Here is a 143,467-nt window from a genome sequence, read left to right on the forward strand (position 1 = left end):
TGGCTATTTTCTACTTTTAATCAGTAACTGAACTTGTCCAGGGTCAGGTTCAAAAAATTTGCTAGGATGCATCTAGTGGTGGTGATGGTGATGGTGGTGGTGGTGGTGATGGTGGTGGTGATGGTGATGGTGGTGGTGATGGTGATGGCCATATGCATTCTTGCCTAAGTTCAAAAAGTTTACCTAGTTTGTAGGTAAGTTTTTTGAACATGTTCAAAATTCTTACTTAGACATAGTAAACTTTTTGACATGTTCAAAAAGTTTACCTATTTCTAAGTAATGTATTTGAACATGGTGCTCTTTTTTAACATGTTCAAAAAGTTTACTGTTTTGTTTTTTCCTCATATCTTAGGAAATTATAGATGGTGAGCTTTGCCTTCACAAAATAGTATTTCCCCATTGAATTTCTTTCCTCTTATGTACTTTTTTTAGTCTAATTAACGTATTTATAACTTTTTTACACCACCATGCTAAAGTCCTGGGTTTTAACAGTAGATATACTCCTTTTGATAAAATTTGGTTTTGTCATTTCTTACTTTGTCATGGCTTGCGTTGGTTTCCAACTTGTCAGCTTTTCATTAACTCTTTTCCATTCTGTGCGGACTTTCTCTAAGCACCATTGTCGTCATGCCCTGTCATCCAAATTGGTTTTCAAAACCTTCTAGGATTCTAAATTTTCTTGGCTGTAATCTTCTAAATTTCATGTCCTCTCCAGATGCATTTGTTATAACTTCACTGTTTTCTGCACTCCATTTCATCTGTGAACGTCGTTCTGAAATTGATGACCTTGTTTCAATTGCTGATTTTGGAAACCAGTTCTGATATAAACCAGGCTCTGCAGATCAATACTGAGTACTCCGTGGTACAGTAATTCTGGCTAGCTTTTTTTATAATATATGATACTCTTCTCCTTCTTTCTTCGACATTAAGCATTCCCAAAATCTTTGACTTCTTGTTTCTGTTTTGTATTTTCTTGATACTTTGGTGTAATTTAAAAGAAACACGTCTCAAGCAAATTAAGGCTTTGCTTTCTTCGTCTGCTCTATCGCTGAATTTTGTAGGTCATCATTTGACTTGTTTTTCGCACTGATATAGGTGAGTCTAGGACAAATATTATAGGTATCTGTTCCACATAGGTATCTGTTCCACTTCTACAGCTAGTGATACAGTCTGCTCCTTAGGTTTTGATGGACGTTTCCTTGTTGTTGTGTGACTCAGTTGCTCCTTTAATTTCATATTGCGTTTTACATAGCAGTTTTGGGTGTTTACATGTCCAAGAGCAGATATGATTCCTAGCCTTAAATGGTTCTCTACACTTGCTTCTACCTTGCTATGCAGTTTAAAAATGAATAAATAGTCGAGAGAAATGCATGAGAAGTGACTAATGTTGGTTAATGTTGAAATAAATCGAACTTATTCTGAGATGGAAATTTAGGAAAAAATCAAATGCATATGTATTTCTTTGTGCAGTCAATGGCAAAAGAGTATCTCATTTAACGGATTGTGTTCCAATAGTTGTGCGTGCATTTCTTCTGTCTTGGGTTCTTCTCCTGCCACTACTGGTGAAGATGTTTTTCAAGTACATGTGAGGGTGAATCTTCTTTGGATTTCACTTTCTTTATAAACTCGACAGGTCTTCGCCCTACTGCAGAGGAATCAAACTTCTCTCCTTTACTGCTAAAAACCACAGGCCTGGCGTTGTTTTACTTCTTCAAGAGCATGTACATCTCAGAAGATAGTCTTGGCCGATAAGCTAGATGACCTTTCATCAAAAATCAGAGTAAGGCATGAAGATAGGTCCTAGCTATTAAAAAAGTCTTGAATCCTAAAAAATAATATCTGAGAATTGAGTCTCGATACAACCGGTATCTCAAGTATCTCTAACCCTAACCCTCCCCTCCCCCTTCAAAACGGGGGTTTCGTAAATTTATTTAAAATGTCCAGAATATCTATCAGGAACTTCAAAAAGTATAGGCATACTTTTTGGATGTTTACTCAATACATTATCCCAGCTATAATTCAATTGCATGGTATTTTATTTGATTTTTTCATGAATTTCCACCTGGGGATAAGTTCGATTTTTTTCAATATTATCCCAAAATTAGCCACTTATAATGCTTTGTCCCGACTATTTGTTCACTTTTAAGCTGTATTGCAAGGTATGGAACATTCGAAACAAATTTTGGAAGATTTATATGCTACCAATTTTTCCCCTAAAGTGTTGAATAAAAAATCAAAATGCGTTTGTTTTGCATAAAAAATCTCATAGGCTGTTAGAGGAAGCTTCTTTTTATCTGATCCATAATTATTGTCGTTTATTTGATATATTTTATAGTCGAAAAGAGACAAAGAACAATTTTGAACATGTTCAAAAAGTTTACCATCAGCTGTATTTTGCGTAAAATTACGAAATTCATGCAGATTCTTTTGCAAAGCTTCTTCTTAACCTTCAAAAACCATGTCTAGCAAGTTTCATAATTTTGCGTCATGTTTTAGGCAATTTTTTTTCAAGTTTCAAAAATTGACATAACTTTGAAACCTAGGGTTCCAAGTAGTCATAGAACTTACACTAGACTTGCAAGCCTCGTAAATTTAACGTGACACCAAAACAAGGTGGAGATCCTAGGTTGAACCAGCATAAGGAGCACTTCAGGGATCTCCAAGATTTTTGGAGAAAAATCGAAAAAAAGTATTTTTTTCGATTTTTGCGGCAAAAGTTTACCTATTTGAACATTGCAGTTGGATTACTAGCTCAAAAATAGATGGTGAGCCTTCAAAATCTTGCTGCCAAAACTTTCGGTCAAATACCAAATAATCATGAAAAAAGTTTTTGAAAACTAGCTGTTTTCTACTTTTAATGAGCAACTGAACATGTCCAGGGTGAGGTTCAAAAAATTTGCTAGGATGCATCTAGTGATGGTGATGGTGATGGTGATGGTGATGGGATATGAAATTACTTTGGTCTACTACGACAAACAGATTAACACAGATGCATGGATATTAAATATATGAATAATTGAAAATCAATCTTAGTAAAAAAATAAAATGTTATGAATACTCACACCACACATGTATAGTTGGATCACCCCCGTCCTCGCGTAATCCTATGATATGACCGTTGTCACCCAAGTTGGGCCATAGTTCGGGGATGCCAAGTAGCTCGTCTACAAACACACCAAGTGTTTTCGCTCCCTCGTCGTGGGTCGCTACTTATGAATGAAAACACACGATTTTCCTTCTCTAGAATATCTTTAATTCTTGTACTAATTCCTCAATATCTGGGACTGTCGAGCGTGTCGAGCGTGACCCTTACATGTGTATTGGCAATAGTCAACTGTGGGATATAAACGCTAATTCAACTAAAAATCACTTAAGATTAAATCATTATAAGTATAACTACTTACAAATTCGTTTGAGATAACTAGAGAAGTGTTTTGAATGTTTTGTCTTGCTATTACGCTTTTGAACAATATTATATTGAGTCCTTGTGATCCGGCGTGCGAATGATTCCACAACAACTGAAATACAATCGCTCCTATCTAAATATATATCAGCACGTGTGCTATAAATCGTCAGGTAAATCATTAATCAAGTTGAGAGAGCGTAACACCAAGTAATAAAAAAACAACAGCTTTTTTCAGTTGATTCATCACAGAAGATAGCAGAGTCTAAAACACCAATAAAAATAACCAATTTATTTTATTTTATCACCAGTATTTGAGCTCATTATAAAAGAGTTGGTCGTGAGTTGGTTAGACTTAATAGAAATGTTCTCCTTTGGGCAATACAATCTTTTGTCAAGCAAAGATATTTCATCGTTACCGTCCTTTACAAAATGTCTGCTGCGAACCATTCTATACTATGCTTTCCTGTTAGTCTCTCTTCTTTTTGCTTTCCCTTTCTCATCCCCACCAACTGATAATATATCGCTTTATTTTCTACTTTTTATTAGCTGGCTTTAAATCACTAATCAGCATACTTACTTACCTTAGCTTTAGCATACAATACCAGATGATCCCCTCGACTGAGTTAAAGAGCTAAATCTATTCCAAGTTGAAGAAGAGCCTAGATATGAGACAATCTCATTGGCCGAGTGTAACATATCCATCGATAATGGGCGAGAATTAATTTATCAATACTGATACCCGATGATCTTTTAGAAAGAGATTCTGCCTGACCTTGTACTTGAACCTTTTGGGAATTAACTGTAGAAAAACGAACAGTTTTGGAGATGGCAAATCAAAACTTTTATACATAATTTTGGAAAAGTTCCATTAAGAAAATAATATGCTTTGAAAAAAACAATGATGTTTTTATTCCAAAAATAGTTAAAATTTTCGTTCGATTTTGTTCGAATCGACGATCAGATTTCAGAGCAGAATTATATCAGGCAAGAAATATACTGTACATGTGGTCTGAGATCCCGTTGACTAAAAACATTATGATCAGTAATTTAACATGTGTTTCGGCCTTAACGCCCCCCCCCCCCCCTCCCATCCCTTTCCAGGCTTTTACCTAAAGAACCAAACAGGACAGAAACACAAGCAAGAAAATGAGCTGGACCATTACCTAGAGGGTAAGCCAAGTTTGGGCAGCTGCAATAGTTTTATCACGTTGATTGAGCTATTGAAAAACGCCAAATGGATGTTGTAGGTCGAGTTTGATACGAAACTGCACGAGGTGCCTTTGTATACTCGCTCGGTATTTAAAGGAACTTTTTATTTACTCTTTCTTTCTTTCTTTCTTTCTTTCTTTCTTTCTTTCTTTCTTTCTTTCTTTCTTTCTTTCTTTCTTTCTTTCTTGCTTTCTTTCTTGCTTTCTTTCTTTCTTTCTTGCTTTCTTTCTTTCTTTCTTTCTTGCTTTCTTTCTTTCTTTCTTTCTTTCTTTCTTGCTTTCTTGCTTGCTTTCTTTCTTTCTTTCTTTCTTTCTTTCTTTCTTGCTTTCTTTCTTTCTTGCTTTCTTTCTTGCTTTCTTTCTTTCTTTCTTTCTTTCTTGCTTTCTTTCTTGCTTTCTTTCTTTCTTTCTTTCTTTCTTGCTTTCTTGCTTTCTTTCTTTCTTTCTTTCTTGCTTTCTTGCTTTCTTTCTTGCTTTCTTTCTTTCTTTCTTTCTTTCTTTCTTTCTTTCTTTCTTTCTTCTTTCTTTCTTCTTTCTTGCTTTCTTTCTTTCTTCCTCATTCATTAAGAAGCCTCGTCCTCATGTGCCGCGGTGCATGCTGGGCCATACAGATCACCGATCATCGATATCTCAAAACAAACCAAAAAAGATGGTTGCAAAAAAAATATTTTTCGACTATAAAAATCCAAAAACATGATGAAAAACAACCTCAGATAGCCTCTTCAAAGCTTATCACAACTTGTAGTACTTCCATTTGTCCAGAAAAATGGCACATTCGAGGTGAAATGATTTTTTACTTCTGGTGGGTTTGCTTGACCTTGAAGGAAAATGGCTTCTTCTCCAAAGAAAACAAATTGTAAGTGAAAATATTCAAGATTATTTTGCTATTTTTCCTGTAAAAACAAGTTCACTTTAAGTATTCCTCTTTGATTAGCTTCACTGAACAAAGTAGTAATTCCTAGGGGAATGTTTAAGGTTGCATAAGCTTATACAATCATATCTTTTATTCATTCTATACGAGGCTTTCGAATTTTCTTCTTATTTTTATTAAAAAATCAGTGATCAATCCCTTAAAGAAAACAACTTATATTCTCCTTAATATTATTTGGGATTTTAAACTAGACTATTTATGATTGATGATCTACAATTAAGTTTAAGATCAGCTGTATTTTTAATTTTCTGCATCAAAACTCACGAGGTGTAAAAATAATCCTTACGATCTGTCCGGGAGTCAATCTCAATTGTCTTCTTCTTAATCTTATTGTATTTTGAGAATATTTTATTTTTTCTTGGCGGAATGACAGTTTGTCATGTTTAATGCATGATTTACGACTGTTCCTGCTAGACTTGGCTCGATCGAATGGCGTCTACAATATATTTTTTATCTTATCACTTATTGATGATCGACTCTCCTCAATAGCAAGAAAAACACGAAAAATACAGAATTCCCAAAACAAGGTTCAGTTTTATAGCTTTGTTGTATCTATATATGTTTTTTATTTAACAGTTATTTTATATATTTGAAATAGAAACCTTATATTCCAGTTAAAGATCTAAATGTTTTCCTTCAAAATCTTCGCTTTCATAAGAAGAATTCAATCTGTCTTCGTAGTAAGATAAAATAAGTTAAATTTATGTTCTAAAACAGCTGGTTCTCATATTCAATCATATGCTGTTTGATTTAAGATCTGATAGATGTATGAGATAATGTACAGATCTTTGAATACAGATCTCTGTATATATCTGGTAAAATTCGTTAATTAATGAAAATATTTATATCTCTTTAACTATAAACTATGAAAAATACTGTCTACAAATGGTTATTCCATGACAGAGAAAATGAGCTTAACATCTGACATATAAGCACAATTCAATGCATATTAGATATAGAACTAAAATGAAAATAGTGCTGTAAAAATGCTTATTATACAACAGCTACAACAGCTTTATAAATGGCTGCTTCTCATACATTCTTAAAAAATATATAAGATTTTTGAGTGCAATATATTTTACTGTATGTATATATATATATAAGTGCCTAATAGTCAAATGATAGGGCTTAAAATAACGGCTTGACATCAGACAATGTCTGGTCAGAACTGGGACTTGTCTGGTCAAATTGTTGACTCACGGTTATTTTGACCAGTAATGTTTAGGCTGAAATGAGGTTTGAGTAAGCGAAAATATACTCCAATCAAATGCCCAAAACATGGCAAAATCATGCCACAGACACTGTTACAACAAAGTCATGGCAATGTCAGACCAATCAAATGGTGCAAAAGAAAATCAGCCAATTGAAATTCTAGAAAACATCAGGGTCACGGCACGGCATGCATATGGCACCAAGCTTTTCATAGTCATAGGAAAACTGCATTAGAGAGGTTGAACCGGCATTGAAATGGCTTCTCTTATTTAAAATTTATTTTCTTATATGTTAGTTTGCATACTACTGAGTTATATAGGACATGCATATACTCTATGTACCAACATTGAAATGGCTTCCCATGTTTAAAGCTAGATTTGCTCAATAGAGTAGTTTGCAATTGGGGCTGAGGTATGTATAACAAACATATATGCACCAGCATTGAAATGGCTTCCCATGTTTAAAGCTGATTTGTTTAATAGAGTAGTTTGCAATTGGACCTGAGTTATGTATTATATACACCAGCATTGAAATGGCTTCCCATGTTTTAAGCTTACTTGCTTATAGTTTGCAAATGGCACTATTTTAGAGTTATGTATAATAAACATATATGCACCAGCATTGAAATGGCTTCCCATGTTTTAAGCTTAATTGCTTATAGTTTGCAATTAGCACTGAGAGTTAATAATGTATAACAAACATATATGCACTAGCATTGTAATGGCTTCCCATGTAGGGAAGTTTGCATGGCGCTGAAACATATATGCACTAGCACTGAAATGGCTTCCCATGTAGGGAAGTTTGCATGGCACTGAAACATACATGCACTAGCACTGAAATGGCTTCCAATGTAGGGAAGTTTTGCATGGCGCTGAAACATATATGCACTAGCACTGAAATGTCTTCCCATGTAGGGAAGTTTGCATGGCGCTGAAACATATATGCACTAGCACTGTAATGGCTTCCCATGTAGGGAAGTTTGCATGGCGCTGAAACATATATGCACTAGCATTGTAATGGCTTCCCATGTAGGGAAGTTTGCATGGCGCTGAAACATATATGCACTAGCACTGTAATGGCTTCCCATGTAGGGAAGTTTGCATGGCGCTGAAACATATATGCACTAGCATTGTAATGGCTTCCCATGTAGGGAAGTTTGCATGGCGCTGAAACATATATGCACTAGCACTGTAATGGCTTCCCATGTAGGGAAGTTTGCATGGCGCTGAAACATATGTGCACTAGCATTGTAATGGCTTCCCATGTAGGGAAGTTTGCATGGCGCTGAAACATATATGCACTAGCACTGTAATGGCTTCCCATGTAGGGAAGTTTGCATGGCGCTGAAACATATATGCACTAGCATTGTAATGGCTTCCCATGTAGGGAAGTTTGCATGGCGCTGAAACATATATGCACTAGCATTGTAATGGCTTCCCATGTAGGGAAGTTTGCATGGTGCTGAAACATATATGCACTAGCACTGAAATGGCTTCCCATGTTTTAAGCTTAATTGCTTATAGTTTGCAATTAGCACTGAGAGTTAATAATGTATAACAAACATATATATGCACTAGCACTGAAATGGCTTCCCATGTAGGGAAGTTTTGCATGGTGGTGAGATTGATACACAACATATCTATTTTAAAGAGTGCTATAAAACTTATGCAAAATTTTATTTCATTTTCACTCTAACAGTATGATATTGTATGCCACGGCAATGAAACGGCTAATTAATTCCCATAATCTAAGAAATAAATCAATCCAAAGTATTTAGGAATCTTTTTTGAATATTGAATGAATGATAGAACATTGTTACACTGTATAATGTGTAGTTCCAGAAATCATCCATACCTACCCCACAGAGGAATTTGGAATTTCCGAAGAGTAGGGGGGGTTGGAAAAAGAACAAAAATGACAGAGTTTGTATGGAAGAAAATTGGAATTTCCAGGGGGTAGGGGGGTGTCTTAAAAAAAATTCCTCCGTGAGGGGGGTATGGATAGTTTTTGGAACTATGCAATTTGTCTGGCAATTAAAACAGTTAATTGATGAATATTCTTTTAATTTTATTTAAGTGGATTAAAACCTCATTGATAGCAAATATGACTAACAGTTCGTTATAAATCATGATGTAACGTTAAAGCCATGACACATGACATTGAAATAGTTTTCCAGTATGACCTTTCATGAATTTGCCAATTTTATTTATTTTTCTAATGAGTGAAAAACTTGATGATTGATTTCAAATATTGCTGGTTTTCAATCACTCCCAAGGGAGTGAAATAACCAAATACAAGGCGGCCATGTTGGTTGATGTTCAAAACTCAAATATTTATCATTTATCATATTTATATTTATATCTATATCTATATCTATATCTATATCTATATCTATATCTATATCTATATCTATATCTATATCTGTATCTATATCTATATCTATGTCTATATCTATGTCTATGTCTATGTCTATGTCTATGTCTATGTCTATGTCTATGTCTATATCTATATCTATATCTTTATCTATATCTATATCTATATCTATATCTATGTCTGTATCTGTATCTATGTCTATATCTATATCTATATCTATATCTGTATCTATGTCTATATCTATATCTATATCTATATCTGTATCTGTATCTATGTCTATATCTTTATCTATATCTATATCTATATCTATATCTGTATCTGTATCTATGTCTATATCTATATCTATATCTATATCTGTATCTGTATCTATAACTATATCTGTATCTATGTCTATGTCTATGTCTATATCTATATCTGTATCTATATCTATATCTATATCTGTATCTGTATCTGTATCTATATCTATATCTGTATCTGTATCTATATCTATGTCTATGTCTATGTCTATATCTATATCTATGTCTATGTCTATGTCTATGTCTATGTCTATGTCTATATCTATGTCTATGTCTATGTCTATGTCTATATCTATATCTATATCTGTATCTATGTCTATGTCTATATCTATATCTATATCTATGTCTATATCTATATCTGTATCTATATCTATATCTGTATCTATATCTGTATCTATGTCTATATCTATATCTATATCTGTATCTATGTCTATGTCTATATCTATATCTATGTCTATGTCTATATCTATATCTATATCTATGTCTATGTCTATGTCTATATCTATATCTATATCTATGTCTATATCTATATCTATATCTGTATCTATGTCTATGTCTATATCTATATCTATATCTATATCTATATCTATGTCTATATCTATATCTATATTTATATTTATATTTATATCTATGTTATTAATAATGTTAAGCGCTATTGGTCATTCTTTTGGAAACGCCGCTATATTAAGCTTTAAAGTATTTTTATTATATTCCAGTTCAATTAAGAATCAACCCAAAATGCCCCACCCCCCCCCCCCCTCCGGGTGTTGAGAGACAGCGGCCTTGCAGCAAATGCCACCTACAATTAACATAGTTTTTGTTATTATTATACACAGCAAATAATTTGTCTGTGCCGACAAAAAATGGTTCAACTGGTAGCTCCAGCTCACTGACATCAGAGACGCTAAGGACAGCTTTACCAAAACACTCACCTTCTCCCAAGAGAAGCCCTAGTATGTATATAACACTTATAATATCATGAATAATGTTCATGATATGTTCACCTTTGTTCATTGTAATTACCATAATTTACATTAATTTTACTTTAGCTATACATAGGCCGCCCAAAATTATAAGCCTTCGGTTTCTATTTTGAGCTGCCTTCTACCATCCTTGAGAAAAATATTTTATACTAAATTCATATCTATTGTATTATAAGTGTAAATATTGTAATTATCTTTTATATTCCTGGAATAATATAGGATGGAATAATGATTAAATGATTGATTGATTGATTGAAAAAATAAATTCATTAGGGTAAGACCCAAAGAAACTGCACAAATATGGGGTCACTTGCCTCTGGCTCGTGATTATATAGTCAATACAATACAGCTGCTCATGTTGTAAACATTACGTGTTTGAGATATAACACATGCACTGATCATCATATCATGAATAATTCATTAGGGTATGACCCAAAAAAACTGCACAAATATGGGGTCACTTGCCTCTTGCTCATGATTGTATAGTCAATACAACACAGCTGCTCATGTTGTAAACATTACATGTTTGAGATATTATAACGCATGCACAGATTGGCTGGCTTCTAGCCCAGGTCACTCACTTTCTTCCAAGAGAAGCCCTGGTATTGTCCCCTGGCTCAACAGCCTATCTATCTTTGAAAGTCCAGCAATGCTAATGGAATATAATATATTCAACAGGTCGCTGGTTTAAAAGAAAAGATGGAACAAAAAGTGACAGCGAAGTAAGAAAATAAATAATTTCATTTACAGTGGTAATCGAAAAAACCATTGGCACCTAGAAATATTCAAGGAATGTTCTATTCTTCTTTGGCCAATCAGAATTGACTTTCTAATCACAAGATAACGGAAAGATAACATAACACTTCTGATTGGTTAAGAAAAATTCTTGAAATATTTCTATGTGCCTATGTTTGGATAAAACCCAAAATCAGTGACAACCCTTAAATTCTCAAAAATAAAGTACCTGATAACCAAATATTCCATTTGATTGTGTCTTGTTTGACGATAGATGCAAGAGAGTGAACTAAAACATCATTACATACCAAAAGAACGACCAAAACACTTCAGTAAAGTGTTGTCACAAATCAAAGAAGGCTCAAGAATGCAGTCCAGGTAAAGACCAGGCAATTGACATACCATGACGTATATGATATATACATGTACAGTATATTTATAGGGAATGGGGGATGGGATTCGTCATATTATATAGTGTACACCTATTTTTAAGAAGGTTGTCATCACAAAAGGTGATAGGCAATAAGCGATAGAGTGCTTTTAGTCTCACTGTTGAATAGTTAGATAAATGTATCTAACTTAGTAGAGAAATAAGAGAAAAATATCATATGCCCTTGGCAGGATTTGAACCCACGTCTTCGGTATTCTAGTCCGATGTGTTAACCACTACACTACAAGGACCAACCACGCTGGTAACGCAGCCAGAATATGAAATGTAGGGTATTCGTGAGGATCCCAGAGCGATATTTTTTCTCTATAGGTAAGTTGAACACCGTAAATGTACGCAGATAATAGACATAGTAAAGTAGAAATTATGCGTTCGGTGTGTATATAATGAAGTAGAGAAATAAGAGAAAAATATCATATGCCCTTGGCAGGATTTGAACCCACGTCTTCGGTATTCTAGTCCGATGTGTTAACCACTACACTACAAGGACCAACCACGCTGGTAACGCAGCCAGAATATGAAATGTAGGGTATTCGTGAGGATCCCAGAGCGATATTTTTTCTCTATAGGTAAGTTGAACACCGTAAATGTACGCAGATAATAGACATAGTAAAGTAGAAATTATGCGTTCGGTGTGTATATAATGAAGTAGAGAAATAAGAGAAAAATATCATATGCCCTTGGCAGGATTTGAACGCATAATTTCTACTTTACTATGTCTATTATCTGCGTACATTTACGGTGTTCAACTTACCTATAGAGAAAAAATATCGCTCTGGGATCCTCACGAATACCCTACATTTCATATTCTGGCTGCGTTACCAGCGTGGTTGGTCCTTGTAGTGTAGTGGTTAACACATCGGACTAGAATACCGAAGACGTGGGTTCAAATCCTGCCAAGGGCATATGATATTTTTCTCTTATTTCTCTACTTCATTATATACACACCGAACGCATAATTTCTACTTTACTGTATCTAACTTAGATAACTATTTAGTTGACGTCACCTAAAATAGTAAAAGCGTGCCAAATAACGGTCATGCTAATCCGGGGGCTGTTTTACCAGAGAATGAGTGAATAGACATTCATTTGTATCATCGTTTCTCCCCCTGATCTCAGTAGCTGTTTACTCGTAGTTTCAAATTTAGGTGACGTCACCTAAAATTTTAAATAACTTATCTAATTTAGTTGACGTCACCTATTCAACAGTGAGACTAAAAGCACTCTAAGCAATAGGAGATACGTCATTCCAAGATCCATGAATAGCTGGAATGATTTGTGTTTCTGCTTCTTATTCTCGTCATGAACATGGAACTTGGTGTTGAGACTGATCAATTTTTTTTGTTTTATTTAAACATATTTATCGTAACATTTACCCCAAAAGCAATGTGACTTACAGGGGCTTAAGTCTATTTTACAATATAAATAATAAATAGCAACAGCGGACAGTAGGAAATAAGTACAATAAATACACAATAAATACAAACTAAAATAGTACAACAGTCACATAATGAGATAACAATAGGAAAAAAACAACATCAAAGACAGATTGAAAACTATTAGTGGCTAAAATATATTTTTGAACTTCAGAAAATAGTGTATAATTACTTTTCAAGTCTAATTCTTTAAAGCCATAAAGTAAACAATGTAATTTTTGCTTTTTTGAGAACAAATGTTCTTTGTATTCAACCAAACCATTTCCATGTCGGAAGGACCTATCGTCTATCGCCTTTGATGATGACAACGTTTTTTGAAATAGATGTAGAACAGAATAAAGAGTCATGCGTCAGTATTCTTCTTGATAATTACTTCTTAATTTTCTCACAGTAGCAGACGACGAAGTAAGACCTCAGATGTGTCATTAAGCTCTTCTGGTACTGGAGGTGTGGATGTAGCTGGTGGAAATCAAGGCTTGACGAACAGAAGTGGATCTGCTGAATTGCATTCTGGAAGAAGCAACACTGCACTGTCTGCTACTGATGAGGAAAACATGGATCTGGATTCTGTAAGATACAGTATATGACATCCATCCATCCATCCATCCATCCATCCACCCACCCACCCACCCACCCATCCGTCTGTCCGTCCGTCCATCCATCCATCCATCCATCCGCTCACCCATCCATCCATCCACCCACCCATCCATCCACCCACCCACCCATCCATCCATCCATCCATCCACCCACCCATCCATTAGAAACTAGTATAAGAGAAAAACCCATAGAGTGTGTGACTTGATATATTTGTACCCGTCCAAACAGCTTGATGGGATCATGGGTTCTCAAGAGAAAGACACTGATGAAGTGGATGGGCAGGTTGACTCTGAGGTTAGTATTGATCATTACATCAGTACATCTGTCTGTATAACAATGTTTAGGTAGTATGCAATCATTCCTATGATAAATGACATGCCATAACTCTGTAATGGCTTGTATGAGTGGGAAACGTACAGTACTGACTTACAGCACATACACGGTATGACATGCTGTAACATTGAAATGGCTTCCCATAAGAATGGTTCTCGTATGAGTGGGAAACATACGGTACTGACGTACAGCACGTACATGGTACGACATGCTGTAACATTGAAATGGCTGCCCATAAGAATGGTTATCGTATGAGTGGGAAACGTACGGTACTGACTTACAGCACGTACACGGTACAGCATGCCATAACATTGAAATGGTTTCCCATAAAGCCCCGTTTACACTAGCAATTTTTGCGGCAACTTTTGCTGCGATTTTTTTGGGCTTTTGTCCATAATAAATAATGGTAAAGAATTTACTTGTAAAGTTTTTTTCAAGATACCAAGATTTTCCTAGACGAATGTCTCTTTTGAAGGATGAGACAAAAGATTTCATATTTCCGAAAATTGCCACAAAAATTGCAGCAAAAATCACCGCAAAAATCGCCAGTGTAAACGGGGCTTAAGAATGGTTAACGTATGAGTAGGAAACGTTTGGTACTGAGTAACAGCAGTTATGCAATTTGTTCTAATGCTGTTCTAGCATAATGTACTCTTTTGTGTCACAGAGGATAGCTCACGCTATTGAACGCCTGAAAAGAAAGATGGCCAAGACAAAGCAACAGATACGACAGCTACAAGAAGAGAGAGATGGTAAGAATGGCATATTTTGTTTTTATGTCTTATGCATCTTACTGTAAAGGGCCATATAACAATATACAGGGGCGGATCCAGGGGGAGGGGGTGCAGTGGGTGCGCACCCCCCTGGTTAGACTTTGTGCCCCTACTTCGAAGATAATCAATACTGTTTTTTCCTTTGATTCTAAGGTGTGCACCCCCCTGAGCTAACTTTGTGTGCATCAACCCCTCTCCCCCCCCAAGCAAATTCCTGGTACCACCCCTGATATATGAGACATACCTCCATTCAAGAATAATAATGAAAAATCATTAATGTTCTTCTAGAACTAAAAGATGATATTTCCTTCTATGATGATACATTGACATAAAAATACTACGAGTTTCAGATTTAAGTAAAAATTTAAAATGATAGCAAATTGCGAATAAACCAAGTACAAATCGTGTTTAAAATGACAAAGCATGGTAAAAAGTTCCCTTAACTGTGCAATCGATTAATTGCATGCGCGGTGCTGTGCAATTAATTAATTTCACTGATTAAGAAAAAATTCGCAGCCAATCAACCAATCAGAAATGAGTATTTATGTAGTGGTATTTATTTATTTATAATATATATATCCATAAATAAGTAGGCAACGGTATGATATATATTTGGGTACACGAAGTAAAAATAATGATTATTTATTCAGAGTATATTTTTGTCGTTCAGAATCGGTGAAAGAATATTTGGAATCAACAGAAGGAATGCAAAATCAAGCAAAGTAAGACATCTCTGTGTGTGTTTGTTGTGTTGTTATATCCCTAGAGAGTTTCTCTCTTACTCTTACTAGTTTTCCCAAAACCCAACATCATTGCAAGTTTAAGTGTTTGAGTTTTGATGAAGGATATAAACCCAAAATCTGATGATGATGATATAAAAGATCGTTTGCAAAAATACAGTGTATGAGCGCCCTGGTAGTAGTGAACAGACTGGTAGCTAAATTACATGGTAGCGAACTGGCTGTAATTCCAAAACAACTACATATTATCAACTCTTTTTCGGACCCCTCCCTCCCGCATAAGTCCATTAAAAAACCCTTACAATTCATACCCATTAATAATGGAAAAAAATGATACAATTGAATTCATTTCCAGAGTGAAGATAAACTTCGAGAAAAAGAATCAAAAAACAAATGCTACTATAGCTCAGCTGCAACGAAAACTCCAAAAATACCACAAGGCCATGGTGGTAAGTACTCTAATTTCTGTTCATGTTTGATCTGATCCCAATCAACGTCCACAGGATCTTTACGGGAGCACAAAGATGCATGGGTATGAATTTTGTACTTGGATCTAGTAAGATTGCCAATAGTCTCCTTCACAGTTCCCTGCGCCATCTTGAAAGGTAGCCGTGCCTTTGTATTGAAGCGAGACGAACAGTGAGCTTGCAATGATAGGGACATGTGAATAATTGTCCAAGGTGTTAAAAAAAGTTTCTATCATTGCAAGCTCACCGTTCGTCTCGCTTTGATGCAAAGGCACAGCTACCTTTCAAGATGGAGCAGGGAACTGTGAAGGGGAATATTAATGGATAAATGATGAATAGAGCAAAGCTTTGCTAATGCATAGTTATTAAATGTATTTCTCATGGGATTTTCTTTCATATTCTTTCACAGGACTTAGAAGAAAATGGCACATTGTCGTCAAAAGTAATGGCAAAAGAAGTCTTAAAGTATGTATGAATAACTTGTGATAGTTATACGTCTTATTTACAAGGATAATAAATTATCTTATCAAACTCATGAATAATTCATGAGGAAATCACAACAGAAATCACGACCGTGAAGAGTGTTGTAAATCTGATACAAAATTGTGTTCATTTGCATAAACTTCAAGTTAGATTTTCTTGGCCAAATTCACTTTAATTTTGAAAATTTTAGTGAAACACAAAGGAACTAACCTAGACGCTTGATAAGTCAGTCGGCTACGCCTCGTGGTTGTATATCTGATACAACACGGCCACTCATACTGTATATATTGTCTAAAAACACCACTAGTAACTTAAATAATGCTTTCTGCAATTTTTTTGAAAAACTTCTGGACATAAGGATTTCAACTTTTTCAATAGTAAACCCGAGATCACTATTTTAATAATCTAAAATTGAATTTACTGGTATGTTGCTGGCTTTCAATCAGCTGATAAAAGTCTTGGAATTCGTTCATTATCTGCTCCAAATACTGATCACCATCTGTTGTTAACCAGAGAGAATTCTATCGAAAATTTTCAGCTGATAAACAGTAGGAATGTAATGACTTGGTGTGAAACCCAGCAATATTGATTGGTTCATTTGAATTCTATGGGGGAGGGGGGGGGGGAATTTGGCTGCAGAAGGAAAAAGCTCCTGGGGGATGGGGATGGGGACATCGCAAGGGCGTAGCCAGGGGGCAAGGGGGCCATACTCCCCCCCCCCCCCACTTTCCCTCATGGCAACAAAATGGTGGCTTTTTGGAATCTATTGCTTTTCTAAGTTTTGCAAAATTAAAACGTAAAATCTTTTTTATGTGGTGGCAGATTTTTAAGTTTTAGCCCCCCCTTCAAAAAATCCTGGCTACACCCCTGCATTGTTGTTCAGAAATTTTACAAATCAATTCTCTAGGAGACTGAATGTCTATACTCGTCTTTTCTTCCAGGGGAGTAAAGGATAATATTCGTGGTATATCTGGGTAAGTGTACTAGTAATACAATGGTTTAGAGTGACATACCCTGGGATATCCCATGATCCACTTGTGGTATATCTGGGTAAGTGTACTAGTATTACAATGGTTTAGAGTAACATACCCTGGAATATCCCATGATCCACTTGTAGTATATCTGGGTAAGTGTACTAGTATTACAATGGTTTAGAGTAACATACCCTGGAATATCCCATGATCCACTTGTAGTATATCTGGGTAAGTGTACTAGTAATACAATGGTTCAAATAGAAATGAAATCATCTTCCCATTACATTACTCTACTTCAATTTCTTTCTCTCTTTTCTTCTTCCCTTTCATTCCCATTTCCCATTCCCTTTTGTTCCATCCCCTGTTGTCACAGCTTATTTATATCTGTTTGTTTTCCTCAGAGGAGTCAAGGATGGCGTGAAAGGGTAAGCCCACACATTGGTATCTAATCACCTTCTTTTTACATAGCCTGGCCACAGATGCACAGGCAGGTGTAGCTTTAACGAAAAACTGTTAAATCCTTGTTATAAGCCTTATCACCCACCCCCCCCCCCCCCCCCCACCACCAGTTTTAAGCCCACTCTGTGATACAGTGCATACCATATTACCGACGTATAAACTTTGTAAGAAATTGCACAAATTAGTAAGTTCAGTAGACCTCAATAGACCGTAGACCTACAAACGTCGTACAATTTTGTTACAGATATATGGTAAGCACTCTATTTCGTGTTTATTTAACAATTATTTTCCGAAGGTGAAGTGAATATCAGTGAATAATAACCGAAACGAAGTTGAGGTCATTATTCTCGATATTTACTGAGCCTGAGGTGAATAATTATTTTAATATAAATACACAGGTGATTCTTTCAAAAAAAAAGAAAAAAAGAAGATAAAAGACACATTTAAAATTAGGAACAGCAACAATGGCTGAACGCCATTTGGATTGTCGCTGGAGGTGATTATCGTGTGATAGTGTGAGTTACTTGACCAATCAGCGCGCAAGATTTTCAATAATCACCTGTGTATTTATACTAAATACCGTTGACAAGAAAAAGAAACTCGGCTCGACTGAGTAGGAGGAGAGAAAAAAAGGAATGTTAACAGCCTACGTGTTGATCGATACTGAGCTTTGATGGAAAAATTAAAAAAGTTGGGTGGGATAACCAAAGAAAGAAATGACCTTTTCCTCTTCATTCCAACCTTTTTCCTTTTTTTCCCCCAAGTCTCAAAAGCCTCCTCCACCCCCCCAACCCCCCACTCCCCACCCCCACCCCCACCCCCATCCTCTTTATAAGCCCATCAAAAAAGAAAACTTACTTATAGGTATAAGAAAGTGGAGATAACTAGCTAAAAACTAGTGTGAGCTGCGTCGGTGTTTCTAATGAAACAGTAAAAGAGACTGACCGCCGTCTTGTTGATCGCATTTGCAATCATCTTTATGATATTCGCAATAACGATCCCACCAAACCAGTTTCCCGCCATTTTAATCTAGCTAACCATTCTCTTTCTGACTTCATTGTTTTCGGTCTTTCTTTGATTAACGGCAACAATGATTGTCACAAGACGTATAAGAAAGTGTGAGCCTTACTGATGATTCACCTTGAAGATCTTATCGCGCTGAAGGGGGCTTTCGAAGTTAAATATCGAATCCAAATCCCATTCTTGCAACCAATAATCTCATTCCTTTCCTGAAACATTGTTTATTGAAACTTATTCAATTCATTATTTCTTCCAGGGCCGTTTCGAAGCCTTTAGAGATCATTAAAAATAAGTTTGGAAGCGCGGAGAACGTTTCTACTGTGTCGCCAGTACCTGGTTCAAGTGAGTACCACTAAGAACGAATGATATGAACTGTTTGAAAGGAGGGTCTCTTGAGGTCTTTTAATCCCTCAAGCTATGAAGAGGAATTTCGGACATCAAACTATCAGGCATAAATTTTATCGAACCCTGAAACAACCTCTGGGCTGATCTAAGTCAGGGCATGGCTAACTCACAGATTGAACCCTGAAACAACCTCTGGGCTGATCTAAGTCAGGGCATGGCTAACTCACAGATCCAACCCTGAAACAACCTCTGGGCTGATCTAAGTCAGGGCACAGCTAACTCACAGATTGAACCCTGAAACCACCTCTGGGCTGATCTAAGTCAGGGCATGGCTAACTCATTGATTGAACCCTGAAACAACCTCTGGGCTGATCTAAGTCAGGGCATGGCTAACTCACAGATCGAACCCTGAAACAACCTCTGGGCTGATCTAAGTCAGGGCATGGCTAACTCACAGATTGAACCCTAAAACAACCTCTGGGCTGATCTAAGTCAGGGCACGGCTAACTCACAGATTCCTGAAACAACCTCTGGGCTGATCTATGTCAGGGCATGGCTAACTCACAGATGAAACCCGGAAACAACCTCTGGGCTGATCTAGGTCAGGGCATGGCTAACTCACAGATTGAACCCTGAAACAACCTCTTGGCTGATCTAAATCTGGGCACGGCTAACTCACAGATTGAACCCTGAAACAACCTCTGGGCTGATCTAAGTCAGGGCACGGCTAACTCACAGATCGAAAAACTCCTGATCCTCCTGTAAAAAATATCCACAAAAGCTTTAGATTTTACGATTTGAGATATACGTTCGCCAGGCCAGGAAAGAGGATGCTTTCTCACACCACTGAGTGTCCACCTCCCCCCCCCCCCCCCCCCCCCCCCCAGTACACCCATCCTTGACCATCGCCCCTGCGGGCAGTAGTTTTGCAGTAGCATGGGAATACAGCAGTAGGATGTATAATTCAATTTATGCTGGTTTTTTATCATCCTTTCTTTAAGAAACAGACGGCATGGACGAGGAGCACAGCATTGCTTCTGTTACCGAGGAAAATGAATCTCGTTTAGTGGGAAGTGATTCTGACAGAAATTTCCCTCAAGCAGCATTCAGGTGATTGCTTTCTTCCACACCTTGCCTCGCTTCGCCTCTCCTCTCCTCTACTCTTCACCTTATTCTCCTCTCCCCTCTCTCCTCTCTCCTCTCTCCTCTCTCCTCTCTCCTCTCTCCTCTCTCCTCTCTCCTCTCTCCTCTCTCCTCTCTCCTCTCTCCTCTCTCCTCTCTCCTCTCTCCTACCCCCCGTCCCCTCTGCTCCCCCTCTCCTCTCTTCTTTTCTCCTCCATGCATTCTGGCTATTTCTTAAATAATATCTCTGTTTCAAAGCCCTCATTACATCAGCGATGATGACTCGTCCAGTGCTGCATCTGGTGCACCAGCAAGGTATGTCATGAAGCAATAACATCAACCGTGTTTTCTGTCAAAAAATAATGGTGACCACGACTTTTAAGTATAGCAATGTACCCTTCTTGAAATTGTCTTGTCTACAAGGCTAACACGGAAATACGAAAGAAATGACACAAATTCCATCAAGAAAAGTGTGATTTCTTTTTGTAATTTCATGTTAAGCTCTCATCCACGATACTTTTGAGAAGGGTCCATTAGTAAGGAAGTTTCTCCATAACAACCAGCATATACACCCTTCTCATAATGACTGACGAGGGCAAAAAACCGAGATCACCTAGTCATCTTGTAAGGCTGAGCAAGGCTGCTCATTCAGAATAAAGGTGGATAGCGCGAATACAGGTCAAAACAAGAGTTAAATTTCTATACTTTTCTCTCATAAACTCATTTAATGTACTTTTATATCTTGTATTGTGAACTAATGACTGGGTGACCTCGTTTTTGTGCACTTGTCAGCCATTATGAGAACGGTGTATATTTACTTTCATTGTAGTTTGCCTCATCATCACTCAAGTCCACGATATAGCCTCCCGCCCAGTCCACCCGTCACCTTCGAACAAGATATCAACGACGTGAAAGAAAACCAGTCACGACTAAACGAAACCATCGACTCTTTGAAGGTACGTGGCCTCTCAACCAACCTTGACTTCCTTAAAAATCACTTGTCTATCAAATGCCGTAACATTGAAATGGCTTCCCATAAGAATGGTTATCGTATGAGTGAGAAACATACGGTACTGACTTGCAGCACGTACACGGTACGACATGCCGTGACATTGAAATGGCTTCCATAAGAATGGTTATCGTATGAGTGGGAAACATACGGTACTGACTTACAGCACGTACACGGTACGACATGCCGTAACATTGAAATGGCTTCCATAAGAATGGTTATCGTATGAGTGGGAAACATACGGTACTGACTTACAGCACGTACACGGTACAACATGCAGTAACATTGAAAAGGCTCCCCATAAGAATGGTTATCGTATGAGTGGGAAACATACGGTACTGACTTACAGCACGTACACGGTACGACATGCCGTAACATTGAAAAGACTTCCCATAAGAATGGTTATCGTATGAGTGGGAAACATACGGTACTGACTTACAGCACGTACACGGTACGACATGCCGTAACATTGAAATGGCTTCCCAGTGAAAATAATTGCTACGTGTGGCATCCCAAAATTCAGTCACCGACAACGTTACATATAACAGTCGCACCAAGAATGTGCACAAGCTTTTTTCTGCGACAGTTTTTTTTTCCTTTTTCTTCCTGTGTTCTAATTTATCATTGTTGTCTTTCAGGAACAATTAGATCTTCTTGCTCGATCGCTACAGGAAGAGAGATATAAATCCGAGGTATCAGAAACTTCACACTCACTACCTCTATTATTCATTTCAAAATAAATGCTATAAATCTCGCGTTCTGATTGGCCTAGAGCGCGTGCGTTACGAGAACACACAGCACGCGCGCGCACTTCCTTTCTCGTCATACTTACAAAATAAAGGAAAACGATGAAAACGTGGTCACGTTTGCCGGGAAGAAAAAAAAGTCAATCTAGAACTCTCTATTTAAGTGTGTCGTCCACAGGAATCGAACCTAGAATCTGACCATTAGGACTCACGCTGATTTAAGGTGGACGCTTTAGCGCAGTTGGTGTCTTCTGTTGGTTGAATGTTGGTCGTATTAATGAAGATAGATTGTTATCATATTGTGTTTTTAGCATCTTCAATGTCAGTTAAATGATTTAACCTCACAGTGGAATGATATGACTGAACTGCACCAAAATGAGGTAGGTCTCCTCTCTTCTGTTCTGTTCTCTTCTGTTCTGTTCTCTTCTGTTCTGTTCTCTTCTCTTCTGTTCTCTTCTCTTCTGTTCTCTTCTCTTCTCTTCTCTTCTCTTCTCTTCTCTTCTCTTCTCTTCTCTTCTCTTCACGTTCTTCGCTACCCATATTTCTCTTCCTCATTCGACCTTTCGCTCTTTCCTTTCCTTTCTATCTCCCCTCCATCCCCATTCTTTTCCCATTCTTATCATTTCTCCCAACTATGACTACTCGTTCCCATAATATATTTTCTACTTCTGTTACATTATAGATGATGAGTCTGAAGATAGAACTCGAACGTGCAGAAGAACGCATGGAGTGCGTAGAGTACAGACTGTCAGAACGAGCAGGAGAAATTGAAGAGGCGTTGGATTCATACGTTACTAGAGTAAGATCTACAAGTCAAAATGCTAAAATATTCATTTATATTCAAGTATTATTTATTTTATTTTCGCTCGTAAATCTGTGTGGTAAATTTCGTATGACTGTTACAGTAGGGAATAGACGATATCCTATGAACCAATCACTGCGAGACGTCACTCATCCAATAAGATGGCAGCGTTACGGTCACGACATGAAATAGACGTTTATCTTTGGGGCGACGTTTTTCTCCATTTCAGACCACGTGTCATTGTCTTGAGAAAAACATTCTTTGAGTTGTATACGTATTCATTTGTCTTGCCATGCGCAATCGTTAAACAAAGAAATGATACTCTAGGGAATGACACATTCTCTTGAGTATAAGATTCTTTGTTTGAGTTGTATCCATATTCATGTGTCTTCTCATGTGCTATCGTTAAACAAAGAAATGATACTCTAGGGAATGACACATGGTCTTGAGAATAAGGTTCTTTGTTTGAGTTGTATCCACATTCATATGTCTTCTCACATGCACCTGTTAAACAAAGAAATGATACTCTAGGGAATGACATGTGGTCTGAAATGGAAAAACATGGTTACAAAGACCCTTACAGCATGTCGGAATGCAGCTCAATTTTGAGGACATAACAATAGGTTTCCAATCCTCGTGAGATTGAAATTCTTTTGTTTTGTCCTCCAAATTGAGCTGCTTTGACGTCACATGCGAGGGGTCTATTGTTATGTTGCTTCTATATATTTAAAAATATGATTTTGCGTGAGCATGTCTCTGCTCATGTCCAGAACTGGACCCACTTTACTCACTAACCGATTTATTTACGCCTCAAAATAAAAGGAAATACTGCGCGCGCGCACGAAATACAAAGACTGATCGTTAAGGCCCATTTACACGGAACAACTTGTCTCTACAACTGTCGCGCGCAACACGATGACGCCACTCTTACGACACGAATTGCTCCGTGTAAATTATCCGTACAACTTGCTTACGACTGTTTCATGCAACACGAAAAAAGTTGTAGCCAATTTCCGCTACTCGGTTTGTCTCTGGGTCCAGTTCTGAACTAGTCTCGCGCAGAGTTTTATCCCAAATGACGTAGAAATCGTTACGTTATTTTACAGATAACTAAAGTAGAGACTGTACAACAACAGAACCAGCAGATGGTTGGAGCTTTGGATGATTACTTGGAACAGTCAGTACAGGCAAAAGCATTGTTTTCGAAGTTTCTCAGCGTGGTTTTGGCAGTGCTGGCTATCATTCTTATTGTCTTTACATCCATTGGTAGAATGATAGTCCCTTTTACTAGAACAAGGTATTTATATATCTTTTTACAATAACAGAGCGTATTCTCGCAATCTGATTGGCTTACAGCTATGAACAATAAGAGGACAGACACATAGAATGTCAACCTTTTTCCTTGTTTTTATAAGTCTCTCTTGTCATTTCTTATTGCCATTTTTTAATATAAAATTAAGGAAAAGTATTCTGTATTTCTACAAACGAGATGTTGGTTTAACCTGGTTTTGTTTGCCAAAAAACTCGTTACAAATAACCGCAATGATTCGAACTGCATATACTATACAAGTATGTGCGCACTATATCATACACTGTACAGTATTCAATATTCACAAGACAACCTTCTGTGTATGTATATACTATACAAGTATGTGCGCGCACTATATCAAACACTGTACAGTATTCAATATTCACAAGACAACCTTCTGTGTATGTGTGTACTATACAAATATGTGCGCACACTATAGCATACACTGTACAGTATTCAATATTCACGAGACAACCTTCTGTGTATGTGTATACTATACAAGTATGTGTGCGTACTTTATCAAACACTGTGTAGTATTCAATATTCACAAAACAATCTTCTGTGTATGTGTATACTATACAAGTATGTGTGCTTACTTTAGCAAACGCTGTGTAGTATTCAATATTCACAAGACAACCTTCTGTGTATGTGTATACTATACAAGTATGTATGCGTACTATACCATACACTGTGCAGTATTCAATATTCACAAGAAAACCTTCTGTGTATATGTATACTATACAAGTATGTGTGCGTACTATATAATACACTGTGCAGTATTCAATATTCACAAGACAACCTTCTGTGTATGTGTATACTATACAAGTATGTGCGCGTACTATATCATACACTGTGCAGTATTCAATATTCACGAGACAACCTTCTGTGTATGTGTATACTATACAAGTATGTGTGCGCACTATATCATACACTGTGCAGTATTCAATATTCACGAGACAACCTTCTGTGTATGTGTATACTATACGAGTATGTGTGCGCACTATATCATACACTGTGCAGTATTCAATATTCACGAGACAACCTTCTGTGTATGTGTATACTATACAAGTATGTGCGCGTACTATATCATACACTGTACAGTATTCAATATTCACTAGACAACCTTCTGTGTATATGTATACTATGCAAGTATGTGTGCGCGCTATATCATACACTGTACAGTATTCAATATTCACGAGACAACCTTCTGTGTATGTGTATATTATACAAGTATGTGCGCGCACTATATCATACACTATACAAATATGTGCGCGTATTATATAATACACTGTGCAGTATTCAATATTCACAACACATCCTTCTCTGTCTTATTCCAGAGGTCGGCTGATTTTCACAAGCATATTGATCATTACCTTAATCCTAATATGGAAATATCAAGACAGTGACGTCATAACAGCAGTATTTGCGCATTTCGCGCGCAACTCAGCCACGGCCAGAGAGAAGATCAACTCTTTACTTTCACCGATATGGAAGCTATTTTACAAGGAACACAACTCGTAATACTAGGACAGATTTTTAATTGATTCTGAATGAGACTGAATTTTTAATTTATATGAATAATGAATGGAAAATTTCTCGTGCGCATGCGCAATCGTTTTATTGCTTTGCTGTGATTTCAATCTCGTACAAAGAGTCTGCGCTTCTTCTGGCCTGAGACCAGGATTTCTTGGACTTCCGGTATAAGAGCGCATATACGTTAAAAGACTTTCCAAAAAATTTTAAAAGATTATTCCAGATTTCTGATTTTTATTTTGATTGGAAATAAACACAGAACTCTGTTTGAAAGCATGATTTTCATTGTTTATATTTCACTTCCGGAAAACTGCGCATGCGCCAAAAATGGATTATGCCAGAGCCCTCGTTCTTCGCCTCAGGCCTAGCCTGCGTCACATCCGGAATTTTCTTCGTAAATACCGTCTGCGAAACATCGCCAGAAAGCTTGTGTGGACCCCCCGCAAATTGCGCGATTCTATATAATAGATTCTGATTGGCTGTTAGCCATGCTCATTCTCATGTGAACTCCCATTGGATAACACTAACCCCTTCTCTTTTTTTTTTTTTTTTTTTTTGTTGCTCGGTTTCAATTGTCGCTCGTTCCAAAGTCCCCCCAAAACCCCGGTTTTTTGCTTTGCAGGCTAATATTTCGCAGACGGTATTTACGAAGAAAATTTCGCATGTGACGGGCTACCTCAGGCCAGAAGAAACGCAGGCTCTGGGTACGTAACCAAATGACCTTCATGTTAATAAGCTTAGAGCGTAATGTTTGCTCATGATAAGTCACCTGTCATTGCCTTGAGTATTATTCCTTTGTTTTGACTCCATTATTCGAATACCGTCTGTATTTTTTTTTTTTCACCAAAAATAATTTTGACAAAAATGCAGATTATATGAACAGGGCAGAAAAACAAAAAGCTCGCTACTTTCACGATTTTTTAAATTTAACTGAGTTTAATACTCCAAATTTTTAAGCGTTTCATTTGTGTCACTAGCTGCTGCTCGAAACTTGTAACGAAATTTTATCGAATCAGAGTAAATCTATTTATTAGTATTCACGAAAATGTCAGTTTTTCTGCTGATCAAAATATCACCTCTCCCAAAGTACACGGCTTTATATCTCAAATACGCATTCAATAAATTTGATCGCATTTGATATTTTGCTATTTGGCTCCAAAAGAACGTGTTTACAAAATATTGAGCTTAAATACGTAAAGCTGTCCTTATGACGAAAGGCCAAAAACCGTTTTTCTGCCCTGTCGCAAAACTGAGGTTTCTTGCCTGAAGCTTGCGAAAATTGACTAGTGAAAAATAAAAACATGACGCCATTGCAATAAAAATATAAAACTGGTTTTTTTTTTCATTTTGTGGCCTGGAAATCCATAATTTTCAAATTTTTCAGCTGGATACAATAGCGCAGCGCAACCGTGACGTCATAAAAACGAAGACAAAGGCGAAATTCGGACAAACAAACTTACAAGTTTACCTTCAGCAGATAATTTTCACAGCCGATCGCAGTTGATCTTAGTTTACATGGGTTATTATTGTAACTTTAAGTAAAAATAATAAAATCGGTTCGTATAATCCTCGTAACGGTTAAACAGAATGCAATGTTTGTCCGAATCTTTAAGCTATTTTTAGAATCAGTGCACTGCGCTATTCTATCAACATTTGATGGTGACTCGAAGAATGATATTTTTAAAGCTGCATCGCATTTAAATATTTTCTGCATCAATTTGACAATATTGTGGCAGAATTAAATAATAGTCAGTGTAATAATAACTGTATTCGAACACACAGCAAAGAGAAATAGTGTTTTTACAAATGCATCATGTATAAAACGAAGAAGAATGGTAATTATAAAATTGGGTAATACACAGATGATGCATGGATAGGTAAATTATACATAACATACACGATAATTATATAATATTACTTACTATCAATCACGTGACTTTTTGGAGTTGACTGGGGGGCAAACAAGCGGTAGACTGGGGGCAACTAGCGGATGCTAAGTCAAAACATATCAAAATAAGTCTTCAAACTATTGTATTTGACTATTTTCACGACATCAAACGAGAAAACAAGAGATCAAAACAACCTCCAAGATTCTACAAGCCATTAAAAAAAGCTATTACCGGAAGCGACGTCTTTTGATAGCAACCTATTGATGGTTGCAAGCATTCCCAAAGAGAGTTCCCAAAGAAGCAACGGTGTCGTGCGCTGCTAATGCGCCGCCTCTCACCAATGCGACCTGGGTTCAAGCTCTGCCGGTCTCGATGTCGTATGTCAGTAGAGTTGTTTGTTGGTTCTCTCCTGTGTAGTATGTGAGTAGAGTTGTTTGTTGGTTCTCTCCTGTGTAGTATGTGAGTAGAGTTGTTTGTTGGTTCTCTCCTATGTAGTATGTGAGTAGAGTTGTTTGTTGGTTCTCTCCTGTACTTCGAGGGTTTTTCTCCGGGTTCTCCGGTTTTCCTCCCTCCTCAAAAACCAACTTCTAAATTCTAATTCGATCTTTGGGCTTTCACCTAGTTTGGAGCCTAGCTCTCTTGTGATTGCCCCGTCCCACGCTGTGATACGACAGCTAAAGCTAGTATTTATTTTTAGATTTTTTTAGACCATTGTGGTGCCGTTACTGCGTTTAACTGAGACCTAAATCACAAACGAAAAATTGAGTTTTGGTGGACATCAATCAAAAGGGTTTCTTAAACATGTCTAAGGATTCTGACTCTGAATTGCAAACGATTATCGGTATCAACTTATCTGATTTTGAAGAAACTCAATTCACAGTCACTATAGCGATAGTTTTGTAGTCAAGCGTTCGAAATTCGGAGCCGGAAATCTGTGACATTTTTGAGAAAATATATCCAGAGCGAGAAATATTCACAGCGACAAGAAGAGTCGTTAAAAGTTTATTGATGTCTTTAATGTTTTTGTTTATTCTATAGAATATTCGTTGACGTTGTCGTGAGGAATGGTTGACCCATTCACCTCGCTTTTATATCTCCTGAATCAAAAAAAATTGAGTGCAGGCTCAATTGAAATAATGCATATTTTAGTGGCTGTATCACTGATAAAAAATAATACTCAAGGGAATGACATAAGGGTTAAGATGATGTTTAAGGTAAAAACGATACACATGGTATAACGTGTCTGCGTCTTGGGACGCCGAGACCATGTTCCTTGGCGAAGACAAAAAAAAGCATAGAGAGAATGTTTTTAAGAATGATTGAATATAAAGGTTTTTATTTGCATGACCGTCTTTTTTGACTGTGTTGAAGTAATAGATCAAAAACGCGTGCGAGTGTTTGATCATCCGAGAAGCAGATGAAAGCACGAGGCTGTTAGACTTATTATAATGCATTTGTTCTTGAATCTCGTGAGACTAAAACCCGGGGGGGGGGTTACTACCACCCCAACTTGGGTAGGGGTGTGCCACCAGGACCTCAAAACCCTGACCCTATCCCAGACCTGAAATTTTGATTTTACATACCCTACCCTAGACTAAAGCTAAGAATTGTACACCCTATCCCAGGCTACACCTCGGTCATATTACATTTTGTTGACATGCAAAAGACGGTTATTCAATAGATTGCAATCAATATTTACTAACGTTTTTATTGTTTTTGTGCCGGCAGAAAGAGTAGTCTATTCGCCAGACAAAAACGACCAAATCGTTAACCGTGTCCCAGACTAAAATGATACCCTATCCCAGACAAAATGTAAAAAAATGATACCCTACCCCAGACCCAAAAGCCGAAAAACCAACTCGTGTAACGACACGCATTGAAAATCGACGAGTCGTATTTGCGACAAAACGTTTTAAATCAATAAATGCCAAATGTGAATGTTTCGAATCGTCCCGTATAACATCAATAAATGTCAAATGTGAATGTCTCGAATCGTCCCGTATAACATCAATAAATGTCAAATGTGAATGTCTCGAATCGTCCCGTATAACATCAATAAATGTCAAATGTGAATGTCTCGAATCGTCCCGTATAACCACTTTTTTGAGTCAAGATGGCAATTTTCATTTTTAGATATTTATTCTTGTTTTTACATTGAAAAAAACTCCTTATTGTTGGCTTCTTCTTCTTTCCTTGTGTCATTTTGCTCTGTTCGTTTTAAACAGATTCTATCCAACCGTCAAAACAAAAACAAAAAATGAAAGCTGGCTTTCGTCAAGGCTTTTTTTGGTAAAAAGAGTTCAAATTCGTGAACATTTTTGAAAATTTTTTTATACTAGACAGATTAAGATTCCCGTTTTTCCTTCCCGCAAACGGCAAACGTGACCACGTTTTCATCGTTTCCCTACATTTCACTTTACCTTTTGCAAACCTTCTCGACAAAGACAAGTATTCTTTTGTTTATCTACTACTTGGAGATTTTTGCGATTCCTTTTCGCTAATTTTAAAGAATTTTTTAATGGTCAACTGACGTTTCACGTTTGCCGTAAACGAGAATTTTAAGCTCTCTATAGTATATTATTAATATTGGTCGTGCGCGCGACGCGACGACGGAACAAATAGTAATTATCGAGTTAATTAAGGGCGCACTTCGAGTGATGACGTCAATTAATCTATCAACTAAAATATTACCTCGGGTAGATGAACCTCTGCTTTGTTCGAGTTAATTGTTTTTGAACTCATTAAAATGCGTAACCACATCAAATAGACAAGACGAGCAAATAGCAACCGGTTACCTTCTAGAGTCAACAAGATAACGAGACATTAAATTAGTTACAAGTCGTCAAGGTTGTAAAATGGATCTACGATGACATAGGCAGAGGAATGGGTTGTGGCGGTAGCAAAGAGGTCCCAAACTTAAATAATAACAACGCTACAGTGAAAGTTAAGCCTACGGTCGGTGATCAAGAAAATGCTGAGAAAAGAGACGATGGAAATACCAACTCGATGGAATTAAACTCCATAGACTCACCGAGTCCTATTGCATTGACGCCTGATATTCATGTTAAGAACAACGTTTCAAAACCACCATTTGCCGGCGACAAGAAAGTGAAACGAGTTGAAAACGCAAGAGAAAGCTTAGTTGATTCTGTGTCGGATGGCTGGTCGGATAGTCCCGCCAAACAGACTCACACACACAACGTCTCTGACCCTCATAACGAAAACCTAATGAATTTAGAATCAGAACTTGACAGCGAGTATGGAAAGGATGGTATAGACTTAACTTCAAGATCATTTGCTGTAACTGGGCCAAACAAATCTGAAGTACTCGATCATGGAATTCAATTTGAGGTTACACAGCGATTAACAAAGGTAAACAAATCAATCATAGCTGCTCGTAAAATGAACACAAAATAAAAAGCATGGATAAAAAATTTAACTCTGCGTTTTTCTAACAGATTTTGAACAATAAAACCATATTTGTTTTTTCGCTTAATTTCGATTGATTTTGTAGTTTTTTGGCAAAACTGATCATCGAAAATATATGTTATATATTTTTTAAATTCAAACAAATTTGATTTTATTTTTATTTTACGATTTTTAACTTGTAGAATATAGTTTTCCAATAAGAGATATTTTGATATAATTGAAATCGTTTGTGAATTTTTAAGAATTATAATAACAACAGAACGTTCTTAGAGCGCGTTTTGGAGTAAATTATTTTTCTATTACTGTAGTTGGAGGTTTGATTTATTTGTTAAATATTTTAACCATGTCATTAAACGCAAGTAGTACTTCTCATGAGAATATTAATTTTGAATTATACAATTTTGATTTTCTTCAAAGACTGAAAATTATTTTTTCCCTCGCTTATTTTATAGATTTAAATTTAAAGTCGTTTCAATTAGCGCAAGAATCTTTCCTTTTCGTTATAGTTTTGTTCACTTTTTGTCAAAAAATGGCGCTCCATACAAAATGGCAGTTTCCTTACAATTTCCTTTCGTACGAATAGTGTAAAATAAAATAAAACGCAGTATTTGATTCCTCTTTATTAATTATTTTTCCTAAGTATTTAGGTATTTTATTATCATTACTGAACAAGTACTATTTTTGTTTCCGTTCGGTTATAAGTTTAGCCGAACGAAACACCAAAATGGTTTCCCATCTTTCGTGGCGTCAAGCGTGGATATTAACGAACTAAGGCAACACAAATACTAAACAAAGCACTTCCGTACTATTGTTCCTTAAACCTTTGCTCCAATTAACCATTTCCCCCCCCCATTCAAACGTAGATTAAAGAAAATCCGGCTCTCCGATCTATGCTTTCTTGATGCGAAGCGCTGCCCTAGTTTTCAAAAATGTACCACGTTTTAGTACTTTCGTCAGAGTTGTGGATAATGACCGACAAAAAAGGTTGTCGCTGTTCCTTTTTCCTCAACGAAACTCTCATATCTTTATTTTAAAATATAGATCCTCGTATAGAGTGAAGGCATTTAACTCGTGAAATAAAAAATGTTAGCAACGTCGGTGTTAGTAATAGTCAAATAAACATAAAAGAAACGATGGAATTCTGGTCTACTAATGTGTTAGTCTAATGACCACTTTAAACATATAAACCGTTTTTTTCACTATTTTTTTTAGAAACATTCAGAAGAGCCGTTTGATCCATCATCCTTGGTCGATATTGATAAGTTTAAAGCTGTCAATGTTCCACAACAGGTAGGTTTTTTTGTATTGAATAAGATAAGACTCGATTCTTTTTATCTTTTATATCATTCTTTGGAAAATGCTTTGTTTGAAATTATCGATATGTGCACGCATGTACCTCAACACTTTGGTAAAAAAAATTCCTGAAAACGAGAACGATTATCAACAACATCAAAAACTGAAAACACTGACAGCTTTATAGGTCGTAATGCCGTGCTAAATACAGAAATACCTTAAGACAAATACATTGACGAATGAAAAACTAGAAAAATCGAAAAAAAAACAAAAACATTTGGGCGTCAAGTCACTTTTACAAGACGACCTTTGCGTTTCACAAGGAACTGAATGCTGTATACAGTGTAACAATTATACGTTTACAGCTATTAAAAAGAGCTGGTGAAGATTTTGTTGCGGTGTGTTACATAACAAGCTATAAAACCTCACAACGGCATGAAATTTTCCTGAACTTTGTCTGCGCATTTTCCGGCAGAATTTCTTCTGTTCTGATGCGATCTTACGCATGAATAATATATAATACAAATCAAGTTTGTTAAGCAAAATGGTCATCCTGCAACCGACATGCAACAAAAACTTCACCAATTTTTTTGTGTTGAAGTTGATGGTTTTATCTTATTAAGTGAAGTCGTGAAGAAAATGACCAAGTTTTTAATGTCATATGTGTTTTGTAGGCCAATAAATCACCTGACAAAGAGAAGACTGTTGCTATGGATACCAAACAGGAAAGAAAACGATCAATATCGAATGGGTGAGGCGATAATTATTTACGATAGATTAACACTTATTAATGCTTTTCGTATCATGTACGTGCTGTAAGTCATTACTGTACGCGTTTCCTACTCATGCGATAAACATTCTTATGGGAAGCCATTTCGATGTCACGGCATGTCGTACCGTGTACGTGCTGTAAGTCATTACCGTACATTTCCCACTCATACGATAACCTTTCTTATGGGAAGCCATTTCAATGTTACGTCATGTCGTACCGCGTACGTGCTGTAAGTCAGTACCGTATGTTTCCCACTCATACGATAACCATTCTTATGGGAAGCCATTTCAATGTTACGGCATGCAATACTGTGTACGTGCTTATAATACAAGCACGGTCACGACATGCTCATCCCAATCACCTTTCACGAGAATTTACTCTTCATCCAATAAAATGCTTTAAGCACGGCACAGACACGGTCACGGGTCTGCCAGACCAATCACATTGCGCAAAGAAATATTCTCCTACCTAAATTCTAAAAACATCACGGCCGCAGCAGGGCATGTATGCGGCACCGACTTTTTTCTACCATACGAAAACGGTTCTATGTGAGTCAGTACCGTGCGTTACCCACTCATTCTTTTGGAAAGCCAAGCACTGATTGCAGTCAGTGTTACATGTCGTAACATGTACGGGGAGTTATTACTGAAATTTTCGACTTCATCTCAAAACGCTCTAAAAAGCGGCCGAATGGTGAAAGAAAAACAAGGATTAACGGTTCGTCATAACAGACATAAATATCGCCGGTTTTTGTGTAGATGACGACGCAAGTGACTCTCCAACCGGAATGTGGGATTTTGTTTTCTGATTTTCGGGATAAACGTGATTTAGCGGGACGTGGGATCTCGGGAAAAAATAGCGCGTGATACGGACCCCTTCCCCGACCCTGAATAAAAACTGTGAATGGCCATTTCCACATATTGGATTTATGCACTGAATTCAATTCGGATATGAGAGAATCAACAAGCAACCGACATAGTGCAGTTTTCGTATGACTGTGAAAAGCTCAGTGCCGTAAGTGTGACGTGCCGTGACCGTGATCTATAGCACGTTCACCGCCGAGTGCAGTGAACGCCTTCCCCATCGCAGTCACCCACCCCTCCCTTGGGTGCTTATACAGCCTTTATATACTCACTTCAAATGCTTTGTCCTTCAGTCAAGTTCCACAAGTACCAACCGAATACAATGAATATTATGATGAAGACGAAAAGGCACTGATGGAGAGCATAGAACAGGACTTTCTGGGGACAGCATATTCAACCCTCCCAGGAGCTGTAATATAACGTTCACATTGGTAAGGACCATTGTATTTTGATACCAGATAGCATCTATATGGTTACAGATTGGACATCTTATCATCTCATTCCAAGGCAGATGCCACATCTTGGATTCCAGATTGTACATCTTGGATACCAGATTGCACATCTTGTATTCCAGATTGCACATCTTGTATTCCAGATTGTACATCTTGGATACCAGATTGCACATCTTGGATTCCAGATTGCACATCTTATATTCCAGACTGTACATCTTGTATTCCAGATTATACATCTTATATTCCAGATTGTACACTTTGTATTCCAGATTGTACACTTTGTATTCCAGATTGTACATCTTATATTCCAGACTGTACATCTTGTATTCCAGATTATACATCTTATATTCCAGATTGTACACTTTGTATTCCAGATTGTACACTTTGTATTCCAGATTGTACATCTTATATTCCAGATTGCACATTTTATATTCCAGATTGTACATCTTATATTCCAGATTGCACATCTTATATTCCAGATTGCACATCTTGTATTCCAGATTGCACATCTTGTATTCCAAATTATACATCTTGGATTCCAGATTGCACATCTTATATTCCAGGTTGTACACCTTATATTCCAGATTGTACATCTTATATTCCAGATTGCACATCTAGCATTCCAGATTGCACATCTTGCATTCCAGATTCCAAATCAGGAAGGCCAGATTACACATCTTGCATTCCAGATTCCATTTCCTGGATTCCAGATTACACTTCTTGGATGTAATCTTACAATATCTTATCATAACCAAATTTCTAATATTTTTCAGATTATACAAAAATCATGTCTGCCCAAGAAGTCCTTGTCGCCACACAACTGGTAGAAGAGAGTAAAAATTCTGCTGTGCTAACAAGCTTATACCCTTCGTACCAACATGACTTTCATGCTCAAAACCATCACACCAAGATCAAAATTCATGACAAAACTTTGATTCTTGAAAGAGATAAAAGAACCCTTAAGTACCAGGAACTCATTTGATGTGTTCATTGTATCAAAAGAATTACTGTAAAGAAATATTTATGGATCAATACACTACTAAGTATATATATTTTTACACAATGTTTTTAATATTCCCTCGTAGTGGTGTAGCCACCAGTATGGTTCATTCAGTTTTAAAAGCACAAAATGTTTTTCTGTCAGAACCATTTTCCCCTTGCAAAATTGGGGAGCTTGGAAAAATTGTTTTTTTTTTACCAGACCACTTTCATTAAAACCAGACCACTGTCCAAATGGTGGCTACAGCCCATTCTTGTACCAAGAGCTCCTGGGTTTCATTTGTTCCAGCACTGAGCCAATCTCATACCCTGAGTCCACAAGCACTTTCCTGCTTTGCCGTCAGCCTGCTGATCAAAAAGCCAGAAGACTCTGGGCTAGAGATTGGCTCTGAGCCATGATTTGTCAATAAATTTAAAACTGTGAAGTCTCTACCAAGAAAGATGACAGTGTACATTCCCCTCTCTCCATCAATGTTGTTTGAATGGCAGTGAAAGAAATATTTACCATACATGGATTAGAGATGAGTGAAAATGTGTGTTCAATATCACTGAGGATCAAACAATGGATCCCTTGCTTAGGAGGCAGCACACTAACCAACCAAGCCACACTTGTTCCTTAAAACAAGTGTGTGAGGTCACTGAGGATCAAACTATGGACCTCTTGCTTAGCAGGCAGCACGCTTACCAACCAAGCCATACTTGCTCCTTAAAACAAGTGTGTGAGGTCACTGAGGATCAAACTATGCACCTCTTGCTTTCTTATTTCTTATAACTGACATTACTGACAAATACCAGAATCTAATTGCTGCTAACCTTGGCTATAATCTACTGCCTAAATCTGCTGGGAACATTACTCTTTATAATGGAAACATTTTCAGCCACAAGTACCAGGAATATCTACTCTGCATAATACTGCTGATAAAATTAGTATTTCCTGTTGCCTGAGTTGCACTGCAAGCTGTGTGTTGGTACTCTGACCTGCCAGACTGTGCTGTTCAAAGTAATCAGTCTCTAATTCCCCAAGTGAGTGAGACAGTATCTGTGCTATCCATTTCTGTACAAGAATTTCACTACTGATAGAAACTGGTTTTCCATCAAGTACTTTATTCCACTGAGTCAGCATGTCTTCCTCAAGTGCTAACATCCTTAAGGCTGCTAAAAGACTCCATGAAACACCATCATCTTCTCTACAACTAAAATCTTGTTTGAAATTATTTCTTTCGATGAGATTCATCTTTTTAGTTAAGCTGGGTGAGGACTGAAGGTTTAAAATACGGAAGATTTGTTCAGGTTTAAACTTGAAAGTATTATGGATATTTTTTGGAAGAATAAAACCATATTCGATAAGGAGTGTTGTGTTGTCATGAGGACCATAGTTGATGAAGACTTGATTATATCTTTGATATTCAGTTACCGTGCGAATCGCGTAAGCTTGTGATTCTTGGTTGAATCCAGCAGATATCTAAAAAGAACGACAACAATTAGATGAAAGTGTAAAACTCGCATTGTTCGTTGGGCCTTTCGTTAGTGTGTGTGATGATGATGTGGGGTGTGACTTTGATTATATCCCAGGATAAACTAGCTTTTATTATTTTCTAGGGATATCATGGTGTTGTAGGCTGTGTATAACAAAGGATGACTAATATATGCAAGGCTTTTCTATGACTTTTTACCACTTTTTAACTGACTGGAAAATTTTGTGCTTCCACGAATCTCATGGAAGTGCCACATGACATGTTAGTACAAGTCATTCATTTACTCACCTCAGCAGTATCTTGATGGTTGAGTAGGTCCAATACTGGTGCTAATGCATATCCATCCCCATGACAACAGTCACCATAGCAACATGAGCATTTTTCCTCATCACTGGCTAGGTACACTGACCTTGTGTTTACAACAAACCAGGTCCACTTAAAGTCCTCAAATGTAAGAAACTTTAAGAAATCAAAATCATGGTTATTTGGAAATCTGTCATTATAAGTCTGTTTTATTGCATTGAAAGCTTGCTGTACTTCATTGATTTGAGCTAAGCATCGTTCATAGCTTGATTTTGGAAGTGTCTGCAGCTCGTTCTCGCTAAAATAACATGGGGTATTGAATTCTTTAGGTAATGTTGCAATATAAGGATACCAAAATGATTTTTCCCCAAGATGCTTTAAGTGAGCAACATATAAACACAGAATGCATTTACGAGAAAGCTTGATATTTGCCCACTTAGACATTTGTCCCAAAAGTCTTCCAACATTGCTTTTTAAAGCTGTAGATGTCATTATGAGCAGCTGTCGTGGAACACTGATAATCGATTCACCATTATTGATCTTTCTTGTGGCAATCATTCCTCTACCAGTGTCATGAAATACAGCTGGTCGAACACTTCGGAAGTTCACACCATTTTTTTTGGCCCATTTTAACAACTGAATGTATTCTTGATCCAGTAGAATATGAGGGCGGTTGAGCTGCTTTTGCTTGTTCCTGCGTCGCCAAGTCCTACCACAGGTTACCATGACAACAGGCCTTGGATATTTTGGTTCCCCAAGATGCTTTGTTTTGAATTATAAGCTGTGGCATTTAGTCTCAGTTGAAAAGATATTTTATATCCAATTCTATCAGATCTTCTAAAAAAAAATAAGACAGTAATTGATTAATGGAAATAAGCTATGATCTTTGAATGCAGTGTTGAGTGTATTGAATGAAAGATTAAAATGTGTTGAAATGTGAAATGTTGGATGGATGGGTGGATGGATGGAGAAATGGATGGATGGATGGATGGATGGATGGATTGATGGGTGGGTGGATGGGTGGGTGGATGGATGGATGGGTGGATGGATGGATGGATGAGTGGATGGATGGATGGATGGATGGATGGGTGGATGGATGGATGGATGGATGGATGCATGCATGGATGGATGCATGGATGGATGGATGGATGGATGGATGGATGGATGGGTGGATGGATGGATGGGTTGATGGACGGATGGATGAGTGGATGGATGAGTGGATGGATGAGTGGATGGATGGATGGATAGATAGATGGATGGATGGATGTATGGATTTGTGGTGTTCACCAGAGTATATCTTACTATATTTCTGTGTTTTATACTAAAGATGTCTGACACGTCTTAGTCTTTTGACGCTCTTGCACCTTTAAAAATTGACTTCTCAATGCTAATAAAAGTTCTTATTTTAAGTTCCCCAGGAAAGAAATCATGGTTACTGTAAGTACTTTAAAATATCATGCCATGCAAACATGTAAGACCTTTTAATTGTTTGTCTTTTTTGAGTTAAAAATAAAAAACATGTGAGCAAGGCCTTTCGTGTTTTTAAAAATGAAAATAAAATGGCGCTAGAGCAAACTGACAAACTGCGCGTATTTAAACAAAGGATAACATGTATTTAATAAATGTTAAAGAAATTAAAAAATACCTGAATCTAGGTCGTATTTCTAAGAACAATTTTGCCACATTTTCGGTCATTTTTCACGCTTTGTCCGCCATGTTGGAATAACATTCCCACGATGCATTGCCGCCTTGGTACAACACAGGGAACCCACTCGCAAAAATGCCAAATTAGAAGAAAATTGCTAAAAAAATGGTAAAATCATTTTAAGATTCAATTGAGAACAAAATGAAATATTGCTTGTACATAGAAAGAGTGAAGCGGAAAAAAATCGCAAAACATAGCAAGCAAAAGGTCTTTATTTTGGTTAATCTATTTTTTTTTGTTCATTGTAAATTTATAGTACTGTATCTTCCTTACTATTTTTGTCGTTCTCTAGTATCATATCTTTTGATATCTTTTCCTAATTATAAAAGGAAATAATATTAAAAGGTATTTTTATGGATTTTATTTTTGGCTGTTTTCTAAAGCGGGCTCCCTGTGGTAAAGCGCATTCCAATGAGGCAAGATGGCTGCAAGATGGTAAAACTGAGTTATATTAAACTCGGGAAAGTGTTCTTCATTGGATGTTTAAAACATCGCCGTATTTATTACCATGGAGGCATCAGCTATCCACCGACATCAAAACATCAGAAGACTAAAAGGTCTTCTCTACATCGAGAACAGAACACTCAGATTCAAGGCGTTCTACCTCGTCTTCTTCTTCGGTTGTGGAACCTTAAGGAACTACCTCCCGGTGTATTTCAGACATATTGGCCTCAATGCAGTCCTTACTGGAGTAATAACAGGAGTGAGACCGTTTACTGGGTTCATAAGCGCGCCGTTTTTCAGTTTCTTAGCTGACAAGACTGGCTGCTATAAATCAATTCTGTTGTTATCGTTGGTCATGAGTGTGCTGGCGTATTTCTCGTTGTCGTTTGTTGCTTTTGTGCAACAGGCCAAGGAGGTTCAGCCGATAGAACATGTTATTAAGTCGAATATTACGTTATTGCAAAGAAATTCTATAAAATTTTCAACTTCCTACACAACACGTGATAGGGTTTTTTCATTTGGAGGGAATCACCATGGCAACGACAGACTCAACTACCCATTACCCAACCACACAAATATGGGCATCACACAGCTGGACAGGTCAGGGAAAAACCCAAGGCATGGACCTCAATTTGCAGATAGTGGATTGTATTACGCGAATGAAAGCCTGGTTCCATTGAATGATACGTCAATATTAAGCGAGAGCATGATATTCTTTGCAAGTTTTGGGCTGATCGTTATAGGAGATTTTTTCAATGCACCAGTCGGCGCTATAATGTGTTCTACAATCTTTTATTGGGAAGGGAGTAGTCAGTTTGGTAAACAGAGGGTCTTCGGAGCAATAGGTTTTGGACTGGGTAGTTTTCTTACTGGTATGGCTATTGATAAAACTGTGGGATTTAACTACTTTCAGTTGAACTATCTCAAAAATGATGGCTCAAATGAATCCAATCCAAACTACCTTACAGCTTTCTTTCTTTACCTTGGTGTGAACAGCATTTTGTTAATGTTTGTGAGCTGTGGGTTAGACGTTAGCAGGGAAAGTAAGTCAAAGATTATCATGACCCATGTTAAGAAGATCCTAAGTAGAGGGATGGTTGTGTGCTTTTTAATCTACATTTTCATTATGGGGGTTGTTGGTGGAACAATTATGCTGTTTTTGTTCTGGTTTCTAGAAAATCTAGGTGCTTCGCAGTCTCTTTTAGGTCTGTCAAGTGCTATAATGAGCATTTCAGAAGTCCCAATTTTCCCTCTGTGCGCTAAAATGATCAATGCAATTGGCCATGTTGGAGTGTTATTCCTTTCCCTGACCTGTTCTATCATCCGCCTCACATGTTATACATTCCTGCAAGACCCTTGGTATGTCTTGTTGATAGAGCCTTTACATGGTATCAGCTTAGCTGCTATGTGGAGTACTTCAATCTCATTTGCCTGTGCTGTATCAACACCTGATGTTTACACCACAATGGAAGGTGTCACCACCGGTTTCCACTATGGCCTAGGGTGGGGCCTCGGTGCAGTCATAGGTGGAGCCTTCTACAATTTATATGGACCCAGAAACCTTTTCAGATGGTGTATACTCTTGTGCTGTGTTGGATATATCTTTTTGGGATTGGTTTATATCCTACAGAGAAAAGATCACTCCTCTGTTAATTATTACAGACTAGACAATAATAGACAAGGTTCAGTGAATGTTGATGCTGAATATGAAGTCATCTCTGGAGATATTTATTTAAATACCTCTAGATAATCATAGAAAAAGTTCTATTGATGCTCAGATATGCTGGATTGAAGTCATCTCTGGAGACATACATTTAAATACCTCTAGATAATCATAGAAAAAGTTCTATTGATGCTCAGATATGCTGGATTGAAGTCATCTCTGGAGACATACATTTAAATACCTCTAGATAATCATAGAAAAAGTTCTATTGATGCTCAGATATGCTGGATTGAAGTCATCTCTGGAGACATACATTTAAATACCTCTAGATAATCATAGAAAAAGTTCTATTGATGCTCAGATATGCTGGATTGAAGTCATCTTTGGAGACATACTAGATATATAATGTGATCATAAAAGTCCTATCAACAATGCTGAAAAGTTATTTCTGGGGAACCTGGCTAGTTTCCACAGCCATCTTTTTTGCAAATATATACCAGGCATTCATTATTATAGAAAAGATTTATTATTTGTTTATTCACCTGAGATTAAATAATAGGGACCTTAAGCTGCAGGACGGCAATGTGGGCAACAACGTCAGCAAAATTGAGGTGCTTCAACCTTTTATTGTATTATTATTTCATGCTTGCCTAGTATTTCACTCAATAAGCACCCCTGTTTTAGAGTGAAATGACGTCTTTTGGGATCCCTTCACTTAAAACGATAAGCTTTTGGCGTAGCCGTTCTCTTTGGTATGTAAAAATAGGACATTTCATGTCTTACTTTCAGCAGAAAACGGCAATGATGCTCAGTGCTTTGTACATACCAACGAGTGTCTATTAAATAGCACAATTAGTGCTATTGTATGCTTGCCATCGTCTTTGTCATGTCTGTCCTGCAGCTTAAGGATGCTTATGTTAGTTGGAAGTCAGTTATAATTCAGAATTTTAATTCACACCCCTCCAAACAATGATAAAACTCAAAACTTGTGAGATTTTTTGATTTGCGAAAGTGATGCAAAAATATGCCCAAAGTAAAAGGTTTATGTGTGACTAATGACGATCCAAATAAATATATGTGATAATGTTTATCGGTGAACTTTAAAATCATCAAAATGTAGTTTGTAAGATACCCTCCCCTCCCCCCTCAATGAAATTATGCCTATCCCAGTTGACATGGGATCCCTGTGGTCATACGGGAAGGAAGCCGTTTTCAAGATGGCGCATGGGAGGTTGAAATTCGACGTCTAAACTAACGAGGTTTTTGGTTCCTTAAGCTTCAGTATTGGTGTCAGATATATGCCAATATATACCATAGCTATCTCTGGTAATAAGTATGTCCATAGATATTCAGAAAGCAAAGGCTGAGGCCCATGAGAATGCAGCGAAACACGTCGCTACGATGCTACAAGTGAGTGAAAAAATCCATACTTAATCCTAGTATTTTCCATCAAAAAATATCGAATTATGAATAACATAATAATAATAAGCATTTTCTTATCTTAACTGTAACTATTTATTGAAAAATTATGTTAAATCAGAATCCTGACAGCTTGGACAAGGTGGAACAATGGAGAAGAAGAGTTATGCGAAATAAGGTGTGCATAACCTAGATTTAACAAGACCGTACTCTCTTGGTTCAAATATTTTCCCATTTCAGACCTCGTGTCATTCTCTTGAGATTTGAGATTCTTTGTTTGAGTTGTATCCATATTCATGTGTCTTTTTCTGTGCAATCGTTAAACAATGACATGTTTGAAATGGCAAATATTACACTCAAAATTGAGACCTGATTTTATTGATTTAGATGGTAGGTTCCTGGTAAATACCCCCTCAGAGTCCTACCCTTTCTGTTAAAATGCTCAATACTGGTTGTTTGGGTACCAGATAACCCCACCCCTCCCCTCTAAATCATTATTTTTGACAAAATCTCTTAGCTACAGTACAGTGTAGTGCTTGAGGGTAATGGTCAGGGGTAGTTCCAGGAATCGAAGGAAGGGTGGGCCGGAAAACTTCATCCTGAGAGAAAACCTTCAAGACTGTGTGCAAATACAATTTTTGCCAAGTGTCAAGAAATTAAATCTCTTAAAAGGGAGGTCATCAAGATGATGTTAGAGGTGTAGGTTCTCTTGTGGATCACCATTTCAATAGCCATGTCGGAAAACATATATATTTTTTCATTTTTAACCATAAGTGTATTGTTATTTAGGCTTCTGTAGAAGCTCGTCTCAAATCTGCTGTACAGTCTCAACTAGAAGGTGTCAGGACAGGCTTGGGTCAGCTGCAAAGGTTAGATACACTTTACATACTTAATATACCTACATATATAGCTTTGTATGCAAATTGCTCATTTCAGATCACATCAGATTTCCCCTTCTTTCATAACTAACATACCAGGGGGAGGGGGGTACTCTGCTAGGATTTGGTTAGGGGTGTTCTGCTGGAATTCTGAAAGGGGTACCCTGTTTATGACAAAAAAACTCAAATTTGTAGACCCTGTTTATGACAAAAGGCATAATTTATTGCACGGACTTCCTGTTTCAATTATCAAGTTATCTCGTGTAAAAAAATTTTTACGACCATAATATCCAGTTTTGGTCAATACGAAAGTAGAAACCCTGAATATGACAGGAAACTCAGGAAGAACTTGGAACTTGAGTGAAATTGCATACCCTGTTAGCCATGCCCTGACTTAGATCAGCCCAGAGACTGTTTCAGGGTTCAATCTGTGAGTTAGCCATGCCCTGACTTAGATCAGCCCAGAGGTTGTTTCATGGTTCTATCTGTGAGTTAGCCATGCCCTGACTTAGATCAGTCCAGAGGTTGTTTCAGGGTTCTCTCTGTGAGTTAGCCATGCCCTGACTTAGATCAGCCCAGAGGTTGTTTCATGGTTCTATCTGTGAGTTAGCCATGTCCAAAATTCTTATTCATTTTACATTTTGCAGTGCTGTAGAAGACATCAAGCAAATCAAACAAAGGTAATCTAAAAACTAATGTTGAAGCTTGTAGTATTCCTGATTATTAATCAGTCCAACTCAACTATTGATACATGTTCTTACTTCACTTAAGCCCATCGCTCCCATAGGAGCATAGGCCACAAATCACCCTCCTCGAACCAGCGGGGGTGTGGGCTTTTCTAGCAATTGTAGTGGCCAAGTCATGATGGGCAAGGTCACAGCTCTAACAAGATCTAGCTCAATTCGATGAAAGTAATAGAACGATGAACAATATTATAATAATAATAATAATAATAATTGATGATTTCTATTTGTATAGCGCTCTATTCCATATGCACATTGTTCAAAGGCGCTTCACAATGAGTTTTTGAACGAGAGGTGGCTAGCATGAGGTGTAAACAAAACAAGATTATAATGAAAACTGTTTGTTTTGGGCAATCTCGACAGCTCTTCTTAGCGGGCGTGACATCACAGTACTGCATATCACACCTGGCCATATTCTTCTCATAATCTCTTCCCCAAGAGTTCCTTGGGCTACGAGCTATTGATATACTGTACCTTTTATTAAGAAGATATAACTAGATAAAAACTAGTGTGAGCTGCGTCGGTGTTTCTAATGACAGTAATGATAAAAAGGTAAATCATACACCGTGAAAAGATGGAAAAATTACTGATGCTAGTCCTTTGTTGGAGTAAAAAAAAGCCCGACTCTGACGAGAGACTAGCATCCAAAACGTCAGTAAGTTTTTAAATCTTTTCAGGGTGTATAATTTACCTTTTTATCATTACTGTACCTTTTATTTATTATAATAACAAGCATTTTGTGTCCATGTCTTAATTCAGTATGGCTGAAGTGGATGACATGTTGAAGGGAGTTTCTGATCTGTCTGATAAACTAGAGGTCGTCAAGGCTACGCAGTATAAACATACTCAGGTAAAATAGTACCATCCCCCTCCCCCAGGGGAATGATATCTATACCCAAAACCTCATATTGATGTGTTTTTTGATCTGGATTCCAGTTGTCAAAGGCCTGTGAGCATCTGAACCATATATTCAATGTCCCAGAGAATGTTGAAAAGACCAAAACACTGATTGCTGGCGGGAAACTCTTGATGGCCCACAAAAGGTTTGCAAATAATATTGCAATGATTTTGATGATACCACTTGCTCATGTAAATTGTGTTTGTTTGTTTCATAATAATATTCTTCGTTTGTTTAGTAACAAGTTACTATTAGATACATGTACATACCATGAAATATAGTTCCTGTTCTAGCTGCTCTGCTCTGCTCTGCTCTGCTCTGCTCTGCTCTGCTCTGCTCTGCTCTGCTCTGCTCTGCTCTGCTCTGCTCTGCTCTGCTCTGCTCTGCTCTGCTCTGCTCTGCTCTGCTCTGCTCTGCTCTGCTCTGCTCTGCTCTGCTCTGCTCTGCTCTGCTCTGCTCTGCTCTCCTCTCCTCTCCTCTCCTCTCCTCTCCTCTCCTCTCTACTCCTCTCTTTTTTCTCCACAACAAGACAAGCATTCATACTGTATTTATTTGGGTGTTAGTCTGACAGATTTAGAGGGAACAAGAGATGAGCTGTTATATGAAGTACATAAGATGTCAACAACAGAAGGAGGAACAAAAACAGACAAGACGGTATAATATAGACCTCTGTTGAATTATTCCATAAAATACCTCTGCGTACCATGTACTGTACTTTAATTACACTCATTTACTCTGCATTGAAGCATCATTTTTTGGTATTTAGTCGTGATAATGTACAACATCCAAAATACATTGTAAAATACTTTGAAATTCTACAGACTTTCACTGAAAGACATGAATATTATATTTATTATGAAAATATTGACATGATCAATAATTGAGAACTAAAGAATAATTGATTTACAAACCTTTATTGTGTATGACTTAGTTTGTTAGGCTGGAAATAATGTCTTGTTTTTCCACAGCCATTGAACAAGTATTTCAGTGAACTAACCAAGCTATCAGTAAGTGTTAATCTGTCTGTCCATTCATCATTCCCTCACCCCATCCACCCATCCATCCATCCATCCATCCATCCATCCATCCATCCATTCCATCCATCCATACATCCACCCATCCACCCATCCATCCATCCATCCATCCATCCACCCATCCACCCATCCACCCATCCACCCATCCATCCATCCATCCATCCATCCATCCATCCATCCAGTACATCCTCTAGAGTACTTGAGCTTCTGCAAGGTATTAATACTGCTAAAGCAACTGGTCTTGATAAAATTCCAAATATTATTCTAAAAGCAGCGGCTCCTCATATCTGTAATTCATTAACTACCCTTTTTAACCTTTCGATTAAAACAAATATTTTTCCGTCGGAATGGAAAGTGGCTAAAGTCACCCCCATTTTAAAATCTGGTGAACAAGATGACCCAGGCAACTATAGACCTATTTCAGTTACTTCTGCTATCTCCCGCCTTTTTGAAAAACTAATCTGTGAGCAGCTGATTTCATATCTTGACGAACATAATTTACTAGATACCCATCAGTCGGGCTTTAGACCTTATCACTCAACTTTAACTGCGCTTTTAGATCTAACAAATGAATGGTACTTCAATAAAGACAGGAAAATGATCAATGGTGTGATATTTTTAGACCTCAAGAAGGCATTTGACACCGTTGATCATAGTATATTGTTAGCAAAACTAGAATATTATGGGTTTGACGCCACAGTCCGACAGTGGTTTCAGTCATATTTGACTGGCAGATCGCAACAGTGTTCAATCAATGGAGTACTTTCCGAAGCCCGTCCCATCTCTTTTGGTATACCTCAGGGGACAATTTTGGGCCCAGTTCTCTTTTTAATCTACATTAATGATCTACCGTGTTGCCTCGACTATAGTACAACTAGGCTTTATGCTGATGATACGACTTTATCATTTTCTGACTGTGGAATTAATAACCTGAATAATCAAATGGATATTGACTTAGAACATGTAGCTTCTTGGCTCTGTGCCAACAAACTCACTTTGAATGCTGTAAAGTCAGAATTTATGTTAATTGGTTCCCGTCAAAGAATTTCTACTTTAGATGACACAGACTTATGTCTGACTATAGACGGTACCGCGTTAAAACGATCTAAAGAAACAAAATGTCTTGGCGTCTATATTGATGAAAATCTGACTTGGCGTTCTCATGTTGAGCACATTAAAAAGAAGATTGCATGTAACCTAAGCACGTTAAAGAAAATTAAGCCAATTTTAAGTAGGCCCTATCTAATCAAAATCTATAAGAACATAATTGAGCCTTACTTTAACTATTGCTGTTTAGTTTGGGACAGTATCGACGAAACTTTAACTAGCAAGTTACAAAAACTACAAAACCGTGCAGCCCGTATAATTACTGGCGCACCGTATTTAAGCGTACGAACGAGTCAAATTTTTAATGAACTCAAATGGATACCTTTAAATGAACAAAGACTGCAACAAAAGGCCATTATGATGTTCAAAATCGTCAACGATATCGTCCCATCTTATTTAAAAGATATGTTTTCCAGCCAGATTGGTACTCAATCTTACAACTTAAGGCGTTCTTCTAAAAATTTACAAATTCCAAAAGCCAGAACTGACTATTTCAGAAATAGTTTTGCTTTTACTGGAGCCTGGCTTTGGAATTCTCTGCCTCAGTCATTAAAAGAAGAACGATCCTTAAAAGTATTTAAAAAGAAAATAAAAAGCTATAGGTTTTGCACTGATGACAACTAATATTTAATCGTTTTAGTTCTACGAAATATATCTAATTAACCTATTATCTTATTTCAATTGTATGTTTATTGTATCAGTGTAGCATTTGTATATTTTACATAATTATCATTTGTTAATATAGTTTTTACGGCCTCTAGGTAGAGCAACATTAAGTTTTTTATCTTGATATTGATAGAGTTACCGTGCTTAAATAAAGATTATTATTATTATTATCCATCCATCCATCCATCCATCCATCCATCCACTCATCCATCCATCCATCCATCCATCCATCCATCCATCCATCCATTCATCCCATCCATCCATCCCATCCATCCCATCCCATCCATTTATCCCATCCATTCATCCATTCAACCATCCATCCATCCATTTATCCCATCCATCCTCCCATCCCATCCCATCCCATCCCATCCCACAAAATAGACACCAACTTATAATTAAATAAAAAAATACTATGATTTCATATTTATTTATACAGGACCCATATTGATAGCACTTTTTATGATTGAAATGGTCATCCTGTCAAAATGTATTATTATTATTGTTATTATTGTTATTACAATATGTCCCTTTAAACAGCCCTAAAATGCACTCCAAGTCAAATCACCCCAGTCTTTACCTCAGCGTCATTATAATTTCTCCTGTCCGAGATGTTTCTTGCAACAACATTTCATGTAATTTTTTTCCTGACCAGGAAACGTTAGGAAAGCAGTTATGGATTGTGATGCAGATGTTTCTGAGTACAGTGAGAAGTGATCCTGATCAGCTTGTTACGGCACTCAGGATCATTGAAAGAGAGGAACGGTAGGTATTCTATACACCTGATCCATTCTTTTTCCACCTCAGACCTGTTATCCTCTAGCTAATATATAAAACCTAAAGAACACAGCCCTAATGTTGCAACTGCTGCAATTATATTCAAGACCAACTTTTGCATTGCTCTGAGAGTTACAATAAGGCATGGCTTTTGGCTTGTGTGTATAACCTACTGTAAAGATGACAGCCACTGATATTGCAAAAACTACTAATAATTTATAAGATCTCATTGAAGTTGAATTTATTAATAATATATAATAATATCTAACTTGTATAGCACCTATACATTTGTGTTCTAAGCATTTATTAATGACTATTGTCATCAGGGGAGGGAGTGAGGGGATCAAGCGTAGAACTATCTTTACTATCATAACTGTCCTTACATTATCTGTATCCTAGTTATTCTATTCAATGCTTTTGTTTTGCAGAGCCGATAAAAGAGCAGAGGAAAAGCTGGCTAGTACTGGGTTTTCTGTCCCTGGACGTCCTAAAGAATGGAAGAAAAAATGTTTTGATGTCCTTGAACGAGCTATTGCATACAGGTTGTGAAATATTTCTTCATCAACGTATATTTCTCTCAGAGTTTATCTGTCCATCCATTATCTGTTTGTTCATTACACTACTCTATGACACGTTAATCCATCCATTCACCTATCCATTCATCCATCCATTCACTGGCCACTTCATTTTCCCATCGATCCATCAATCCATTGATCCACCCATCCATCCATCCATCCATCCATTTAACCATTCCCATCTAACCACCTACCCATCCATCCATCTGTCTGTTCCTCCGTCCGTCCGTCAATACACACATAAATTAATCCATTCATCCGTCTATTCCACCCATCCACCCATTCATCCACCAATCTATTTACCCATCCATCCATCCACACTTTTACTGTGATCATCATCCATTCACCCATCCATTCTTTAATTTTTGTTTGACTATTAATAAATTATGCATATAATAATTAACAAATAAAACAGATTTTTCCGTGTTCCGTTCAGTAATAATACATGCAGGAAGTGGCGTAAGCACAAAAGAAGTGTAAGGGGAAGAACAAGCCGTAAGCGAGTGCTTCTCACACTTCTTGAGTGCTTACGGCGCTTCCTAAGTGCTTTATTACTGAACCGAGCAGGGAAAAAGCTGTTTTATTTGTTTTATTGTATAGTTACTAATTTTGTTTCGGTATTGAATTTATTTACGCAAAAAGAAAGACAGTCACAGGATCTAGAAGCACTTCGCACGCAGATGCCGTCAGCACTAAGCTCTGTTCATTAATAAAGCACAGTTTTCAACCAATAAGCGCGCACATTCTATCCTAACTATATAATAATACTTTATATCCCACACCATCATGACTATGTTAGTATATGTAATAGGACTCCATGCTGTCCAATTAAGAAATAATTGGTCAAGGAAAATTCCCAGGACTGACAAATGGATGAGGCTGTAGGCCGAGTTCAATTTGTCAGTCAGAGGAATTTTTTTGAGTCTAATTATTTCTTGATTGGGAATCATGAAATCCCATTACCTATTAATTATATAGCTGCCTAATTAATCCCATATCAACGAGACCTGTCCAATTAAGAAAATAATTGGACTGTTACCTATATGGGATTAATAAGAAGCTGTATAATTATGCATTATATTGGTTCATTAGGCTGGAAAGTCTTGAAATGCATTTAGAAGATCGTCTTAGTGCAAAGATGTGGCTTGTTAAACATCTGGAAAGATCAAGAAAACAAGTGCTGGAAGACCTGATAATAGTCAAGGTAAAGTTACTCTAAATGTGATCATGTGATCATGCCATACAACTCCCCCCCCCCCCCCCCCCCCCCCACTCAATTTTTCTATAACTCAAAAGATACAAATAAATAAAGATCTGGGCTTAAAATAACAGTCGGACATCGGACAATGTCCACCCAGAATTGAAACTTGTCCGGTCAAATCTTTGCCTTGTTGATCATTTTGACCTGTAACGTTGAGCCATTATGACAATGTCCACCCAAAATTGAAACTTGTCCGGTCAAATCTTTGCCTTGACGGTCATTTTGACCAGTAAAGTTGAGCCATTATGACAATGTCCACCCAGAATTGAAACTTGTCTGGTCAAATCTTTGCCTTGCTGATCATTTTGACCTGTAATGTTAAGCCATAAACAAAGTGTGACTCAGCTGGAACTAATTTGGCCGGCCACCATGACCAGCGTCTTACCAACCATTATTTTAAGCCCTGAAGATTTATCTCTGTCACCAGTGATGGCATTGATCATGGGATTGAAATAAAAACATTGGTGTTTTATGTACTGTTTAATAGACGAGCAGGAGTGTTTTATCGGGTATAAAACATGAGGTTCAGCCAAGCTGGTTAAGACCCGATAAAACACAATCTGCAAGTTTATTAAACGGCTTAAAAAACTCATGGTGTATGTTCTCATATTGTACAGAATTCTTTACGAAATGAGCCAAGTTTGATAGAGAGAATCTAAGTTAAAGTTTATGCAAATGAAGACAAATCTATATCAGATATAAAACCTCCTTCATGGTCGTGATTTCTATTTGTGTTTCCTTCATGAATTATTAATGAGCTTTTTATTTTGTTTAACAGAGCCTTTGTCAGCCATGTTTTCCTCCAAACTATGACATATTTGACAAATGTGTTAGAATGTATCACAAGGCATTGTCTGCCATGGTAAGTGCTCCAGGGTCTGAGGAGGGTATATTGTGTAGTACCAGAAAATATCCATACCTCCCCCATGGAGGGGGATTGGAATTTCCAATGGGTGGGGAGTGTCTGAGGAGGGTATATTGTGTAGTACCAGAAAATATCCATACCTCCCCCATGGAGAGGAATTGGAATTTCCAAGGGGTGGGTAGGGTCTGAGGAGGGTATATTGTGTAGTACCAGAAAATATCCATACCTCCCCCATGGAGGGGGATTGGGATTTCCAAGGTGTGGGGAGGGTCTGAGGAGGGGTATTATTGTGTAGTTCCTCATGGTGTAGGGGGTTCAAATATTCCTACTGTATTGAAAGGTCAAGCATGAAAAACACTGATCTATATACGATCATATATCAAGTGTTACTGTTGATGATTACAGTTAGAGAAAACAGTTACTGAACAGCGTCTTGACTCCAATGAATGCGTCAGCCTACTTACCTGGATCAGTGAATATGGGTAAGATTTTACATTAATACGAGGTCACCTGCGTGGTCATTAGTTCACAATAAAAAATATAAAAGCATGTACAATGTGTTTATAGGAAAAAGTATACAAATTGACCTCTCATTTATTTTGGATGAGCTGCACCTTGCTAAGCCTTGCAACATGACTAGGTGACCTCGTTTTGTGTGCTCATCAGCCATTATGACAATGGTGTGTTCAACAATATATTTGCCGAAGGTGAAGTAAATTTCCCCCGATATTCACTGAGCCTGAGGGAAATAATTGTCTTAGTATTTTTAGCACATTGGGAGAGTTTTTTTTTCAAATGTTATTTATCTCTGCAAGAGGCACAAATCGACAAACGAGCATGCACATGTGTGCGAGTCATATTCACCTGTACGTGAATATACTGTAGCTTGAGGTGTAAATTGTGACCAATGAGGGTGTGATTTTTTATATTCACTTGTGGAAAAGTACTAAAAATATAATATTATTGTGAACATCTATTCCAGGGGTATAGATCTTATGATGCATCCAGAGCTCCAAGTAGATGTAGCCTGTCTTGATCCTCTTCTTTCAAAATCTGTCTACAAGAATTTAGTGGAAACGTAAGTGTGTTGAACTGTCAACCTTATTGTCAATGATTTTTTCTGTTGTTGGAGTAATAGAAATGATTGTAGTATTGTTTTTTAGATACATAACGACAACTTCCAACAATATCAAAGATTGGATGGGAAAAATAATTGAGACTGATCGCAAGGTATTGTAGCTGATATTGCCGAATTCTAGTAAATTGTTTATTCTATTACCTTCAACATTTTTTTATTGTGCATAACAAATTAAGTGCAGTATATTCCATACGTACTATTTTTCCAATTTGGCCCATTGCCACTTATACAACACCACAAAATGATACTGACAATAACGTATTTTTCTTCGCACCATGTCAGGATTGGCACAACAGTTCTCTACCAGAAGCAGATGGTGAAGGGTTCTACAACACTTCTCTTCCAATATTTCTCTTTCAAATGGTGGATCAAAATGTGAGCACAGTTCAAATATTTCATATTCTATTCCTATGATTGATAGGATTTATTAAGGGACCGATCATTTTTTAGCTGGGAGGTGGGGGAGGGGGGGGGGGGGTGCTTGATGGTGGCGCCTCATAACTTTTTGATGGCACATGCTGATATTACGGACACCTAACTGTTGTGGACAGCAGCAAAATTCTTGGCAAAAAATATTATCAATGAAATAATTGTAATCATTTCTGGAGTTGCAGATGCTCGCTATTATAGACACCAAGTGATGGTCCCAAGTGTGTCCACTGTTAACGAGTGCTGACTGTAGATTGTAGTCATGGGATTCCTATGGAATTGGCATTTATTTACAATTTTTGTACCAACCAATAGCCCACTTCCGAGATATGATTTGCTAGTCACACACATAGGTTTCAGTACAAGGCTGTGTGCGAAATTAAATGTATTTCTATCGTGCTTGCTGTTCTGTAAGCCCTCACCCCCCCACCTCGACCCACCCATCCTTACAAATCTTACTAGGACTCCCAACAACTCATCTAGTTCCTAACATTTTTGCGCATTTGATGTGTTTCAGCTTCAAGTTGCAGCTCAAACAGGAGAGGAACTCAAACTGAAGGTAACAAAGGGAGAAGAAATGGGATTGAATAAAAGGGATGAATTGATGCATGAGTGAATATTAAGGGAATGAGATGGAAAAGAATATTGTATAATGTCAGAGTGAATGATCAAATGAATGTAACAATGATTGAATGGGGTTAATGGGAGGGAAGTAGTGATTGTCAAAACAAATGTATGAATAAATTAATTAAAATGTATGAATAAATTAATTAAAATGTATGAATAAATTAATTAAAATGTACGAATAAATTAATTAAAATGTACGAATAAATTAATTAAAATGTACGAATAAATAAATTAAAATGTATGAACAAATTAATTAAAATGTACGAATTAATTAATTAAAATGTATGAATAAATTAATTAAAATGTACGAATAAATTAATTAAAATGTATGAATCAATTAATTAAAATTGAAGGAGCTGAGCTATACAGGTTGAACTGCAATAGCACAGACAGTGATATATATTAATTATATATTATTATTTAATTATTATTATATTGCTAATATGGTATATTAACGGGCGAGGGTGTAGAGGCACGATAATAATGATAATAATAATAACAACTTTATTTAACGATTATATTTTATTTATCGTAGATAATTTTCAATTGGCCTTCTAATTATAAAAACTAATTACAAAGTATACAAGCTAAATTAGATAATTAATATAAATAATAAAATATTTTTCATGGGAAAAAAAAGATATATGTTTTAATGTAACTTAAAATAATAAAACAGGAAAATAGAATAAATAAGGGTAAATCTAATACTAGGTATCTAGTGCAAAACGATGAACATCCATAAAGCAGGATCTTAATATATTTTTTCAACAGATTTTTGATATTTGCATTGAAGAAATGCAAGACTTCCAAAGGGGTTACAGGAGTGAGTACCTCTTCTTTTGATTTCTTTTGAGGCTTCAAGCTTGGGGTCCCTGTGTGATAGAGAAGGGAGTAGGGGATTGAGGAGAGAGCACTAGCAATAACTCTTGGTCTTCCTCAAGGAGTAGTGGATACTCCAGTTTCAAGTTCTCTTACGACGACAACAACACATTTCATTGGCCCTGTATAAACATATTACATTTGATTGCTGCCGATAAAAATATAGAATAATTCAATTAATCTCCTAGCTCGGCCTTAGTCAGACTCCATTCACCATACCCCCAGACATACAAACGTCTGTAAATTTGTCAATTTTCAATGTGAGTTTTCTCAGCCGATTTAACCCCTGACATAATGAATCTTTGTAGTGTTACTACAAGTAAAGGTGCTCTTTCCAGGGCTGGTATTGGTTTTTCTCTTAGTTTAATTTTAACTCATTTGAATTTGCAGCTGCTATTTTGGCAAAGGGTCTATTGTGTCTCTGCCCCCACCCCCCTCCCCCCCACCCTCGGAAATTCAAAATTCCTCTGGGGGGGGGGTCAGGATAATTTCTGGAACTACACATTGTTCCATAGTGCATACATTCCTTATTATACAATGCACCATAATAGAAAAAAATTGTAAGCAATCGAGTAAGGACTGATTGAAGGTGAACTCGAAATGGGATCTGTATTGAGGAGAGAAGATCCTGTTAACACTTAGTCTTCTTCAGTCAACTACCAAGAACCAAGAAGAGGAGGCTAAAAAATTATTATACTAGCAGCATTATCTACTAATATTCCTTTTATTCAACAAAGATGATAAATAATAATTAATAAATGATTATTATTATTATCATTTTGATCAGCGGCTATTCGTGAGTTCAAGTCAAAGCATTTTGAAGACCGAAGTCTACCTCCAAGATTCATTGAATACATGGTTAGTACCCTGGCACCAAGAATATGAGAAAAATATCTTAACTTTTAATCTTATTGAATCTTGAAACCTCTGGGCTGACCTAAGTCAGGGCATGGCTAACTCACAGATCAAACCCTGAAACAACCTCTGGGCTGATCTAAGTCAGGGCATGGCTAACTCACAGATCAAACCCTGAAACAACCTCTGGGCTGAACTAAGTCAGGGCATGGCTAACTCACAAAGTGAACACTGAAATAACCTCTGGGCTGATCTAAGTCAGGGCATGGCTAACTCACAGATAGAACCCTGAAACAACCTCTGGGCTGAACTAAGTCAGGGCATGGCTAACTCACAAAGTGAACACTGAAATAACCTCTGGGCTGAACTAAGTCAGGGCATGGCTAACTCACAAAGTGAACACTGAAATAACCTCTGGGCTGAACTAAGTCAGGGCATGGCTAACTCACAAATTGAACTCTGAACCTGGAACCTTTGGATTGATATAATTGGCTATTTAATTCATTTGATGCATGAATTCAAGGAATCAATCCTGAAAACACAGAAGCTAGATCTAGTGGTGACCTCATTTACTGCTACAATACCCTTGATTACCAAATTCATCACTGATTAAATAAATAACATAAAATAAACAACTGTCACTGTTTTTGTCCATCCAGGCTTCTCTTTCAAGTTATTCAGTCTCTTAAAAAGCTTATGTTTCAATTGTAGATCGCTATCGTCAATAACTGCATGTCGTCAATAAAATTTACTGAGCAACTCAAGGTAATAATACTACTAGTACATTTCATTGCATTATGTCCTTTCCACCAGCCCCACCCCCACGGAGGGGGATTGGAATTTCCAAAGGTTGGGGAGGGACAGAGGAGGGTATATTGTGTAGCACCAGAAAATATCCATACCTCCCCCATGGAGGGGAATTGGAATATCCAAGGGGTGGGGGAGGGTCTGAGGAGGGTCTGAGGAGGGTATATTGTGTAGTACCAGAAAATATTCATACATCCCCACGGAGGGGGATTGGAATTTCCAAAGGTTGGGGAGGGACAGAGGAGGGTATATTGTGTAGTACCAGAAAATATCCATACCTCCCCCATGGAGGGGGATTGGGATTTCCAAGGGGTGGGGAGGGTCTGAGGAGGGTATATTGTGTAGTACAAGAAAATATCCATACCTCACCCATGGAGGGGGATTGGAATTTCCAAGGGGTGGGGAGGGTCTGAGGAGGGTATACTGTGTAGTACAAGAAAATATCCATACCTCACCTATGGAGGGGGATTGGATGGGTGGGGCTCATCTCAGTAGGGTATATTATTGTGTTAATGATGTGTGTTAATATTCTGGTATTTGTTTGACAGGACAGAACTCTAGCAGAAGTTGGTAAACCCACTTTTGGAGAGGACAGACTGCAAATATTCAAGAGTATTGTAGACTGTTACAACAGCATTGGCCAGGATGGGTAAGTTATGTCATGAATTTGCAAGATGTGATTCTATTGGAGGGCACACATGTGTAGAACAATAGAAAACAATGACCTTTCCCCAACCCCGCCCCTAAACCTAACCAATCACAGGGGACGTTGCATCGTGAAGCTTAACCCTTGACACCTGATGAACTTGTGGCTTGATCATCCAAGCTATTGCAATGGCTTACTGCAGCTTTTGATATTCTACAGTAATGATAAAAAGGTAAATTTTACACCGTGAAAAGATGAAAAAACGGACGCTAGTCCTTCGTCAGAGAAATTCGATATTCTGAGAACTCAGTAATTGCAAGCTGCTTGCTGAAATTTGGTTTTCCGTTGCTGTCAATCAAAACTAATCAGTTGGCATCTTTTACATTTTTGACTGGCGGCAGTAAAAAAAAATTCACAACAAGTGAAGTGTCTGCAGAATATCAAAAAACACAGTAACCAAAAATTTTAAGGCCTTGAGTGCTGGTCTGGCCAACAAGACGGAACTCATGGCCATCCCCAAAACATTGCACAACACTGGCACTAAGACAACTGGATGGTCTGTTAGTCACTTTGGACCTTAAACACAAGGGAAAACCAAAATTTAAGTCTTCAGGAATAAAGATTTCTGAATGTCATGCATATGATCTTTTAATACCTTATGTATTAGATGTTATGTACTATAGTATATTATACAGTATAATATACAGTAGCTACAATGAATATGCTTTTTTAATAGTTGCCGTTTTCTGTTGGAGGAAGTCTTTCTTGATCTGGAACCTTTCTTTGCTCAGATTATGACTCCTAATTGGTAAGTTGTTGTTGTCTTTGTTATTGTTGTCTTTGTTGTTGCTGTTGTTGTTGCTGTCGTTGCTGCTGTTCTTGTTGCTGTTGTTGTTGCTGTTGCTGCTGTTGTTGTTGCTGCTGTTGTTGTTGCTGTTGTTGTTGCTGTTGTTGCTGTTGCTGCTGCTGTTGTTGTTGCTGCTGTTGTTGCTGTTGCTGTTGCTGCTGTTGTTGTTATTGCTGCTGTTGTTGTTGCTGCTGCTGTTGTTGTTGTTGTTGCTGCTGTCCATGTTTCTGCTGTTGCTGCTGTTGTTGTTGCTGCTGTGGTTACTACTGCTGTTGTTAATGCTCGATTATTTTAATTCAGTTAAATTATATAATTGTTAGGAATCGTATCCTTTGTTGTCTAGGGTTTCTTCACCAACTCAAGTTGACACAATCATTGCAACAATTGAAGATTATTCATCTGACTTTGCACACCTTAAACCAACGTAAGCATTTAATACTCTTCTGATCTAGATGACAAAATGAATTAACAATCATGAAAAAAATCTGGCATCATTCAAATCAATAAATTGCGTAAAAAAGAAATAGGTGAATATAATTTGAATTGAAGGATAGTTGGATGGATGGATGGATGGATGGATGGAAGGGTGGGTGGGTGGGTGGGTGGATGGGTGGATGGGTGGATGGGTGGATGGGTGGGTGGATGGATGGATGGATGGATGGATGGATGGATCGGTGGGTGGGTGGGTGGGTGGATGGATGGATGGGGGGAGGGAGGGAGGGAGGGATGGATGGGTGGAGGGAGGGAGGGAGGGAGGGAGGGAGGGAGGGAGGGAGGGAGGGAGGGAGGGATGGATGGACGGATGGATGGGTGGGTGGATGGATGGATGGATGGATCAGTGGGTGGGTGGGTGGATGGATGGATGGGGGGAGGGAGGGAGGGATGGATGGGTGGAGGGAGGGAGGGAGGGAGGGATGGATGGACAGATGGGTGGGTGGGTGGGTGGGTGGGTGGATGGATGGATGGATGGGTGGAGGGATGGATGGGTGGATGGGTAGAGGGAGGGAGGGATTGAGGGATGCATGGATGGATGCATGGGTGGGGGGGTGAGTAGATGGATTGCTAGGGGTGTATTGCATTTGGGATGCCAGTATCAATGATCAGTGATTATCTGGTGGCTTATTGATAGATCTCTTGTTTTTATATTTCAGTTTCTTCAAGTATACGATGCACCATGCATTAGAAAAAGTTTTGCTGGAATATGTCAGAGCCATGATGAACAAGTAAGTCATCTAGTCACAGAGCTGTGGCTTTACCAACACTTGTTTTACCTCTGAGTAAATAGCTATTATCAACATCACCATGCATCATCATCATCAGTATCAACATTTGTAATTTTATTGGGAGACTGTCTTATCACCTGTCTAGTTCTCCTCAACATTTTGTTGGAAGCATAATAAATAAAAGACGCATCACCATCATTATCATGCATCATCTTTATCATAACCATGCATCATTGTCGTCATCATCATTGTCATGAATAATGATCATCATCATCAACGTTGTGCATCATCATCTCTATTCCTCATTGTCGCAAGCATCATCATCATCCTCATGCATCATCACCACCAACATTTTCATGCACCACCCTCATCATCACCACCATTGTCATCATTACCAACACCATCATCATCATCATCACCATCATTACCAAACATCATCATCACATCACCATCATTATCATCATCACCACCATCATTACCATCATCATCATTACCATCATCATCATCATCATCACCACCATCATCATCATCATCATCATCATCACCATCATCATCATCATCACCACCATCATCATCATCTTGATCATCATCATCATCATCATCATCATCATTACCATCATCATCATTATCATCATCACCATCATCACCACCATCAGCACCATCATCATCACCACCATCACCATCATCATCCTCATCAACATGACCATCATCATCATCATCAACATCACCATCATCATTCTTGATTCTAATCACTATTTTTTCTTTGATAGGAAATTAGCTTTCAAGAGTTATGAAGAAAGGAAAGAAGCAGCTAAGAAGATTGCTGACGAGGCTAAAAAATTTGAAAATCTTTTCAAAAAAAGGACAGAAAATGCTGAAGAGGTAAAATAAAAGTCTTTACACACACTCACACGAAAAAAACACTCAATTTGATAGAGGGTAACTAGATTTACACAAAGTAATTTTCATCCAGGTTCTTTCTAGATTGAATTAGAATTTAGTAGTTGATTTTTGCGGAGGGAGGAAAACTGAAGAAAAGCCTTGCAGCACAGGAGAGGGCCTTGGAATTCTCCAGGGGTGTTTTTGTGCTGGAATAGTCCCTTTTCTCATTCTGTAAATACCGCTGTTTTAAGACTGAAGACTCGTCTCCGCAGGCTTAGCCTCACTTAAGAGTAAATCATTTGCAAATGCCAACTGTAATGTAAAGAATGTGCAGCTTCAACAATACCAATGTTTTGAAATCCCACGGACTTTTAATGGTATCTGTGAATAGCTGACTTATAAACAAGGCTAAGCCTGTGCAAAATGAGTCCTGTAGTCTTCAAAAACAGTGGTATGCATTGAACGTGAAACTGGTCTATTCTTCAGGGGAGTTTTTTTTTGTGCTGTGCTGGGTTGAGGATTCCAATTTCACATGTATTCTTCAGGGGTAAGTTATGAACAGCACGGAATTCCACAGGGGTCTTCTTGTCTCCAGGAATTTCTTGGAGGGTTCTTAAAAACTTAGGTCCTCAATGAGGGGAGACGCGGCCGAAAAATAAAAGCAATAGCCCATTTTGAGCCAACACTAGTTAACAATTTCTTATTATTTGTTGATGATATGCAGGTAGAAAACCAGTGTTCAGTGCTGCCTGCTCTTGCTGAAGTCATTAAACTACAGGACACCTCCATGATGGCTTTAGAGATTTCTGTAAGTCAGATTGATTCAGTTTTACTATCATTAGAGACTATGCTTGATTGGATGTATATCTCATGGGGGCGACTACTCACTCGTTAAAATTGTACACACTGCAACTTACTACTCTGAGAATAGAAATTCCATCAAGTCTTCCAAAAGTCTTGTTCAGCTTCTGTTGCAAAGCTGGAGTCGTTGGCCATGTTTCTTTCCTTTCCTTTGCATTCTCACTTCATGTGTATGAGAATATATGTAAAATATATATTTGTACTGCAGTTGTAATGAGCTGATCAAATTGAGCTGATCCTCACAGTATATAAAGCAACTTATGCAGCTGCCAATTAAGACTCAGAGTCTCTCTTGAATCTTGAACGGGACTTTCCTAAAACTCTTGGATTTTGGCTATTTATGACAAAACTAGATAATCATAATAATAGTGATTTAAAGTTTTGATGCACTGAGTAAAGCGATGAAAGCATACTTTGAGTTTTCAACTCCACTGGAGTCTTGATCACAATGAATCTTGAGTGATTGTTACGCTCTAACTGCTATCATGAACATTTGGACCATGTGAATGCAGTAACTGGAGACTTTTAAATCCTAGACTGCAATCAGTCTCTATTTCTTTTTGTCACTGTTTGGTGCTTGCCTCGTGGTTTATAGTGAAGTGTAATGTCTATATTGTTCAGTCCAGATAGTCATGCTCAATGTCAATATAATTGTTATAAATGTCAATGCGATTTTTTGTATTGTCTGGTTTAGGGTCTTGCGGCAAAGTACCCAGACTTGAGGTCTGACCATGCAATGGCTTTGCTGCTTATGAGAGGAGATGTATGGAGGAATGATGCCAAAGAGGTAAAGATCAATCTATGTTGGCTCTCTGTGTGTAACAGGGGTAGAAGCTGGGGGCGGGACCGATAAACGACTGTTATTTTAAGCCCTGCGCTACAGTAGAGCAAGTGTATTTAACCTGGGAAATATAAAATACTTAGACGATAATTTGTAATAGTCAAAGAGATATGAAAGAAAACAGTGGAATTTGAGGGGGTCTACTAAATGTGTATTGTGTAGTTCCAGAAAATATTCATACACCCACCCATGGAGGGGAGCCTGGGAGACAGTCAGAAAAAGAAGAAAATTACATAGTTTGTGTGGAAAAAAATATCCATATGCCCCACCCACGGAGGGGAGGGAAGAGGGTCAGAAAAAGAAGAAAATTACATAGTTTGCGTGGAAAAAAATATCCATATGCCCCAGCCACGGAGGGGAGGGAAGAGGGTCAGAAAAAGAATAAAATTACATAGTTTGTGTGGAAGAAATTATCCGTGTGCCCCACCCACAGAGGGGAGGGGAGAGGGTTAGAGAAAGAAATTTTACAAATTCCCTCTGTTGTGGGGGACGTATGGATATTTTCTGGAACCACACATTAGTCTAATCACCTATTACTCTCAATATAATATTACCATCATATTATTCCAACTATAATATTGAAAGATTGAATATCCCATCCTCAGATCATCATGGAGACATCACTAGCAGACAGTAAAAGGGAAAATCAAGAAGGTGTTGATAAAGGATTCTTTGATCAGATTATAGTCCCACCATCTTTACTAGACAAACTGGAAACTGCTATGAAGTCTAAACTAAGTAAAAATAATTGATAAGCAGTAATTAAAGAAATAGTACGACTATATTATTCAGGGTTCGTACAGATTCCTCAGTGAAAATTTACAAAATTTTTCCAAAAGTTTCTCCAAAACATCAGCATTTTTAATTAATACAACGAAAAGAGTTCTTTGCAAGGTAGGACCTGGGCAACCAACAGAAAAAAATCATAACTTTTCCATAGCCCAATGGTCGAAAAAGAAGTTTTCAAAAGTTTTCCATGTCCTGGAAAAATGCATTATTGATTTCTAAAACTTTCCAAGACTTTTCCTAGACCTGTATGAACCCTGATTATTGGTGAATGAAATTTTTTCAAAGACTGTTTCTGAATACTCCATTAATTCTTAGTTTCATTCAGTGAAAATAAATGTGTAGTTCCAGAAATCATCCATACCCACCCCACAGAGGAATTTGGAATTTCCAAAGAGTAGGGGGGGTCAGAGAAAGAACAAAATTACTGAGTTTGTATGGAAGAAAATTGGAATTTCTGGGGGTAGGGGGGGTCAGAGAAAGAACAAAATTACAGAGTTTGTATGGAAGAAAATTGGAATTTCTGGGGGTAGGGGGGGTCAGAGAAAGAACAAAATTACAGAGTTTGTATGGAAGAAAATTGGAATTTCTGGGGGTAGGGGGGGTCAGAGAAAGAACAAAATTACAGAGTTTGTATGGAAGAAAATTGGAATTTCTGGGGGGTAGGGGGGGTCTGAAAAAATCCTCCGTGGGGGGTATGGATAATTTCTAGAATTACACAATAATTTGAATTAGTTTGAAGTCAAGGTACATACATTTACAGTCAAAACGGCTCAAGCTTACCCCCTAGGTTCCATTAATGGCTCCACCATTCGAATATTGAAATTTATAATTCTTTTTGAGAATACAAAGACACAGGATTCAAGATAACTAATTCAGGACTCGAATTCTGATTGGATTATGGTGTTCCTCATAAGGTTATTATTTTGAATCCTGCGTCTTAGAATTCTCGGAAAGAATATTGACTGTTAATGTACCTTGACTTCAAACTAGTATTCTGTGTAGACTATAACAAATTCATTTAATGCCAGGGAATCGAAAGTTCTTTTAATATTTCTAATCAATATGTGAAACAAATGAAAATTACTGGTAAGATGATGTAAGCAAATGAACCAAAATGAGTTATTAATAATATTTTTATTAAATACAGGTAAATGCTTTTTCTTTATTCATATGTTAAGTATTGTAAATTAAATTTTGTGAATAAAAAACTTTTTAAAAAACCACTCACTGATACCTGGGTCACCATCCTCCCCACCCCCCAAACACCATCAAACACTTGCCGACGTCTTGCCAACAACAGGAGAATGAACTACTAATCTCTTAAAAAACTTGTCATTCAGCTGTAAAAATTCCATTTTGAATGAGAATTGAGTCTATCAACAGAGTGACTTCCATTATTATATTTCCTCATCGTTTTGGGTAGATTGTGTTCGGCATCTTGAATGTATTCTTTCTTCCAGGTGGGTGACCATAATTCCATGGGTATGTTGCGTGAGTAATGGGTGTTAAGTATGTATGTTTTTTTATGACTGTTCTCCCAAGCTGACTGTACATAAATTGGTTGGCAGGTGACTGAAAGATAATTGAATGAATGTTAGGGAAAGAGTCATTTAATATGCCGAGGGGGGATTAAGAAATGTGCGTGTTGCGGGAGGGAGGTACCAATATTTTTTGGGGGTATGAAAGGGGGGGCTCTAAAAATCTGTCATGCATTTGAAGGAGGCTCTCTTTGAATTTTAAAACTTTCATGTGTTGTTTGCGGGGGGGGGGGGGGGGGGGGTCTTTGGAAATTAAGTTAAGTTCTAAAGGGGGGGCCTGTAAAAAAAAAGGGTTTTTGAGGAGAAATCTTCATCCCCGTATAATTTAGCTTCAAAGGTTTATCCATTTTAATCCGACAGTATTTTTAAAAATTAAAAAAAAAAGAATTCATTGACAATTTTGTTAAATTTATCCAACATGGCGACTATGACGTCATGTGCAAACGAAGAATTTGACAATTTCTGAGACATAAAACCAGAAAACAAGACATCAAAACAACCCGCAAGAGTCTACAAGCCATTAAAAATGCAGATATTACCGGAAGTGACGTCTATTGATAGCAACCTATTGTTATGCTAGAGATACCAGATACGGTTTCACCACCTTTAAACCATCTTTCCTGCATTTTGTATCACAACCTTTACTCGTTGGATATGGATTTTTTTCTTATGATCCTCATCAGTCTTAGCTCATGAATTTGTTGTGACTAACTTTATTGAAATAACTAAACCACGGTTTTGGTAAATATTATTAGAATATTATTTTTATTATTATTACTAGATTTAGGTTCATACCTTGTTACTAACAGGCATTAACAGGGTTGTAGGTTCCCCCACCAGCCCAAAACCTACCTATAGCCCCTGACATACTAGCCGCATACACTCTACGCTTAATTTCACATCTAGTTTTGACTCTAGTTTCTGGGCTATTCGTCTTGTTTCCTTTTACGGCATGTTCCGAAAGTCACATATCATTAGGACAGTATTATCATTATTACTAGATTTAGGCTCTTACCTTGTGGTCATCAGCTCGGTGTCTTGGTAACGTCTTGGTCGGCGTCTTCTCAGGCAATTCTTTCTTTCGTTCCTCCGCTCGGTACGATCGACTGCAAACGTATTCTTCCTCGATCATTCTACGTCTGTCGCAGATAAAAATAAGCTCACTAAAGAGTGCTTTCTTTTAAATCTTTACGATCAAATGTTCTTTTTCATCGATTTCGAAGTTGTTTTCGTTTTGTTTTGATTCTATTGCGATGGCAAAGGAGCCTGGGTAGTTCCCAGGGTCTCTCCATGTGATTACCAAAAATGACAAAATGGCGGCAAAAACGATTATTTTAAAATTCTTTACTTCTTTGTTATTTGGCTTTGAGGCGTAAAATACTGGTATTTTTAAGTTTTGGAAGCTCTATCTTGTTTTGTGACGCTGAGTGCTCCTTGTAGAGCGGCTAAAACAAGCCATTCAAGACGATTTAAACTCAAGGTAAGGCCCGCTTAGAAACTGCAGGTACGTCTCCGTGACTACGGTGCACTGATATGACCTATTCGGAGCTCTTCCAGGGCATTTATACAAACCTAGCACTCGCCTGGTCTAGCCTCATGGCACGACTCAACTCGAAACGATGCGGGATCGCAGCCATGAATACAGCCGTCTCGAAGTCTCAATAGGCCCTTAGCAGTTAACGATCACGTGTCTGTACTGGAATGCAAAATTTTTGTTTTTATATTAAATTAGTGATTCTTTTTCGCTACTTGTAAAGAACTGAATGAAAACATGTGTAACCAGTGTGTTACGAAATGTAGTTTCATTACGATCTCTCCGCGAAACAGGTTGTAGAAAGTTTGTTTGCAGTCCAGTAAATTTCACCCATGGGAATCAAAATGTTCATTCATTTGCTCTCAGTGAATTAATCAGCACGTGATTGCTTAGCTACAAAGGGCCTATTGCAAAAAATCTCCAACCAAAATAAACTGTTTGTCGCCGAATGGTTTCATGAGTTCGAATTCGCTTGCGACTAATTGGTACACTCGAATTGTCAGTTATCACGTTCTTTGGCTTGACATTCCACACTTGTCCCATATATTAACGGTGTCTGCAGACTTCACTCTTTGAACGATGCGTTCCATGATTTTCCATGGCGAATACTCTTTCAACGACCATCTTTGCAGGTAGATCGGCAGTATAGAGAGCCATAGTTAATTGAGGGGAATCAACTATGGTTGAAGCCAGTAACATGTTTCAATAACTTTATACCAGATAAATAGATTTTTTTTCTCATAGAAAATCTTCATTTACTTATTTAATTCCTAGGCAACCAGTTTTAGAAAACTAAATTTCAATTTTGTGGACTATTTTTGATCTATCTTCAGAAAGAAAACATACGTTTTGGTACTTTTGACTCCAAGCTCAGAAAGTGGGTACAAAGTTCATGTGAGATGAATAAATTATCTCTTTGAGTGACGTTGAAGCCAGTTAAATGTTTCAAAACTTCACACCAGATAAATAGATTTTTTTCTCTCAGAAAATCTTTATTTACTTCTCTAATTCCTAGGCAACAAGTTTTAGAAAGCTGAATTCTAATTTTCTGAGCTATTCTTGATCTATCTTCATAAAGAAAACACACGTTTTGGCACTTTTGACTCGAAGCCCACAAAGTCGGAACAAAGTTCATGGGAAATGAATAAATTATATCTGTGAGTGACGTTGAAGCCAGTAAAATGTTTCAAAACTTTACACCAAATAAATAGAATTTTTTCTCATTGAAAATCTTAATTTACTTCCCTTATTCCTAGGCTACAAGATTTCGAAAGTTGAATTCTAATTGTTTTGGGCTATTTTTGATCTAACTTCAGAAAGACAACACACGTTTTTGCACTTTTGAATCCAAGCTCACAAAGTCGGTACAAAGTTCATGTGAGATGAATAAATTATCTCTGTGAGTGACGTTGAAGCACGTAAAATGTTTCAAAAGCTCACTTCAGATAAATAGATTTTTTTCTTATAGAAAATCTTAATTTACTTCTCTTATTTATAGGCAACTAGATTTAGAAAGCTGAATTCTAATTTTCTGGGCTATTTTTTGATCTATCTTCAGAAAGAAAACACACGTTTTGGCGCTTTTGACTCTAAGCTCACAAAGTCGGTACAAAGTTCGTGTGAGATGAATAAATTATCTCTGTGAGTGACGTTGAAGCCAGTAACATGTTTCAAAACTTTACACCAAATGAATAGATTTTTTTTCTCATAGAAAATCTTCATTTACTTCTTTAATTCCCAGGCAATCACTTTTAGAAACTGAATTCTAATTTTCTGGGCAATTTCCGACTTAAATTGAGAAAGAAAACACACGTTTTGGCACTTTTGACTCCAAGCTCACAAAGTCGGAACAAGGTTCATGTGAGATGAATAAATTATCTCTGTGAGTGACGTTGAAGCCAGTAAAAGGTTTCAAAACTTCATACCAGATAAATAGATTTCTTTCTTTCAGAAAATCTTAACTTACTTCCTCAATTTATGGGAAACCTGGTTTAGAAAACTGAATTCTAATTTTCTGGGCTATTTTTGATCTATTTTCAGAAAGACAACACACGTTTTGGCACTTTTGACTCCAAAGCTCACAAAGTCGGTACAAAGTTCATGGGAAATGAATAAATTATCTCTTTGAGTGACGTTGAAGCCAGTAAAATGTTTCAAAACTTTATACCAGATAAATAGATTTTTTTCTTTTAGAAAATCTTAATTTACTACTCTTATTTCTAGGCAACTAGATTTAGAAAGCTGAATTCTAATTTTCTGGGTTATTTTTGATCTATCTTCATAAAGAAAACACACGTTTTGGCACTTTTGACTCGAAGCCCACAAAGTCGGTACAAAGTTCATGGGAAATGAATAAATTATCTCTTTGAGTGACGTTGAAGCCAGTAAAATGTTTCAAAACTTTATACCAGATAAATAGTTTTTTTTCTTTTAGAAAATCTTAACTTACTTTTTCAATTTATGGGAAATCTGGTTTAGAAAACTCAATTCTAATTTTCTGGGCTATTTTTGATCTATCTTCAGAAAGAAAACAAGTTTTGGCGCTTTTGACTCCAAGCTCACAAAGTCGGTACAAAGTTCGTGTGAGATGAATAAATTATCTCTGTGAGTGACGTTGAAGCCAGTAACATGTTTCAAAACTTTACACCAAATGAATAGATTTTTTTTCTCATAGAAAATCTTCATTTACTTCTTTAATTCCCAGGCAATCACTTTTTGAAACTGAATTCTAATTTTCTGGGCAATTTCCGACTTAAATTGAGAAAGAAAACACACGTTTTGGCACTTTTGACTCCAAGCTCACAAAGTCGGAACAAGGTTCATGTGAGATGAATAAATTATCTTTTTGAGTGACGTTGAAGCCAGTAACATGTTTCAAAACTTCATACCAGATAAATAGATTTTTTTCTTTCAGAAAATTTTAATTTACTTCTCTAATCCCTTGGCAACCAGTTTTAGAAAACTTAATTCTAATTTTCTTGGCTATTTTTGACCTATCTTCAGAAAGAAAACACACGTTTTGGCACTTTTGACTCCAAGCTCACAAAGTCGGAACAAAGTTCATGGGAAATGAATAAATTATCTCTTTGAGTGACGTTGAAGCCAGTAAAATGTTTCAAAACTTTATATCAGATAAATAGATTTTTTTTCTTTTTTTTTCTGTAAATCTCCAAGAAAGTTTTTCCTGAATCGTAAACAATGATAAATAAAAAAAGATATTCCACGAATGTAGATAGTTTATTATTATTTATTAAATTATTATTATGAAAAGCGTGCCCTTAAAAGGGTCTTTTTGATGAAAAGTGCTGAAAAATCTTCCATTTATGAAAACTCCATATGTATATTCTATTTTGAAAAGGGTGTGAGAATATATGACGAGCCAATATCAAATCAAAGCAGTTTCCATAGGAACCAATTCAAAAAGTAACCAATAAGAAATTTTTTCACGCGCATGCGCCAGAGAAATGAATACGTTCCCTGTTGTGGATTATCTATCAGTAAAAGCAAATAAAATGTGCCAACTTTAAGCTACTTAATTAAATGCTTAAGAAAGAATTTTCAAACATTTATGATTTTGAATAAAGGATCCAACTACAATCAACAAATTTGCTCAAAATTAACTCAAAATGTCAAATATTACATTCGTTTGGGTCTGTTTCGCATTATATTGACCCATAAGCCTCGTTTCTACGACTACAATAACAAAAGAATATTTATAATTGTTGATGTCAACGGATCACGATTTTTGTATGTGACTGATATTAGTGAACAGGGTCTCGGCGGGAGACAGACACTCATCCCCCCGTCCCCCACCCCCTCACCCTAATGACGAGGGTAGTGCGAATGATCGTTTAAACACTGATATCAGTATGAACCTCGCTCCGTCCCAACATCTGAGGGATCTGTAAGAATATCCCTGCTAAAGTAAGAATAACAGTAATGATGTAAATCACTATGAATAGCCTGTTGAAGACCTTCGCTACAAGCTGCCATTCTTCTTGTTTTTGATGGTTTTCTTGTTTCTTCTTAACCTGGTCTACCATCATGCTCAAACCACTGACTTTCTTTGGTAATATTTTGTCCATGTCATCTCTTGCTTCCATATCTTCATCACTTTTATTGGCTGTAAAAGAAGTGTTTTTTTTTTCAGACATCAATGCACAAAGTAAAGCAAGAGTGGTTTGCGTTGCTAATGCGTCGCCTCTCACCAATGCGACCACGGTTAGATTCCCAGGCTGTTGTCAAATGTGAGTAAAGTCGTTTTGGTTCTTTTCTGTATTTCGGAGGTTTTCCTCTAGTCTTTTTTAGTTTTTCCCCTTTTACAAATATCGACTTCCTAACTCCAATTTCCTCAGGAATATCAGACGGAGGCCAGCTTGGAAACAAGCTTTAGTACTTTATCTGTTCATCTGTTATCCCTCATACAACAAGACGTATTTCATTGAACCCTGAAACAACCTTTGGGCTGATCGAATTCAGGGCAAGCCTTCTCACAGGTCGACCATCACTTAAATAAACTCTGGGCTGCTCAAAGTCAGGCTAACTCACACATCTCACGCTGGAATTGAGCGCGGAGAGAGGAAAACAGAAGAAAAACCCAATCCAGAGATCTAGAAAGACCTATAAAAGCTCTACTCCAATTCTTGCAGATATGGAACCCGGCTGTTTTTATTACACCGCTATACCACCACTAACTCGTCACTCTTGTTTCATGATTCAAATTTGTCTTGTTTTGTTTTCACCACTGATTGGTTTGTCTGTTAAGAGAAGTACTTACCTGGCTCATGGTTTCGTCTGACACGAGAAGCGATAACAATGTTGTCAGGTACAGGGCACCACAGGACTTTTGCAACATACCCTAATATGTAAACCTAAACCAGACCATAAATACATGAATCGGTAACATCTACCTGACATGCCTACAGTCATGGAAATGGTGTGTTGATTTTTCTTAGGTTTTTCAAACTGGCTTCACTGTTAATTGTTGGCAGGTTATGATTTGTCCAGGTCCTCTCCCCCACCCCACCCCCCTCCCAACCAACAATCTGTGGGACAAGTAATAACTATCCCGCAAGAGTCATTCCGCAACTGTCACACAACCATCTTGATGTTGTCATGCAGTCATCCCTTACTTATCCCGCAGCCATTCTGCAACTGTCACGCAGCCATCTTGATGTCACTCACTAATCCCGCAGATTTCCCGCGCAGCTAAGTATATCATATTCACCCTGATCCAAGGAGGCACTGAACCAGACGAGATGTTATGATGGTGAAACCTCAAAGTCCAGCAAGCCAGACCGAGAGAACAAGACACTTCGATTATGGTCAAGGAGTAGTACCTGCGCACAACAACCAATCTGAACTACATGGAATATCAAGTAAGCGCGGGATACTTGAGGGAAAATATAGGGATGCGGGATGCATACAACAACCAATCTGAACTGCATGGAATATTAAGTGAGCGCGGGATACTTGAGGGAAAATATAAGGATGCGGGAGGCGTAAAACAACCAATCTGAACTGCATGGAATATCAAGTAAGCGCGGGATGCTTGAGGGAAAATATAAGGATGCGGGATGCATACAACAACCTATCTGAACTGCATGGAATATCAAGTAAGCGCGGGATGCTTGAGGGAAAATATAAGGATGCGGGATGCATACAACAACCTATCTGAACTGCATGGAATATCAAGTAAGCGCGGGATGCTTGAGGGAAAATATAAGGATGCGGGATGCATACAACAACCTATCTGAACTGCATGGAATATCAAGTAAGCGCGGGATGCTTGAGGGAAAATATAAGGATGCGGGATGCATACAACAACCTATCTGAACTGCATGGAATATCAAGTAAGCGCGGGATACTTGAGGGAAAATATAAGGATGCGGGATGCGTAAAACAACCAATCTGAACTGCATGGAATATCAAGTGAACGCGGGATACTTGAGGGAAAATATAGGGATGCGGTATGCGTAAGACAACAAATCTGAAATGCTTAACTCGCATGTTGTTTCTACTTTACATATCGTTATTTATAACAATTGTATTATCCTTTCTAATGCGCATCTGAGAATTAATAATGTGGTTTTCTCCCTACCTGCCAATCAACGGAACGACTTCTGAAGTCTCTGGTATGTGTGTAGAAGCAAGGAGGAAGAATACCGTTAGGGACAACAGTAAGGTAACACCCACCACCATCAGCTCACCACAGTCAGGAGGAAGAATAAAGAGAATTATTGTCATGAGAGACACTAGCATACAAGGGCTGACCAGGTAGAAGAAGTAGTAGAATACTTGACGTTCAATGTAGATCATGTATTTGACCCCTGTTCGTGTGTCGTTGGAAAGGAGGGGTGGAGTAGTTTGTTGGATGTGTGCTCCACGGAGGATCCATTCGCTGCTTTCTGGGTAGAAAAAGGTGACATTGGATTAAAAATGGAATTGGATTGCAGGGAAGGAAGGATGGGAGAAGGCTATAAAAAAAAAACGATTAATACAGACAACAAAAAATACTAGAGGAAATTAAAGAAGAATTAAAGAATAGAAGAGAGGAGGTAGATGGATGGATGGATGGATAGAATAGATGGATGGGATGAATGGATGGAATAGATGGATGGGATGAATGGATGGATAGAATGGATGGATGGATGGATGGAATAGATGGATGGATGGATAGAATGGATGGGATGGATGGATGGATAGTATAGATGGATGGGATGAATGGAATGGATGGATGGATTGATGGGATGGATGGACAGAATAGATGGATGGGATTGATGGATAGAATAGATGGATGGGATGGATGGATAGAATAGATGGATGGGATGGATGGATGGATAGTATAGATGGATGGGATGAATGGAATGGATGGATGGATGGATGGATGGATAGACTTAGATGGATGGACGGATGGATGGCAAGCAGATCTCAAGATGTACAGCGAAGAATAACTGATTATCTTTCACGTGAATAATGAAAGTCGTTACTGGATCGACTAAAAAAATTGGTTTCAAAAAAAACAACTACATTTTAGTTTTAGGCACAGCAATTTCAGTAATATTACCAGAATAATTCTGAAATATTTTATCCCTCGAGGGTTGCAGGAAAACTTCAGAATGGTCGCTTGTCAAGGTAGTGAATTCCAGGTCACAAACTTGGTCGTCAAAAGGAAAATATCTTACGTTCAGTTTACACGAGCTCTTTATTATGACAGGAGCCAGCCATCTAACTTCACCATTAGAAGTGATCAGAAGAGGATTGCCGTGGTTCACTGGTTTGCCCATCGTTGATGGATCTGCACTTTAATCAAATGAAAAACATTGTGTGTTTGTTGTGTTGTTCTCTCCCTTGCCACGACGGTTTTCTGCGGCGGGTACTCCGGTTTCTTCTCTCCGTAAAAAGCAACATGTGAGTTGTGTGTTGTAAATATAGAATGTAGTGGTATTGCGCGTGGAGGGAACCTCACGGAAGAGCCCCGTACGAGGAGTGGTGGTTGTAAAATATAAGTTGTTTTTGTTAAAACATATTCAAATATATCTCAATAGAGTCTATAGAGCATTACTCGAAAAAAAATCAGGCGGAGGTTAAATAGTTGAAAAATTATTTGTTTATTTATTTTTGATTATTATTTTTTTAATGGTTTTTGCAATCAGCAGCTTAAATAAACTATTTTCGTCTTTCCTTTCCTTTCCGATCCTTTCGTTTCGTTTCCTTTCCTTTCCTTTCCTTTCCTTTCCTTTCCACCGAGTCAAGGCTCGAACTCACGAACTCCCCAACCAACCGCACGACTCTATTGCATGGTCTTTAAATGTATGCGGCATGTTGATGATTCAACAAGTCGCAAAGGCACAGATGCAGCTTTTAGTTTTGTGCATTAAAGCGAGGGCTCCATGCTTTTCGACGACTTTAAGAATATTATCATAGTTAATAGATGGTGCTATCATACTTGTTAAGCAAAACAACGTCAGGTTCCCAGATGTTTTCATCCATAACTGTCAGCTCTTCTATTCCTCCATAGTTCGTCTTGTTCCAAGTCAGGGCAGAGTCGAACCAAGACTACAGAACACAAACAAAAAGAGTGTTGGGAAACTGAAAGCTTCGTGCGTGACAACCGAAACATATCTCGGAAGTGTGCGGTTGTATCGTCGTTCGCGTGGGATCCCTGTGGTTCTAAACGTTATGGGCTTCCTTTGTCAAAGGAGGTCCCGCTCCAAGGTAAATTCCAAGATGGTGGACAGCTTCAAGTGTATCTTCGCTACAATATCTGGATGTTTTGATTCATATGTTCGACATTTTAAAGCTTTAAATGGCGGGGAAATCACCAAAAAGATATCTATGTTCATATTCAAATAAGGTAAGCTTACCGAACGACAATTTTGATTTGGCGAAAATTACCATTGAATCGACTTCCCACTAAATCGCTATCCCGGCGTCGGTATGAGTGGGTACCTCCTGCTTAGTCTAGTCTACATGCACAACATGCCGTAATACTGAAATGGCTCCCCATAAGAATGGTTATCGGAAACGTACGGTACTGTGACTTCACCCCAGACTTCATAAAATAAATTCAAATTTTGACTGGCTCACACAAACAGTATTTATAAAGAATCATCATTATACTCAAGGTTTCCACAATGTTTATCGTTAATTTGATATCTCATAATTGCTAGTGTTTAGCATTATAAATTAAAACAAATACACTCAAAAGCTTGGGGTCACGTCACAGTCAGTAACATAATAGGGACCTTAAGCTGCAGGACGGCAACGACGACGACGACGGCAAACATACAATAGCACTAATAAGCCTTTTCATAGTTTAAGAATCGATTCCACTGCGCATGCGATTTTATCCCGAATTTCTCACCTTCTTTTGTCTAATTAAGAACAAGGTTTAGACAAAAGAAGGTGAGAAATTCGGGATAAAATCAATAGATACTCGTTGGAATGTACGAAATACTAGGCATCATTGCCATCTTATGCTGAAAGTAAGACGTGAAATGTCCTATTTTTACGTACTAAAGAGAACGGCTACGCCAAAAGCTTATCTTTGCTGATTTTCGTTAAAAGTAAAGCGCTCCCAAAAGACGACATTTCACTCTAAAACGGGGATGCTTATTGAGTAAAATACTAGGTAAACACAAAATAATAATACAATAGAAGGTTGAAGCGCTTCAATTTCGCCGACGTTGTCGCCCACGTTGCCGTCCTGCAGCTTAAGGTCCCTAATAATGAAAGTATAAAACCTTGATAACTTAAAGATGCAACATTTAAATGAAGAAATATTTCGCCATTCAACTATTCACTTCATATAAGATTAATACAGAAAGTATCATATCAGAGGTTAGGTGCACTTGAACGTATTATTTCAGTGGCGGATCCAGGACTTTAAGAGAGGGGGGGGGGGGGTATTTTTGCAAATCTCGGCACAACAATAAGCCTTTTCATAGTTTAAGAATCGATTCCACTGCGCATGCGATTTTATCCCGAATTTCTACCTTCTTTTGTCTAAACCTTCTTTTGTTCTTAATTAAACGAAAGAAGGTGAGAAATTCGGGATAAAATCGCATGCGCAGTGGAGTCGATTCTTAAACTATGAAAAGGCTTATAACGTTCTCTTGCATCATCATTTTTCCCATGAGACACATCACTGGCCTAGGGGCGCTCCTGATAAGGATAACCTATCCACCAGTCCCATTTCATATTAAATCTCATGAGTTAGTACCATACTTTTATTTATTTTTTATTTTTTAAATATAAAAAATCCAATGTACCAGCCGGTGGGGGGGGGGGGGGGGGGGGGGGGAGGGGGGTTTCATTTGCACCCAATGAACCCCCCCTAAATCCGCCACAGTATTCTGATCTTTTAACAAACCTGTTCAATCCAGGCACTTGTGACGAGAACTTGCTCTTTAGCACTCTAAACAAAAAATATCAATAGATCATACAAATCATACCATATAAGGAAATCTAGACGCCCTGCATTGAATCATGGGTGCGCATAGTTCAGAGGAGAATTCAAAAAATTATTACGTCACATGCACTTGATTACAATGTAGAGTTTCAAATTAATCCAATCGTTAACAGGAAAAAGCAGAATCATCATGGATAGATTCAAAAAATCCCTTCTTTAAATCCATACAACGACAACTACTATGATTGCTTTTGCGCTATGCACTCGTCTCTCCTCTGCAGTCTTAGGTTCAATTAATTATATGGTAAGTCCCTCCCTTAGCGAAATATCTATTCACAAGTTAAGTAGAATTTCACTCCAGCTGAGCGTTAAACGCGGCGAGCAAAGCATGATTGGACAAAATGATCGGCCCTACACTTAAAAGAAAGATACAAACATGGCGGGAAAGTGAGAGTTTTTATTCTTCCTTTCCATATTTCTGCTTCTTGTAGGCATGTATATTATGTTTAGTCAAAAGAAAACAGAAAAATACACAAAAGTTGGGTTACAGTAGCCTGTGAATAAGGGCAAGCGACAAAACAGCTAAACGCGCTGTGATTGGCTGAAACAATATTCACCGCTTAACAAGCTGGACATACTTAACAAATAGACATACTACTTTGATAATGTGATGACGAAATTTATTTTCAATAAGAGGACAGACATAAAAAACTGATGTCTATTTGTTTTTTACGATAACAAAAACGATAAAAACTTCTCATTTTTAGCGATCAAAACAACCAACGGAAAGAGCGCGCGCTCGTTGACGTCAGCTTTATCTGTCTGTCCTCTCATAGATGATACAAAATAACCAATCAGCGCGCGAGAAATTTGTACGTTATTGTAAAACATTTAGATATACGCACCAAATCAAATACCCTGACGAGTTTGAGGCTGATGTTAATGGTGGTAGGTTGTGATACGTTGACAACTGGTCGTACGTGGTTGTGATATTTAGACAGCAAATCCTTGACAAGTTTTCTTTCCATGTTACTGCCCGTTACACTTGCTTGGATTAACGCTAATATAAATGGATAAAAATATTCAAAATTTATCGAAATTAAAGTATACTTAAATGATAGAATATGCTCAGTAAGGTAGAGAAAAAACTCATTTCAAATTTATCAGGAACTGACATTACGGAATCTATCTATCAATGTAATGAGAGAGAGCTATCTAGTTCATGGCTCCACTCCCCTTAGTTACCGTTGCTATGTTCCACAAGCTCAACAAATGATCTAGAATATCTCAGAAATTAAAACTCTAATTGCGGAAAATTATTTTAAATTTTGTTTTGTATTGTTTTGTTTTTGTTTGTTTGTTTGTTTGTTTACGCAACGGTGCAACTGGTTCGCTCGAGTCGGAACTGTGAATGATGACTTTTCCTTCTTTACCGATATTTTACAAGCAATTCTTTTATTGCACGTTACGTCATCGCGGCTATGTTGGTACCATTTAACAAAACATTTCTCATTAGCATCCATTGTTATCGGTACCAAGAAGGCCGCCATTTTTTTGTCTTTTGACTCTCTTAGGAATGCTTGCAACCCATCAATACTGAATGTTTTGAACACATAGATTATTATTTACGATAAAGCGATATAAAAGAACGATTTCTCTATGCAAAGTTTGATATTTAAATTAATGCATTTTCCAACATTAGTGAAGAGTACGATAGAACCTTCGTTCTAAAATTCAAGATTCTGTTTTACGTTTTATTTACTATTGAGAAAACTGAAAAAGTCAAAAATATAGTTAGGTTTTGGCGTCAAAATCCATGTACAAAATTAATTCTTCCGAGTACTCATATTATTTCATTTTATATTATTTTTAAAAGCTCAAAGGTGAATAAATTTAGCCGAAACTACTCGATATGTCGTAATCACATTAAGGACCTTTTACTCAATTGCCTTCAATGTTTTTTAAATTAATGGACAAAAATTATTTACAGATCTATTCTTGAGATATTTCGGACATTATAGTACACTCTACAAAATAACTCGGCTATGATTTGTCGAGAGGAGTACAATTATAGCGTTAATTGTACTCCGTAGGAGTACCGAATTAAGTCGCTATGGCAACACGGCCAAAATAATGTCAAAACAATTATTTTCTATCATTTTGTACTTAAAAAACAGAAATAAAATTTTAAAGCCGTGAGAACTAATCTTTTTTATGCATTTCAGTTGTGCGATGGACTGAAAATCGGCCGCCAAAAAGACAAAGATGAACGGCGTCGCTTCGCATTTTTTACTGAAATTTTGTTGAGTGAACTATAAACAAAAAATCGCACGATCTTCTCGTACAATTTGGAAATTAATAGACACTCGTAGTGTTTTGAAAGTTCTTTAATTGCACTCGCCTAAAGTCTCGTGCAATTACAAGAACTTTCAAAACATTACTCGTGTCTATTAATTCCAAATTGTACGAGAAGATCGTGCGATTTCCTATACTAATTGCGATAAAAAATCTTGGTATAAAATTAGATAATCTTTTTAGCAAAAAGCCATCAAAATATTTTATTTTATGTTAAAGAATTCTTTTGCGCTTTTCTTCGTTAAATAAAGAATATCCTATGGTTTTTTTATAAGCTAGAAGTTCTTTACCTGAAACAAAGCATGTTAGAAAAAGGACCAACGACATCTTCTTTCTCGCTCACTGATGAACTTCAAAAACTTGTGGAATAATTTGAATTAGCTTTCACCTGTGGTTGAAGAAATTTGCATGTCTTTCAGTGGGAGAATATGATCAATTTGAATAAAAATAAGAATTGCAGGTGGTGGAGTTTAAATGTCGCAAAAAATAATCATTTTTATCATTATTGTCAACACCACTATAGTGCATACCATATATCCGAGAAAAAATTTCAAACTAACAAAATTGTACAAATTAGTGCAAAGTTTTGTAGGTCTACGGGTCTTGTGAACTTTATAGTGCAAAGTTGTGCAATTTCTTACAAAGTATATACAATCACAAACATTATCATTACCATCATCATCGTCATCGCCACCATCGCCATCATCATCATCATCTTCTTCTTCTTCTTCATCATCATCATCGTCATCATCATCATCACCACCATCATCATCTATATTCATCGTTATAATCGAAACCTTTTTTGCGATTTTCGCAACTAATCTTCCACTTTCTCCCATCACTTTAACCATCTCTTTCTCTCCTTTCAGTCACCTTCTCCTTTATATCATTTTTTGTCTTCTTTGTCTCGTGATATCTCAGTTGTTGCACTAATGAGGCTAAGTACGTTGGCGTAGGTTCGCATTAATTTTTCAACGGCCACCAACAATGGGATTCGATAAAGACATCCTTACAGTGCGACTACATCAACCAAGGCCACTGAAACAAATCTTAAACGAAATTCCCAACTCACACACTTGTATAAAGTAAAATATATACTTTTAAAGGGTAAAACATGAAAATGTGCACAGATTCTATTGTTTAAATACTTAATCGTGATTGGCCAATAGTCCAGTTTCGAGTTTTTGCACAGGGTTAGCCTCGTACGGCAGTGTCTAATTACTCGCAAATATCAACGGTAAAGTAAAGAATGCACAACTTCAACAATACAAACACTTTGAAATTCCACGGACCTACACTGAAACACATTAATATTCTTCACAAAATCGAGGCTAAGCCTGAGTAAATGAGTCTGTAAACACAGCGGTAGTTTGGAACTAGAAAAGGGTCTATTTGTTTGAAACAAATGTGTCGTAGTGGATAATTTTATCACCGTAGGTACGAAAGATAATAGACTGACGTTTCGGACGTTAGTCCTTCGTCGGAGTCAATGAGAGAAAGAGAATGATGGAGGGGTTTATATAGTGGTGTAGGGAGAAAACAAACCAATAAAAAAAATAGCAAGTCGTAAAACAAAAGAGAACAAAAGGATCGAAAATAATAATGGTAGGTGCGAAGTGGCTAATTAAAGCTGAAGCGTTCATTCATCTCATGCGGATTAACTGTGCCAAGCGAATGAATCAAGCGCAACATGAAACATGCGCTTGACATTTTTCACTCCCATGCGATTATTCGTTATTGTTATTCGTATATTTACAGCGAATATTTACCACATTTTCCACTCCCGTACGAATAACAGCGATTGTCCGGTTTTGGGTGCAAAACATTTCTAATGTAACACCCACTTCATTGGGGGAGGGGAAGGTGTGTTGTAAATGCGTACACTTGGCTTGAGGGTTCATACATTTGATGCTCATAAAAACATTTGCTTTTTACGACAAAATCAAAACAAATTACACCATTGATACCTATTTCACTTGCTCTATCAGAATATGGTTCTTTTTACCTCAAAATCCAAAATTGTGGAAAATCAGAACCTGGATTAACCCCTTGGATCGGACTTTTCTTAGATGGAGCGTCGGAATCGAGATTTCTTTTTTTTTGCTACTTCAAGTTGAAATCAATTTTAAATGTCTAACATACCTCGAACAATTGCTTTGACGCAGTAGTTATTAGAAATTACTAAAAAAATATGGCTTTAATGCGAAGGAAAAGGTTAATGGTCTCGTCAGGAAGGTGTGAATTTATTCCACTTAATTTACAATTTCTATTCATTTTCAACAAGCAGGAAATCAAAAAAAGACGTTGCTTCAAAGTCCCTAACTTGTGGCCATGCTAGATCACGTGCTAAAACACTAGAAGAGCGATTGTACATGGTTATAACCATATATAGCACGATCGTGGGTCTTGATTTCAAAGGAGTTCATTCATCACCACAACAATGCGAATGAAGTAAAAACATAAAACGTGAGTAGTAGTGATTTTTTTGTGTTCAAAAATATAAAAATCTGTGTTTATACACCATTTAATTTAAGTATGGTCTACCTGTGGTGCGATGAAGGTCCACATGCCACAGGAAGCCCAACACTTTTTCTACAATTCTCTACTTTCACATCCCCATAATGCCTTGCGTCTTTGGGGGGGTAACCAATCTAAAAATTGTCCCAAATTGAAAGGTTTCGTAATTGAATTTATACTATACCTGCTTTTATCTGTACAATACTGATTATCAGTTTATTCCAAGTTATTTTTGCGCGTACAGATCATCAAGAGTTTTGGTCTTACAGAAAATGTATTGACTTGCGACAAAATTTTTAAAATTTACCTTAAACGTCTTCAAGCTTCTATCTTTTTCTGTTTTTTACTTCTTCATTTTATCTTTGGATACCAAACGAGGTATTTTCAACATTGTCTGATCAGCCTTCAGCAAAATAAGTGGGTTTTTACCCTCTGGTTACCCCCCAAAGACGCAAAGTATTATGGGGATGTGAAAGTGGAGAATTGATGGGTTGCAAGCATTCCCAAGAGAGTTAAAAGACAAAAGCATGGTGGCCATTGTGGTGCCGTTAACAATGGATGCTAATGAGAAATCTTTTGTCAAATGGCACCAACATGGCCGCGATGACGTAACGTGCAATCGAAGAATTGTCATGATTCAGCTTGGAAAGCAGGTTGTGACTTAAAATCTTCGAGTACGGTTTTAATTGGCCTGTTTTGGTTAACGAAAAAATTGAAGAATGGAGTTTAAACTTTGGTTAAGAACTTGAAGGGTCCTTTCACTGGATGTGAAATAATCATGACACCATATGAGGGAACGACTTTATCACATCCATTGAAAGGACCTTTTTTATACTCGAACAGGTAGTTATATATATTGATCCAAGCAATACAACAAAAACAACAACAGCAACAACAACATATGTAAAAGGGATGAATTAGATCTAAAAATTGATTAGGAAAACTTGAAGGGTCGCTTCACTGGATGTGAGCTAATAGAATAGAAAATGTAATCTGGATACAATGGGGTTCAATCCAACCCCAAAAAAATCGACTCCACTTTGCCATACCCCCGAGACATCCGCAGAGCTGAGGCGTCGTATGGACTTCGGACCTGACGGCGATTAAATCCTTCTGCCCTTGGGTGTACGAATTACGCAAGAAAATGTTCTAGCCGAAGCATCAGGGGAGAGACCAGCCGGCCCCCAGACCATATCGGCTAATCCCTTGCATCTCTGCCACGCACGGAATCGGTTGAAAATAGAATGTTAAAAAGTCTAGTCTATTCGGTGCATTGTTTTCACAGCTATTGTTATGCGGATTAACCTGGAACCTTGGCCCAGTGGGAAAAACTTGGGCTTCAATAACACTGAGTCAAGTCCGGTTTAGCGAAATTAGTACCTGGATGGGTGACCTGAAACTTGGGCTTACTGAGCTTTTCAGCAAGATATTTTTTCCTTGCAATTTTCAATCGCTTACAATATCAAATTTATTTAGTTGGTAACTGGGAAAAATCTAAAAACTTCTGGGCATTCAATCCGTGCCAAGCTGTGTAACATGTCGCAAAAAATCGACACACAAAAGGCGCAATAGCGTTGCACGAAAAATCGGCGTTGCAAGTTGTCCCGTGTAACACCACCTTAACACAGCACATCGATTACCTTAAGCTATAAAAAAAAAAAGACAAACACGCGAAACTATATTTTCCCCGTCATCTTTGTTTTGTTTTGCTCCCTGGCAAGGTGGCCACCGCATCGCCGAAGTTGTCTATTGGCAAATATTGAGAACAGCAGGGCTAGCAAGACTGACTCAATGCGTTACTGTACGTCGTTGCGCATCTAAATACAGCCTATGCACACGTCTCTTCTCCGTTTTCGTTAATGACAACAAGCACCCCGCCCTGCGCAATTTCCCCTTCCACCGTTTCCCGAAATTTTCGAAAACGGTCTCCAGAGTGGAAATTTTCGAATACGCTCCGAATACGGATACGTGTGGACGGTCGTATCCGCAAATTTTCCAAAACGATGACGTAAACACGATTTTGCGCATGCTCAATAAGAAAAACTATCCGTCATAGGGACGGATCATGAAATTTCCGGATACGTGTGGACAGTGAAAACGATTCGAAAACGATTCGAATACGCTGCGTGTGGACGCGAACATTTTTGTATCCCCCCAAAAAAATTTGCGGTTACAAAACTTTCCGGATACGTGTGGACGAGGCTAAGCCTGTGCAGATGAGTCTTCAGTCTTAAAACACAGCGGTATTTACCGAATGAGAAAAGAGACTATCGTTTTTTCTTGTAGACCGGAGACCATGAGCCCATCGACGACTAGCTCTATCGTGAGTACAAAGAATTATCAATTAAAAAGAGACCTTTAGCACCACGTTCTTGCTAGGTACCGCAAACCTTGAACTGCAGTTCGACGTCAGGCGTTTTCCGTCAAACTTTTGGCATTTAGCAAGGCGTCATAATGAAGTTCTTTCTTGAAGAGGCACCATATTGAATTTCATTGATGCTGAGTGTTTCTCTGTGTTTGTGGGCGTGTTTCTCGGCCTGATCCCTAGCGGTTAGCGGTAAACCTGATGCTAAAGGTCTCAATGTCGCTTGTTATTTTTTTATTTTGTATCTTACGCATTCTTTTCTTATACAACTCGCAATTATTACGCCCGGGGGAGGGGGGGCGTGGAAATACAGGGGGGGGGGGGGAGATACGTTTTTTAAAACAAGTAAAAATTGGGGGGTACATTTTTGTAATGGACGAATTTGGAGGGGGGGGGGGGGCGTATTTAGTAGTGTTGAAGGGGGAGGGGTACGTACGTTTTCTATTTAATGACTTTAGAGGGGAGTACAAATTTCATTTAATTTTTTGCGAAGAAACCACCGCCCCCCCCCCCCCCCCCCCCCCCGGGACGTAATAAACAACAGGTCCCTTATATTTAGTGACCCGTGAAACAAGTTGTAGGCCTGTTGCAACAGTTGGTCACGTGACCCTGCCCCCTTAAATATAGAAGTTGTGTCAAAATGAACATCAGAATTAGAAAGAGAGCCTTGATATTAGTGAGAGAGCAAAGTTTCAGCTTATGACATTTAACACAGGAGAAATGGCATTAAATACAAATCCTTATAAAATATTTGATTTTATATCTAATGCCATTTCTCCTATTCTCTACTTTCACATCCCCATAATACTTTGCGTCTTTGGGGGTAACCAGAGGGTAAAAACCCACTTATTTTGCTGAAGGCTGATCAGACAATGTTGACAATACCTTGTTTGGTATCCAAAGATAAAGTGAAGAAGTAAAAAACAGAAAAAGATAGAAGCTTGAAGACGTTTAAGGTAAATTTTAAACATTTTTACGTAAGTCAATACATTTTCTGTAAGACCAAAACTCTTGATGATCTGTACACGCAAAAATAACTTGGAATAAACTGATAATCAGTATTGTACAGATAAAAGCAGGTATAGTATAAATTCAATTAAGAAACCTTTCATTTTGGGACAGTTTTTTGATTGGTTACCCCCCAAAGACGCAAGGCATTATGGGGATGTGAAAGTAGAGAATAGGCCACATTATGAGCCAAAAATTTGCCTTCTTGCTAATATTGAAGTACACTTGGACAAAGGGAATACCCACCCCCTCCCCCCCGGAATTTGTCCTTACTAAAGGGAGTATAACTCTAGGTGATGTATGAACTGAGTCATTAGCAAAAAATATTGTTATTTAATTAGTATTGTCGTTAAACACGCATACTCATTACAGTTCATTTATTCTTCAATCAATTTAGCATTGATAATCCCCTTCAGTTCTCAGCACCACCTTGGAAGGTAAGCCATGCCTTTGCATTAAGGTGAGACAAACTGTGAGCTTGCAATGATAGAGATGTGAATGATTGTCCAAGGTGTTAACAAAAGGTCTCTATCATTGCAAGCTCACCATTTGTGTTGCTTCGATGCTAATGCACGGCTACCTTTCAAGATGGCACTATCAAAAGCCTACTAAAAGCGAAAAGTGCCGGCTTTGAATACCTAAACATTAAATTTTACTTTAATTCAAAACTTATTTGCATCTATCTATATATCTATATATTTGACCGACTAGTTGTATTCAACTAAAACAATTAGTCCTCTCGCCCTCATGGCCTATGAGTCAATAGCCCTGTTGCTATTCAATTGCTAATTAATATTATTTTGCACAGACTAACAAATTATGCAGTTTGATCTTCAAATGACCAATCTCCTATTTTCTCCCGTGAAGACCTTGCCCCAAATGGGCAAAAAAAGGTATGAAGTGCTGGACAAATATACTAATAATAAGTGCAAAACAGCGGCGGATCCAGGGAAGGGGTGCAGGGGTTGTACACCCCTCCCTGGTTCCACTTTGTGTCCCTGCTTCAAAGTAAACCAAAACTGTTTTTTTTTCCTTTGAGTCTAAGGGTTGCACCCCTCCCTGGGTTAACTTTGCGTGCAGCACTCCTCTCTGAACTAAATCCTGGATTCGCCCCTGCAAAATATTACAACATTGTTATCATATCTTTCTCTTATTAATGGAGTAGTATTACCCACAGACCATATAACTAACTGGAACATGCATCATTAAATGTTTACATTCGAAATTAAATGACATTCTTCAAAATTATCATGTCAGGTACCTCTAGATAGATATCTACACTTCATATAATGGTCCTTGTGAACCACTTACCATACATTTACCACACATATCTGACATTGCCAGTGAAACCAATTAGTATATGTAATGGACTCCATGCTGTCCAAGTAAGAAATAAATGGACGAGGAAAATATAGTGGACTGCCAATATTGGACAAGGCAGTAGGCTGAGTTTAATTTTGCAGTCAGAGGAATTTTTCGAGTCTAATTATTTCTTGATTGGGGAGCATGAAATCCTATTAAATATTAATTATATAGCTGCCTAATTAACCCCATATCATCAAGACCTGTCCAATTAAGAAAATAATTGGACAGTTACCTATATGGGATTAATGAGAAGCTGTATGATCAAAATTTAAAACGAAAACAATGCATTCTACTGTAACTTTGGGTAGTGGAACAATTATGAAACCTAGACTGCACAAATTTGTAATTTGACCCTGATGTTACGTGTCGACAACTATATAGCCATCGTCATTTTCTAGTGAGAATAAAAAATATCTTTGGCAGCTATTGTTTCCTGCTGGTTTCTGATTGGCTGCACTTCCCAAAGCTGGAATGTATCGTTTTATTTTATAACGTAGTTGCCCTATTTCACTATGACGTCACTGCTTGTTTATGTGGGGGATAGAATCGCCAAATCCAATAGAAAATTCAACAAAATTTGCTCCTAGAAAAACAGTTTAATCTAAAATGGCCTGGTTTTCAGATATAATATGTGTTAATATGTACTAAAAAATATTCTGAGCGTTTGCTAGCTATTCAACTTCTCTATTCAACAATTTTCGATGAATTTGAGTTGTTTTGACCCCCTCCGACGACCAAGATCCTTTGTGTTTAAACAATAGATTGTTTTGATGTGACGTCATAGTGAAATAGGGCAATTGGTTCTTGCTGTCTAGGTGGCCTCGGTTATAGTAGTTGCACTGTAACCATTCTTAAATAAACTTGCTTAAACAATAATTTATTTGCTGGCCTTCGCCTCGGACAAATGGTCCTTGAGCAAAGGTTAACACATGTGCACAGTGCTTGCTTCAAGTGCAGATGTTATCTTCAATTTTAACTTATGTAGTTAGTTGAAATGGTAAGGATTTACTCTTCCTTTTTCCATTAGATTTTCTTTGAATTTCTTGTCCAAATTGCTTATGCATTTTAAATTAAGTCCTCGTTCTCCTCTGGTATCATCGGACAAGTGAGAAGGTAGAATTGACGTTGTAGGATACCATGCTAACTGTGTTATCCTTTGGGAGGAACTGTGATTGACTTGATCCGCTGTAAAAAAGGTTTTCGTAATACCCGTTTCCTTCAAACTGCAACAAAAAATATATATATGATCAATGAAACTGGCTTTCTTCAATAGGACATTTGCAACAAACAATCACGTGCTGATACATCACTTTGCTAACGAATCAATTCAGCGAAAGCTTCCTTGGGGAAGGCTCTGCTAGATGGCAAGAAAACCTTAAATTGCTTTGTGTTTCAAAATCAAAAGTATCTTATAAGGGGAAAAAGAGTATTTTTGAAAAGGTTTTGGATACGACATTAGTAATCCAGCAAAAAATCTTTAAATAAAAGAAGCCCATTATTATGTCACATTACATCATTATTGGCATGACACCTGAAGACTGAAAAGGTGCACGGCTGAGCTATGACTGGCTCCTGGTCAGTCTAAATACAACAAGTAAATAAGAAGGAAACTTAGGCCTAGGGTAAACGTCAAACTTTCCATGCACTGAACTTAATTACATCAAAGAATGCCGCCTCATTATCACCTGATATCCATTGTTCTTAATGAGTTCGGTGCATGGAAAGTTCGACGTTTGCCCTAGGCCTTAATGACATTTCAGGCATTAGTCTTTCATCGGAGTAAAAAAGGAAATAGACCCTTTTCGAGTTCCAAATTACTGCTGTGTTTCTGGATTACAGACTCATTTACTCAGGGTTAGCCTCGATTTTGTGTAGAATATTCACGTGTTCCAGTCAAGGTCCGTCGAGTTTCAAAGTGTTTGTATTGTTGAAGTTGTGCATTCTTTACTTTACTGTTGGTATTTGTAAATACAACACTGAATTAAACCGTGATACGAGGCTAACCCTGTGTAAATGAGTCTGTGATTAAGGAACACAGTGGTAATATGGAAATCAAAACTGATCTAGAGAAGTGTAGAGTTCATATAATACAGGAAGTAACGGATGAACAAAGTCCAAAAGGAAACAGCTTGATGAAACACCACAACATAGGAAACAAAAGGTGTCAAAGCAAATACGGTGTAAGGTGTGAATAATTCTCATTTCTTTAGTTTTACGAGATTCATTATTACCACTAAGATTCAACAGCCAAAAGCAAAAAAATATTACAAATAGAAAAAAAAAAAAAAAAAAAATCGAAAAATTGAAAAAAAAAACAAACAATGAAATAGACCCATAGCATGTCAAAGCAGGTAAATTTGCAGGAGAAAAGAAAAGAATTTCAATGTCCTGAGAACTGGAAACCTATTGCATATTTTATGTCCTCTAGTTTGAGTTTGCTTTTATTATATTACAGTAAATACTGTAAACATGGTGTTTAATGCTATTGCGTAAACTTCAGGGCCTGGATGTAGGAACGGTGAATAGTGCTACCCAACAGATAAATCCTTATCCAGTGGATAAGTAGATGCTGTTATGAAATAATTTATCCAATGGATAAGATTTATCACTCTGATAGCACTATCCACCCTTCACAACTTCCTGTTTTGTGTACATAGTTACAAATTGTTACAACGTTAACAATAAATGCAATAGAAACATTCCATGCAGTACAATTTATAACTTGAAGGTCTTGTGTTAGCAGACCAATGGCCCCTTTGACCAAGGGATTTATAACCAGCATATTATTGTATTTGATTGACAGAGTGCCAATGCAAAATTATATCCTGTAACCTTTTTTGGCCTGCTATGTATACTACAGTATTATATATATTGTATATCTAAGTCAATAGTTTCAAGATCTCTTGCAAACACTACTCAATAAATTAAATAAAAAATGCTTTGACATCTCTAAAACTTCAAAGACAAGTTAAAAGCGATAAAATCTATAAGATATTTAATTTTTGTCCTCTTCTAGTACACTAGGAAAAATATTTAACCTAAATTTCAATATAAGCTGAATACGACAAAATGATGTAAGCTAATCTTATTTACTTAGAACAGGGATTTCAGTCAAGCGAAACCGCTATAATATCACTACTCTTTCGTTTTTACGGCTTAAGAAATGATAAAAATAAAAGATCTAACAGTTGTACAAAGAATGATATATAAAGGATTCGGAAAAGGTGTTAAAATATTGTCAAAATGAGGAACTTTGTAGCTAAAAAAACTTGCGATAGTGAAAAGTTTTAGTCTTGATTTTCGTTTGCAAGCTTTTTGAATTTATTTTAAGTAAAGATAAACGAAAATATGGTATGAATAGAGTATCATCTATAGTTTACGGTATTATAGTTAAAATATGTCACAAATATTGAAGTTCAGACTGACCTGTGTTCTCCAAAAAGTTAGCGAAGAATGAAGAAACAGCAAACCAAGGGCGAAACTTGAGACGAAGACGACGAAAAAATGAAGCAATACCAAGCGATCGATGTGTCTAGAACACAAGATAACCAGTCAAGTACCTAGAATATAGATTAATGAAGGTTAGGGGGTAGTTTTGGACTTACTTAATTGTTTCTCCGGCTGAATCGGAGTAGCTGTTTGACGATGTTTTGTCCTTTTTCTCTTCTTCTTCCGCCATATTGGTAAATACTACGTTGGTTCTCTACCAACCTGCTCATCTCTGATTGGCTGATAAACACAAGAACTCAAACCAACCAATCACATGAGAGCTTACTTGAGATAATATCAGCGACAAAACTTTACTAACGGGGGATCCCAGAGAAACTCTACTGAGCGAGAGGGGTACGGGATCTTCAAGAAAATACATTTTGAATCAAAATGAATGGAATGGAACACCTTTGAGATGCAAATCTTTTTCACACTCCCAGATTGGTGCAATAATAATCATTGCACTAATATATGTGGCTCTGTCAGTCTATTTGCACAAAAATTGATGACTCACCCCTCCCCCCCCAGTGCACCACTAAACAAGCATGCAGGCATTAGTTAAGTATTGTCACAAGTATTTTCTTTCAGGACTGTAAGACTGTAAGTTTTTGCAATTTTTATCAAGTTCTTACGACTATTTAAGTTTCTTTTCATGTATTACCAACCCCCCTCCCATAATTCCAGCCCTTAAGGTGTTTTCCGCCCATCCTTTCTTTGATTCCTGGATCCGCCCATTACTGTGTGGATACTCCAACTGGGAGTACTACTATCACTATAACCAATCATATTGCAACATTTAGTGCAATATTTTAAATCAGCCAATCAGATAGCTCATCAATATCAAAAGAGCGTAATAATCTGATTGGCTAAGACTGTTATCAGTCCAATCTCTATATAATTTACTGTTATTCGATTGGTCATTTTTATTTAAGTTGTCCCGATTAATGCATCTGCACACTAACTTGATGAACACACATGAAAAGACAACCTTAGTCTGCATGGCTTTCAGCTTTTCTCAACACAAAACACATTCATATCTCCCGACCTTCATTTTGATACACCTTGTTCGTATAAATTATATTATACAAAATTTTTATTATTGACAAAATTGCATCATATTATATTGTGCAGGTTTATTAAGAAAAAATTTTGATAATACAAGTTTGTGTTTTGAAATTCCATTTGAAAAATTATATTTTACATCACAGCAACACAAGAATTCAATATTTAATTCAATTATTTTAGAATCATTCAAACAACTTTTTTGGCTCTAACTTTTCTCTCCAGAGGTGCAGCTAATTGAGCTATTCTAGGTGTAGCTTGTGCATTCTTTGCTCCTGGTGACACTTTCCAAGCATTACCATCATAATCTTCGCTGTATTTACTTCGGCTTTTGGGTCTTGCTAATTGTTGTATTCTCAAAGATGGCAATGCCTTTTTTGCAGATTCTGGAACCTCCCAAATCACAGGTCTGCCTTCTTTATAATTCCTATGAGGGTTTTTAGGGTTTGCCAGCACTACAACTCTTTCAGATGCTGTGGCTTTTTTAGCAGCTTCAGATAAGTCTGGTTGCCATTCACTCCAATCCCAATCACTATTATCTTTTATTTTTAAAGGGGCAAACGTTTTTGGCTTTGACAGCTGTTCTAATTTGTCTGTGGCTTCTGCAGACATTGCCGCATCACTAACTACACTCTGTACTTGTTTACATGGTTGATAATCACGATGTAAGGATTTGGATTCTGCTAATGTCTCAATGCGTGAAGAAGCTGTTGCATTTTGAGCTGCTGGGCTGACTTGCCATATTGGTGAAGGCCTGGAATGAAAGCAGAATCATTTTAAATTCAATATTTTAGAATTTGGAATGTACTCTTTAATTAATCCATGGTTAATAGGCTGCTTGATCATAGTGATGCTAGAGTGCAAACAATTAATCCGTGAAACACTAATTACTAAATAGTACAAAACAGTGCTAATTAAACAATAGAAAACAATGGAATTTGCATGAAATTGTGCTATTTAGTATTACTAAAGTTTCATGGTTATATTGTTTGCACTCTATCCGTGAAATATTAGTAATACTAACTTGTGCTTTTTTATGCTAATTGTATTGTTTTCTTTTGTTTAACTACAACTATTTTGAACGATTTAGTAATAAGTGTTTCATGGATATATTGTTTGCACTCTAATGATGCTAGAGTGCTCACACTAAATCCGTGAAACAAATACTAATTTTTAGTACTAAATAGTGATAATTAAACAATAGAAAACAAAGGATTCTGTATGAAATAGTACTAATATTAGTACTTATTTAATGTTCACGGTTTTAGTGCGTGCACTCTAGTATTTCTTTAGTTCATAGGAGATAACTGTAAAAATTCTTGTTGTTGCAATAAGTATATAAGTAAGACAGATTTTTAACAGAAACGTTTGTGTCAAATTTTTGTAGTCAAACTGTTCTGTATATATTTGGTAGGCCGATAAATATTGGGTCACAGCATAGTCTATTATTGTTTTTAACCAACACCAATATTTGAAGGTTTTCGATGAGAAATGAGAGATGTCTGGTTCTAGCCCCTAGTATTATTAGCATATACAGCTAATTCAATGCTGCATTATGCTTACCTAGCTAATTCAATGCTGCATTATGCTTACCTAGCTTCTAATATACTAGAGTGCAAACAATATAACCGTGAAACTTTAGTTATACCAAATAGCACAATTTCATGCAAATTCCATTGTTTTCTATTGTTTAATTAGCACTATTTTGTACTATTTAGTAATTAGTGTTTCACGGATTAATTATTTGCACTCTATATTATGTATTATATTACATATCCAGAAAATATCCATAACCCACTAACAGAGGGAATTGGAAATTCTGGAGTGCAAAGTGGGGTAAGAGGGGGATCTTTTCCTCCCTGCATAACCAAGTTCTAATTTGATCTGTTGACAGTGACCATATCAATTGGCCTGCAAATTTAAAACCTGTTAGGCATCAATTAAGCTGTCCATCCAGGAGTGGTAAATGCATAGTATGTACTGGTATGTACAATCTACCTATGTATTATCCACGCCCTGTTCCATACACTTCACAAAAACTATACTGGTTCACTTACCTATCACCAACATATGACTTGTGAATAGCTTTGTTCTTTGCAAGATCTGTTTGTCTCTCTGATAGTGCTGTGAAAAAATAAATGCATGTTACTTTAAATAGTATGCGGATCTACTACTTTGACAATATGATGGCATAATTTATTTTTTAAGCATCGATATGCCTCACTTTGACTATATTAATGCTTATCACCATCATGTGATAGATGCCATGACAAAAGGCATGAACAATAGCCAATGTGCACAAGCACAAAGCATGATGGGAAACAGTACTTTTTTAGCTTCTCTACAAATCCCTCTCACAATTTTTTTCTTCAACATTTTCTATGAAACTGTAAGTATTTCAACAGGCAAAAATAACGGAGTATTTTTTTTCTGATAATTCTATCGATTACCTTGTTCTTATTTGTGTAGTACTCTTTTTACCATCATGCTTTGTGCTAGATTCCTAAGGTGGCAAGATTGTCAGGAAACATCGGGAAACAATGTTTCCATGCGTCTTGCCGCACAGCAAAAACATTTTTTGCGTCTTGGAAGCAAAATTTGTTGCACGCAGCAATGTTTCACATGTGGCTAAACTGGAAAACATCGAGGAAACATGCGCGCGGTAAACATGTTTCCTCGTTAAGAAAGCCGGCCTAAGACATGCACACATTTTAGTGGTGTCTAGTGGAATTTGTGTGGTCTCTTAACTGCATGCCCAATGAGGAGCCCATAATGACAACGACAAACCCAATAATTAGAAAACATTCGATCAAGAAGGGTGATAATTTTAACCAAATTTCATTTTCCTAACAAATGGTTGTTACAACATACCACATTGTGTCGTTTCTATTGGAGATTTTGCCCAATCCTTGTCCAAATTATTGTCCCAATAAACAGAACGCCTGTAAAAAATAATCAATGGTATAAAACAGTTAGTCCTCACGATAAAATCTTTATGATTTTTAAATAGAATCGTGAAATCCAAATAAGAATACAGATGTAACTGTCAGGGGAGATCTTCTGACAATCAAACACGTGACATAGTAAAGACGTTCGATGTTCGACGATCCAGTTACAAAGTAAATAATTAACAAAAAAAAAACTTCTGCTTCAGTGATATAAACTGCAAGAATAGTAGTTCTAAATTATAAAATGAATTACAGAAATATTCCTTGTGGACTGTAGAAGCAAGCATAGCTTCGCAGCGCTGTGTTTGTGTAAAGGAATGTTGAAAAAGAATATCTGAAGACTCAAGATCTTCTTTCTTGGTTACCGCAGTATCTTCTAATTTTTCTACGGATGCGTTCAAAATCAAAAGATTCTTGTCTAGTTCTTTTAACTTACTTATCGTCAAGGAAGCCTGCGGGAAGAGGCTTTGGCTTTGCAAGCTCCTCAATTCGATTCGAACCTAAAACCAAAACAAAACAAACCTAGTTAAAAATCGCTCTCCACTTTTATATTTATGAAGTATTAGTTATAAAATCTTACTGTTTTGGAAGGTTTTAGGGTCGTTGGTTCTCTCTCTTTCTTCCATATTCTTCAGCTCTGTTCGTTTGTTTACTCTTTGTTGATCAAATGATTCGAAGTTCATTCACTGACTTTGGTTGCTAGGTACGCCTGTGACACTACGTAGCAACGGACCGAGTTGAACTGGGAACTATGGTCTTTGGGATGCCTGTGGAAAATCACAGCAAACCCAGTTAACCATTAACTTTTTTTCTCTTTTGTTCGTCGTTGTTTTTGTTATTATTACTTATTTATTTATTGTTTATCATTATAATTATTTACTTATTTAATATTTAATGTATATTACAATAGATTTGACCAAATTCCATGTAATATTTTTGTTATTATCACAGCTCGCTGTGGGTTACCTGTGGTAAAGACATGGGGAACAAGATGGTGTCGATAGCAAGTTCCATTGTGGGACAAAACAGCAATCTTGTCCATATTCCTAACATTCAACAGCTTTCTCCTCGAGTTATTAGAGTTCTAGGCTGTAACCCTAGTCCTATGACGCTACAGGGAACGAATACTTATCTAGTGGGCACTGGGAAGAGGTAAAATATATTTTTTATGAATTGAGCATGGTAGTGGTTTATGACCTTTATGAGACTGCAAATGAGGTACAGAAATAGATGTATAAATGGATATAAATATACCACAAAGGCACTTAAAACTGAACAAGCTTATAATTCAAATGCATATGGACTTTTTATAAAGATTAGCATGTTCTGATTGTTAATCTATCCATCCTGTAGTTTGCTCATGCACCCACCGTACCTATCTATCTATCCACACACCCATCCATGCATCCATGCATCCATCCATGCATCCATCCATGCATGCATGCATCCATCCATCCATCCATCCATCCATCCATCCATCCATCCATCCATCCATCCACCCATCTGTCCTTCTATCCATCTACCAATTCATATGTCAATCTAATTTTCGATTGCACGTTACCTGATTGCGGCCATGTTGGTGCCATTTAACAAAAGATTTCTCATTAGCATCCGTTGTTAACGGCACCACAATGGCCGCCATGTTTTTATCTTTTAACTCTCTTGGGAATGCTTGCAACCCATCAATTCATTCATCCATCTGCCTGTCCACCCGTACGTCCATACACTGTACTTTCATTCATCCAATAATATTTTATCATCCATATATTCATATCTTTAATCCAAATTCATCCATCCATCCATCCATCCTCCCCCCCCCCCCCCCTATCCCATGCATCCAACCACTTATCAATCCATTAGTGAACAGAGAGAAAAAACTCTAAATACATGAATTGATTGTGAATGTATCAAATAACTGATGTCATACTTTTTCTCTTCTTCGTAGTCGCATACTAATTGACACAGGTGATGGAGGCATACCAGAATACATTACGAATCTCAAAGAAGCTCTTCAAAATTATGATACGAAAATACAGGAAATAGTCATAACACACTGGCATCATGACCACGTTGGGGGTATACCAGATATACTACGGCATGCTATAAACCAGGGTAAGATTGATCTATTAGGAGTAGGATATGATAATAACTGACCATGTTGGGGGTATACCAGATATACTACGGCATGCTATAAACCAGGGTAAGATTGATCTATTAGGAGTAGGATATGATAATAATTGACCACGTTGGGGGTATACCAGATATACTACAGCATGCTATAAACCAGGGTAAGATTGATCTTATAGGAGTAGGATATGATAATAACTGACCATGTTGGGGGTATACCAGATATACTACGGCATGCTATAAACCAGGGTAAGATTGATCTATTAGGAGTAGGATATGATAATAACTGACCATGTTGGGGGTATACCAGATATACTACGGCATGCTATAAACCAGGGTAAGATTGATCTATTAGGAGTAGGATATGATAATAATTGACCACGTTGGGGGTATACCAGATATACTACGGCATGCTATAAACCAGGGTAAGATTGATCTATTAGGAGTAGGATATGATAATAACTGACCATGTTAGGGGTATACCAGATATACTACGGCATGCTATAAACCAGGGTAAGATTGATCTATTAGGAGTAGGATATGATAATAACTGACCATGTTGGGGGTATACCAGATATACTACGGCATGCTATAAACCAGGGTAAGATTGATCTATTAGGAGTAGGATATGATAATAATTGACCATGTTGGGGGTATACCAGATATACTACAGCATGCTATAAACCAGGGTAAGATTGATCTATTAGGAGTAGGATATGATAATAATTGACCACGTTGGGGGTATACCAGATATACTACGGCATGCTATATGACCATATTGGGGGGCCATATACCAAATGTAAGTCGCCAGCTATAAACTAAGTAAAATATCATAATAATAACTGAACTAGTACACAGGACTCCCAGAAACAGAAAATGAACTTTGTCTGCAGATATGGACCATATATGTTTTAAATGATAAACTATTTAATGATTCAAATAGGCATGGAAGTTAGAGTATCAAAATTTGAAAGAAAAGGGTTTGCCGAGGAGATTAAAGGCCATGAAGTAGGGTACAACTACCTACAGGATGGTGATACTGTATCCACAGAAGGGTGTACCCTGCATGCCATACATACACCAGGCCACACTACAGACCATATGGTGCTTTATCTGGAGGAAGAGAATGCTCTATTCTCGGGAGATTGCATCCTTGGGCATGGAACAGCAGTAAGTATAGTCAGCTGAAGTAATTGTTCAAACATTGGAGTTCTTTCGCATTTTAAGGCTAAAAAGACCTTACGATCCATCATAAATAATTATCTGGTCATATGGTTTGGTTTTTCGCAAAGAGAACTCTGAAACAACCTCTAGGCTGATCTAAGTCAGGGCATGGCTAACTCACAGATCAAACCCTGAAACAACCTCTAGGCTGATCTAAGTCAGGGCATAGCTAACTCACAAATCAAACTCTGAAACAACCTCTGGGCTGATCTAGGTCAGGGCATGGCTAACTCACAGATCAAACCCTGAAACAACCTCTGGGCTGATCTAAGTCAGGGCACAGCTAACTCACAGATTGAATTCTTCAACCACATCTGGGCTGATCAATCTATGTCAGGGCACGTACAGCTTACTCATAGAGCATATTGGAATTCAATAGCATTAGGGTCTGCAGAGGAAGGAAAACCTGTGAACCAGTATAGAAAAACTACTCACTTGTGATGCCAAGCACTGCACAGGAATCAAACCTTTGAACACAGAGGTGATAAAATTAACACAGCTACGCCATACTTGCTCTCCATTAAGAATATCAAAGCATGTTTTGCCTATCATTACAGGTATTTGAGGATCTGTATGATTACATGAACTCCTTGAAGATAGTTCTTGGCTTATCACCCAATCTGATCTATCCAGGACATGGGCCTGTAGTAGAGAATGCTACTGACAAGATCAAGGAGTACATAGATCACAGAAACCAAAGAGAACAACAGGTGAGAAAGGACTGACACTGTTTAAGTTGTCTCTCCATGCCTGTATTGGTAATAGTAACTATCAGCGCCCCTAACCAGCTGTTGACCGACTGTCGAGCAACTGTCAACAATCAGTCGAGCAACTGTCGACTGATTGTTGATTGTTTAGCAACCATTTGTTGGACTTGTTGACCATTCAGTGACATATCATTATTAATAATAATAATAACAATAATAATAATAATATTAATGAAAACTTTATTTTGATGCTTTTTGTTTTACCATTGCAAATCTCGCTGGAAACTAGGTAATTTACAATCGGCTACTTGAATTAAAAACAATTTCAGTTTTACATGAAATGAAAGGCTTATAGCTCAAGATATGTACTTGGATACATACAAGAAGATGAAAAAAAACCCGATAATAGTAAAAAATGAAATGAAATGAAAATACTAAAAATTCATTAAATCGGGATTTTCAATAATAATAATAATAATAATGATAATAATAATAAAAGTGCATTTATATTGCGCATATCCAAATGAATGCTCTATGCGCTATGACATATCAATAATAATCACAAAATAACTGAAGATAAATAACTAAAAATCAAAATAGTTTTTAAACAGGTGAGTTTTAAGCTGTGACTTGAATTCAAGGACAGTTTGACAGGATCTTAAAGATAAAAGTAGAGAGTTCCAGAATTCAGGTGCAGCAAAATCATGCCTCACAAAAGTGTTGGAGTTATCTCTTACTTTTGGTTTGGTTTTCAGATTCTTGAAACTTTAAAGAAAGAAGAAGGATCATCTCCAATGACAGCAATGGAACTTGTCAAAAATATATATACAGTAAGATAATAATTAGAGCTTATTAAATATAGAACATCAGATAGAGATACGTAGGAATTTGAGGAATGTTTGGCAAGAGTGGTACGTGTAGCAGTAAAAGTTTTCTTTCACCAATGAGAGTGTTTTTACTGACAATGAGGAAGCCAATTTACAATAATTATTTGGTTGTCGACCAACAGGACACCCCATGGCACTTACACAAAGCTGCTGAAAATAATGTCAAGCATCATTTGACAAAACTTCACAAAGAAAACAAAATTAGTAAGTATAGACAAGTGTAGTTGACGGACACGTCGGCTTGGCTAGTACTACAGCTAAAGCTAGCCATGTAGAACTAGTCATCGGCATATCACTGAAACTTGCCTTAGATGGACTGATTGACAAACAAACAATGGAGTGACAAGCAGACTTAATGTGTACTTTGAATGAAAGACTGAATGAATGAGTGACTGACTGACCCATGGAAATGAATGAATAAATACTGAGTGGATGAATGACCAAATGACTGATGGTCTGACCAAATGACTGATGGTCTGACTAAATGAATGATGGTCCGTAGTTAGATCTTATTAACCGAGCGGGAGGTCTGTACGGGATAATCTTGACCGAGGTCGGAATGTACAGACCGAGCGCAGCGAGCAAGCTCGGTTGATAAGAGTTTTATTATATGACCACTTTTCATTGAATAGGACAAAATGTTTTCGCTGTAAGATTAATATGCGATCGGACCGGTTAATACCGGAGAATCTAGACCAGTCCGCGATGCGAACTATCCAATCAGATTGCTCAATTTGCTAGTGTCCAGGCTCGAAGATTCACGGTCATATAATAAAAATGAATAATGGCCTGATGAAACGAACAACTGTCAGACATACTGATTGTGTTATGGAGTAGCCTAACTGATTATGAATGGAATGATTAATTGACTAATGAATTCACTTTTCAGTAGATGGCTGAAACAGTCAGTTTCAAAAACAGAATTTTTAGATCTTGCAACTTGCCAATAATAAATAATTAACTAATCAATTAACATCCAGGGGCAGATCCAGGATTTTTTCAAAGGGGGGAGGGGGGGGGGGGGTTGTAGCATTGATTGAGGTACTTGTTTGGCGGGAAAGTAGCACAGGGTTCCCAAACGGAAGTACTGTAGGTCTTAAGATAATGATTATTTGCTGCAGGCGAGCATGGTTGTTTCAGGTCTCACACACAGCTTATAGAAAAAAAAGCGAGCGAAATGTGTTCAGCACCCCTGTCATTTAATAAAACTTGCAATGCTGTTGGTGTTGTCATGAAAAAAAAAAAGATAATAATAAATCACGATGGCTCTCATAGGGGGGGTAGCAACCCCCAAAACCCATCCCTAGATCCGCCACTGACATCTAATATAGCAAAAGATTCTAACATTTTGTTTTAAACCTTTTTGTTTTTTCCCATTTTCTTTGTTGACCAGATTTGCAGGATTTGAATGACTTCATTATTATATTTTGTTTACAGCTTCTGTACCTTTTGGAGATGATGTCAAATGGAAAAGCTCTTTATAGTCTCACAAGCAAAAAAAAAGATGAGTTATAGAATAGACCAAAGGGCCATTTATACAGGAAAAATAAGACATGTCCTAAATAAGAGGTGAACTGATTCTTTTTTAAGAGCGTGTGTCTACATTAGATACAAACATTATGTATAAACAGTTTGTGTCTTATTTGGGCTGAAGTCACGACAAAAAATCAGTCTGTGTGGGCTCCTTGACCTGTGAAGTTGCACATAAGCATCTAAGTTAAGATGCAAGTGCCATTCATATGAACGTGTTTGCATCATATTTAATATCCAGCTTAACTTAGAACAGCTCTTAACCCTGTTCTTGAAAAAGAATTTTATCCAAAAATTAATAAGACATGAACGTGAATTATACAATAGATGGTGTGTTATGTAATGGAAGACGAGAAGAATGTCATTTTTTTCCCATATAAAAGGCTCTAAATTAATAAGACTCAACAGTGCACAGCGTCAGGGGAGGTACAATATGTGGTGATAATGCCTCATGTATGATGCATGCACGTCATTTCTCAATTGGTTTTATTCCTGAGTAAACAAGATTTGAAGCAAATGATTTGAACTCTGACTGAACAAGGAATTTTAAGCAATAGTCAAAATACTGTCTGGTTTATAGCACATGACGGGCAGTGTTTGCTGTCATCGTAGGCTGGTAATAAGATTAATGAGATTCATTCAGCTGATTGATACCAAGCAATAGAATACTCTCTGGTTGATAGCACATGACAGGCAGTGTTTGTCTGTCATTGTAGGCTGGTAATGAGATTCACGAGATTCATTCAGCTGATTAATACCAAGCAATAGAATACTCTCTGGTTGATAGCACGTTGATACCAGTCAATCAAATTTAACACATACAATGTAGAAAATAAAAAGCAAACATAACCAGTACACACTTCCACTTAAATAACTAAAGACATTTCTTTTGTAAAGGAAAATTATTTTAATTGTACATAAATGAGAAAGAAAAAAAAAAAAAAAGAAAGAAAACTGTCACTTTTCAATTTTTTATTTTCTTTTTCTTATTTCCAGCATGTTTTGTTTTTCTTTTATTGGTTTTTGAATGTCTTTCCACAGTTTTATCTTTTAAATGGCTAGTTTCATTCTGTGATGGGTCTGTTGTCATGGATTCATCAGCATGTTTCTTGGATTTTACTTTTTTCAGTTTATGCACAGCCTTAACAAATACACAATCTGCAATAAAAAAATATTCTTCTATTACCCTGTATATTATCATGGGAGAACCTACATAGCACTCAGTTGATGTAATGTATTCAGAAAATCTATTGTATTCTATTGTCGTTCTATCCAACGCCAACGATAATTGTCACAAGACCAAACAAATGCGGCTTAATTGGGCACTCTTAGTCCCAACAGGATTAATGAACGCTTTACTTTCAACTAACCCTTTCTTTTGTCTTTTGATTGTTTGTTTTTGTTTCCTTGCCTACCTTGCTCTCATTGGTTTCTTTTGTCTTATTCTATCATATATACACTCCTTTCTACCACCTCTTTCTCTTTTACTTAGACGAAGGACTAGTGTCCGAAACGTCAGTAAGTTTTTTCATCTTTTCATGGTGTATAATTTACCCTTTTATCATCACTGTTTCATTAGAAACACCGAAGCAGCTCACACTAGTTTTTAGCTAGTTATATCTTATATTGTATTAGGTGTGATTCATTGTATTTTTATGAATATATTACATCACATCAACTGCTTGCTATGTAGGCTCTCCCGTACTATCATTGTCCAACTGATATGGCGACCAACCTAAATAATGGCATGCCAAGAGCAGGGCCAACGTAGAAAGTTTATAAAGCATAGAGTGGTGGGGTTATGTTTTCAAATAATTTGAAATCTTGCTGTTTCACATATTATTCCAACTACTAACAAATTCAATTGCTATCTAGAGGTATTTCAGCCTAGAAAAGTTTAATAGGCCCGTTTCAAATTCCAAATTACCGCTGTGTTTCTCAATTACAGACTCATTTGCTCAGGGTTGGTCTCGAGTTTGTGTAGAATATTCACGTGTTCCAGTCAAGGTCCATCAAGTTTCAAAATGTTTGTATTGTTGAAGTTGTGCATTCTTTACTTTTCTGTTGGTACTTTGTGAATATTTAAACACTGATACGAGGCTAACTGTGAGTAAATGAGTCTGTAATCAAGGAACACAGCGGTAATTTGGAACTCGAATTTGGTCTATTGAATGGCCAGTCGTTCTACATTTCCACTTCCTTACCTTTGCCAAGAAGTCGTTGTGCAACTTTAGCCTTTTCAAGCACAATATTCCAATCATATTCATTTGTTGAATCCATCATCAGTAACTGCTGTTCCTGGAAATGGTACTGAGGCCACCAATCAGCTCTCTCTTCCCAACACTCTTTAATGGTGTGTTCAAAGTCCTTATTAATGGTCTTTCCATGGTAACATAGTTTGAGTATTTGGGCAAGGGCTGTCCATCCATTGAGACTGTTACGGCAGGCGTAGTGATCAAGTTTATTGAAAAGGATGTGCAGATGTCTGCTGATGTACTTGGGGTCCCCTGGAGACAATAATTATAATTAGCTGTCGTATATTATAAGTATACACCTATTTCAAGGAAAGTTGTCAAAAATCAACTCCTAAATTCCAATTCGATCATGGAATGAGGGCCACAGGTTTGTTAGCCACTGGCTATTAAGTGCTACCCTCGTGAAAAAAGGACGATTTTTTTTTTTTTTTTTTTTGTGTCATTGCCAATGGCGATAGGTCATTCTAACGAGGAAATGGTTTCGTTGAATACAAAGAACATTGAATCAGTCTCGACACTAAGGTCCATACTCTTGACGAGAATAGGAAGCAGAAACACAAGTCATTCCAGCTATTCTTGGACCTTGGAATGACCTATATCCCCTATCACTTTTCAATTATTGCCTATTGCCTATCCCCAATGTCAACATTTATTGAAATAGGTACAGGGTACCCATCAAGATTGCAAAGTATCCTGTATTTACAGTGTATCTGCTTGAGTTTGAGTTTGAGAATACTGTACGTACTTGTTGAGGTTGGAGTTACCGCGCATGATAAACTATAGTTTTGCTATGCGCTGAAACTCCAACTTCAACCTGAAACTATTATTCTTGGACACAGGACAGAACTGGAAAAAGGAGTATTGAATGACACAGGCCATGAGAAATATGAATACATTTTGTCCCAACTAAATGAATACAGTGTGCAGTAATGTACCTAAGTTCAGCTGTCCATCCTCTTGTAATAGTTCTGTGTATTCTTTTACCAGCTCTGAAGTTGGGTCCACAGCAAAAAGCTTTTCCAATACATCCAGTAATTCAGCGTTTGGTGTCCCTTGTTTCTTAAGAAAGTGATAAAGATATCTGAAAATGAGAAAATAATATGGTTATCATTTATGGGATTTCCACTCACTCTATCCTTGAAATTGTCACGGAAAATTTCCCCTGGTGCTGATCTAAGTCAGGGCATGGCTAACTCACAGTTCAAACCCTGAAACAACCTCTGGGCTGATCTAACTCAGGGCATGGCTAATTCACAGATCAAACCCTGAAACAACCTCTGGGCTGATCTAAGTCAGGGCATGGCTAACTCACAGATCAAACCCTGAAACAACCTCTGGGCTGATCTAAGTCAGGGCATGGCTAACTCACAGATCAAACCCTGAAACAACCTCTGGGCTGATCTAAGTCAGGGCACAGCTAACTCACAGATTGAATTCTTCAACCACATCTGGGCTGATCTAAGTCAGGGCATGGCTAATTCACAGATCAAACCCTGAAACATCCTCTTGGGTGATCAAATTCAAGAGAAATTAAGGAAGTGCTGCTATCCTATCCTTCCCTTATTCATCTGACAGTTGTGTTGTACCATACCTGTGTGCATTAGGGTTCTCTGGATTCTTCTCTAGGTATTTCTCAAGCGTTTTCCTGGCTTCATCAACCTTTCCATAGTAAACCAACAGCTCAACTTGTCTCGTTACAAAGATATCCCACAATCCATCAGTCTCCACAAGGTTCTCGAAATAACCCAAGGCTTTGTTACCATGGTAACTTATTTGCTTAGATTTCTCTGTGTTCATATTTATATAAACATCTTGTTCAAAACCAAGTTGTTTTTCTTTAGTCAATTTGCTATTCCATGTTACGTATTCAAACAATCCAAGATATGCTTGTAATAATCTGTTTTCACTGAAGGGTTTGTTGCCACATTTTCCTCTAATCAGTTCGTGTGCTTCGGTAATCTCTTGTTGTTCTTGAATCAAGTACATGGCAAAATCCAGTAGAATCTCTTCTTTATAAGGGTAGCAGATCATAAAAACGTATTTAAAGAACTGCACAATACATTTGTGGTTTCGTTTTAAGTTTCTCAAGGTTTCACATCCAACCTAAACAAATGCGAAAATCACAAAGGATTCGTATAAGTTGAATAGCTTTTAGATTTTAGTTTTTTTTATTAATTTGTATCATTCACCATTTTCCATACATCGGTTCACTGGTCAAACACAAAGCATTCAGTCGAGGTTGCAAGGTTCAAATTTGAATAATCCTTTGAAAGTAACTTGGCGCCTCGCTTGAGCGCTTTGTGTTTGACCAGTGAACCGATGTATGGAAAATGGTGAATTAACACATTACACTTAGATTTTGCCAGTGATCATGATGGACAGTAAATGACTTGCCATTATTTTAAGCTCTGATTTATTATTATTGATTTTTGATAATTGTATTAAGAGGAATTTTTTTCAATAACGAGCAATAATGGAAAGAAGCGCCAAAAACTAGACCTGAGTCAAAACCTTTTTTAAACAGTTACAAACTGATCTACTATGATAAAATGCCTGTTTGAAGTGGTATTTTCAATTGTACAAAGATGTTTTGTTGCAATTGTGTTAGAATGTAGCTTTGTCAGGCTTTTTTATAGAAAATGTATGGGAAATAAGCAAATGAAGGCCTAAACCTCATTTTCGATTCAAGTTTTTGCTTTGGGTTAACACTTTGATTCCACTTTCATTGGTCATCTCCACTTCCAAACAAGTTAAACTTTCTGAATAACAAGATTTTAGCCTTGTACAACAGCCTTTCTTCAAGAAAATAGTTTTTGGCGCTTACTGCTTGAATACGAAAAGAATTCTCTCTTAATTTATTATTATTAATGAGGTTTATCACATAATTATCCATAAAATACCTATATTTCTCTTTTTCGAAAAACTGATATTTTCACATGTGAAAATATCGTTACCATGTGTATTTAAGCTATTAGTTAGTTAGTTATAATAATAAAAAGCTTATTAAGTTGATTTTATGGATAAATATATAATAAACAGAATATTACATGGGCGCTTGGAGATACAAAATTTATCTTCTCGTGTTGAAAATCTTTCACTCTTTTGCTGTGCTCACTCATGAGAGATCTTTTCAACACTCGAAGATAAATTTCGTATCTCCGCGTGCCCATGTAATATCTTCTATTTTCACAACACATCAAATCCCAAGAGAAAATAGTGTAATGATATGTGGATGCACCCAGGCATCTTGTTCTAGAACGGATACATTTATATTATGAATTTTTCTACATCCCACATGGAGAAGTTGAGGTGAAAATATGAGGTGAACTATCACTCTCATCTTTCTCAAACTATGTGACCAAGTGAAATGCCTTTATGGTGAGCTTCTACAGCCCTGCTGTTAAATTTGTAACATGGAAAATAGTTCCTTATCACAAGTTTAAGGTTTGTATAGTGTTTGACTCATCAATTGATCTCCTCGGCTTGGGTGTTATGTTTTCCCATTTCCAGGGCTGTCTACCCCGAGATATTCGAATCTGGAGAATTGATAGGGAAGGGACATAAAGTCACACCGCATCAAAAAGCGCTCGAAAAGACGTCTTTCGCTTTGTAACATTTGATGTGATTGGTTTATTTCTGACCAATCAGATCATAGCTTATATTACAATGGCTTGCTTGCAAGAACAGTTTATGAGGAACGTTTTCATTTTGTTAGAGATGCAAAATAACACAAACAACATGAAATAATTGGAATTTTATGGTTGTGAAAATCTAGTCTCACAAGAAATGGTCAGCTTCAGGGATTATCTGGGAGATTTGATACTCTAATCTGGAGACCGGGAGATACGGTCCAAAATCTGGAGACTCCCGGTTTATCCAGGAGAGTTGACAGCCCTGCATTTCAGACCACGTGTCATTCCCTTGAGAATTAGATTCTTTGATGGAGTTGTATTCATATTCATGTGTCTTCTCCAACCGAGCACAACCGTTAAACAAAGAAAGGATACTCTAGGGAATGACACGTGGTCTGAAATGAGACAACATTACACCCAAGCCGAGGAGGTCTATTATGACTTACCCTCCAAACCAACTCAGGTACTCTTCTGATGTTCGCACTCAATCCCATAATGCACCTGGAGGCATTATCAAAATCATGATCCAGCAGAATGTCCAGTAACAGACGGGTAAGGTACTCAACATGTTGTACTCTAAAGGTAGTATACCACCCTGTAGAAAGTATATAGAGGATATTACATGGGCGCGCGGAGATAAGAATTTTATCTTCGAGTGTTCAATCATGAGTGAGCGAGGCGAACGAGTGAGATATCTAAATTGAACACGAGAAGATAAAATTCGTATCTCAAAGCAGCCATTCAATGTTCTGTTTATTATATAGATATCGATGAAACTTAAAGACCCATTGCCACTTACCGTGATGCACCGCGGTCACAGATGAATTTCGTGGTCCATGAAATTCAAAGATTCATATATTGAATAATAACTTCATATTAAATCCTTTTCCGACGTAGCACTAAGGCACAATAATGATTCTTTTACATTATTTTACGGCCTTAGGGACTATCTAAGAGTTTATTCAAAAGGTTGGAATTGTTTTTTCAGTGGTGACACGATGCAAAATGTAAACAAATTGTGATGCATCACGGTAAGTGGCAAGTCTTTAAATAAAACAAAAGCTTAAAAATTCTTTATTAAAGTAGCAAGCCGATTCAACAACGATACCTTCACGTGTGAAAGATATGATATCTTCCACTGGTGAAAGATATCAAGTTTTCGACACTAGAGAAATAGAGGATATTACATGGGTGCGCGGAGATACGAAATTTATCTTCGAGTGTTGAAAAGATCTCTCACAAGTGAGCGCAGCGAACGAGTGAGAAATTTTCAACACGAGAAGATAATTTTCGTATCTCCAAGCGCCCATGTAATATTCTGTTTATTATATAATTATCAATGAAGTATGTTTCGGCTTTTTCAGGCAATTCTTTCCGTGTATTTTTGAATAGCCATCGCAATGGTGTTATTTTCACACGTGAAAATAACATGTTATTTTCACGTGTGAAGATATCAATTTTTTGAAATAGAGAAAAATAGATATTTCATTGGTAATTATATAATAAAAATAGATATTTCATTGGTAATTATATAATAAAACCTGGTATTTCATCGATATCTATATAATAAGAAACAATATTAAACCTTTTTCAAATCCATGCAATACCCTCCCCTCCCCTCCCCTTCTGAGGATTTTCTCTTCACTCTTAAAGACATACACGTTTTTTTTAATGTGTAGTTCCAGAAAATATTCGTACTTCACGTGTCCACCGTCGCCTCAAGTGGCCTTAAACTGAACGTTGATTTAAAAGGAAAATTTGAGGGTATTACTTACCATTGATGCGAAAACCTTTACAAGTTTCATTCCACTGTTGCTGAAAGATGCAAGAATCGTAGAAATACGGCTTCATTTGGTTATCCCTCTTGTTTTTGTGAACCGTTGTCCAGAACTCCTTGACGGACGCCATCTTGAAAAATATATTGGTAAAACCACAGGGTTACCAACACCGAGAAATACTTTCTATTTCAACATCTACCATCATCTCCCGGGGGGGGGGGGGGGGGGGGTACTCCCCTATATTTGCTATACGGGTATGTTTTTTCGGCTTTTGGGTCTGGGGTAGGGTATCATTTTTTGACATTTTGTCTGGGATAGGATATCCTTTTTGTTTGGGATAGGGTTAACGATTTGGTCGTTTTTGTCTGGCGAATAGGCTACGCTTTCTGCCGACACAAAAACAATAAATTGATTGCAATCGATTGTAAAACCGTCTTTTCCGTCTTTTAGTCCGGGATAGGGTGTACAGTTCTTAGTTTTAGTCTGGGGTAGGGTATGTAAAATCAAAATTTTAGGTCTGGGATAGGGTCAGGGTTTTGAGGTCCTGGCAGCACACCCCTACCCAAGTTGGGGTGGTAGTACCCCCGGGCATCATTTACCATCGTCTACCGTCATTTACAATCATCTATCATCATTTACCATCATCTAGCATCATTTACCATCATCTACCATCACTTACCATCATCTACCATCACTTACCATCATCTACCATCATTTAACATCATCTACCATCATTTACCATCATCTACCATCATTTAACATCATCTACCATCATTTACCATCATCTACCATCACTTACCATCATCTACCATCACTTACCATCATCTACCATCATTTAACATCATCTACCATCATTTACCATCATCTACCATCATTTAACATCATCTACCATCACTTACCATCATCTTCCATCATTTAATATCATCTACCATCACTTACCATCATCTACCATCATTTAACATCATCTACCATCATTTACCATCATTTACCATCATCTACCATCATTTAACATCATCTACCATCATTTACCATCATCTACCATCATTTAACATCATCCACCATCATTTACCATCATTTACCATCATCTACCATCATTTACCATCATCTACCATCATTTACTATCATCTACCATCATTTACCATCATTTACCATCATCTACCATCAACCAACTTATTCAGAATCACTAATACATTAAATGTGTGACTGGGATGGATTGGACGGGACTAGGATGAATTCCCTAGAGCAAAGGGATTTTATTGTTCTGCCATCTAACCACAGGCTGTCCAAGCTGTATTATGGGCACCGGCACGTGATGTTGCAAAGCCTCAACAAAAATGATAGAGTGAAGGCATTTAACCCGTGAAATAAAAATTAATAGTCAACGTGTAATAGTCAAATAGACACAAAAGAAAACAATGGAATTAGGGTCTACTAAAGTGTATTAGCCTAATATCTATTTCACAGGTTTAATGACTTCACTCATTCACTCAGTCATTATCATTAATTACTTGCTCTCTTCAACAAAGATGTAAACCAAACAATTTCAATTCATTTATCATCTACTATAAGGTTTTGCAGAAGAAGGAAGACCTGACAAAGCCCAGGCAGGGGTCGTGCCAAGGTAACCACTTAAAATTCAAGGACTTTTCAGGGAGTATACAAGGACCCAAAAATGAATTTTCAACTAACTATGCCAAGGTTTTACACGGTGGTTGCACATGGCCGACTTTCAGATTTTCCAATCTTTCTGACTAGATCTATTTCAGAACCATGCAAGTGATGATCAAAGCAAAAATTCAAGGAGTTTTCAAGGAGTTTTGCTAAAATCGTAAAATTCAAGAGCTTTTCAAGTGCCCTTGAAAACGCGAATTAAATTCAAGGAGTTTTCAAGGAGTTTAAGGAGTAGCACGAACCCTGCACAGGAGTAAGGGAAGCCATGTCTGTAAAATTCAAACGAGAACCCAAGGTGAGTGTACAAACTGTGTGGTTAAAGTTTATGGATTGAATGGAGGATGAGGCCACAATAAATCATCAGATCCTTGTCCAAGAAGAATGGCTTTATCTCAGGGCCGTAACCAGGGGGGAGCACAGGGTGCATGTGCACCCCTCATAAAAACTTTTAAGGTCCGCTCATCCATCTCCTTTTTGTTTTGGTTCTGCTTTCTTTTGGTTATTTTTTTTTTCTTTTTGTTTCTGCAATTTATTGCCTGTGCACCTCCCTGCAAGATCCCTAGTTACGCCACTGAGATGGTAATAAAAAAAACCATCAATGGTCCGATTTTATTCAATGTGCTCCCTCCCTGTAAAAGTTCTGGTTACGGCCCTGTATCTTGCATGTTTGAATGCTTCTGGACACACAAATTTGATCTGAAGCCTCAGAAAATCCTCCCCTGATAGTCAACAAACATGAACTATTCTTGATCCCCAAAAAATCACAAACAAACTGAAGTATATTCAACTAGTTTACAGTTCTTTTTTACTGTAAAATAAGGTCTACAAATGATTCATGTCTCATGTACATTTGTACTACATTCTAAGATGTATAATATAAACGTTGGAGGTTGTAATGAGTCTTAATCCTAGTGATGTTTAGTACCTAAACTACCAAGATCCTTTTCAAAATCTCTCATATTTAAATGTTGATTTAAAAACTCCTTTGAAAATAGACCCCTTGCACATGACGTCAAAGCAGCTCAATTTGGAGGGGGAAAAAAGAATTTCAATCTCCAGAAATTATTGGAAACCTATTTTTATGTCCTCCAAATTGAGCTGCATTCCGGCATGCTGCAAGGGGTCTACACAAAGACAATTCTCGACTTTCACATCCCCATAATACTTTGCGTCTTTGGGGGGGTAACCAGAGGGTAAAAACCCACTTATTTTGCTGAAGGCTGATCAGACAATGTTGAAAATACCTTGTTTGGTATCCAAAAATAAAATGAAGTAAAAAACAGAAAAAGATAGAAGCTTGAAGACGTTTAAGGTAAATTTTAAACATTTTTACGTAAGTCAATACATTTTCTGTAAGACCAAAACTCTTGATGATCTGTACACGCAAAAATAACTTGGAATAAACTGATAATCAGTATTGTACAGATAAAAGCAGGTATAGTATAAATTCAATTAAGAAACCTTTCAATTTGGGACAGTTTTTTGATTGGTTACCCCCCAAAGAAGCAAGGCATTATGGGGATGTGAAAGTAGAGAATATAGTGAAAATTAGCATAACAAAAAAGCTACTGAAGAAGGATTCTGGAAGTGTAGACCTATAAAATGTCATTATGCTTGAGGTATAAAGGATTCTTGCAGTCCATTATCTACAGTAGATCTGTTCAAGTTTCGTCCTCATGCCTGTTGTCCTAAAACAAAAATAATGATTTACTCAGTATTTTATTAAATCCTAGTCACCAATAATTAAAATACATCAAGTATTATGACTGAGAGCATTGACTGAGCACTATTTTTAACATAAAAAAGTCATTAATAATTCATGAAAGAAACACAATAGAAATCATGACCACGAAGGAGGTTTTATATCTGATATAGATTCGTCTGCATTCATTTGCATAAACTTCAACTTGGATTTTCTCTATCAAACTTGGATCATTTCGCAAAGAATTCGGTACAACAACAACTCTACACACATACTACACAGGAGAGAACCAGCAAACAACTCTACTCACATACTACACATGAGAGAACCAACAAACAACTCTACTCACATACTACACAGGAGAGAACCAACAAACAACTCTACTCACATACTACACAGGAGAGAACCAACAAACAACTCTACTCACATACTACACAGGAGAGAACCAACAAACAACTCTACTCACATACTATACAGGAGAGATCCAACAAATAACTCTACTCACATACTACACAGGAGAGAACCAACAAACAACTCTACTCACATACTACACAGGAGAGAACCAACAAACAACTCTACTCACATACTACACAAGAGAGAACCAACAAACAACTCTACACACATACTACACAGGAGAGAACCAACAAACGACTCTACTCACATACTACACAGGAGAGAACCAACAAACAACTCTACTCACATACTACACACGAGATAACCAACAAACAACTCTACACACATACTACACAGGAGAGAACCAACAAACAACTCTACTCACATACTATACAGGAGAGAGCCAACAAATAACTCTACTCACATACTACACAGGAGAGAACCAACAAACAACTCTACTCACATACTACACAGGAGAGAACCAACAAACAACTCTACTCACATACTACACAGGAGAGAAACAACAAACAACTCTACTCACATACTACACAGGAGAGAACCAACAAACAACTCTATTCACATACTACACAGGAGAGAACCAACAAACAACTCTACTCACATACTACACAAGAGAGAACCAACAAACAACTCTATTCACATACTACACAGGAGAGAACCAACAAACAACTCTACTCACATACTACACAGGAGAGAACCAACAAACAACTCTATTCACATACTACACAGGAGAGAACCAACAAACAACTCTACTCACATACTACACAGGAGAGAACCAACAAACAACTCTATTCACATACTACACAGGAGAGAACCAACAAACAACTCTACTCACATACTACACAAGAGAGAACCAACAAACAACTCTACACACATACTACACAGGAGAGAACCAACAAACAACTCTACTCACATACTACACAGGAGAAAACCAACAAACAACTCTACTCACATACTACACACGAGATAACCAACAAACAACTCTACTCACATACTACACACGAGATAACCAACAAACAACTCTACACACATACTACACAGGAGAGAACCAACAAATAACTCTACTTACATACTACACAGGAGAGAACCAACAAACAACTCTACTCACATACTACACAGGAGAGAACCAACAAACAACTCTACTCACATACTACACAGGAGAGAACCAACAAACGACTCTACTCAAATACTACACAGGAGAGAACCAACAAACAACTCTACTCACATACTACACAGGAGAGAACCAACAAACGACTCTACTCACATACAACACAGGAGAGAACCAACAAACAACTCTACTCACATACTACACAAGAGAGAAGCAACAAACAACTCTACTCACATACTACACAGGAGAGAACCAACAAACAACTCTACTCACATACTACACAGGAGAGAACCAACAAACAACTCTATTCACATACTACACAGGAGAGAACCAACAAACAACTCTACTCACATACTACACAGGAGAGAACCAACAAACAACTCTACTCTCTTACTACACAGGAGAGAACCAACAAACAACTCTACTCACATACTATACAGGAGAGAGCCAACAAATAACTCTACTCACATACTACACAGGAGAGAACCAACAAACAACTCTACTCACATACTACACAGGAGAGAACCAACAAACAACTCTACTCACATACTACACAGGAGAGAACCAATAAACATCTCTACTCACATACTACACAGGAGAGAACCAACAAACAACTCTACTCACATACTACACAGGAGAGAACCAACAAACGACTCTACTCAAATACTACACAGGAGAGAACCAACAAACAACTCTACTCACATACTACACAGGAGAGAACCAACAAACGACTCTACTCACATACAACACAGGAGAGAACCAACAAACAACTCTACTCACATACTACACAAGAGAGAACCAACAAACAACTCTACTCACATACTACACAGGAGAGAACCAACAAACAACTCTACTCACATACTACACAGGAGAGAACCAACAAACAACTCTATTCACATACTACACAGGAGAGAACCAACAAACAACTCTACTCACATACTACACAGGAGAGAACCAACAAACAACTCTACTCTCGTACTACACAGGAGAGAACCAACAAACAACTCTACTCACATACTACACAGGAGAGAACCAACAAACAACTCTACTCACATACTACACAGGAGAGAACCAACAAACAACTCTACTCACATACTACACAGGAGAGAACCAACAAACAACTTTACTCACATACTACACAGGAGAGAACCAACAAACAACTCTAGTCACATACTACACAGGAGAGAACCAACAAACAACTCTACTCACATACTACACAGGAGAGAACCAACAAACAACTCTACTCTCGTACTACACAGGAGAGAACCAACAAACAACTCTACTCACATACTATACAGGAGAGAGCCAACAAATAACTCTACTCACATACTACACAGGAGAGAACAAACAAACAACTCTACTCACATACTACACAGGAGAGAACCAACAAACAACTCTACTCACATTCTACACACGAGATAACCAACAAACAACTCTACTCACATACTACACAGGAGAGAACCAACAAACAATTCTACTCACATACTACACAGGAGAGAACCAATAAACATCTCTACTCACATACTACACAGGAGAGAACCAACAAACAACTCTACTCACATACTACACAGGAGAGAACCAACAAACAACTCTACTCACATACTACACAGGAGAGAACCAACAAACAACTCTATTCACATACTACACAGGAGAGAACCAACAAACAACTCTACTCACATACTACACAGGAGAGAACCAACAAACAACTCTACTCTCTTACTACACAGGAGAGAACCAACAAACAACTCTATTCACATACTATACAGGAGAGAGCCAACAAATAACTCTACTCACATACTACACAGGAGAGAACTAACAAACAACTCTACTCACATACTACACAGGAGAGAACCAACAAACAACTCTACTCACATTCTACACAGGAGAGAACCAACAAACAACTCTACTCACATACTACACAGGAGAGAACCAACAAACAATTCTACTCACATACTACACAGGAGAGAACCAATAAACATCTCTACTCACATACTACACAGGAGAGAACCAACAAACAACTCTACTCACATACTACACAGGAGAGAACCAACAAACAACTCTACTCACATACTACACAGGAGAGAACCAACAAACAACTCTACTCGTATACTACAGCGTCCATTTTTTCATCTTTCCATGGCGTATAATTTACCTTTTCATCATTACTATTTCTAAAAGGATATTGGCACACATAGGGTCATGAAGACAATGAGAAAGAAAAGGTAATGAAAAAAAAAAGAAGAAAATCATATTAATATACAATGTTTATCTGTTTATCTCACTATTATCCTCTAATTAGTACACTTTGTTTCACGGGTTAATGAAAAACTGATTTAATACATCATTATTTTATTACCTTTTTGTTCTCAATTTCTTGTTCTTCAAACTTGTCGTGTTTCCACACTGGGCTTCTCCTGTTCTGTCTCCTGTTATCAAAACCCTTAAAAGAGCAAGAAAAAACCCAATATGACGAGGTTGAACCTTGAGAAAAAGGCACTAGATGAATCTAGGTAAATAACACAGCTAATAATAGACTTAAAGAACATTACAATTGACAGGTTCACTATGTTTGTCTGACAACCAATGTGAGGGTAGAAAACGACGCATGATCAAGAGAAGTTACACAGTGTAGCAATGTATTAGCTAGCTGACTTAGATCAGAGGTTGCTTCAGGGTTAGACCTGTGAGTTAGCTGTGTCCTGACTTAGATCAGTCAAGAGTTTGTTTCAGGGTTTGACCTGTGAGTTAGCCGTGCCCTGACTTAGATCAGTCAAGAGGTTGTTTCAGGGTTTGACCTGTGAGTTAGCCGTGCCCTGACTTAGATCAGTCAAGAGGTTGTTTCAGGGTTTGACCTGTGAGTTAGCCGTGCCCTGACTTACAGTAGATCAGCCCAAAGGTTGTTTCAGGGTTCAACTTGAGTAAGCCATGCCCTGATTTAGATCAGCCCAGAGGTTGTTTCAGGTTTGATCTGTGACTCAGCTGTGCCCCAGTTTGATAAGCCCAGAGGTTGTTATTTCAGAGTTTGCCATGCATAAGTTAGCTGCTAGGATTTGGTCAGTGTACCATAGTCAATGATTAATCCTCCCTTTCTTCACCTGCCAAGGGAGACCCATTGTACGATAATAATCAAACAATACACTATTTACCCTCTCTCTCCTGTCTTGAAAGCGATCATGTTTCCAAACAGGACTTCTGGATCTTTGCCTTTGTAAAATCTGTCTGGGGTTTCTGTTGCTTTGTCTGTTAAACATGTAGCCTCTTCCACGATCAGCACCACGGTCAGCACCACGGTCATCATGCTATAAAAATACACACAAACATAGATGAATACATAGTTCATGCGGCCCACAGTAATTGAAGAAATCTGTTGTTGTGTCCCTGACCTCTTGGGAAAAGTTTTAATTTCAATTACAGTGCAACACACCATATTTGTCGTATTAAGAAGATATAACTAGCTAAAAACTGGTGTGAGCTGCGTTGGTGTTTCTAATGAAACAGTAATGATAAAAAGGTAAATTATACACCGTGAAAAGATGACAAAACTATTAAATCAGTCACTACAGAAACACAGTATTGGGTACTTCAACACATCTTTTGGAATGAAAGGTATTTACTGTGGGATTACCAACCAACTAAAGCAATAAAATTTAAACTCATGCTGGATGCTCTTTTTACTAAATACATGTATGAACAAATTATTCTATTTCTATTTCATTTTACATCGTGACACATGTGCCATATGTCAGTCAACAAATGTTTTACCAATATGCCATTGAATTCTTAGATGATGGCTAGTAAACACTAGCGTGGACTTTTAAATGCGCTTAATTCATTCACTTGGCACCGTTAATCCCCACGGGATGAATGAACGCTTCGCTTATAATTAAGTTATTTCTCACCCATTGTTGCTTTCGATCCTTTTGTTTTCCTTTGTTTTATGGCTTGCTTTTTTCTTATTGGTTTGTTTTCTCTCTCCTCTACTATATAAACATCTCTCTCACTCTTACTTTCTATTGACTCTGACGAAGGACTAACGTCCGAAACGTCAGTTCCTATTTTCACTACGGTGTAAAACTTATCAATCTACGATAACTGTTCCATTGAATTCTTTCAGGCTAAGTGTTTCCATCAATTAAGAGACTTTTTATGAACAAAGTGTCCAGTGTTAGCCAGCAAAGGGACCAAAATAAAGTACAAGTAGGTTTCATCTAGGCAGATTCCTAGCCATTTATTTAAGCTTTTGTTGAAACAAAAGGTACGACATAAATAGGTAGTAACATACGGGAAATAAATTACTGCAAAGTTTTAGTTTTGGAGATACAGTATTCGAGGAGAAAATCCAGTATTTTTATTTTATTCTACCTTGGACATAATATTTTTCCATTTTGGACCACAATATACATGTAATGAGAACATGCGTAATAGATGAATTACGAGCCTTAGACATGTAATAAATGATCAAGACAACAGCTACGACATGGAAATTGCGCAATATTTTTGAGATTTTTAGTCTCAATCAAAAAAGTTGTTTGTCAGTGTAGGTTCTTATTTACTTCTAATATTCTATTTGATTGATGGTGGTCTAGTATTGCCCAATTTCTGAGTTGCTTGATTGTTGCATGTCTCGATAAGCGTGTAGCAATGAAAACAGCAATAATGTAGCATGGAAAATCTTGGCGCAATTTACCTCGAAGTATCTCTTCCCTCGAGGAACATCACACGGATCGGTCTCCACTTCTACCACTTGTCTTTCATCTCTCTGTTGATTCCTTGAGAATCCTGAGTTCAATCTGTCAAAGACACTGACTCTTTCCATTTTCTCACTTTGTAAACCTTTTCTGTTCTTGTCTCTATCATTGTCATCATTATTTTCACTTTTTCTTCTCGTACGCATATGACTTCTTCCAAGCCGTCTGTCATCTTTGTGTAATTGATCACGCTGGCTATGCCGTCTATGATATTCATATTCACCACTTTCAGAAGATCTGCGCCTCCTCTCCCTTTCTCTATAAGTATAATTACACAGATATAAACTGCATAAGTTAATCTGTGCGTTTAAAAAGAGATAACTAGCTAAAAACTGGTGTGAACTGCGTCAGTGTTGCTAATGAAACAGTAATGATAAAAAGGTAAATTTTACACCGTGAAAAGATGAAAAAACTTACTGACGTTTCGGACGGAAGCTATGATGCTGTAACATGCATCAATGCAATGACTTTCCCATGACTGTGAAAAGCTCAAAGCCGTAAGAATCCGTGCTGTGATGTATTCTAGAAATATTTCAATTGGCTGATTCTTTCAATTTGGTTGCTCTCGCAGTTCCATGACCTTGGCGTGACCACGTCTGCGTCATGTTTATGCCATGTTTCAGGCATTTGATTTGATAGAGAGTAAATTCTCAAGCAGTATGATTGGTCTAACAGATACCTTACTTAGTTGTATGTCTATAGAATTATCTGTGCGCTTAAATATCGAATGCATCTGATTTTCCACTTTTCTGGCCGTATTTGATCAAGCATTGATCAAGTGAATAAGATTTTTGCTTTCTGGCTTAGAAAAATGTGGTAAAATAAGCTTGCTATTTTGGCAAAGATCTATTAATCAGTGAAAGTGATCCGGAAAACAAGGGAATATATCCAATATTTGGTTCCTTAATATAATCTTGTGAACAGCTGGTGAATATAATTACCTCCTTTGGTGGTTTTTTTGGAAATTTTCTGAAACAACTACAGCCGATGTTACTCTTGGTTTGGACGCCATTTTTAATAAACCATGTGACATGCGCACTAACACACTACACAGGAAACCCAATCATTCATTTTTATTATTGGCGACGTCACTTCCGTCCGTGCGTCCGTCCGTCCGTCCGTCCATCCGCGTACACGACACAGGAATCCCGCTTGATGTCAAAGCAAAACTACCCACAAATGCGGCTCTCAAATGCACAAAAAATTTAAAAAAAACTTTCATGTAGTCAAAGATGGATCAAGAAGTGTTTTTCAAGAATTCAGGTGTGTTTTTTAGCAAACAATCGCATATATATATATATATTTTTACAAGCATTTTCTCGATGAATCGACAAATCAAAGACTTTCTCTCAAAACTTTTTATATTTCTATAGATAAGCTTAATTATTTTAATGCTGGAGGAAATATAACACGGAGAGCATATTACGACAACAAATATTCGTCCTTTATTTAGCTTCGTAAATCTTTAGAATTCGGTCGTATCGTATGTTTTTCGTTCAAGAAAAATGCAGCTTTGTTCGCCTCCTATCGCGGGGTCCTATCGGCAAAACAAAGAAGACTTTCATTCAATAATTTTATATCTTTCTACTGATAATTTATTTAATTATTGGATGAAATATAAATTTACACCAAATATTCAACTGTTTATTAAGCTGTTTGAGCAATTACACCTTTTGCTGTTCATTAACCGCAAAGGAATATTCATTGAAGCGAAGAAGCATTGTCATTAGAGCGAACAGGCATACAATAAGGCGAACGGAGTCTCAATAGTGCGATGGAACTTTCATTATGAAATTTAGCATTGAATTTGACAATCGTAAAAGCACAATATACTTATATTGTATTGCGTAAATAAATGTCCAAACAACACTGTATTGAATGCGTGTTGTGGTTTATTGTTTGAAAACGTTAACGAACCCACGCAAACATATTCATGATTGTCAAATTCAATGCTAAATTTCTTAATGAACGTTCCATTGCACTATTGAGACTCCGTTCGCCTTATTGTATGCCTGTTCGCTCTAATGACAATGCTTCTTCGCTTCAATGAATATTCCTTTGCGGTTAATGAACAGCAAAAGGTGTAATTTTAAAACAGCTGTAAATAATCATATCTCTGCTTAAAGTTCTAGTTTTATCAACTAGCATGGGTAATGGAGCTCCATGCTGCCCGGTTGGGGAATAGTTGGATGGGGGACTCCAGTGGCTGCCAAATTGGACGAGGCAGTAGACCTAGTCCGGTTTGGTAGTCGTCGGGTTTTTCGGGTCGGAATTGTTCCATGACTAGGGGGCGTGGGGTTCCATTGCCTATAAATCGTATAGCTGCCTGGTTGGCCCCATGTCGGGGCCTGTCCAGTTAAGGTATAACTGGAAGGTTGCCGATATGAGGTTGATTGGGGTCTGTATTATTGGTAAAACCACATGTTAAGTGATTATTATTTATTTAATCATTATTAGCACAATTATTATTACTTTATTTGCACATATTTATTTATTTAATTAATCTTGCACTTGCACTGGAATTTGCTAGACGTCCTTTTGGATTTTGCAAATAAATCATGTAGATGTAGATGTAGACCAAAGAAATGCGGCTTATTCACCTATTGGGCACTCTTAGTCTTAACGGGATTAATGAACGCTTTACTTTCAACTAACCTTTTCTTTTGTCTTTTGATTGTTTGTTTTTGTTTCCTTGCCTACCTTGCTCTCATTGGTTTCTTTTGTCTTATTCTATCATATATACACTCCTTTCTAACACCTCTTTCTCTTTTACTCCGACGAAGGACTAGCGTCCGAAACGTCAGTAAGTTTTTTCCTCTTTTCACGGTGTATAATTTACCTTTTATCATTACTGTTTCATTAGAAACACCGACGCAGCTCACACTAGTTTTTAGCTAGTTATATCTTCTTAGGAAACCCAATCGTTGGTCATTCGAGCCACGGCGAAGGTCCAGTGTATTTTTTAACAAACGATTAAGATATTTAAAAAAAAACAAAAAAAAACAAGCATCTTCTACTGTGTCGTAGTGCCACAGGGAGCCCGGCTTGGTGATGCTAAATCGGTAAAACGATCACGTTTCATATGTTGATGACATTACATAATAATCGTAACTCAATAAACCCATATACAAACGGTGACTACGTAATAGATACGTAACGCACGTCTAACACTATTGCATTACAAGTTCTATCACGTAGTGACCGTTTGTTTATGGGCGTATATTGAGTTACGATTGCGATTATTATGTAATGTCATCAACATATAAAACGAGTTTACCAAGCCGGGCTCCCTGTGGTAGTGCCAGATTGCCGTATCCCAGTAAGCCCTTTCGGTCGCTAAAAAATGGCGGAAAATTATGCACTAAATAATTAACGCTTATAAGAAGTAAATGAACCATAAACTAAAGATCAAGAAGTATTTGCTTTTCAGGTCTCGTGGCTCCTCAAGATCAAAAAGAAAAATTGAGCAATAATGGCGTCTGTTCCACCATCTGTAGCGATTGAATCTGTGTTGTCAAAGAGTGATCCTATGCCAGAAAATGCTGAGACTGTTAAGGGCTTTGATTTTGGAAAAGGTGTGGATTATCATGCATTACTGAAATCGTTTAAACACACTGGATTTCAAGCAACTAACTTTGGTAAAGCAGTAGAAGAGATCAACAAAATGGTACGTATTGAGCTTATTTGTGCACAACATGGTTGTAGACTTTCTTCCAACATGCATTGAGCCTTTCGATCATTACATGCCTGTTGCTTTGTCTGAACTAGGAAATTGTACTAAATGCAATCAAACTACATGAAAACACTTGCAAAACTAACAAACGTGTGCATTTAATCGGCTATATTTTTTTTAATAAGTTCTCTACTTTTAGAGAGCTATTCTCCTAGCTTTCACTATTTAATACACTTGGGCTACCAACAAGAATTGTTTATTTTTGCTTCTCGTGCAGTAATTATGGTTTTAGGAGAGTGTGTTTAATTTATTAGAATGGTTAGGAAACTTAGATGAGAGTTATGTGAGTCAAGTAGCTAGTGTGGGGTGAGGAATTTATGATATAACCTTGTTTAACGAGGGTACATTACTCAGTTAGCCCAGTAGTTTCCATTATGGCCCTCTTACAATTAATAAACTGAAATGAATGATTAAAGCTATCATAAAGTGTGTTAAGAATCCCAACTGGCAAGGAGGAAAACCAGTTGGGTATTTACAAGCATGCATGGTCTCAGCATGGTCTCATGCATGGAAGCATTTTCTTCCTATATTTGTTCATATTTACTTCAAATAGCACTAGCTCTTTCATCAAGCCGCAGGCATTTAGTATGCACACTTGAAAATCGAAGTGGCACTTTTTGAGCATTAAGATGGTTGACTCTCCCCTCTGTTTGTGCGTGTTGATTATATATATCCTTCATAAATGTTGTAGCGCATAAGATTATATACACTCTATTGCAGAAACGTTGTAGTATACATTTATACAAATACCTAATGAGATGCATATTGCAATTTTACTTTTTTAACCCTCAAAACCAATTGATTTATAATCTGTATGATGTAAAACACAAGAATAAAATATTTTGACATTCATTGAATGAAACAAATAATAAATAAAGCAAGTTTTCTGTTTTGCATATCATTAAATATACTGAATAAATTAGATATATGTATAAATGTATACTACAACCTTTCTGCAATCAAGTGTATATATATATATATGTATAGATAGATAGATTATGCGCTTAAATAAGTATTAAAGATTATTATTATTATGTTATGAAACTAGGCTTAAAAACTCTCTACTGACGAAAGCACTCTAGCTTTGACTTCCACTACCTCGTGTATCAATGCGGTTTTTCATTGTGTGTTTGATGACGTAATGACAGCCGTTTTTACACCATTCACAAATATTATGAATTTGCAAACTGAATACAATACAGTTTTGGCCTGAGGGCCTAAACAAAAACTAATTAAAGTACTACAAGAATCACTGAACTGTATATGTGGAACAAGCTAGAATTTTCTTATGACAATGACGCCCTCTTTTGTATGTTTGCTCCACCCATTTAAATTTAGTGATGGGTTTCAAGTACTCCACATGTATGTGATCAAAAAGGAACATTGAATATTTGGAATTATTAATGAAAATGTGGGTAGCAATCATGTGATTAAGTGGGTAGAATGTTATTAGAAACTCAGCCCTATTCAACACAGTTCAGTGATTTTCGTAGTATATTATTAGGGGGCTTTTATTTTATAGCAAAAGGGGGAGGGGTTGGCAAAATTCAATGGAAAGCTTTTCAATCATTACCCTACCCTGGGCCCCCCTTCATGGTAGAAGCAACATTTGCATAACCCCTCTTTTATCACTCTGCAGTAGTTCTCAAACCCCTTGATATGCAATAACACCCCTAACCACTTTCTTGAAATAACATAACCCTTCTTACGATTTTCCCGACCTTTAACGATTTCAAATCATATTTTACTGTGAGACTGACACCGACTAAGGCCACCCAGACAAGTTTTCATACAAATTAGCCCAAAGTGATTGAGTATTTAAACAATAGAATCTGTATAAATTTTCCTCTTTAGAATTATTAATATATATACTTTATACAAGTGTGTGTATGATCAGAAATGAACAAGAAACAGTTTAAAACCCAGAATTCACTCATTCATCTGTTATGCATCGATCGTTAAAATGTGAGTTGGGAATTTGATTTGAAATTTGTTAGGGTGGCCTTGGTCAATGTAGTCGCACTGTAGAACTTTTGCAAATCATTAGTTTTCATTTTTGCTTCAACAGATTGCAAAGAAGAATGAACCCTTTCAAAAGAACGAAGAGCATCCTGCACTTGACCTTCTTCCTAATGGCCGTCCCAAGAGTAACTGCTCTATATTTTTATCCTTCACATCAAACATGATCTCATCTGGTGTTAGAGAAACAATTTGTTTTCTAGTCAAACATAATATGGTAAGAAAATTTCAATAGGTCACATCCAGAGCTGCTAATATTTTCAGGTCAATTGTTGCTTGGGGGGAAAGTATGGGCAGCATAGCGGTGAGAGCGCTGCCCTCTTATCAATTGATTTGATACTCAGATTCATCATGTGTGAGTAGAGTTGTTTGTTGGTTATCTCCTGTGTAGTATGTGAGTAGAGTTGTTTGTTGGTTCTCTCCTGTGTAGTATGTGAGTAGATTTGTTTGTTGGTTCTCTCCTGTGTAGTATGTGAGTAGAGTTGTTTGTTGGTTCTCTCCTGTGTAGTATGTAAGTAGAGTTGTTTGTTGGTTCTCTCCTGTGTAGTATGTGAGTAGAGTTGTTTGTTGGTTCTATACTGTGTAGTATGTAAGTAGAGTTGTTTGTTGGTTCTCTCCTGTGTAGTATGTGAGTAGAGTTGTTTGTTGGTTCTCTCCTGTGTCGTATGTGGGTAGAGTTGTTTGTTGGTTCTCTCCTGTGTAGTATGTGAGTAGAGTTGTTGGTTGGTTCTCTCCTGTGTAGTATGTGAGTAGAGTTGTTTGTTGGTTCTCTCCTGTGTAGTATGTGAGTAGAGTTGTTTGCTGGTTCTATCCTGTGTAGTATGTGAGTAGAGTTGTTTGTTGGTTCTCTCCTGTGTAGTATTTGAGTAGAGTTATTTGTTGGCTCTCTCCTGTGTAGTATGTGAGTAGAGTTGTTTGTTGGTTCTCTCCTGTGTAGTATGTGAGTAGAGTTGTTTGTTGGTTCTCTCCTGTGTAGTATGTGAGTAGAGTTGTTTGTTGGTTCTCTCCTGTGTAGTATGTGAGTAGAGTTGTTTGTTGTTTCTCTCCTGTGTAGTATGTGAGTAGAGTTGTTTGTTGGTTCTCTCCTGTGTAGTATGTGAGTAGAGTTGTTTGTTGGTTCTCTCCTGTGTAGTATGTGAGTAGAGTTGTTTGTTGTTTCTCTCCTGTGTAGTATGTGAGTAGAGTTGTTTGTTGGTTCTCTCCTGTGTAGTATGTGAGTAGAGTTGTTTGTTGGTTCTCTCCTGTGTAGTATGTGAGTAGAGTTGTTTGTTGGTTCTCTCCTGTGTAGTATGTGAGTAGAGTTGTTTGTTGGTTCTCTCCTGTGTAGTATGTGAGTAGAGTTGTTTGTTGGTTCTCTCCTGTGTAGTATGTGAGTAGAGTTGTTTGTTGGTTCTCTCCAGCGTAGTATGTGAGTAGAGTTGTTTGTTGTTTCTCTCCTGTGTAGTATGTGAGTAGAGTTGTTTGCTGGTTCTATCCTGTGTAGTATGTAAGTAGAGTTGTTTGTTGGTTCTCTCCTGTGTTGTATGTGAGTAGAGTTGTTTGTTGGTTCTCTCTTGTGTCGTATGTGAGTAGAGTTGTTTGTTGGTTCTCTCCTGTGTAGTATGTGGGTAGAGTTGTTTGTTGGTTCTCTCCTGTGTTGTATGTGAGTAGAGTTGTTTGTTGGTTCTCTCCTGTGTTGTATGTGAGTAGAGTTGTTTGTTGGTTCTCTCTTGTGTCGTATGTGAGTAGAGTTGTTTGTTGGTTCTCTCCTGTGTCGTATGTGGGTAGAGTTGTTTGTTGGTTCTCTCCTGTGCAGTATTTGAGTAGAGTTGTTTGTTGGTTCTCTCCTGTGTAGTATGTGAGTAGAGTTGTTTGTTGGTTCTCTCCTGTGTAGTATGTGAGTAGAGTTGTTTGTTGGTTCTATACTGTGTAGTATGTAAGTAGAGTTGTTTGTTGGTTCTCTCCTGTGTAGTATGTGAATAGAGTTGTTTGTTGGTTCTCTCCTGTGTCGTATGTGGGTAGAGTTGTTTGTTGGTTCTCTCCTGTGTAGTATTTGAGTAGAGTTGTTTGTTGGTTCTCTCCTGTGTAGTATGTGAGTAGAGTTGTTTGTTGGTTCTCTCCAGTGTAGTATGTGAGTAGAGTTGTTTGTTGGTTCTCTCCTGTGTAGTATGTGAGTAGAGTTGTTTGTTGGTTCTCTCCTGTGTAGCATGTGAGTAGAGTTGTTTGTTGGTTCTCTCCTGTGTAGTATGTGAGTAGAGTTGTTTGTTGGTTCTCTCCTGAGTAGTATGTGAGTAGAGTTGTTTGTTGGTTCTCTCCTGTGTAGTATGTGAGTAGAGTTGTTTGTTGGTTCTCTCCAGCGTAGTATGTGAGTAGAGTTGTTTGTTGGTTCTCTCATGTGTAGCATGTGAGTAGAGTTGTTTGTTGGTTCTCTCCTGTGTAGTATGTAGTAGTACCCTACTTATTTGGAATTAGAACACCTCACAAAGCAATAATCCTTTGTTTCCTTTGTTTTATAACATGGGTTATGGGAGAGGATTCAGAATCCCTTGATAATTCAAATACTTAATTGACATTCACCACGGGAGATAATAATAATAATAATAATAATAATAAATAATAATAGTAATAGTAATAATAATAATAATAATCTTTACTTCCACTTCCATATTATGAATATTTACAAGGGCGGATCCAGGAATTTGTTCAGGGGAGGGTGCCCCCTGCACCCCTCCCCTGGATCGGCCAGTGATTTACATATATATATATATATATATATGTATTGATTCATTTTTTTTTCTTAGGGAGACAACAGGGATCTTATCCAAACCCACAAATACTTAGTCTGGTAAGCCTGTGGTGGCTTCTTTAGGATCTAAAAAATATTGCTCAGAACAAATAAATGGTTTACAGTCAATTCGCCCACGGACCAACTCGCCCACTCATAAAATCATCGTTCATACGTTTTTTATGTCGCTAACTTTTTATAACAAGAGAAAATAACTGTACAGCTTATTAATTAAACCATACAATATTTGATTAATAAACTTAGGTAGACTGTATCGTGAACACCGCAGGAGGAATAGAAGAAGACTTTATGAAGTGCCTTGCTCCTACGTATTTAGGAGACTTTGCTTTAAGTGGAAAGACATTAAGAGAAAAGGGCCACAATAGGACTGGAAACTTACTTGTTCCAAATGTAAACTATTGCAAGCTTGAAGAGTGGATAAGCCCTATGCTAGACAAGATGTTGGAAGAACAAAATCAACTGGTAAGTGGTAAATCCAAGATTTTATCATAATATGACCCATACTCCCCTACTCGCATGCTTTGATAAAACCTATTTGGAAAAAGTCAAGATGAGGACCAGACTGGTTGACGTGAACAAGCTGGAAAAACCTATCTGGCACTCTTCACTTACAAGTGCTGTATTTATCAATTTTAGTAGGATTTTTCAGCCTTTTTAACAACAAAATTGGGTCATATGATGAAATACAATGTACTTATTGACTGAGTTAGGTTGGGTTAGTATGCAAGGTCTGTACAAATGACCAAGAGCCAAATAGTTTTTGGTTCCCACTCTGTCAATAAGTACATGTATATCATTAATTGTATCCATGTATAGAAGTGGGCTGGGATGGAATGGATAATCTTTTTTTTATTTTAACTTTTTATTACACTCACAAGAAACATCATTAATAGGCCCTTCACCGTTAACGGTCACGTGTCTGTACTGGAATGCAAAATTTTTGTTTTTATATTAAATTGGTGATTCTTTTTAGCTACTTGTAAAGAACTGAATGAAAAGATGTGTAACCAGTGTGTCACGAAATGCAGTTTTATTACCATTAGGGACCAGTCATTATTTAAGTTGGGGGCCCTCAATTTTTTTTTAGTGGAACATGGAGGGCCTATTGAAAGGTCAAAAGGAGGATTGGGAGGATTTTTTAAACGTTTGAAAAGCAGAACCTGAAAAAGATGAATGTTATTAGGTAGAGGTCTGGAAAATGTTTTGCAACAAAAAACATTTTCTCCTCCACCCCTCCTCCTCTCTGACTGGTGACTGGTCCATCACTTATGACCAAATGCAAAGAGCCCTCAATGTTCTTTAAAAAAATATAACTGAGTTGAGTTTTGATGTTGTTTTCTTAAGGGAACCAACTGGACGCCATCTAAAGTTATTAATCGACTTGGAAAGGAAATAAACCATCCAGAGTCAGTGTATTACTGGGCATATAAGGTAACTTGCTGCATAACTCTGACATTTGTATATGTAATAGGACTCCATGCTGTCCAATTAAGAAATTATTGGACAAGGAAAATTCCGAGGACTGTCAAAATTGGATGAGGCCGTAAGCCAAGTCCAATTTGGCAGTCAGAGGAATTTTTCGAGTCTAATTATTTCTTGATTGGGGAGCATGAAATCCCATTACCTATCAATTATATAGCTGCGTAATTAATCCCATATCAACAAGACCTGTCCAATTAAGAAAATAATTGGACAGTTACCTATATGGGATTAATGAGAAGCTGTATAATTAAATTCGTAACCTATACTTATTTCTTTATCTTTCTAATTTAAGAATAATATTCCAGTATTTTGTCCTGCTATAACTGATGGAGCTATTGGTGATGCATTGTTCTTTCATTCTTACCATAATCCTGGCCTTAAAATTGACATTGTAGAAGGTACTTAATGGCAGCCATTCTCAATCACATGCGCCGCTCTAGCGTTGTTTCTGTTGCGGCGAAGAAGCTTTTGGTGGACGTCAATCAAGGCGTTTCCATGACATTCTATAGGCACGTGTCCTTATAGCTTTGCGTTTTCTGACAATGTTATGGAAACGCCTTGATTGACATCCACCAAAACCTTCTTCGTCATGACAGAAACGATCGCTAGAGGGTGCGTGTCATTAAGAATGGCTTTAAGTGATTCCTCATTTTCAAATTATGTGTGCAACCTTGATATGATCTTTTTAAATTTCGTCTATTTTCGTGGTATTGGTTCAGCTGATGGAGGTTGGAGTTCATAAAATACAGTTAAATGAATCTATCCTCTGACATAGGGCTTTTGATTCATAGCCACTTTGGAGAATAACTGTTTTTGAACATTTATTTTTTTATATGAGCTCTACGCTCTTGGACAACACATGATTAATTCAACTTTTTTTAACCGTTCCGTTCATTGACCACCAATAATAGTTCCAAGTCAGGGTTGGAGTTGCTGCGCATGATTCGTAAAGTTATAATTTATCATACTGCGGCAACAACTTGGAACTATTACTCATGGTCAATGAACCTAACTGTAAAAGGGAGTATTCAGGAAAGATCAAGGGTGGCCTTCAGCAAAAAACAAAACAAAACAAAACAAAACTGAAGAATGAGATACTTTTTTTTATTGTTTTCCGTTGTGTTGACGGAAGGAACTCAATTAGCCCCCCCTAAACTCAATTAGCCCCCCTCCCCTCTAAAATTTTGGCATAAGGTGCAGAATAATTCTAGATTTGTCCAGAGTTAATATAGATTTGTCCAATAATCATCGTGTTTTTTTTCTTCTCAAATATTATTTAGATGTGAGAGCAATCAACGATCATGCTATTCATGCAAAAAGCACTGGTTTAATCATTTTAGGTGGTGGTCTTGTCAAACACCACACATGCAATGCTAACATGATGGTGAGAGTTAAGTAAAGCTACCGCTATTTCAAAAAAGGTTGAATACTGAATACTGCATACTGAATAGTGCATTCCAAGACAGAAGTGCATTGTGTGTCATAGTGACATTGTCTAAAGTAGAATTAATAATAATTATTTATTCTATTTTTAGTGTATTCCATCTGAAACAATATACTAACTACATGTAGACATTAATGATAAAAAGGTAAATTGTACGCCGTGAAAAGATAAACTGACGTTTCGGACGCTAGTCCTTCGTCGGAGTAAACAGTTAATTGCTGTATATTTACTTTCTATTTCAAATTAACGAGACCCACGATGCCCTTTTGTCTTGGAATGCACTATTCAATATGCAGTATTCAGTATTCAACCTTTTTTGAAATAGCTGTATATGTCTAGAGGGTGTCATGGTGGATAAAGGTATATGAATATATATAATGATAAAGGGTGCTGCAATATACCAATATTTCTCTCTCCTTATTGGCCAAAATCGTGTCAAGTAATGGCCATAAAAAGTTGTTTCTCAGCAACCCTCGCTTTATCTTGGTTACCATGGTAGATGTTCTCTTTGTATTGTCACCGGTGTTACAACATAGCTACCACATAAATTCTCCAAGTCAAAAAAAAACCACATCTTTTCTACATTTTATTGATAATTTCAGCGGAATGGGGCCGATTTTTCAGTGTTTATCAACACGGCACAAGAATTTGATGGTAGTGACTCTGGTGCAAGACCTGATGAAGCAATTTCATGGGGAAAGATAAAAGCAACTGCCACTCCAGTCAAGGTAACTTAATAAACATGATGGGCTACTTGTAATGTTGAAATTTGGGCAAATATCGTTTCTAACAGCTGTCAATTCATGTGCAGTAATCACTTTTCAAGTCTATTACAATAATATTATCTATTATTTTACAGGTTTATGGAGAAGCAACAATTATCTTTCCATTGCTTGTGGCAGAAACATTTGCAAGGAATTTTTAAGTATAACAATCATTAATGTCCCTGAGGTAGCCGAAACAAAGATCATGTGTACAAGCTAAATGTAAGGGAAATTAATGAATGGAAGTTGATAAGGATAAAATAAACGAGATTTTAAATAATGAAGGCTGTATTTTGTTTATCAAATATTTCTTTCCCACTCATATGATAACTATTCTTATGGGAAGCCATTTCAATGTTACGGCATATCGTACCGTGTACGTGCTGTAAGTCAGTAACGTACGTTTTCCACTCATACGATAACCATTCCTGTGGGAAGCCATTTCAATGTTACGTCATGTCGTACCGCGTACGTGCTGTAAGTCAGTACCGTATGTTTTCCACTCATACGATAACCATTCTTATGGCAAGCCCTCCACTCCCTCTTACAAGGGATCCCCCCCCCGGGACGTGCTGTAAGTCAGTACCGTAAATCCAAAATAACTTCTCTACACAGGGAGCCCAATTTAGATTAAAGTGAATGGTGAAAATAAAAAAGGTCAGAGTATACACCTACTTGCAAGAACGTTGACATACGAAAATAGAACATTAGTGATTTAGTGAGAAAGGAATACATTAAAAGACAAAAGCAAAAGTTCAGCTTCAGTGATCTTCTTTTGTTTTTTAATATAATTCTTATCCCACTAAATCACTAATGTTCTATTTTCGTATGACAACGTTCTTGCAAGTAGGTGTATATGCCTGATAAGATCAATATGAGATACCATAGGGGAATTATATAGGAAAACAAAGACGCGCGCGAAAAATAAATGTTCTAGTGCATTTTTCATTGATTTTTTTTGCTCTTTCGCATTACGGAGGATATTATCTTGATCTCGAATTTAAAAAACTAATTATTTGATTTTTCCGATTTTATTTTCACAATTCATTTTAATCTAAGTTGGGCTCCCTGTGCTTCTCTGCAAACCTTCCAGTGACGTCAATTGGCGAATACAATGGATTCCATGGTTACGGGAATTACACAAAACGATCGATAGCTCTTCACGAAGCACAGCAAAGATGGCGACGGAGGCATCGGCGAGGGATGCTTACATACATACAACTTTACGACCTTTTTTCGCCGCTAAGATGCCATGAAAAGCATATCAACTGTTTTAGTTAGAGACCTGGTTTCTTTGCAAGAAATACTTAAGGTACGAAATTCAATATACACAACGTAAGAAGAGTTTTTTATGTCGCGTATTTACACTCGCCCAAACTCGCCTTGTTGTTCACTGGAGTAATAAGTAGAGACTCTAGCTGGGATTTCCACGTACCCTTAGATCATTGTAAACATAAGTTTATTCCCACAAGATTTATGAGGTATCCTTTCAGGATAAGTGAAAGTCTAAATAATAAACTATTCTGGTAAATGGTAAGTTTTTAGCTAACTTAAAATTGTCCCCAAGGTTTTGAGTTGTTTCTTCGGATAATTTTCCGCTCATGTTTTACACCCGGAGTAGTCAATCGATAACAATCGATACCGCTGATTTGATTGATATCGATTGTATCTATCAATCGTTAAAATCAAACTCACACTAAATTTTTGTATCGATTTTTTTTCGATTTATGTTCTTGAACAATTTAAATTTTAACAAGTTTAATTTTCATGCTTGCCTGCGTTCAACTCGATGACACTTTGAATGTTACTTTTGAGACTTTGAGTGTTACTTACAGTACACCAACATTACTTCGTGTTTAGAACCAAACGTATTCGATCACTAGATCGATCATAATTAATCAAGTGCATAACATATATACATTTAGTGTTCAAGTTAGACTGCATTCAAATGAAAACAGTTTCATTTGAACTGCTCAAGACAAGTTATTAAATAGGTGCATGTTACAGCCATGTTATAGTGATCAGTGAAAAGACAGCAAAAGTACTTGGATAATTAGCTGCCTGATCTGCAAAATCTATTGCACTATCATCGATATTTTCGAACATTTTTCGTGAAATAAAGCTCATTATATGATTCTACTCATTATTGGATCGAATTAAAGCTGTCAAATCTTGATCGATAAAAATCGACTAAGTCGATAAAAATCAAACTCACACCAATTTTTTTTATTGATTTTAAACGATTTCCCATAAAAATCGATACAAATCATCTGATTTCTATAGATTTTTATCAATATCGATTTTTATCGATTGACTACTCCGGGTTTACTAAAACCTCTTAGTGTTAAATTACATTTTACTCTCCTACTGGTGATAAATTCATTGTAATGTTCTGAATTCAAGAAGTCTTTCCTAACAAACAGCTTATTTTAAGGCTTATTCTTGTTATAGATACCACATAACTGGACAATCGGTTATTTAAGATATATTATTGGTTTAAATTAGAAGATCAATTGGTATAATGGTTAATTGAATTAGAAAATTCATTGAGAAATTAGAAAATAAGTATATGTAATAGGACTCCATGCTGTCCAATTAAGAAATAATTGGACGAGGAAAATTCCAAGGACTGACAAAATTGGATGAGGCCGTAGGCCGAGTCTAATTATTTCTTGATTGGGGAGTATGAAATCCCTTTACCTATTAATTATATAGCTGCCTAATTAATCCCATACCAACAAGACCTGTCCAATTAAGAAAATAATTGGACAGTTACCTATATGGGATTAATGAGAAGCTGTATTATTAGACAACGAATTGGGTTATTATATAATGACAGAAAGAAAAGATGCTAATTGAACAATATAAGCTAATTGTTCAAAAGATTTGTAGTTTCTTTTCAATTCAAACTTCATAATGGAATTGATATCATAAAAATTAATTTCTATGAATTATTCAGTTTTATGAATGAAATAATTGAAAATTAGAGTAGAGCCAATCAAAAAACAGCAGAAAACAATAGCTGCTAAAGATATATTTTTATTGTTATTGACAAAATAATGATGGCTAAGTGTGTATGTGGCCCCTGCTACAGTAGTTGCTCTGTAAAAACCCTCATGATTAAAACAAAGGAGAGAATCAAGAAGTAGATCTACTCATATACGACACTGTGTACAGGAATGGAACTAACTGTTGTCTAAATGGAAACAACAATCATAGAAATCTGAGTCACCCAGGAAAAGCCTATGAATCGACCATGGACATTTTCTCAGCACCAAACAACAGCAATAATTATGCCCCAAAAGATGCTGGATAGGGCCTCATAATCGTTGTACATGCTATTTTCCTTAGGTTTTTGAATAAATAATTTATCAACAACATAGGGAAAATAGCATGTAGCCAGACCAAAATGTTTACCAAGGCAAAAGAGTGGTGAAGGGGAAGGCAACTAGAACAAGGGGGGTTCAGTTCACATGCCCCCTCCCCTTGGAAATGTTTTGAAATTGAGATCCATGGAAATGTGATTTCATGGAGCATTGAGGGGCATTTGTGAATAATATCTACGGCGGCAACTGCTTGGCTTGCCTCATAGTTGCTATGGTCCTGGTTACGTTTCTAATAAATGAGCAGGAGTTTTTTTAATCAAATGCTGAGATCTGATTGGCTGACCTACCACTTCATTAATTTTGTACATTTTATATTTTGTCTAATGACCTTCATTCAACGTGGTCAATGTACTTAGCTAAAAGCTACTTTACAAACATGCCACAAAATTCTACATTTCCTGGTTGTTGTTATGGATTACGAATTCTCACAATATGCATAATATAAATAGCATAATGTATTCCAAAATAAACTTATTAACTAACATTTGCCCCCCCCTCCCTCTGTTATATGAGCCCATTAGTTTACTGACACAAACAACAACAACAATGTATTTTATATTTCTATCAGCCTATTCAGAGTATTTTATAATCTTATGAGTTCAAATATTATTTGGACAATGACTAAGAGTTACAATGTTCACCATTCTAAATGAATAAATTAAAGAATAGTGTGGAGAGTAGCCACATAGTAGTGTGTAGTGTAGTAGTGTGTAGTGTACTATCTCCAGGTCGGGCAATCTTATATTTTTCGAATATTTAAAAAAATCAATCTTGAGTTTTTGATTTTCAGCATCAAATTACAGTAACTAGTCATGAATGTTGAGATAAAAAATGAAAGGAAAAAACTTCGAATTTGGCATAAAAATATTTTTGTGTCCATCAATCTTAACTTATTAACTTACATTTGCCACCCCTGGTTATAAGCCTACTCAGTCTACTAACATAAATATCCTCGTAGTTACAAGCCCCCCTGGTCATAACCCCACTAGTCTACTAATTAATGCAAATATCCTTGTAGTTACAACCCCCCCTGGTTATAACCCTACTAGTCTACTAATGCAATTATTCTTGTAGTTACAAGCCCCCCTGGTTATAACCCTACTAGTCTACAAATCAATTATCCTTGTAGTTACAAGCCCCCCTGGTTATAACCCCACTAGTCTACTAATGCAATTATCCTTGTAGTTACAAGCCCCCCTGGTTATAACCCTACTAGTCTACTAATGCAAATATCCTTCCAGTTATAAACCTACCCAGGCTATCACCATGTTTAGTGATCATAACTTATGCATTGACTGGGAAAATAAATAAAGAACTGTTTCTTCTTCAACCAAAATGTTTTTCTATCTGTTAGGAGCCCACCCCCAGCTATAAACCCATCATACAAATTCAACAGATAACCAGGATATCATGGTAATAGCGTTACAAAATGAATGACTCTTTACTTTGTAAAATGGATTAGGGTTTGAGGGGTTAAAATGTTCACCAGTCAAAATGAGTGATTAAAGAATAGTGTGGAGAGAAGCCATGTAGGTAATGTACTAGAATTACAGTGAAATTTGTAGGTATTTTAATTGTATGAGTTACACATGGCTATTACGATATTTGATTTTGGAGTATGATCATTTACTCTTAATATATTGCATTCTTACTTCATATGATGTAATACACTATTCTCAATACTCGCTTCAATGGCCATTAAAGTGAACAAATGGGCTCTGTAGAACAATTCTAGCCAAAGTTATGATAATTCTTTAAAACAAGGTACTACACAAGAAGCTTTTACTTGATTCTCGGAGTCACATTTGAGAAGGATTTATAAAAAAATACACAAAAAGTATCACAATATGGATGAAAATGTTCAAGTAAATATGGAAACTGTTAAACCTCAGAAAACATTATGTATTTACCACCTCAAAGTCTCAAAAAAAAACCCAACTTAATAATAAAAACTTTAATATTTAAAACGTACATATTCCATATGCATATGCTCACATGCACACAAAATACAAGGTACTAGTGTGTTTAACTGTTGGTATACGGACAGACAATAAGCAAAATGTTTTACTAGATCATGTTCTTACCACACGACACTGATTCTCATATAATTGACGGTCAATACAAGAAACTAGCGTGTTTGACTGTTGGTATATGGACAGACAAGAAGCAAAATGTTTTACTAGATCATGTTCTTACCACACGACACTGATTCTCATATAATTGACAGTCAATACAAGGTACTAGTGTGTTTGACTGTTGGTATATGGACAGACAAGAAGCAAAATGTTTTGTAATCTAATGTTTTCCGATTATTTAAAAAATTGACTCTTGATTTTTTGAATTTCAGCATCTAATTACTAGTTTAATTTCAAGTTTAAGATAAAAAACTTTAAATTCAGCATACATTTATTTTTGTGATCCAAGACACAGCCCATCAATCTACACTATTCTGGATTTTCCAAAATATCTCTGGTTCTATTTTTTTTTTAAATATGTGAAAATGCAGAATTCAGAAGTAATGTTTCAAATACGAGTTGCTGAATTCTATTGGGGTTTCAAAATCCGAGTGGAATAAATGCCGAGGCGTAGCAGAATACAGTGACGAATATTTGACACGACATCTTATACTCTTTTTGTTATGTTTGTTTTTATTTCAAAATTCTAGTACTTCGAAATGGGTGCGGTAGTATTTGATGGGGGTTTCAAACTACTGCACGTGGTACAAATAAGAAACCCTGGTTGGTCGATGAGCTCATGAATAATTAATGAGTATAAGATGCAAACTTCAAGTTTTAGAGTTTAACACTGATTGTTCATTGATTGAATGGAACGCTTGATAGACCTTGGTGTTTACAAAAGTACTAAGTTTCAAAAGTATTAAGAGGAAATTTATTTCAATAACGAGCAATAATGGCAAAAAGCGCCAAAAACTAGACCTTTGTATGAGTTTTGATCCTAATTTTCGTTTTGGATTAACATTCAAAACCTTTTTTTGACAGTTAGACACTGATATACTATGATAAAATGCCTGTTTGAAGCGGTATTTTCAATTGTACAAAGATGTTTTGCTGCATTTGTGTTAGAATGTAGCTTTGTCAGGCTTTTTTATAGAAAATGTATGGGAAATAAGCAAATGAAGGCCTAAACCTCATTTTCGATTCAAATTTTTGCGTTTTTGTTTGGGTTAACATTTTTGATTCCACTTTCATCGGTCATCTCCACTTCCAAACAAGTTAAAGTTTCTGAATAACAAGATTTTAGCCTTGTACAACTGCCTTTCTTCAAGAACTGAAATAGTTTTTGGCGCTCACCGCTTGAATACGAAAAAAATTTTGTGAATAAAATGTTTGTGCTATACATGAAGATTCCAAAAAAACAATTTTTTGCACTTAACAGACCTTGGTTACACATAAAAGCACCAGTGGCTTGCGCTGCTAATGCGACGACTCTCACCAATGCAGCCCGAGTTCGAGTCCTGCCCATCTCGATGTCGTATGTGAGGATTGTTGTTTGTTGGTCCTCTCCTGTGCTTAGAGGGTTTTTCTCCGGTTTTCCTCCCTCCTCAATAATCAACTACCAAATTCTAATTCGATCTTTGGGCTTTCACCTAGTTTGGAGCCTAGCTCTTTTGTGATTGTCCCACGCTTTGATACAACAGCTAAAGCTAGTAGAAAGTGTCAAAAGTACTAAAGTGTTTGACTCTTGGCTTATGGCCCAACAAGAAGGAAGGCAATATTATAATATTTTCAATAATTCATATCTTATTATTTACGTACAGGGGTGGATGCAGGGGTGGTGAAGGGGGTGACTAGTCACCATCCCCTTCCCTCACCGTTTTGCTCATATTTCTCAGTATTATCCTTAGTAAGCCACCCCCCTTTTCCTGGTATTCCTGGTAAAACCTTTGTAACTCCCCTTCTAAAATTTTCTGGATCTGCCACTGATGTATACAAAAATTGTTTTTCTTTATTTCAATTTTTAGTATTAAAAATTATTATTATTCATTTAATCATTCTTTTTATGCTTGTTTAATTATCAACTTATTGTTTGATTTTAGATGAATGTTGAATAACAAGTAAAGCTGAAGATGGATATGTTCAAGAAGACTACTTTTGTAAGGTTTTGCTGTGCGTCTGCCTCCATGTTGCCAGAGGAACTTGGACTGTCAACTGAACAGCTGATTTGTCTGTGCAAAGAATGCATAGAGATGGCTAAACACTGTAATGATATAAGTACCATGATGAATTCATGCGTGGTGTTCGTAGTGCATAGCAACAGCTTAGGTAGACATGCTGAATCACTGAGGTGTCTGAAGGAAATATTACCGTTAGCTGAAGCAATACCATGTTATGAGTTAAGAGTTCGTAAACATTTGTCCTTCACATATATGAAGCTCAACGAGTTTGACAACGTTGTCTTGCACGCTGAGAAAATGATCGAAATTGCTCAAACTATAGGCGATAAAGAAAACGAAATCTATGGACATCATGAAATGGGACATGCATTTTTGTCCTTAGCTCGTTATAATGATGCTATTGACTGTGGCGAAGAATGTCTTAAAATTGCCCAGAAAATTGATAGTCCCGAAGGCATGATGGTTGCATATGACTACATAATGGTCGCATATGCAAACATTCAGCAATATGATGACACTATTCATTATGCGCACAAGCTCCTTGATTGCGCCATGAAAAACAACAATCAGGAGGGTATGATGGAGGCGTACTTAGAGCTAGGAGTAGCACATTATGCCTTGAATCACTATCAAGATGCCACTGACTTTGTAAAGAAATGCATTGAAATAGCGAGGGAAATAGAAGACAGACGTGTTGAAGTCGAGGCTTACCTATTAATGGTGCAGATATATAACGCTCTTTCCCACTACGACAATGCAATTATCTATTGCAAGAAATGTATTGAGCTTGCAGTAACTATTGGCGAAAAACGTGCGGAGGCTCAGGCTTATAGCTTACTTGGAGAGATATATATTTCCTTGGAGAAATACGATGATGCCATTCAAAATTTCAAGCAATGCATCGATATCGTGAAGCGTTTTCGTTTCGAGAAGAAACCAGCGGTAAATGCTTTTTTGTATCTAGGAAAGATATATGAGACACTGGATCAGTATAATGATGCAGTGCATTACTATAAGAAATGCATCGACATGGCACAAGAAACTGGCGAGAAAAAGATTGAAGCACAAGCATGTCTAGGTCTTTCGTGTTTATACCGGACATTAGTTGATAAGGAAAGCATGGATAATGCCATCCAATACGGTAACAAAGGCCTGAAGATCTCTCAAGAAATTGGGGACAAAAATACTGAGATGGACGGATATCATTGTCTCGCTCATGCATATATAGACTCGATGCAGTTGAATGAAGCGTCTTTGAGTATGGATGCTGGCATGGCGATTGCTACAGAGCTTGGAGACAAAGAAGCTGAAGAAAACTTCAATGTAATTCGTTCTAGTCTTTATTGCACAGTTGGTTTGCAAAACAAGGTGGATGCACCCTTATTAAAGGAATTAATAGAGGTACCAACATGTTCTGAAGATGAGTTATTACAGGATCTTGACCAAGCGGTGAAGACAGGCGATAAAAAGAAGAAATCCAGAGCTTTCATGAGGCTTTACAAATTTTATCGTTCTAGAAAAGAATATGTAAAAACAATCAATTGCCTACAGCGGTTTAAAGAGATGAACGTTGATTGTTCTGTGAACTTGTTCTGTATCACAGAAATGGGAAACTTGTATCATTTGATGGGTCAGAATGACATAGCTTTACACAGTTTCAAACAAGGGCTACCTACTGCTGAGTCTTGGTCTGATACTGGGCAGCTATCCCTATTCTATCATGGCTTGGGTCAATTATTGTGTTCATTAAACAGAGAACTGAGCTTGGCAGAACATTATCTAAGAGAAGCTATACGATGCTTTGAAGCGATCTTTACCACACTTGGTAGTCGTGATGAATTCAAGATCTCCATATTTGACAAATATGTCAATAGTTATAAGCTGTTGGCAATACTGTTAATCAAAGGCAAACAGATCGAGGAAGCGGTTTTAGTGTTAGATCGTTGTCGTGCAAGAGCATTGAAAGATCTTATGATGTCAAACTTCAAGATGGAACAAGAGGAGAGCAATGATGAACACCTAGAGTACAGCGATGTTTTGTCTCTGGTCTCAAGAAATGACTTCAGCATTGCCTTTTACTCACTTTGTGGTAATGGTTTTCTGAAGTATTTTCTTGGAGGGGAGACAAATTTGCATTATTCAGGTTGTCCTAATCATTCCGTACAGATATACATCGATAGGTTGTTTGACGAAATGGGTGTTGGTGAGGTGGTTGACTGTGAGAACAGGTCTTTGGACAAAGAGGAAGATATTCAAAAAGAACAAAGAAGATGTATAGAAGAAAACGAGGAACTTAATCAAGCAACGGCATTACTGCTGAACCTCGATTCTAACAGAGGAGAATCTAATGAGAATAGTGCCGAAACCAAGGGATCTACTCTAGAAGATCTATTTGATATCTTAGAATGTGATAGAATACTATCGTCGAAGCAAGACGAGGTTGTTATTATTCCTGAAGGTCCCTTATACCAAGTACCTTTTCCCGCATTACGAGATCGTCGCACGGGAAAGTATTTATCAGAGACAAAGCGCATTAGACTTGCTCCTTCATTAGCGACTTTAAAGGCGTTGCAAGAACGCACAGAAGATTATTATTCCAAGAAAGGCGCCTTAATTGTTGGAAATCCTCTTGTTGGTAAAGTCATGTTCGATGGTGAAGAGAAAGAGTTTGATCCTTTGGATAATGCGTTTGCTGAAGCGATCGCAGTAGGCAATGTATTCAATGCGACGCCTTTGACAGGAGAGAAGGCTACAAAACAAGCGGTTATCCAGAGACTAAAAGAAGGAGTAGCTTTCGTTCATATCGCTGCACACGGCAGTCTCACTAAAGGTACGATAGCACTTGCACCTTCTCCTGAGGTAATAGCAACAAAGATCCCAGATGAAGAAGATTACATGCTGACCATGGCTGATGTACAGCAGGCTAAAGTACGTGCACAGTTAGTTGTGTTAAGCTGCTGTCACAGTGGACGTGGTGAAATCAGAGCTGAAGGAGTAGTTAGCATGTGTCGAGCCTTTCTAGCGTCCGGTGCTCGTGCAGTGGTAGCGTCTCTGTGGGGCATCGATGATGGAGCAACATGCGATTTCATGTTTAGATTCTATACTCGCTTAATGGACGGAAAGAGCGCGAGTGTAAGTTTACATCAAGCGATGAATGAAATCAGGAACTCTTCCGGCTACAGCGAACCAAAGTACTGGGCACCATTCTTTCTCATGGGTGAAGATGTCACAATCAATTGTTAAAGAATACTGAAAACATAGCATAATGATGACATTTTTCATTCTTATCATTATAATGACAAGTGCTGCCTTTTTTAGTTCAGAAGACAACTGATATATTTTCAGCTGCTCATATCATCAAATCTAAATATAAGATAAGGCGTAGGATGAGGTGATTTTACCGTGCCCTGTACAAGTCAACATATTAGCATGTGAGTTGGCATGTGTCGAGCCTTTCTAGCGTCAGGTGCTCATGCAGTGGTAGCGTCTCTGTGGGCCATCGATGACGATGCAACACTGGAGTTCATGGTTAAAACGCCGCTCCACTCGAATTTATTACAACTAAGTTCAGTCTAGACTTTAGTTGAACAATACACAGCGTACTTACCGTGTTCTTTACAGGTATGAAAAGTGAAGGCAGATCTCAAGTCATCATACTTCAGTCTAGACTTTGGTTGAACAACAGGCAGCGTACTTACCACGTTCTTTACAGGTATGAAAAGTGAAGGGAGATCTCATGTCATCATAGTTCAGTCTAGACTTTGGTTGAACAACAGGCAGCGTACTTACCGCGTTCTTTACAGGTATGAAAAGTGAAGGGAGATCTCATGTCATCATAGTTCAGTCTAGACTTTGGTTGAACAACAGGCAGCGTACTTACCTCGTTCTTTACAGGTATGAAAAGTGAAGGCAGATCTCAAGTCATCATAGTTCAGTCTAGACTTTGGTTGAACAACAGGTAGCGTACTTACCACGTTCTTTACAGGTATGAAAAGTGAAGAGAGATCTCAAGTCATCATAGTTCAGTCTAGACTTTGGTTGAACAACAGGCAGCGTACTTACGACGTTCTTTACAGGTATGAAAAGTGAAGGGAGATCTCAAGTCATCATAATTCATGTATTACCAGCTGATATAATAAAAATATTAGCCTATCAGAATAGAGAAAATTTGCAAAACTGAGGTGTCTTTTTCCTCTTGAAAGTTTGGATTTGCAAGCTTCCAAATAAAATAATAACGTTGCTAATAAGTGCTTCATAACACTGATGACACAATTACGAATGAGTTTTATATTTTTATTCCAATGGCGGACAGGTTTTTATTTTTGGCTGATCAATTTTCACAGGTTTCATGCAAGACACCTCAGTTTTGCATTGACGTCATTTCTACGTCACTATTTCAGATCAACTGATAGGTTTTGTATATTTATATACATTACTTTATCCTTGACAATTATGTAAGTTCCTAAGCTATCGTGGAAGTGCGCCCTAACGAAATATTCTATAATAACAACGAACACAAAAAGAACGATTAATGATAAACTCTAAATGAAGAAATGAAGATTTACCAAATATACTTAGATGATAATAGCTAATTTAAAGGCTAAGCGTATTGAAAAAAGGAGTGCATCTATTCATTGATTATATGTTAAATAATCCTACATTAAGCATTACATTACGAGCAACAGTCGCTCAAGTGTCGCATATAATGCGGTAAGCCCTGTCTAACTTAACGTGTTTGTAGTACCAATATAAAACTGCCGTAGCAAACTGATTCATAAGCTGTTCTTTTATCAAACGGCTTGATTCATCAATTGAGTTTGACTGCTTACGAGTAGAGCGCCGTCTGCAACGGGTCTATTTTCTGTAAATGTTGCATTTTCATCGTATTTAATTTTTTTAGCATAACTTTAGGAATAACTAAGATTTTTGTAAAGACATTTTCAGAGAAAATGCAGGATTTAGCAATCTAAACTTTATCTTTGAGAAGTTTAATCTGAAATATGTTTATGGCAGTATCATTCAAATTTTCTTCGTCACGTGACACTCAATTAGCATAAATCAGCATTAATATTAATGATAAAATATTGAAATCTCCAAATTTTGTGCACCCATTTTGTAACCCATTTAATAAGTTTTTCAATGATGTATAATGAAGTGAGAATGAATAAATATTTTTATCAAAAGGACACCAAAGGGTTAAAACAGAGTACAAAATATTCGACACACTACCTGTGGAGTAAATAGTTTGTCAGATTTTAGTTGTTGGTTGACGTAACGTCAAAGTCGAGAATAGTTTATTCCATCCAATATTTAAGGAATATAAAACGCGCGCGTGACTCTATACTGTTATACAAACACGCTGGGAGCTGTAGAGCACGAGAGAAGCAAGCATAGGAACGACGAGGCGTAGCTAAGTGTTTTTCATGCTTCTCGAGTGGTCTACAGCTGCCAGCGTGTTTGTATCACAGTACAGAGACATAAGCAGCCGTTTTACTTTGCTTTTATGAAGCGAGCTTGTCTCTGTCTTCTGTTATTAACACGGTAGCCAGCCAATCAGCGCGCGCGTTATAAGGCATTATAGAGCTGTTAACCGTGACGTGCTTCGAAAGAAAAACGACTTCCGGGTTCAAATTAGTCATAACTTCTACGGATATTTTTCTGTGTTTTTTTTTTTTTTTTTTTTTCATAGCAGGATTTTTTGTTCTTATATCTAATCGTTGAAGGTAGAGAATAAATCCTGGGAATAAGTTGTGGCAAGATTTTAGCGGTCTCTTGCGTGACTGAACCCGGAAATACGTCGCAACTTAGGAGCCCTACAATTTAAACATAATCAAATAATCTAAAATGATACTGATGGTTTGTATTGATAATAATAGCAGTTCTTATAGGTATTACGAAGTCTCAATGCCTTTACAGAAATCCAAAAACTCTTCAAAAAATCCAAAAAATATATTATTATGACAATCTTACAAATGTAGCTCCTACTAAATTAAAAGAAAAGAAAATAATAATAGTTAGAATATATATAAATATGTATATAATTATAAATCAATCATGTTTAAGAGGGTGTGTATTGAGTGTTTTTTTAAAAAATAAATCTAGAGAGGTTAAGTGTCTAATGTCTTTTGGAAGGTCATTCCACAACTTTGGAGCAGAGACACGAGGGTTGATGTATGATACCCGATAAAGGAGAAATATAGTTGATAATCTAGTGGTATTAAAACTTCCGTTATAGCTTACATTTTCTGTACAGTTCAAGAAGAAAGCTTTGAAATGAGATAAGGTATTCTTCGAGTTACGATTTTCGAGTTACGCATTATTCAAGTTACGCGCTCGGACACACCCATGTTTTGGGGGCCACGCCCACTTTCACATCTGTGCGTAACTCGATGACAAACAGCGTTGAAATCAAACTCGAGTTACGTAACTCGAACCCAACAGATTGAACCTTATTTTTCGAGTTACGCGCTATTTCCGTAACTCGATTCTAAAAGTGGACCAACGTTTTTTCGAGTTAATTTGAAAGAGAAAATATTTTTCTTCTCAATAAATTAACGGAATTAAAACTAAGATTAACACATCAAATCAAATAAGAAATTCCCCTGCGGGCGGGCTAAAAAATGACACAGGTTGGAAACGGTCGTACTGTTTATTGAGTAAAAATCACCGGACTGTAGAGTTTTATGGTTTTAACGGTTTTATATTGCGGTAGCTATCAATCGAGTCGCGGAAAGAGAAAAAGAGAAAATAAATAACGATGTATACGGACAGAACGTGATAAATGCGAGTAAATATTGACAAAATAAAATGAAAGAAATACGAATAAAAAATAGAAATGAATAGTTGAGCGAGACAACCACCTCGACTCATGGAATCAGTTAATCTCTTCAGTTCTTTTCCTCGTATTATCTTCACCTTAGGATCATAACCATCAGGTAATATCAACCTAGTAATTTAAGTCAAGATTTGAGTATACCTTTTTCAATATTACACTGTTATTTTTCTTAGAAATCTTCATCTCAAATAAGTCTCCAAGATATCAAACCATCTATCCGAACCTGCTTATTCCTCGATTACATGCTCCAGTGATTTCCGGTTTACCGCCTATTTCAATTTCATAACTGAAAATATGAATAACAACCCTGTAATAATCCAACAAAGATGACGGCTGGTGGAAGTTGTTTTACCATGATTCATTCTTCATGGTTGTGTGCTGCTAGGATGTAATAGAAAGCTTATCAGCTGTTGTATTTAGAACCCTAGTTTCTTTATATTCAGGTACGTATGATATTCATGTATTTATATCCGTAAGACTCAGTTTATTCCAACATTCTTTCGACGAGTCTTTTTATACCCTACAAAACGTAACCCGGAAATAACTTCATTTGGTAGAGCGCCTGGATTTCCACGTTTTCATTGCTTTTATTATTATTATTAACTTATTTTCTATCTAAAGATTATAAAGATTATTGCTTATATCCAGGATTTCTAGTCTTTTTTTACCTTATTACAACTGGACTCTACATTTCAGTTTCATAATTATTCAATTCTTTTAGACTTGAAGGAGATTTCACTTCACAAGTGAACAAGCTATATAGACAGGGTATGTGACATCTCCTCTACTGTACATGGAAACAAGACTTCTTCTTCTGAGATCTGATGTATCATTTGATGGATTGCCTTGATCTCCAGGTATAAACATTTTATGTACTGTTTAATAAACGAGCAAGAGTGTTTTATTGGGCATAAAACACGAGGCGTAGCCGAGTGGTTT

At 37.1% G+C, this 143,467-nt stretch overlaps 14 protein-coding genes and 1 long non-coding RNA gene across 18 annotated transcripts in view; 8 read left to right on the forward strand and 7 right to left on the reverse strand.

Annotated features, from left to right (window-relative positions):
• The first annotated feature begins 5,230 nt into the window (after nt 1-5,230).
• LOC116305365 (transmembrane and coiled-coil domains protein 2) lies at nt 5,231-27,311 on the forward strand. Of its 4 annotated transcripts, none has more exons than XM_089029090.1 (21): nt 5,231-5,470; nt 10,263-10,379; nt 11,088-11,131; nt 11,419-11,522; nt 13,420-13,597; nt 13,854-13,919; nt 14,626-14,710; nt 15,402-15,453; nt 15,827-15,920; nt 16,348-16,403; nt 17,363-17,395; nt 17,797-17,820; nt 19,131-19,216; nt 20,221-20,329; nt 20,600-20,656; nt 21,171-21,297; nt 21,989-22,042; nt 22,408-22,476; nt 22,779-22,895; nt 24,005-24,195; nt 25,545-27,311. In XM_089029090.1, the coding sequence occupies exons 1-21, from the start codon at nt 5,443-5,445 to the stop codon at nt 25,726-25,728; spliced, it is 1,875 nt and encodes a 624-aa protein (XP_088885216.1). In that variant the 5' UTR covers nt 5,231-5,442; the 3' UTR covers nt 25,729-27,311. The 4 variants fall into 4 exon arrangements, with proteins under 4 accessions (XP_088885216.1, XP_088885218.1, XP_088885217.1 ...); XM_089029092.1 differs by having other exon boundaries at nt 20,227-20,329; XM_089029091.1 differs by having other exon boundaries at nt 13,423-13,597.
• A 3,005-nt stretch (nt 27,312-30,316) lies between these two features.
• Nucleotides 30,317-35,488, forward strand: LOC116305368 (uncharacterized). The gene is made up of 5 exons (XM_031715261.2): nt 30,317-31,001; nt 32,271-32,348; nt 33,026-33,102; nt 34,280-34,417; nt 35,212-35,488. Exons 1-4 carry the CDS (start codon nt 30,513-30,515, stop codon nt 34,404-34,406), a joined length of 771 nt encoding a protein of 256 aa, XP_031571121.1. The 5' UTR covers nt 30,317-30,512; the 3' UTR covers nt 34,407-34,417; nt 35,212-35,488.
• On the reverse strand, nt 35,489-38,929 carry LOC116305367 (SET domain-containing protein 4). The gene is made up of 3 exons (XM_031715260.2): nt 38,861-38,929; nt 37,201-38,052; nt 35,489-36,899 (listed from the first exon to the last, which is right to left on the reverse strand). The coding sequence occupies exons 2-3, from the start codon at nt 37,939-37,941 to the stop codon at nt 36,312-36,314; spliced, it is 1,329 nt and encodes a 442-aa protein (XP_031571120.2). The 5' UTR covers nt 37,942-38,052; nt 38,861-38,929; the 3' UTR covers nt 35,489-36,311.
• A 408-nt stretch (nt 38,930-39,337) lies between these two features.
• Nucleotides 39,338-42,115, forward strand: LOC116305371 (major facilitator superfamily domain-containing protein 6-like). The gene has a single exon (XM_031715265.2). The coding sequence runs from the start codon at nt 39,429-39,431 to the stop codon at nt 41,112-41,114; it is 1,686 nt and encodes a 561-aa protein (XP_031571125.2). The 5' UTR covers nt 39,338-39,428; the 3' UTR covers nt 41,115-42,115.
• A 119-nt stretch (nt 42,116-42,234) lies between these two features.
• LOC116305370 (exocyst complex component 3) lies at nt 42,235-62,567 on the forward strand. Its single transcript, XM_089028785.1, has 28 exons — nt 42,235-42,437; nt 42,568-42,624; nt 43,236-43,315; nt 43,972-44,004; nt 44,827-44,917; nt 45,004-45,110; nt 45,529-45,619; nt 45,934-45,972; nt 48,425-48,534; nt 48,975-49,088; nt 50,214-50,325; nt 51,161-51,244; nt 51,653-51,729; nt 52,230-52,325; nt 52,411-52,477; nt 52,668-52,760; nt 53,332-53,373; nt 54,213-54,264; nt 55,108-55,178; nt 55,887-55,940; nt 56,531-56,631; nt 57,365-57,436; nt 57,819-57,899; nt 58,627-58,698; nt 59,469-59,580; nt 60,305-60,388; nt 61,136-61,228; nt 61,888-62,567. Exons 1-28 carry the CDS (start codon nt 42,363-42,365, stop codon nt 62,032-62,034), a joined length of 2,307 nt encoding a protein of 768 aa, XP_088884911.1. The 5' UTR covers nt 42,235-42,362; the 3' UTR covers nt 62,035-62,567.
• A 619-nt stretch (nt 62,568-63,186) lies between these two features.
• LOC148911719 (uncharacterized) lies at nt 63,187-64,854 on the reverse strand. Its single transcript, XM_089028786.1, has 2 exons — nt 64,625-64,854; nt 63,187-63,643 (listed from the first exon to the last, which is right to left on the reverse strand). The coding sequence occupies exons 1-2, from the start codon at nt 64,739-64,741 to the stop codon at nt 63,479-63,481; spliced, it is 282 nt and encodes a 93-aa protein (XP_088884912.1). The 5' UTR covers nt 64,742-64,854; the 3' UTR covers nt 63,187-63,478.
• Nucleotides 64,855-68,359: 3,505 nt separating this feature from the next.
• Nucleotides 68,360-77,819, reverse strand: LOC116304178 (neuronal acetylcholine receptor subunit beta-4). The gene is made up of 9 exons (XM_089028787.1): nt 77,702-77,819; nt 75,962-76,116; nt 75,018-75,062; nt 73,092-73,201; nt 72,210-72,445; nt 71,244-71,550; nt 70,371-70,482; nt 69,921-70,014; nt 68,360-69,266 (listed from the first exon to the last, which is right to left on the reverse strand). Exons 1-9 carry the CDS (start codon nt 77,736-77,738, stop codon nt 68,995-68,997), a joined length of 1,368 nt encoding a protein of 455 aa, XP_088884913.1. The 5' UTR covers nt 77,739-77,819; the 3' UTR covers nt 68,360-68,994.
• LOC148911720 (uncharacterized) lies at nt 73,385-82,291 on the forward strand. The gene is made up of 3 exons (XR_016119532.1): nt 73,385-73,499; nt 79,699-79,877; nt 82,215-82,291. It is a non-coding gene; the product is annotated as an uncharacterized LOC148911720 (long non-coding RNA).
• A 1,328-nt stretch (nt 82,292-83,619) lies between these two features.
• Nucleotides 83,620-88,389, reverse strand: LOC116304180 (uncharacterized). The gene is made up of 3 exons (XM_031713872.2): nt 88,272-88,389; nt 88,093-88,198; nt 83,620-85,889 (listed from the first exon to the last, which is right to left on the reverse strand). The coding sequence occupies exons 1-3, from the start codon at nt 88,343-88,345 to the stop codon at nt 85,761-85,763; spliced, it is 309 nt and encodes a 102-aa protein (XP_031569732.1). The 5' UTR covers nt 88,346-88,389; the 3' UTR covers nt 83,620-85,760.
• Nucleotides 88,390-89,254: 865 nt separating this feature from the next.
• LOC116304181 (sperm microtubule associated protein 2) lies at nt 89,255-92,879 on the reverse strand. Its single transcript, XM_031713873.2, has 5 exons — nt 92,746-92,879; nt 92,602-92,665; nt 92,089-92,159; nt 91,275-91,341; nt 89,255-89,971 (listed from the first exon to the last, which is right to left on the reverse strand). Exons 1-5 carry the CDS (start codon nt 92,846-92,848, stop codon nt 89,407-89,409), a joined length of 870 nt encoding a protein of 289 aa, XP_031569733.2. The 5' UTR covers nt 92,849-92,879; the 3' UTR covers nt 89,255-89,406.
• A 183-nt stretch (nt 92,880-93,062) lies between these two features.
• LOC116304182 (endoribonuclease LACTB2) lies at nt 93,063-99,560 on the forward strand. Its single transcript, XM_089029083.1, has 7 exons — nt 93,063-93,317; nt 94,111-94,277; nt 95,236-95,462; nt 96,074-96,226; nt 96,979-97,053; nt 97,233-97,314; nt 98,548-99,560. Exons 1-7 carry the CDS (start codon nt 93,145-93,147, stop codon nt 98,592-98,594), a joined length of 924 nt encoding a protein of 307 aa, XP_088885209.1. The 5' UTR covers nt 93,063-93,144; the 3' UTR covers nt 98,595-99,560.
• Nucleotides 99,561-99,589: 29 nt separating this feature from the next.
• LOC116304183 (TATA box-binding protein-associated factor RNA polymerase I subunit A) lies at nt 99,590-106,459 on the reverse strand. The gene is made up of 6 exons (XM_089029082.1): nt 106,303-106,459; nt 104,974-105,122; nt 102,487-102,998; nt 101,831-101,976; nt 100,845-101,147; nt 99,590-99,798 (listed from the first exon to the last, which is right to left on the reverse strand). Exons 1-6 carry the CDS (start codon nt 106,433-106,435, stop codon nt 99,605-99,607), a joined length of 1,437 nt encoding a protein of 478 aa, XP_088885208.1. The 5' UTR covers nt 106,436-106,459; the 3' UTR covers nt 99,590-99,604.
• Nucleotides 106,460-108,754: 2,295 nt separating this feature from the next.
• Nucleotides 108,755-116,957, reverse strand: LOC116304185 (uncharacterized). The gene is made up of 5 exons (XM_089029283.1): nt 116,887-116,957; nt 115,885-116,203; nt 114,344-114,496; nt 113,554-113,637; nt 108,755-109,664 (listed from the first exon to the last, which is right to left on the reverse strand). The coding sequence occupies exons 1-5, from the start codon at nt 116,955-116,957 to the stop codon at nt 109,638-109,640; spliced, it is 654 nt and encodes a 217-aa protein (XP_088885409.1). The 3' UTR covers nt 108,755-109,637.
• A 2,165-nt stretch (nt 116,958-119,122) lies between these two features.
• On the forward strand, nt 119,123-128,452 carry LOC116304187 (deoxyhypusine synthase). The gene is made up of 8 exons (XM_031713878.2): nt 119,123-119,612; nt 121,747-121,914; nt 124,726-124,944; nt 125,827-125,913; nt 126,257-126,362; nt 127,245-127,348; nt 128,011-128,136; nt 128,268-128,452. Exons 1-8 carry the CDS (start codon nt 119,418-119,420, stop codon nt 128,331-128,333), a joined length of 1,071 nt encoding a protein of 356 aa, XP_031569738.2. The 5' UTR covers nt 119,123-119,417; the 3' UTR covers nt 128,334-128,452.
• Nucleotides 128,453-129,324: 872 nt separating this feature from the next.
• Nucleotides 129,325-143,467, forward strand: part of LOC116304179 (uncharacterized) — a 20,976-nt gene continuing 6,833 nt past the window's right edge. The window contains exons 1-3 of the mRNA XM_089028733.1: nt 129,325-129,484; nt 135,616-138,931; nt 139,315-139,405. Of these exons, the coding sequence (XP_088884859.1) occupies nt 135,646-138,931; nt 139,315-139,405 (3,377 nt within the window). The 5' untranslated portion in view covers nt 129,325-129,484; nt 135,616-135,645. The remainder of the gene's footprint in view (nt 129,485-135,615; nt 138,932-139,314; nt 139,406-143,467) is intronic.

This window comes from Actinia tenebrosa, unplaced genomic scaffold, assembly GCF_029948245.1.
Source record: "Actinia tenebrosa isolate PJP-AT-01 unplaced genomic scaffold, QUT_ActTen_1.0 PGA_scaffold13__45_contigs__length_12533684, whole genome shotgun sequence".
NCBI classification, from domain to species: domain Eukaryota; kingdom Metazoa; phylum Cnidaria; class Anthozoa; order Actiniaria; family Actiniidae; genus Actinia; species Actinia tenebrosa.

Coding starts and splice junctions, on each gene's coding strand:
- LOC116304187 (XM_031713878.2), top strand. CDS start 119,418: ATGGCGTCTGTTCCACCATCTGTAGCGATTGAATCTGTGTTGTCAAAG. Junction 121,915..124,725: donor TTCTAGTCAAACATAATATG/GTAAGAAAATTT, acceptor TAATAAACTTAG/GTAGACTGTATCGTGAACAC. Junction 125,914..126,256: donor TGTATTACTGGGCATATAAG/GTAACTTGCTGC, acceptor TTCTAATTTAAG/AATAATATTCCAGTATTTTG.
- LOC116304182 (XM_089029083.1), top strand. CDS start 93,145: ATGGGGAACAAGATGGTGTCGATAGCAAGTTCCATTGTGGGACAAAAC. Junction 93,318..94,110: donor CTAGTGGGCACTGGGAAGAG/GTAAAATATATT, acceptor TCTTCTTCGTAG/TCGCATACTAATTGACACAG. Junction 95,463..96,073: donor TCCTTGGGCATGGAACAGCA/GTAAGTATAGTC, acceptor CTATCATTACAG/GTATTTGAGGATCTGTATGA.
- LOC116304185 (XM_089029283.1), bottom strand. CDS start 116,957: ATGGCGTCCAAACCAAGAGTAACATCGGCTGTAGTTGTTTCAGAAAAT. Junction 116,204..116,886: donor CAAAAAAACCACCAAAGGAG/GTAATTATATTC, acceptor TTATACTTATAG/AGAAAGGGAGAGGAGGCGCA. Junction 109,665..113,553: donor AAGAAATTGAGAACAAAAAG/GTAATAAAATAA, acceptor TTTTTGTTTTAG/GACAACAGGCATGAGGACGA.
- LOC116305367 (XM_031715260.2), bottom strand. CDS start 37,941: ATGGTAACCTGTGGTAGGACTTGGCGACGCAGGAACAAGCAAAAGCAG. Junction 36,900..37,200: donor ACCATCAAGATACTGCTGAG/GTGAGTAAATGA, acceptor CGTTCTTTTTAG/ATATCTGCTGGATTCAACCA.
- LOC116304181 (XM_031713873.2), bottom strand. CDS start 92,848: ATGAACTTCGAATCATTTGATCAACAAAGAGTAAACAAACGAACAGAG. Junction 92,666..92,745: donor CCCTAAAACCTTCCAAAACA/GTAAGATTTTAT, acceptor TTTTGGTTTTAG/GTTCGAATCGAATTGAGGAG. Junction 89,972..91,274: donor AAGTCATATGTTGGTGATAG/GTAAGTGAACCA, acceptor CTTTCATTCCAG/GCCTTCACCAATATGGCAAG.
- LOC116305368 (XM_031715261.2), top strand. CDS start 30,513: ATGGGTTGTGGCGGTAGCAAAGAGGTCCCAAACTTAAATAATAACAAC. Junction 31,002..32,270: donor TTACACAGCGATTAACAAAG/GTAAACAAATCA, acceptor TATTTTTTTTAG/AAACATTCAGAAGAGCCGTT. Junction 33,103..34,279: donor AAACGATCAATATCGAATGG/GTGAGGCGATAA, acceptor TTTGTCCTTCAG/TCAAGTTCCACAAGTACCAA.
- LOC116305370 (XM_089028785.1), top strand. CDS start 42,363: ATGTCCATAGATATTCAGAAAGCAAAGGCTGAGGCCCATGAGAATGCA. Junction 53,374..54,212: donor GAGAGGAACTCAAACTGAAG/GTAACAAAGGGA, acceptor TTTTTTCAACAG/ATTTTTGATATTTGCATTGA. Junction 60,389..61,135: donor TGATGGCTTTAGAGATTTCT/GTAAGTCAGATT, acceptor TGTCTGGTTTAG/GGTCTTGCGGCAAAGTACCC.
- LOC116304178 (XM_089028787.1), bottom strand. CDS start 77,738: ATGTCGTTGGTCCTTTTTCTAACATGCTTTGTTTCAG. Junction 76,117..77,701: donor TCTAACATGCTTTGTTTCAG/GTAAAGAACTTC, acceptor CATTTATATTAG/CGTTAATCCAAGCAAGTGTA. Junction 70,015..70,370: donor CAGTGCCTCCTTGGATCAGG/GTGAATATGATA, acceptor GGTCTGGTTTAG/GTTTACATATTAGGGTATGT.
- LOC116304180 (XM_031713872.2), bottom strand. CDS start 88,345: ATGGCGGAAGAAGAAGAGAAAAAGGACAAAACATCGTCAAACAGCTAC. Junction 88,199..88,271: donor TCAGCCGGAGAAACAATTAA/GTAAGTCCAAAA, acceptor CTTGTGTTCTAG/ACACATCGATCGCTTGGTAT. Junction 85,890..88,092: donor TAACTTTTTGGAGAACACAG/GTCAGTCTGAAC, acceptor TTTTTGTTGCAG/TTTGAAGGAAACGGGTATTA.
- LOC148911719 (XM_089028786.1), bottom strand. CDS start 64,741: ATGATCGAGGAAGAATACGTTTGCAGTCGATCGTACCGAGCGGAGGAA. Junction 63,644..64,624: donor ACCGAGCTGATGACCACAAG/GTAAGAGCCTAA, acceptor ATTATCTTTCAG/TCACCTGCCAACCAATTTAT.
- LOC116305365 (XM_089029090.1), top strand. CDS start 5,443: ATGGCTTCTTCTCCAAAGAAAACAAATT. Junction 13,598..13,853: donor AAAACATGGATCTGGATTCT/GTAAGATACAGT, acceptor CCGTCCAAACAG/CTTGATGGGATCATGGGTTC. Junction 14,711..15,401: donor GCTACAAGAAGAGAGAGATG/GTAAGAATGGCA, acceptor TTTGTCGTTCAG/AATCGGTGAAAGAATATTTG.
- LOC116304183 (XM_089029082.1), bottom strand. CDS start 106,435: ATGGCGTCCGTCAAGGAGTTCTGGACAACGGTTCACAAAAACAAGAGG. Junction 101,977..102,486: donor GAGAACCCTAATGCACACAG/GTATGGTACAAC, acceptor TCTCATTTTCAG/ATATCTTTATCACTTTCTTA. Junction 99,799..100,844: donor ACAACGACTTCTTGGCAAAG/GTAAGGAAGTGG, acceptor TTTTTATTGCAG/ATTGTGTATTTGTTAAGGCT.
- LOC116305371 (XM_031715265.2), top strand. CDS start 39,429: ATGGAGGCATCAGCTATCCACCGACATCAAAACATCAGAAGACTAAAA.